This window comes from Crinia signifera, chromosome 1, assembly GCF_055691185.1.
Source record: "Crinia signifera chromosome 1, ASM5569118v1, whole genome shotgun sequence".
In the NCBI taxonomy this organism is placed as follows: domain Eukaryota; kingdom Metazoa; phylum Chordata; class Amphibia; order Anura; family Myobatrachidae; genus Crinia; species Crinia signifera.
In genome coordinates, this window is record NC_139217.1 from 256,500,044 (window position 1) to 256,621,192 (window position 121,149).

The 121,149-nt window shown below is 44.6% G+C and overlaps 1 protein-coding gene and 1 long non-coding RNA gene across 4 annotated transcripts; one reads left to right on the top strand and one right to left on the bottom strand.

Annotated features, from left to right (window-relative positions):
* Positions 1-12,040: 12,040 nt before the first annotated feature.
* Positions 12,041-43,123, bottom strand: CHERP (calcium homeostasis endoplasmic reticulum protein). Of its 2 annotated transcripts, none has more exons than XM_083180684.1 (19): positions 42,937-43,123; positions 38,602-38,775; positions 36,614-36,819; positions 36,363-36,500; positions 33,903-34,054; positions 32,507-32,618; positions 26,787-26,876; positions 26,330-26,546; positions 26,009-26,187; positions 25,275-25,707; positions 24,079-24,317; positions 22,836-22,969; positions 22,445-22,531; positions 19,961-20,107; positions 18,350-18,460; positions 17,610-17,704; positions 14,967-15,152; positions 14,527-14,577; positions 12,041-12,681 (listed from the first exon to the last, which is right to left on the bottom strand). In XM_083180684.1, exons 1-19 carry the CDS (start codon positions 42,959-42,961, stop codon positions 12,644-12,646), a joined length of 2,814 nt encoding a protein of 937 aa, XP_083036810.1. In that variant the 5' UTR covers positions 42,962-43,123; the 3' UTR covers positions 12,041-12,643. The 2 variants fall into 2 exon arrangements, with proteins under 2 accessions (XP_083036810.1, XP_083036818.1); XM_083180692.1 differs by having other exon boundaries at positions 36,614-36,798; positions 42,937-43,122.
* On the top strand, positions 42,929-98,498 carry LOC146073523 (uncharacterized). Of its 2 annotated transcripts, none has more exons than XR_014473282.1 (3): positions 42,929-43,161; positions 56,523-56,650; positions 98,364-98,498. It is a non-coding gene; the product is annotated as an uncharacterized LOC146073523 (long non-coding RNA). The 2 variants fall into 2 exon arrangements; XR_014473283.1 differs by lacking the exon at positions 98,364-98,498 and adding an exon at positions 75,282-75,404.
* Positions 98,499-121,149: the final 22,651 nt, after the last annotated feature.

A 121,149-nucleotide genomic window follows, 5' to 3' on the forward strand; every position in this document is an offset into this window, starting at 1 on the left:
GTGGGCACGTGTATAGGCAGCACTACTAATGTCGGCAACTGCTGTGAGCATGTGTGTAGACAGCGCTACTAATGTCGGCAACTGGTGTGGGCACGTCTATAGGCAGCACTACTAATGTCAGCAACTGGTGTGGGCACGTGTATAGGCAGCACTACTAATGTCGGCAACTGGTGTGGGCACGTCTATAGACAGCACTACTAATGTCGGCAACTGGTGTGGGCACGTCTATAGGCAGCACTACTAATGTCGGCAACTGGTGTGGACATGTGTGTAGGCAGCACTACTAATGTCGGCAACGGCTGTGAGCATGTGTGTAGACAGCGCTACTAATGTCGGCAACTGGTGTGGGCACGTCTATAGGCAGCACTACTAATGTCGGCAACTGGTGTGGGCACGTGTATAGGCAGCACTGCTAATGTCGGCAACTGCTGTGAGCATGTGTGTAGACAGCCCTACTAATGTCGGCAACTGGTGTGGGCACGTGTATAGGCAGCGATAATGCTGTCGGCAACTGGTGTGTTCATATGGTTATCGGCAACTGGTGTGAGCACTATGTATAAGTAGAGCAACTACTTTTGGCAACTTGTGTGGGCGTTATGAATAAGCAGCCCTTCAAATGTGGGCATATGCAGGAGTTCTCGGGGCATTATGTGTGTCAATATCATATGGGCATTATGGTGCATGGCATATTTTGTAAGGGGAATTAGGGTGTGTGGCATAATGTGTAATGGGCATTATAGTGTGCTGCATATTGTGTAAAGGGCATCATGATGTGTGGCATAATGTATAATTTGCATTACTGTGTGTGGTATAATGTATAATGTGTAATGGGCATCATGATGTGTGGCATAATGTATCATTTGCATTACTGTGTGTGGTATAATGTATAATGGGCATTGAGGTGTGAAGCATAATGTGTTATGGGGATAACGGTGTAATTGGTACTTTTATGTGACCACACCGCTACCTCATGAAGTCACGCTCCTACATTTTTGCGTGCGCTTACAGCGCAAACTCTCTCTTTTTTTAACTCATGGCACCAAAATTGTGCTACTATGTGGTGTAATTTGGAGTGGGAGTACTATTGTGTGGCCATTCCCCTTGCTTGTGAGATCACACGTTTTTCTTTTGGTGTGCGCTGTCCCTTTGTAAAGTTTGGGTGGGTGCAAATTTATAGTTTGCAGGAGGGCGCCGAACCCCCTAGCACCGGCCCTGCACAGGTGTATAGTGTAGATAGCTGTTCTGCATATGGGCTTATTGCTTTTATTGTACAAAAATTATGTGTGTGAAGTTATGGAAAATGTCTGAAGCTTTCCATGGGGTGCTTAGACATCTTGCATGTTTTGAGTGTAGTATATTATGTGTATCTATAATTTTACTGTGTATTATATGTACCAATGTACTAACACTCTACCCAAGGGCAGCTGAAGGGGACATCTTATGTAACCTGGAAGGAAACAGCCACAGTCAGCCCAGCCCCTCCGTCTACACATTGTTTCCCTTCCCCGTCTAGGTGGACACTAGGACGACCACTAATGGTCAACAGTGACTAGCTCGACATACCACATTTTGTGGTGTAGACCTACTGGGTTCATACTTTACTATCCAAGTGGGGATAGAGTGAGAATATAATAGTGGGTTGAGTGCAGCGAGGCACCCTCCTGAAGCATGCCAAGTGCAGCAAGCCATGCGAGGGGATGCAGTCCACTTATACGGTGTCCACATGTCGACAGGCACTAAAACAAAAACAAACTCATGTCGACCTTTTGAGTGATGACCATGTCCATGTTGTCCATGTCCATGCACACAGTTGTTCCTGAGGACAGGGTTATCCCCAAAACTAGTCAAATAATGGATTGTTGATATTATGAAGTCTGTTGAGTGCCGCTACAATATGTTTGCTGTTTGATGGAGCTCCCATTCCCTTGGATGGCTCCCCAACATTATTTTTTTGATTATTAATTTTCATTAGTTTAAGTGCTGAACTTTTTTGCTCATATTTAAAAAAAAAACCCTTTATGACCATTGTGTTTAAGCCAGCAAACAGTGTGTGCAGCACACTATTGCGGACAATCCTTGTAACCTATTAACCCTGGGTGACATCCTTTTTCTACTTTACTTGTCATCTGCCATGTGGACCAACCTTCATTTTCACAAGGCAACCTAGATGCCTGCCTAGGGCCCAGCAGGTCCCAATGGGTACCATAAAGATATCCTAGCCACTCAAAAGGTTCCCAGAGGAGCACTGCATGATTAACGCATGGCATTATGACATTACATGGATCTGCCCACACTCCCAAAGTCCTTTTGATGTTCTTTTTTTCAATTGAGTAGTTTTTATTGGTTTTGTACATAGAACAAAAAACAAACAAACAATACGCTACAGTATAAGCAGTGGTACTATACAGGGTGCACATTTCGATAAGGAGATATCCATAAACACATACATGCATCGGTTACATGAAAGTGGCTATGAGGAATCGCATTTATAGATACAGGATATATTGAGCGAGGATCTACCTTCCAAGGCACTGATAAACACATAAAAAAGAAAAAAAACCCGGAGGCGCCATCCGGGGCTTCATGGACACATGTATATAAAGGAGAGTGTGAGTCCACCATTGCTTTTCTCAGTGATTATTGAGCACCATCAAGTTGCAATTTTAAAACAATTTCAAGTTGGAAGCACCACTGGACAATATACATTAATCTACCGCTAACCTATCCCCTTACCTAAACCCACTAGCTTATTAAAATAAACCACCCAGAATCCCAAAGCAAACCTCCCCCATAACCCCCCACCCTGTACAACCCATCCCAACTAAGGCGTACCTGGATCCCATTAACTACCCCCTACCCCCCCTTCCTAAGCTAAACTAATCTAAACAAACTCCCCCCCCCCCCCCCCCCAAGATCAGGATATTGGAACAAAGATATATCGGGGCGAGGGCATGAATATTATATACTGTACTTGTTATTGCAAATATGTGTTAACTTATAGTATATAGCCCCATAGGTGAGGTCGAATTGACTCCACTAAAACCATAGGTTAAATAAAGTAAAAATTAAAAATGAAAAAAAAAGGCATATATGATAGTCGGTATCATATTGACGGACAACAAAAAAAATAACAGAATATACATTTGTTATATAGTGTTAGTCTGGCCATTCTTCAAAATCAGAAGAAGAAGAAGTCATTAGATTAGAATCCTTGCCGGCAACATGGGGGATATCAGGATAAGTTCCACAATAACAATGCGACCATACCCAGCCAGATACAGAGGATAGGATACGAAAATGGGGCAGTCCCAAGCAGGTACTGGCAGCATAAGGATGTTGGATAGTCCCGGAGTGGTCAATTCGGAAGGCATGAAGAAGTTGCAAGTAGATCAGGTCATCATAATGGCAGTTGACAACATGAGGATAACTTTTCTCCACTGGGTAGGGTATCATTGGATAGAAGAGGGTCAGCTCAGAGCCAATAGGGGAGTATGAAGATATCTCTACAGGCGAGGAAATGAATGGATCCGACACTTTGACCTCAATTGTAGGTTCAGGAGCAGAACAGGGCAACTGGCTAGTGGCAGTTATAGAGGAAAGCATCTGCATCAATCTCTGTGACGAGGCATTCAGCGCCATCAGGATTGTAGACACATTAATGGCCATCGTGAGGTAAGTATAGAGGATGGACCTACCAGCACAAGAGGACCACCAGGAGTGAAGTGCAATTGAGCAGTCTCTTTGGGCAGGCGACGGCTAGCACGTCGCCCAGATCAGCAGGATTGGATGTGCAGTCCAGCAGGATAAGCGCAGGTACCCGGAGCTTAAAATGGCCACCAGTCACCGCCAACGTTTAACACAAGTCGACACAAGCAGCCCAGGGTCGTCAGGATCCCGTAGCACATCCCACGGAGCAATTGTCCAGCAACTTTGCCGACAATCCGCGTCCCACCTGGATTCAAACCTCTCCCTGCGGGCTTCAGACAGAAAAGGAATGTCTGCCGGGCCCAGCGTCTGCAAAAGTCAGGCACCTCCGATCCCGAGACCGACAGGCAAGATGGCGCCGGGCTCCCCGTGCGGCCAAGCAGCGCGCCTCGACAGAGACGACTCCCGCTCTCCCCGCTACTGCTCCGGAGAGAATCCAGGCGCCCCCACCCGTCGAATCACCCGACCAGAGACACCAAAAGAACAAAGGAGTCCAGTCTGGGCCACCGGAGGATCCAAGATGGCGCCCGCATCGAGGAGAGGGGTTCACGGATCGCAGCAGGCCCTCCAGTCAACCAGTTCTCCACAGTCCGTCAAAGGGGTCCACAAGTGGCGCCTGTAACTCACGGGCAGTTCCGATGCAGGAGGGGGTGAGTATAGAGTGTCCACGGGTCCCGGGGAAGGATATCTATGCAGGATATTGACGGAGCTCTCGGTCCCCGCACCCTCTCACAATGCCGGCCAAGCCACCCCTTTTGATGTTCTTTGATAGGATTAAAAATGTTTAGACACACAAAATGGTTTCATCTACTGTATGTGGGCAGTCCGTTTACTCTAAGGCCCATATTTAATGCGGCCGGCGAGGGGGTTAAACGGCGGGGATCGCCGAAAACAAACCCCCCCCCCGCTTAACTCCCGCGCTGGCCGTTCACCCTATTCTATGTTTTGGGGGGATTCCTCGCTGTCAATTCCCCCCAAACAGCGAGGCTTGCGGCTAATGCAGGGAGCCCACTGCAATTAGCCGCGAGCCTTGCTGTTTTAGCGGTCGCACACGCCGTTTCCCCGACGCTGTAAAAACCTAGTGACGGGGAAACGGCGTGTGCAGGGGGTCAGTTGAATACTGACTGTGTGAGCTGTCACAGCTCGCAAATATCATTGAATATACCGCTATATGTGACAGGTAATAATATTTCTTCCAAGAAACATACAGCCTGATTTAGATTTATACGCAATGCTGGTGTTCATGCAGCAGAGCATTTATTGGTAGCCTGCGCATGAACCAAGGTAATCTATCAATGTCACCTGCAGTCAGCACCAAAAATATAGTGCTATTCATTTGTTGGAGGGAGGTGGGCTCCAAACCGGGATCTTGCCTAGGGCCCCATGAGGTCTAAATCCGCCCCTGTGCCACCTACCAACAGTGCATGCCAATAGCTGCTGCTTCTCTCTGCTCCAATTTATGACATGCTTCACAGATGGAGCAGCAGAAATACATTGTAAGCACTGCATGCATAGATGTTGCTTTCACTATCTCCTTGAAATTAAATATATTATTGTGCAAAATGAATGGAGCAAAAAAGGTCACATCTACAAATATTTATATTCATCATAGGGATGTCGCTCTTTCATTATAAATATGGTGTCTTATTTGCTATTGTATTTGTTTTGATTTTTTTTGTTTAGCTTACATTGAATCTGCAACTGTAATGTTATATTGTGGTAATAACAGATTTTGGAATGCAGTCAGTTGCATTTTCACATTATTCAATCCTGTCCACTTTTACTGGGATCGGGTCTTCTGGGTCATGAAGAAAGGAGAAATAGATCTAAAGAGAAAATAAATGGCATCACTGGATTCTTTCCCAGTTAATTTGGAATCGGTACATCTGTCAGACCAGACTTAGGTCTACAGTCATTAGGTCGACCCCGGAAGGTCGATTGGCCCCAAGGTCGACAGGGTTAAAGGTCGACATGGGCCAAGGTCAACATGGTTTTAGGTCGACGGTCATTAGGTCGATATGAACACAGTCGACATGGACACAGTTGGAGTTGAACCGCAGCCCCTCGCTTCGCTCGCAATGCTTCGGGCACGGTACCTCGGTACACTATTTTATTCTCTCACCACGCCCTAGTGGATGGTAGGGCATGAAATACCGCCTGTCGGTGAAAAACTCATGTCGACCTAATGACTGTCGACCTAAAACCATGTCGACCGTGGCCCATGTCGACCCTAAGTCATGTCGACCTTCCGGGGTCGACCTAATGACTGTCGACCTAAGTCTGGTCTGACAGATGACCGTTTCCCGTTAATTTTGGTCTAATGGAATATGTTAGGGGGGATAGAACCACAATATACAGGTATCTGGAGGAATCCAACTGTGGGAAATTAAACTGATTACATAACATCTGAATGGGTAACATGGAGGAGTGCTAGTGGGATATGCCTTATTTGGACCAAGAAGGAAGGGGAAGATTGAGACAAAGCTGTCAGAGAAATATTACTAGTAGGAAGAACAAAGTTTGGCTCTAGATTCTAGATTAATAGGACAGTCCCACTCCACCAGTGCATTTATAATGAGCATCATCGGGGAAGGCAGGGAGGGCCTCAGGTTTGCAGGGGTCCATATAAAATCAGTCAATGGATATAGTAATATTAAGGCTCTTTCTAATTCAACCCAGGGAGAAAGAAAACAATCCTGTAAATGGACCAGGATACATTTCTGCTGCATATTAAAACCTCCTATACTTTGGCATTTTAAATATTATTATTGTTTTTACAGGGTGCTACAGGTGGTTCACATTGCCATACAGTGGGCAAACAATGAGAGAGTACAGGGTAAAATAGTACAGCGCAATGCAATACAATACAGTAGATGAGTAGCAACCAGCACTGTTTCTCTCAACAGAGGAACTGATGTGTAAACGGAAACCTCTAACTATTAACATGAGCACAGATAATGGGCCTAGGTCAGTGGTAGCCAATTCTAGTCCTCGAGAGCTACCAACAGTTCACATTTTCCATTTGACCTAGCTGCTGCAGAGGTATACTAATTACTCACTGACACAGACCCACAGGTGGAGCTAATTATTTCACTTGTATTTCTGTGAGGAGACCTGGAAATCCTGAACTGTTTGTAGCTCTCGAGGACTGGAGTTGGCTACCCCGGGTGTAGGTCATCTGAAGAAACAAATCAACAAAGCAGTGGCGTCCAGGGTCACATGAGGAGATGCTGAGTGTAGCTAAAGCGAAAGACAAGTAGGTAATGAGAACAGGAGCGAGGAGGGCACTCCTTATGAAGCTTGCAAACATATGGATAAATAAGGAATGAGGTAAAGTAAGAGGATCTTATGACAGGGTTGCCGACTTTCTTATTCTCCTCTCCGGGAGAAGCCCGGAGAGAAGAGTTTCAGTAGCCGTTCAGGGGGCGGGGCTTAAGAGTGACATCACTAAGCCCCGCCCCCATGCTGGTAAACCAGCGAATTCAGGGATCTCCGTGGAGGGGGTGGGGCTAAAATGACGAGGTTGTGTCATTTTAGCTCCGCCCCCTCCTCTGAGACCCGAGGATTGCGGCATTGTAATGCCGTGATCCGGGGGTCAGCGGGAGTCCCCCCTGAATCCGGGAGGGTTGCCCACCCTTCCAGGGGGGCCGGGAGGGGGACCCGATTTTCAGGAGACTCCCGGAAATTCCGGGAGGGTCGGCAACCCTGTCTTATGATGGGAAGCAGGAGTGGGAGGATTGTAGGGTGCAAGAGTGAGAGTAATGCCCCATAGACACAGGGCAATGGAGACTCCTTGCTGAGCAAAGTAGTGTAGCTCAGCATACATACCTAGCAATTTAGAAAAACAAAGCAGATAGCAGCGCTTAAATGATAAGAACGGGTGAATCAATTAGATTTAAAATAAGGTTTTAAAAAGGTATGTTATATAAACCAATAAATGCAGAAAATAAAACAATTAGAGTTAAAAAAACCAGCATCAGAATATTCCAGATTGTAATATTCCCTATCCAGAACCAGTATTGTTGGACCCTCCAGTGTTGTTGGAGTTAAGCTGCCCATACACGGAGCCGTTCGCCGGCATCCGTTCTTTACTATGCAATGCGCGCTCCCGCGCATCACATAGTACGGTACAAAAAGCTTGTGCTGCACATACTTTTTGTACTAGGTAAACATCGTATCGGATCGCAGTGCATGCACAAAGCATACACAAGGCATGCGATCCGGTACGATGTGTACTTTAAAAGTACAAAATGGACTGTGTATGGGGGGGAGGGGCTTTACCTGCTGATTTTACTAAAGTTTGGATGTCTTTGGCTGAATCAAACCTGGTACAGATTGAATACAACTTGCTGAGACGTCGTGGTCTCATCCAAGTCATCTAACAGGAACTCCCCTCATACAGCCCCCAGGATAAAACGCTGTGTGGACTCCATCATAAATCGGGACTGCTGCGATTGTGGACAGTGCATGTCATATACCAACCCCATTCTGGAATATTCTGATGCTGTTTTTTAACTCTAATTGTTTTATTTTTATTTTATTTTCTGCATTTATTGGGTTATATAACATGCCTTTTTAAAACCTTATTTTAAATATAATTGATTCACCCGTTCTTATCATTTAAGCGCTGCTATCTGCTTTGTTTTTTTCGAAATTGTTACCAGGAGAGCAGCTGCTCTTAAGGCAGCAATTCATGAGATCAGCGCTCTTTGGTTCTTGTACAAAGTCTTACGAACCATTGTTTCCAGTACATCCCTAGCAAACATGCAATGCACCAGCGATGTGTGCTGTGCGATCTGCAATGGCCATTATTCACTGTTGAGACAACACTGGCAATGCTCAGATTTATACTGCAGGCAGTATAAATCTAGCTTGGCAATAGCGATATGCTGGACCATGCATTGCCATGCTTAATTTCTAAGCGATCTTGTCAGAATGCTTAGAAATAGAGCTACAATCGCCACATGTGTATGCCGCATCACATTATGTGGTAGTTTGGTAAAAAGTACAATTTAGCATTATACTATAAACAAGATACCTCGCTAAGCCAGGCAATCACAGATTTTTTGGTGTTACTGAATTCGTTCTATTAGGGAATCCTCTTACCATCAGTAACCACCTGTTACTGACTCCACCCATTATGCAGTAACTGCATAGTGCCGCTACCACCACATTCCTACAAGCAGCATTGGAACTGCTTACACATGTGCAGCACTGGAACTGCACATGTGTAAGCAGTTCCAGTGCGGCTTGTAGGAATTTGGTGGTAGCGGCACTACGCCGTTACTGCATAATGGGTGGAGTCAGTAACATGTGGTTACTGATGGTAAGAGGATTCCCTTACCATCCACATCTGCTGGTTAGCGTGGGTTGATTCCCACTGGTCTCTTACCATGACCCAGTCCCTGCATGGTAGCTGGCAGAGTGCTTGAGCTTGGAGACACTGGGCTCAATCCATAACAGCCAGAGAACGGATTAGCATTTGGTGCAATTCTGTTGTCGCAGTATAGAGATGCAGTTTTGCATGTTAGAGGCAATATGTTTATTGCTTAGAAAGACCTCTAGCACAGTGGTTCACAAACTCTGTCCTCAGGTTCACATTCCATATTAAAAGATACACAGGTGGAGCTAATTCATTCACTTGCGATTCTGTGAGACCTGCAAAGCATGCGCTTTGTGTCGTCCCGAAGACAGAGTTTGAGAACCTGTGCACTAGCAGATATTGTTTCAGTGTATCGCAGAATTACAATTCCTTTAGATGTTACAGATGAGATACACAACTCGATTCCAATACCAAAGTGGATAAGTCAACCCTGTGGTTATTACCCAATCAAGTAAAGTGCATGTGCCTGGCATACTAACATTGTCCTTAATGGACAATAGGGTGTGGTCACTTTTGTGCCTGCGCTCTCCTGGAGTGAAAATCGATGCCATTCATATCTGGAATGTGGGAATAGTTACCTCTAAAACTTACTTTAAGGATAGTGTTATGCAGGGTACACACCAGAACGACAAGGGCCCAATCCCATCAATCTAGATCCAATCCCGACCGATTGGATGTAGATTGGGTCCTTTTTTGCCTGTTCTGATCCGATCCCGATCCAATGCGCGGCCCCGCAGGGCAGTCGGTCGTTATTCAGATCCTACCTGCAGCAGGTAGGAGCTGAAAATGACCATACACCCGTGTGCAGGTCGCGATCGGATCGGAACCCACTCACAGTGCACCCGCTCGTGATTGTGAGCGGGTCGCCCTGGAGTGTACCAGGCATTAGGGACATCTTATCTCCCACCCTTTCTGAATCTGAGTCTAGAAATAGGCAGATAAGATTCCCTGGCAGAGTATCTTGGCAACAGAGTGGAAGCTCCATGGATCAACTACCCCAGCGTGTTCTCATACTATATTCAAGTAAAAGGATCTAAAGCAGACATGTCCAAACTGTGGCCCTTCAGCTGTTGTGAAACTACACATCCCAGCATGCATTGCCATAGATTAAGCATTCCCCAATAGCAAAACTGTGGCAAGACATGATGGGACTTGTAGTTTCACAACAGCTGGAGGGCCATAGTTTGGACATGCCTGATCTAAATAAAACTTCCTTTGCCTCAAGGGAGTAAACTTACTTTCAGACCGCAAACGACAAGTCGCTTCTGGGATGGATCAGTGTCCCGATCCAGGGTGCGATCTGGCATTTTCAGTCAGAAAGGGTTATAAATAATGTAATATTTATGCTGGGTAAACCCTAAATCCTTGTATGTGTGTGTGTGTGTGAATTAATATATTCTAGCACATGTCTGGTCTGCATATAAAGCTGAAATAGACAACACTGTGCTAGAAGCACCACAGCAGAGTGCAACACCCCAGACAGGAGGGTGTTTGTTAGGTCTACAACAAATAGGTCGACAAGCATTGGGTCGACAGTCAAACGGTCGACATAGGGTTTTCCATGTCGACATGGACACAGTTTTAAGTGCACCGCTCGCAATGCTTCGGGCACAGTGCCTCTACGCTCGGCACACTATTTTATTAACCCACCACACCCTAGTGGGTGGTAGGGCATGAAATACCTCCTGTTGGTACGTCGGCTCAAAAAACAGTGAAAAACCCCATGTCGACCTTTTGACTGTCAACCTTGCCCCTGTCGACCTAGATCCATGTCGACCTAGTTGCTGTAGACCTAATAACCATATCCCAGACAGGAAAGAGGAACTGCATAGTTTTTGAAAGATGCAGGGTGCTAGAATGAACACTATTTACATGATTTAATTGATACAATGTACAATGGTCTGCATCTGGTCCTCTTTTACCTATACATTGTGCACTTTTCTTTTTACCTGAATACCGAGGAAACAGATGTCGGATTCCAGGTTCATTTGTGGGTGCCATAGTTCTGGATGACATCAGTACAATTAGGTGTGGAGGAGATATAAGGTAAACAGCTTTAAAAGTTTATCTATACCCTGATACTTCCAAATCTATGACCACAATCAATTATATGAAGTTTTAAAATGTGGGCAGCAGGGACAGTATAATGGCTAGCATTACTACCTCATAGCACTGAGATCAAGGGTTCAATTCCCACTATGGCCCTAACTGTGCGGAGTTTGCATATTATCCCCATGCTTGCTCTGGTTTCCTCCCACAATCCAAAAATATACTGGTAGGTTAGTTGGCTCCCAACAAAAAAAATAGCCCTAGAATGACTGTGTGCGTGTACATGTGGTAGGGAAAATAGATTGTAAGCTCCATTGTGGCAGGGACTGATGTGCATGTTCAATTATTCTCTGTGCAGAATGTGTGATAGAGATATAGAAATATCTATATCTCTTTCTATGTCCTCCTTGGACCGGCACTTGCATTAATCTGCAGTCAACAGCTGGGGTGCTCAATCAATTTAAGTATTGTAGTGAATTGCCGATAACAAATGGATCTATATATAGATATATCTATCTAGATCTATATAGATAGATCAATATAGTGTTTCTTTCTTGTGGGGTGAGTCCTTAAGGTGTCGATACATTGAGCCAATTTTGGACAATTAGGACAAATCTGGCCCCCAAATCGGTTCAGTTTGATGTCCTGTCAGGTCCAATGTGCGGTCCCATGCACATCAAACCTGAATCATTGGTTGGACCTGCTGGCCATCCGAAGACCTCACCTCCCTCCGAGCAGGGGCGCATGCAGGGAGTGACTTACGGGGTACTTCCGGGTGACTCCTGGGCGACTTGCGGGGTATTGGGTGGCCACACACGTCTGCGAGACATCGCAGCAGTTTATGGGCACCTTTACACTTGGCAATGAAAAATGACGTTTTAGACAGAAAAAAAAATATATATATGTATTTTCCAATTCAACAGTTTATTTTATAAAATAAAATTGTAAGGGAAAAAAAAAAAAAGTATGATCACATACAAATAAAAAGGTTACACAGTTCAACACAAAACAGTCAAGGAGAACGAGAATTATGACATCCTGCCACTCCTCAAAAAAATTTAGTAACGTAGCTAATACTTCTTTGTCTGGACACACACTATAGCGCACTTAAGATTTTTTTTTTTACCATTGTTTTTTAAAAATCATTTCTAATGATATTTTAAAATATCCATTGTTAATGCTGGTGAACCGAACATTCTTTACTGTATCTTAGCGCACCTAAGAAATCCCACTAAGGAGGTACAAGGCTCTTTAGGTGGCGAGTGGAGAAAATTGGGAGGAAGTTGAAAATCTGATTTTTCTCGCTAGGTGGATACAGGTAGGAAAATATGACTGAGGTGGAAAGATGGTAGCAGTAATACGCCGGTTGAATGATATGAAATCCTATTTTCAGTATTATACAGCTGCACAAAGATCACGTGAATGAACCATCCAAAGTATCTTGCAGAAACCAGTAAGCCAGAGTTTTCAGCAACCCGTCAGTTTATTGAGGAGGCTTGGACCGGATTATTCTTGTGCTGGAGGATCCTGGCCCTCCCGCTTAACTATGGAAAAAAAAAAAAAGCAGCGAGTTAATATATAGCATTGGTTGGTCAAAATATTTGATATGCTTCTTAATCAAACCACCAGAACTCCTTGAAAGAGCATATTGTCATTAATAAAGAAAAACTGACGTGGGGTCTGAACTTCTTACAGGTAATTATTAAAAGAACAGATTTGTCAGGAGCTCTCCATTACTTTATCATGATGCCTTCAAAGCAAAATGTTCAAGAAGAAGAGCATATATGGAAAGAAAAAGGTAAAGGGATCAGTAGGATTAGAGAAAGTAATAATTAGGAGAAGCTATCCCTTCAGCAATGCAAGTGGCTGCATCATATCATATCACGCGCAGTGGATGATATGTGAGCAGAACTACTCCGTGTAATATTCAGTGGCGCCTGACTTAGTTACAACACTGTCCGACTAAGTGTTAATGAGAACTTACTGTATTATTATTTATTAACAGTTTCTTATATAGCGCAGCATATTCCGTTGCGCTTTACAATAGCAGACAGTGAAACAACAAAACAGGGTATTTACAGACAGTCAAAATGTAGGAGGGCCCTGCTCGCAAGCTTACAATCTATAGGGAAATAGGCATTGATACATAAGGATAGATACTGTATTCTTTATTGCATCGATTCCACCAGCTGTATAAGCTATAGCTTTTTTTATATTTAACTTTGAGTGCCAACGCTGCTGTGAGATGTGCAAAATATCTGCTAACAATTCCAGCCTCGCCCACAGTGACTATTTTTGGGCGCAATATTTAACTAAACTTCATTTCATTGACTTCAGATCATTTGCCGGCAATAACTAAAGTGATTTGTGTTCCTCGACTACGACCCTGCCACTTTTAGCGGATTATTTGCTCATCTCACAGCCATGTTGGCACTCAAATGGTTAAATAGCACAGCATTTAGCTACAATAGTTATAACACCCAGATCAGGACAATTCCTATTCAGGGGTAAATTTGTAGAATTTACATTTTCTATAAACTGGTACTTACTGCACCACAATCAGTGTTCGGTAAGCTAGCACTAGGGAGTCCATTTATCAAAGATCCACATACATTGGGGCAGATGTATTAAGCCTGGAGAAGAGATAAACTGGAGATAAAGTGGCAGGAGATAACGTACCAACCAATCAACTCCCAACTGTCATATTTCAAACACAGCTGATTGGCTGGTGCTTTATCTCCTTCCACTTTATCTCCAGTTTATCTCTTCAACAGGCTTAATACATCTGCCCCATTATGCCATGCAATCTGGGGGCAATATTGATGCCAAGAATCCCACTGCATTAGGAAATTTTTCTGCAGCATGTATTACTGAACAACTGCACAGTACGCAATATAATGAGTGGCTGCGGGACTCCTGCATATGAAAAAAGGATGATTTGCCATTGCACACTTATCCTATGAATATTATTGGTATGTTTTTAAATGTAAAACATGATATTTCTACATAAAAGGGTAATTAGAATAAAGAGAATGATCCCTTTAGTGGGCCAATTAAAATGTGTGATCACAGGAAATATCATTGACAATTACAAACCAGATACAAGTTATCAGATTGATCACCCATTAACACCCACATTTCAGTAATTAGTGTTGAGTTTTTACTTAATTACTGACCCTTGGTATAAGCTCCCCTAATATCAAGTGGGTATAAAAGGTGGGTATAGTTACTCCTCCATGGCTAGAGAGAGGGGTTCATATTGTCTTTATTCATATTGTCTTTATTTTTGGGAGTAGGAGCTGTGAAAGTTTTTGGTGTTTTTTTGCTTAAAGTCAAATTAGTACACAGAAAATTTAGTTTGTTATTGAATTAAAACATATATTACTCACTGTTGGCCGGTGGCGTTGAACCTGGAGGAAAAGGTCCGCCTGCTTTAAAATCTGCAATAGACAGACATATAAAACAATCAAAATGAGGAAAATACTGTGAGCCTAAAGGTACTGTAGCAATAAGACGGCTGGATTCAAAAGTTTTATCACGTCCGAACTCCTGTATAAAGTGACGGGAGATTGCAGGGCGATATATTCAAATTATGCTTTTAGCGCCCTGATCGAGCCCATTAAAGTCGGATTTAGGTGCGCTTAATGGCTAAACCCAACCAAACTAATGGGGGCAATGCCACAAAATGGGTAACTTATCATTTCAGCTCGCCACGTCCAGCGGTAGCGAGCTGAAATGATGTTTGCACACCCATCGGCAGAAACATTTGAATGCCAACAGCGATATTAGCTTGCAAAGAAGAGGGTTTGTCATGTTTCACAGCACTTACTCTCATCTCTGGCCTTCATACGGGCAATGAAGGAATAGCTTTTGTTCCTACGATAATTTTCATAAGGGTCATCAAGAGAGACACCAACTCCTTTGTACTGGTCCCACTTGTCACGGATGTCCCCACCTTTAATGGGGTCTTGAATGCCTTGCTCATTTGCACCAAGGCCCCCAGCTCCACTCCATCCTAAATTAAGAAGTATACATAAACTTAATGTCAGTTGCTATAATACAGTGGATCATTGGATTTAATACATCTTAACAAGATGTGGTGGTATAAAGTGGACAAAATAAGAAGTAATTGGCAATATCTAAGAAACACATTAAAAGGACTTGTGTATGAATAGTTCATCTATATCAGGGTTGTCTACCTGACCCTCTCCTTCAGGGAGAAAATGCTCTGTTCCTGGACTTCCCTGGTAATGTATGATTACCATCACCTGTGGGGAGCTAGGTAATTGATAAGTAAGGTGTTTCACCACAGGTGATGGCAATCCTACATTACCAGGGAAGTCCAGGAACAGAACATTTTCTCCCTGAAGGAAAGGGCCAGGTAGGAAACCCTGATATATATGGGTTCTTTTGCTGCACTGGACACTATTATGTCACATGCCAGATGAAAAATAAAAACAGAAAAAAACAATTCCATCATGGTACTAGAAGCTGGAACAAGCTTCCTTAGTAAGCTATTTCAATTCAGTTTCCGGGTAAGCTATTTCAATTCAGTTTCCGGCTCGCAGCTCAGCTCACTCGGCCATAGCACTAAAGGGGTGCACACACTGAGATTTTGACTAGATAGTTGAAATCTAGAAGTTTAGTTAAACTCTCCCAGTGTTTCTCCTGCTTAGATACCAATGCCAAGTCAGTATTGCCTAGCATAAATAGGCTGTGCAGGCAAGGCAAATTTGACTAGATCATAGACTATCATTAGTTAGACAAAATCACTTGGTGCCCATACACTAGTAAGATTTATCTTCAGATCTGGCTGGTTGGAACAAAAACATGGTTATGGATGAGTGACAGTTTGTCAGTTTTCCAGCATTTCCAAGCAAATGGTCAACTGTCATTTGCTCTCATCCATAACCATGTTTTTGTTCCAACCAGCCAGATCTGAAGATAAATCTTCGTGTGTATGGCCAGCTTTAGTCAAAATAGGCAATTAGCCAATATCTCAGTGTGCTTAAGTAATCAAGAGCCTGCCCATCAGCTATCTCAGTGGCATATGCGTAAACTATTGCTATATAACTGATCAATTTGAGTATTGCTGCTTATTCTTAAGAGATTCCATGCAGACCATCTGACCTTACGTATTGCTCTTAAGGTGCCAGCCAAAAGATTGGGGGAAAAGTGGACAAATTGGACCTGTGTTGACATTCGATGCACGGTTCCCAGCTGAGCAGTGCCGGAGATCATACGTGCTACACGTATTCCCACCAGGGAATGGGGATAACATATAAAAAGGGACTGCATGCAATGTATCGCATGCGATCCTGGAATCCTGGAAGGTCCCAGGCAGCTCAAGGAGATTGGATCGCCATAGACTGCTCTGAGAAGTCGGAGCAGTGTACAGTATGGCCACCTTTAGAGTAGGCCTGGCCAACCTGTGGCTCTCCAGCTGTTGTGAAACTTCACTGCTCAGGATACACTGCCACTGTAATAATATTAGGGAATGACGAAACTGTGGCAGGGCATGCTGGGATGTATAGATTTACAACAGCTAGAGAGCTACAGGCTGACCAGGCCTGTCTTAAAGCATTTTACCTGTATATTGGGGTCTTCTTTACTGGTGATACTATGGCCATAAGCTTACAGTATGATCTACTTCAGCAATAAAGCTTTTTGTTGTGTGTGTTTAAGATTTGCGATTGTTATTTTTGTATTGTTTATATTAACGAAGATCTGGAGGGTCCCAGGAACATTTTTATATTTACTGTGCATAGGGCTTTGGGTGCAGGCTGCTCATTTAAGGATTACTCACACAAAACTACAGTAGTTGTGCAATCACTATAATCCAAATATTAAGGAAAAGAAGCTAAGTACCACACATAGGGCACTTTGTTTAAATAACATAACTTTGCTGTAAATTACATTAACTTGTAATAGTTTTTTGTTGTTATTGCAACACAGGTTCTTGCTCTCAGCAGGGAATGCAGCTAGAAACCAATGTGGTACTGTACTTATGGACAGCAGGCACAGACTTTAAGGACCCATTGTTAACTAATGATTTATATATGTTTGCATATACTAGACCAGCGGTTCTTAAACTGTGGGCCCTGACCCCAAAGTGGGTGGCATCTCCACATTGTGGACCATAAGGCTGATTGCTGTAAACCCTTAGCTGATCCAAGACATGTGGCAAACATTCTACAGTTACTTGCTGGGGGGTCCTCTAATAATTTTTTTTGACTGCCAGGGCCGCTCATCTGCTGGTAATCCCAGCGGCTTTCCCGACGATTATGCAGGAGCGCACATCACAGCTCATCGCCGGGCCATACGCACTGGATGGCTTTGAGCTGAAAGCCGCTCAAACTTGGTGTTTGAGCAGTGAGTGAATATGGGTCTTTACTTTGAACCTATAAGGAAGAAAAAGGGAGCTGCCGAGTTGTGTGTGAACATTAGGCGAGGAAATGGTTACACATCTTACCCATTTTCACAAGCATCTGGTGCCCCTTGTTCTCCTCGCCCAGACGCACAGTGGGTACATTTGTCCCCGTACCAGAACCCAAACCTGAGGAAGAGCTGTAAACAAACATGAAACTGAGTGGAGAAGGCTCCAAATGGAACACACCCAATTAGCCTATGTCACTACATTAGTAAAGGATAGGTCAGTCAAGAGCCCCTCCCACCTAGGGATCCCTATACCTACCAGCAAATATCTAATACGGGTTATTATGCCCTTTCAGATGTTAGTTGTATATTTGAGATGCCTTAACAATCTGCCATCCCAGCCATGACACCAAGCCAATCAACAAGCTCATCACTGATTTTTCAAATTTCCCAAAACTACCTAGACAGCACAATTGATTATTTTATTTATTACCGGTTATTTATATAACGCACACATATTCCACAGCACTATACAGAGTACAGTTGAACATTCGCATCAGTCCCTGCCTAAGTGGAAATTACCATGCATATTCCCTATCACATGTACACGCACACACAGACATTGTAGGGATCATTTTGTTGGAAGCCAATTAACCTTCCAGTATATTTTTTGGATTGTGGTAGGAAACCCACTCAAGCACAGGGAGAATAGACAAACTCCACACAGTTAAGGTGCTGCCCACAATGCTGTTGCAGATTTAGCTCTAGATTAACAAAAGATCTTTGGAAAGTCAAGGTCTTAACCCAGAAAAATAATTTTGACTGCTGTTCACTTACGGGGGTGTGGCACTGCGAGACCTAGACCTGCGCCGTCTACCTGGAGAGAGGGATTTTGATCGAGAACGAGACCTTGAAGGACTGCGAGAGGACCGAGACCTGCTTCTACTCCTGAAACAAAAAGAATACATATTGCACCGGTTAGACTATTGGCTAAAAAAAAGATCTGAAGTCAGGAATAACTAAATGGCATACTAAAATATTACACCTATTATAAAATTTGCCATGTTTGTTAGTGTAAACCAGCCTTTTGCTTTATGAATCCACGATATTACATTAGTTCCTTTGTAGCCATGAAGAATATTGTTCCACCCACCTCTTTGAACTCAAGGCAGTAAACTTTTACTATAATCCTCTGGTGTGCACTGGGGCTGTGGGTATAGGGAGCCAGCACCAGAAGTTAAAGATTGAAGCAGCAGCAGCACAGGCTCCTCCTAAAAATGTATTTAAATTTTTACTTTTTAATGAGTGGCTGGTGGTGCTGCTGCAGATGCAGCGTCCACACCAACCGATCCATCACCTGCTCCAGTGGCAGGAGCACTAGCTTCTCTGTCAGTGACCCTGGCTGTCCAGTGACCCAGCGTGCAGCAGTATCACAGGGGGCAATTCAGACCTGATTGCTCAGGTCCAAATTCACTACACTGGGGGTTTGTGCATGCACAAATATGCGCATGTGCAAGCCCCTGGAGGGAACGTGTTTGGAGTTTCACACATTAGCCGTGGTGTTCACACAAAGGGGGCGGGCAGCGGGCCTATGCAGCATTTTATGGGCGTGCCCACAAAAAACACTGGGCGCACCCCTGTGAACGCAGGCGTGCCAATGCATCCTCTTGGTGGGTGACTGACTTCACCCGATGTTAGCCCCCAATTCGGCGGATAGCGGCCAGCTGAAAAGTATGGACTTGCTTTCAGTGAAGGCTGGAAAAATCTTTCGATGGTGAGCGACCATTGAATGATTTTTTTCTCCGTGCGGCCGCATGCGAAGCGTACACATCCGCAGTGGAAATGCAGCAAGCAGCAGCAGAAATGCAGGGAAAAGGGCCCTAAACTGCAGGGAGCCACACATAGGACGACCCCTGTCCTGTGTTGTAACAGGCCACCGTCAAAAACGGCAGCAAGTCTCCTTGGGTGGCCATAGGGGGGTCCCTGAAGGCTCCCCACATTAACCTGCTCATTTTAGTTACCTCAGCCCATTCTACATTATAGCAGAAGTATTCAGGAGGATTGGGCATATTTAATTAGACACTAGTGGCCACAGGCTCTTAGGACTTACACTTATTATTGTTAAGTCATATGCATATCTGCACTGACATTTATTCTGTTCAATCCATGCCTGAGAGGGTGTGTTTTTGCAACCACTGATACCCACAGTCCCAGTGTACACCATGGATTCAGAAAGAGGATTTTACAGGCAAGACAAAAATCCAGTATGTCGGCACAGCAAATACTAAATAAACCGGAAATAGCTCCAGAATCTGAATTTATATAGATCACAATGCACTGAACATAACCAAACCACCTATGGCCTAAGCATGACCACAGATGTATCGCTATAAGTTATCTCTACCGTTCATCTTGTGTTTAATAAGGGTGTATTGATGCATGACTTACCTGGATCTGGACCGAGAATAAGACCTGGATCTCGACCGAGAGCCTGACCGAGACCTAGAGTAAGAGCGGGATGACTTTGAAGATCTAGAGTTGGAACGGGAGGAGGATTGACCGCGACTTTTTGAACGACTTTGGGATCTTGATGGCCTACCAGCAAAAAAATAAAAATAAATAAAGAATATGAACAAAATCAACTCAACACATAAATACCAAACTGCAGCCTTCATTGCAAATATCTAATGAGATTCAAACAGTTTTACACACTTATCATTGGTTAGGTGGATTAAGATTATTCAATGCCTTGTCTTCATTTCCTGTTAATCCCGTGATACTGGAAAAATGAGGGGGAGGAGACTAACAGTCTATGTACCCAGTGGCATTATTGTCTATAAATGAGCAACACCAATTGGATGACCATATTCTTAAAGCACACCTGTAAGTGATGATCAGTGTGTGAAAAAGTGGTGCCCATTTTCTTATAGCACAGATATTTCTCCTGCTACCTAAATACATACATTTATCCAATTGCTATATTCTACATACAGGAAGATCAGGGCCAGAAATGCCGGGTTTTGTTTGTTTGCTGACAATTAGTATTATATTTTATTACAGGTTTTATTTTAACAATGAAGACAATGGACTGTTACCCATTTTGCTGTCTGTTACGTAATGCAATGTAAGCTAGCACAGCGTAAGATTTTAGGAGTTCCCAATCTCCTTATTTAAGACAAATCAGCCCGACCATCAACCCAAACTTCCATACCAACATTCCTAAAATTCCCAGTAGAATGATAGTAAATCGTGAATGCATCTGCATTGCATGCACTGCCAAAAATATATTTACTAGCATGAAGAGTTGAACTCATCTATTCAACCTGCTCATCCTTTTCAATGTGCATCAGCTGTATTATTGGTGCAAGAGATTAGTTTTACAACAGATGTATCTATGCATGTGCTCAACTCTGCAGTTTGGTGACACACTCTTGTACCTGTTTGGAAACTGGGTATTTACATGTAGACCTAGTTAACGCAGCATAAGGGGGGTATTCAATCGCCGTCGAGCATCTCCCGTGGGGGGAGATGCTCGACGGGCCCTATTCAATGCTGTCTTCCCCGACAGCATTGAACAGGGTTTCCTGGCAGAACGAGCCCGACATCTCTAGCTGTCGGGCTCGTTCTGCCGAGAACAGCGGGGAAGTGACGAGCTGCCGGCTGCATCTCATCACTTCCCGGCCGCAACTCGCGGCCACGCCCCCTTCTCGCCCCGCTGCAGGCGGGACATTGAATCCCGCCTGCATGTTCTCGGTCGAGCTGACCGAGAACGGGACTGGGTCACGGCAGGCGAGCAAGCTCGTCTGCCGTGACCCGAAGATTGAATACCCCCCTTAGTAGCAATTACAGATGGGATGGAGTTGTGTTCTAAACTCATTACTGACCCTTTAGTTTAAAAATTGTTGCAGAATAGTACATGTCAATCTTAAATACAATTATCTTGTTTAGTTATGTGGCCAACAAGCCAAACATTCTTGTTTTGGCATAATTTAAACAAAGTTATAAAAATTCTTTTAAAACACCCCAGAATGCATATTTAAGTACTCCAGGCAATTCTGTAAACTTCACCACTGCTAATAGATTAGACGGGGGCTATCCCATTAGCCCCAATACCCACAGTTATTGGGTGTATTGCTTTAGGTGCCTGAGGCAGGCAAAGCATAATCCCTGATAAGCAGCTGCCGGAGCCTGTGATAACACATTGAATCAGATGACTTCTCCCAGATCCCATGTGTTTTTACCTGATCATGGGTCTATTTTCAACTGATAAAAAAAGCTGTTAATTGTTCATTAATCAGGCCATTATTACCACCCGAAACAGCATTGGACCCAATTAGCATAGTACCTTTATTTGAAGTATAGATTAATAAACAATGCATAATCCGCATTTACTGCTGTCCAACATCTTTAACTTCACATATGCACTAGTATTAGTAAAAATGGTTTTAACCACACAGACAACACTATATTTTTAAACTCTTCAGGGATATTGGCACATATGTGTATGTTTACTTAGATTTAAAAATACTAATAGTTAGGAGAAAGCATTTGTCATGTTCAGGGTTTCTTTGATTATGGTTATGTTGATCGATGCAAATTAAGGGTCTTCAATCTCACATTTGTGTGTTGATTCTTGGTCTACTTTCAAATAAATGTGAAGCGTGACAAACCTAAAACTTCGAAAAGGCCTTGCCCATTACATTGTCACATTTAAAGATTTTAGTTGTCAGGAATGAAGTTAACTGTAAAAGGGGATGGATTATTTTAATACTTTGCCAAAACAATTTACACACTTGTACCTTTTAGTTCTCATGTATATCTACACATGACTTGTAAGCTGCAGCATGAATTACTTCTGAGGCTGCATCTTATCAGCACGGTAAGCTTCCTAATACCAACACGTATTACAGCATAAAGCTATGTCTTTCTCACCTGTTCCGCTTATCCTGCCCTTTTCTCCGACGGGCCCTCATTTTTGCTCTGAAGAATTCATAAAGGCCATTTTGCTCCCAGCCTTCACTGGGTGTTAAAATAAAACAAGGCAATGTTACTATGTAAATAGAGTCAAGCTCAGAGAGTCACAGCAATTATTCACAAATTGGTTATTTGGAATGAAGGAAACATCTGAAAACATTACTGTTCCCTTTAAGGACTCTGCACACAAGAATATAGCAGATAAATATATATATATATATCCATATATATATATATATATATATATATATATATATATATATATATATATATATATATATATATATATATATATATATATATATATATATATATATATATATATATCTCTCTATCATTAAGAACTGACCTGTTCCGAGGTCTATCATGTGATGGTGGGCTGTAAAATGCCTCAACAGCAGCCAAGAGCCTTTCACTGGGTGGCATTGGAGGGGGGAGACGAATGTCCTTGGGGTCGAGAGGTTTGTACTCGTGGTCTTCCAACTACAGAGAATAAAGGATATTTCATCACCTATTGTAAAGTCACATAGCAATTCCATAATCATGTAAAGCAGAAGCGGCCAACCTGTGGTTCCCGAACTGTAGTGAAACTGTAAGACCTAGCATGCCCTGTCAAAGTTTTTCTATTACATAATGCTAAACAGTTATGGTATAGAGGATCGACAATATCTAGTTCGACTTTGATGGAAGGTTGACACAAGCTTTTAAGATAAACACAAATTTTTCATATTTTTTTTGTGCGTCTATGTCAACAAATGTAACAAGTCCACTTGGATAGTAAAGCATGAAAAAAGTTAATCAAAAAGTGAAAAACTCATGTCGACCTTCAGTCAATGACCACTTAGTCCCGGACAACTATAAGTGGTCTAGTGTTCCTTCTAGGAACTGGGTAGGGTGGTGTTGCACGGGAGCAGCATAGAGGGGGCGGGCCCGCAATGTCACAAAAGGGGGCGGGCCTGGGCTCCGACATTGCCAAAAGGGGTGGGCCTGGCCCTGCCGAAGAGCGCCGGGCATCTACGGCGGCGCTGGGCTTCCCTGTGCGTCCGGCGGAGACCGGCAGAAGGATGTTTTAGCAGGGCACTGCTAGGGTGGGAGGGCGCATTTTGCCTGCTAAAACAGCCTAGCGGGAACACTAGTGGTCTACCTAGTGACTGTCGACCTGGATACCTGCTTAACTGTGGAAGGGCATCCTGGGACTTGTCATTTCACAAGAGCAGGAGAGCCAGAGGTTGGCGAGGCCTAATATAAAGCATGAATTATAGAACAAAGAAATTCAATTTAGCTTCTCAGTCCTAATTTAAAAAGGTGTATGTTAATTTTAACACCTTCAAGTGACATGTATGCAAACATTTAGTGGCACCTACTCACATAGAGCCACAATATTATGATATTGGGGATCAGGTATATACAAGAAAAGGGTTAGGCAGGGTTGAGGTACTAGTAATTGCAGCATTTCAGTGAACATTAAAACTAGGGATGGGACAGGAATGAAAGTGCATGACATTGCCTACAACCAAAGCTCTACAACACGACCAGCAGAGGAGTACCACACCTTTCCAGTAGACACAACCAGGTGGATTAAGCATAATTACCTTAACTAGTGGCGCCATAAGTCCAGCAGGAAGGTCAAAGTAAGGGACATTGGGTACAAGGCTGGGGTCATCATGGTTAACATGTGGTGGTCCTTGTCTACGCATATGGGGTGGCTGTCCATTAAATCCATGCGGTGGTGGGCCAAAGTCTTGGTGTTGGGGACCACCCCATGGAGGATGTTCATTCATGTTTGGGTGTGGCATTCTGTGGCCTTGGTGATGGTGTGGTGGCCCCATATCTAAGGATTTGAACAATAATATAGTAATGAAAGTCAGGTACACCAATTTCACGATAAATAACTGTTTGTTTTCTGGGAGAAAAATATACCAATTTTTGCTTTAAACCTATTTGTGAGCAGATCAATTTCACTTGAAAAATCAAGCAGTGCTCTGCCATTTGACTAGAATAAAAGTTGGTTAGGAATAAGAGGTTTCGGTACTTGTGTAGTTTGACGGCAGCACTTCCCGTGGATCGCATGCAATTTGATCCACGATGCGAGTTAGCACACCCCCACTATCCATGTCAGCCCAAAGCATGGCGAGCGCAGCGGTATGCGTCCTCCCGACCTGTTCATACCCCCACTATCCACGTCAGCGTGGAGTTGATTTTTTAAAGTGTGGTGAGCGGACGCTAGCACCCCAAAATGACTAATGTCAGTTAAATGGGCATCCAAGACTATCGTCTCATAATTGAGCAAAGATGAAAATGTGGTCGTAAAAACAGATATCGGTACTTGTCTGTTTTTATTCCGATCCCTTGAATAGGAGGAAATTGATTTGTGAATAAAGTTGTTGCTATGTGGTCAGTGTCTCAATGGGTGAAATACATTAGTTCGACAGCAAATAGTAGACCAGCTTTGGGTTTTTTTGTTCTTTGTTTTTGCACATGAAGAGTCAAAGTGTGCATATTGTATATAGAACCAGTCTTCTCTCTTTAGCTTAAACTGTACAATTAGTAGTATTAAGCTAGATATTCATAGAAAGACAGTGTACCTAGATAATGGCTAAAGAGTTGGTAAAAGGTATAGTTACAAAGCAGACCGTTTATTATTAATGTGGACATTTTAAAAATGTACCAAAAGGAAGCAAAAAACACCCCACTAAAGTATTAAAGTACTATTTTTACAGTGCATGTAATCATTTCGGAGAGTGGTGATCCATTAATAAAACTGAAAACAGTTAAGATTACTGTTTACCTGAAGGAAAGTCTCCTTGTGGATAATCAAAGCGATGAGGGAAGGGTGGTCTTTCAAAAGGATGACGAGGGGGGAAATCCTCCTGCATAAATCTTGGGGGAAATCTGTTAAAGTTATGAGGGTGAGGTGGCTGATTGAACTGAGGAGGGTGCTGTTGGTGAGGAGGGAATGGCCCCATAAAGTGTGGTGGTCGCTGCATGCGAAAATGTGGATCTCTTTGAGCTCCACCACCCCATGGTGGCTGATCATGCTGATTGCTCCAAGGGGCATCAAACTGGTTATTCCACGGAGGTTCCCTCTGGCTGTTCCATGCTGGTTCAGGTTCATTGTTCCAGTTTGGGTCACGCTCATTCCACATACCTTCATGGCTATTGTTCCATGGAGGGCAGTGAGGAGGAGCCTGGTGATGAGGAAATGGGGGTTGCTCGCATGGCTATGGAGAGATGAAAAACAGAAGAAGTTTAAGATTCTCCAGAGAGAATAGGTACATCGATGTGGCAGATACACAATAAAATGACCATAAAGCTGGTATAGAAAGACTGGTTAATCCCAAAGCAGAAAGATAGGCAAAATATTGTAATATGCATATTTCATTTATAAAAATTAGAAACCATAACTACTACTTCCTGAATGACTAAATTTAGACAAATGCTATTTGTTCCAGAAAACTAAAAAAGGTGCATTAGTTGTATTCATTTTGAAAAGAGTTTACTTTACTGTCATAACATATGTACCTGCTGCTGGCCCCAGGGAGCTATAGGCTGTGGCTGGTCAAACCATGGTGGTTTATTTGGAGGGATCTGTTCATGAGGAGCTGGGCCTCTGGTTCCTGCAGCAACCGGATCTGGTACACTACCAGGAGGAGGCTCAAATTCTGATGGAACAGGGATAGCAAGTGCTGGTTTCACATCCTCTATAAAGAAAGGAGCAATGGAGAAATCATATAAATGTAACAAATATGAAGAAGTATGGTAGGGAGAAAAACCTTTTGTATTACAGTTAAAATGTATTTAAAAAGGGCTGAAGAAAAACAATAAGAGCAATGGAGAAGCTACCTGGAGGGGGTATTGGAGCTGGCGCAGGGGCAGGGGCTGGTGCAGGTGGTTCTGGAATTGGCTCCATCACTGGGATCTGGATTTGCTGCTGCTGTTGTTGTTGTTGTTTTAAACCAGTCACAAACTCATCATGCTGTGTTTTCAGGGACTGGATCTGCTGCTGGAATGCCATGAGGATTGGCTGCACCACAGTGGAGTACTCGCCCAGTAAAGCAGCCTGCATTCCAATAAAACAAGTAATAAGTAAGACCAGTTAAATACTTTTAATTGTTGTTCCTACATAACGAACAGTTCTCCAAGTTTATTTTATGGGATGAAGTAGTGAATGGTACAGAATGCACAGATGATTGCTATAGGTTTTAATGTCAGACACCACATAATTTTAAGTCTCCTAATATATCTAAAGAGTACAGGGCTAAAAAAGCTATTAATATTGTTGCAAAATAACAGGATTTACCTGATGCTGTCCCAAACCAAGAGCAGGGCTCTGTAATTGCTGAATTGTAGCCTCATCAAAGTAGCCATTCTTTTCCCAAAGCTGGAGCAACTACAAATGCAAAAGGTCATTTGTCATAGGTTTATGGGATAAATGAATACATTGATAAAGGGTGCATGCAGGGTTTTTCCTTTATAATGCTCATTGCAAAAAAGGGGATTTTTGTAAGACCTTACCGTTCGAACCCCTTTCTCTGAGTCCAGTCCGGTGACACAGCTCACGATGGGTTGTAGGACGGTCCGCCAGGAGCCAGGCACCTATGCTTCTAATTTCTTTGGGGACAGGCTCCTCCCTACTTCATCCCATAATGCTTCAGTTAAACTTCAACAGCAGACTAGGATACACAACTCAGTACAATGCCTGAACATCATATATGCAACTTCTAACACATAACATGGCAACCATGAACGGTACAACTTACTGAGCGTTAGGGAGGGATCGCTGTGTCACCGGATTGGACTCAGAGAAAGGGGTTCGAACGGTAATTTCTTTCGTCCAGTCCGGTGACACAGCTCACGATGGGACGTTCACGAGCCGGTCCTTTGGGAGCGTACGCTCAGACTGCCAGTTCTCATCACTGCCCGTCCAAATGAAGCGTCCTCCGACGCGAACTCATGAAACCTGTAGAATTTTGTAAAGGTATGAACAGAGGACCAGGTGGCTGCCTTGCACAGCTGCTCCACTGTGGCCCCATGACGCACCGTCCACGAAGAAGCAACTGACCTCGTAGTATGGGCATTTATTGGAGATGGAACAGGCCTACCTGCCCTACATTAGGTGAACGCAATAGTTGATCTCAACCAATGAGCAATTGTCTGCTTTGAAGCAGGCCACCCAATCTTATGTACATCCTACAAAACCAGCAGCAAATCAGATTTGCAAATATCATTCACCCTATTTACATAGATTCGCAATGCACGAACCACATCCAACTTTTTCAAACCGTCCCTATTCCTCGTTCCCTCAGGCGGGGAAAAAACCGGGATAACAATGTCCTGATTCAAATGAAATGAGGATACTACCTTAATTAGAAATTTAGGTACTGTCCTGAGTACAGCCCTATCATCATGGAAAATCAAAAATGGTGACTTGCAGGACAAGGCACCCAACTCCGACACACGCCTAGCCGAGGCGATAGCCAATAAAAAGGTAAGTTTCCAGGAAACATATTTGAGATCCGCTGATCTCATAGGCTCAAAAGGAGGCTTTTGCAGCATAGATAAAACAAGGGACAAGTCCCACGGTGCAACCGGCTGCCTGTAAGGAGGCTTAATCCTGGTCACGCCCTGCAAAAAGGTCTGCACCTCTGGCAACAGAGCCACTTCTCTTTTGAAAGAAAAAGGATAGTGCCGAAATCTGCACTTTCAAAGATTGTAAGCTTAGACCAGCCGACAGGCCATCCTGTAGAAACTCCAGTAGCCTCGCCACCTTAAACCTGGATGTGTGAACGCTCTGCCGCTCACACCACCTGATGTAGATCTTCCACACTCTATGGTAATTAGCCGCAGACACCAGCTTTCGGGCCCTTAAAATGGTCTGGATAACCGCCTCTGAAAAACCTTTCTTTCTCAATAAGGAGGACTCATACGCCACGCCATCAAATTGAGACGAGCTAGGTCCAGGTGTAAGAACTGTCCTTGACTTAGTAAGTCTGGCTGAAGAGGAAGTCGCCACGATTCCATCGATAATCTCAGTGTTGTCTGCGTACCATAACCTCCTGGTCCAATCCGGTGATCAGTATGGCTGGTACTCTCTGGTTCTTTATCCTCTTCAACACCCTCGAGATCATTGGGAACGGGGGAAAGATGTAGACCAGACTGAAACACCAAGGAATTGTCATGGCATCCACTGCCCAAGCCGACGGGTCCCTCGACCGAGAGCAAAACCTCGGCACCTGACAATTGGTCCTTGACGCCATAAGATCTATGTCTGGCACTCCCCAGCGGTCTACAATTTTCTGAAAAACTTCCCGATGGAGTGACCACTCCTCCTCCAGCAGATCCGCCCTGCTGAGATAGTCCGCCTCCACATTCCGGATCCCCGGAATGAATACGGCTGACCGTGCTGGTACCTGCACGTCCGCCCAGGTGAAGATCCTCACAATCTCTGCCATCGCCATCTTGCTGCGAGTTCCGCCCTGATGGTTTAAGTATGCCACTGTTGTGGCATTGTCGGATTGAACTCGTACTAGCAATCCTTTCAGAAACTCCTCTGCTTGGCACAAGGCATTCCATACCGCTCTCAGTTCCAGTATGTTTATAGGAAGCCTGGATTCCTCCACGGACCAAAGGCCCTGAAACCTTAGGTGAAGCACCACAGCTCCCCAACCCCTGAGACTGGCATCCGTTGTGATGACCAACCAATCCCAGGAGAAAAGGGACCGCCCCATCTGTAGAGTCTCTATATCCATCCACCATTCCAAGGATATTCTTGTTTCCCGAGACAAAACCAGTCGTTCCTGTTTCATTGTCTTTGCATTGCCGGACCAGCATGCTAGAATGTTCCACTGGAAGCACCTCGAATGTAATCTGGCAAACCGCAGCGTCTCGAAAGTCGCTACCATCTTGCCCAGCAACCTTACTCCCTGCCACACCGTTGGTGCAGGAGCCTGAATAAGTGTCAGCACCATGTGCCGAATCTCCACTGCCTTGGGATGTGGCAAGAACACCCTGTGAAGGTGTGTGTCCAGGATTACCCCTAGGAATTGCAGACTCTGAGTGGGTGTCAAATGCGACTTGGGAAGGTTTAGCACCCACCCCTGCTCTTGCAAGAACTGTGTCGCAACACTCAGGTGTTCCTGAAGTTTTCCCGCCGACTCAGTCTTGAATAAAAGGTCGTCCAGATAAGGAATAATTACTATTCCTTTTAGACGGAGAGCTGCAGCCCACTCAGCTCCTCTGCCCACTTGATCATAGCTTTAGTAACCCAAGCAGAAGCAATAATAGGCCTCAAAGTATAACCCACACCTTCAAAAATAGCTTTCAAGCAACCTTCCACTTTCTTGTCCACTGGGTCTTTAAAGGCAGCACCCCCCTGGACAGGTGGACAGGTAATGCAGTGGATTTAGACAGCCTAGCAACCGATGCATCCACTAATGGGGCTTTTTCCCATAATTTGCTATGTTCCTCTGGCATGGGGTACATGTTAGCATACTTTTTTGCCATCAACAGTCTTTTATCAGGAGTCTTTCCTGCTTCATTTAAAAGAGAAGTCATTCCCTCATCAGAGGGAAAGCACACAGGGTCTCCGCGACTCTTTTTAAACACACAAGAGACAGGAGCCTTTTCCTCCTCTGTAAGATTCAGAGTCTGTTTAGCAGCCACAATCAAATCCTCAATGCCTGAAGTTAAGGCCTCAGCTTCATCGCCCATGTCCCAACTCCAGTTCTCCTCACACACACCATCATCATCCAAATCCTGTAAAATGGGTGGTGTTGAAACAGGGTGCCTAAGCACACACTCATCAGAGGATTTTGTAAACTGCTCCATCAGGGCAGTCATTTTATGAACCCCCTGAGCAGTATCCTGCATAGCTTGCAGCAAAATGGGGCCCCCCTGAGCCGGGGTAACTGATCCCCCCAGACACCTGAGATGAGGTAAAGTGGCCAGGAGACCCTAACAAGGAGTCCTTCTGCCTATTCAAAGCATCAGTAAGAGCATTTATAGACCTGTCCAAAGCCCAAGCAGGTTCAGCTATCTCCGTTCTGGGGGCGCGTGACCCACTGGGAACAGCCTCACAGGACGGGCATAAATCCCCCTGATCCTCATGTTCACATGTAAATTTAGCCTCACACTTCTTGCAGTAAATAAACATGTCCAGCGCTCCCTCCTCCACAGCAGCAGAAGTAAACCCCTCAGCCATGTAAAACACAATGCAAAATGAACAGGCACTGCACAGAGCAATGTATCAGTGTACTTAGCTTGTGTAGTATTCCTGTCAGCGATCAGCGAGAGAAGCACTTGCTAGAAGAGACTGGAGTCTGTGTAGAAATCCACCCTGTCAGCTCTGCAGCACGGGGAAAGGGCGCCAACACACAGTGCAGGAAGAGACCAAGTCTCTGTATCAGTATGGAAGCTAGCCCATACGGCGTTTCCTCCCCCTTCAGCCGCTCCCGCTGTTGTCTCTTCTTACCTCCTTGTACCTCCCTTCATGAGACCACAATAGAGTCGTCCAGCAGTGCCGGACTCCTGTGAGAGACTTCACTTCCCTGGCGGGATTTCAGTCTCTAAGCCCTTCAAGATGGCGGGCGCCATCGCGGGGGGGTCCGTCCCCCAAGATCCCCTTCTGCAAGGAGCCGGTTAGGACACCCCCGGGGCCCAGGATAGTCTCTTACCTAGAGAGACTAAGCGCTGTGCAGAAGGAATAAAAAGGGGTCCTGTTAGCCTCTGCTGCGCCCTCAGTGTGTATGAACTTCAAGTAGAAGTAACACACTGGCAAACCTGCTCTAAAGCTAGTGCATTAATAAAATAAAAACCTAACTATCTTCAAAAAAATCCAAAGAAAAAAACGCAGCTGTGAAGCATAGAGCCCACTCCTGTGGGCACCTAAAACTAACTGAAGCATTATGGAATGCAGTAGGGAGGAGCCTGCTCCCAAAGAAATTAGAAGCATAGGTGCCTGGCTCCTGGCGGACCCTCCTACATCGTGAGCTGTGTCACCAGACTGGACGAAAGAGAAATAAAATCAGGTGGGGAATGATGTACTGAGATAACCGTCACCAATAGCCCTCACACATAGAAGGTTTAATGAGTTAGGGTTGTTGCTGGCAAATGCCACCCAAGCTGTCTCAGCTATAGATCTGGCCTGACCCAGGTCTTATTACTGCCCCTATTCATGCTGTAGACCAGTGGTTCTCAACCTCGGTAATCAAGTACCCCCAACAGTGCACATTTTCCAGGTCACCTGGAAGGTGCACATGTGCACTCATTCAATTACACATTTTAAAAGATCACAGGTGGAGCTAATTATTTTACCTGTGATCTGTTGTGGAGACCTTAAAAACACAAACTGTTGGGGGTACTTGAAAACCGAGGTTGAGAACCACTGCTGTAGACTATGATCGAATTATAGTCTCCCCCTGCCCCTATTTTGATACTTACCATGTCCCCCAGCATCCTTCAGGACCCTCCTCTGCAGCACCCCTAGTCCCAGGGATGCATTGCGTGAGTGCACCGATGATGTAACCGGCGCGCCTTCAAACTCACTCAATGCACCCCTGAAACCGCTGAAGAAGATCCTGAAGACCGCCGGGGACCAGGTAAGTATGTTTGGAAAATAAAAAATCCCTTATCCGAAATGATCGTGGTTCCGAGCATTTCGCATAAGGGATACTCAACATGTACTATTATTAGGCTTTAAGACTTAAGAACATAAAGGCCACCATATGAATGCATCATGTGTGATTTACAGTTTTACAGGTTTATAGCTTTATACATTCTCATGTTTCTTATTACTTTTTCATACATATACTTTGTGACAATTTCAATAAAACGTGTTTGAAAAAAAAAAAAAAGACTTAAGAACATTGCATGGTCTTTACAGCAACTTTCAAACCCTCCTGCTGTGCTGCATGGTACAGAGATACCCCAAAAAATAGGAGCTGGATAATTGAATGAGTTTGTCTGTTGTCTCATGCGTACGATGAAGAGACCCCTGAGATTTGGGACTTAAGTACTACTCACACGTGCAATCTTCTGCTGCTTGTCCTCCTCAACAGCTAGAAAGCTGGTACAGTAAATAGGAACAACTACTTTCTGAAGAGCAGCCAGAAGTTCCCGGGCTTGCTTCCTCTGACTGTAAGGAAAGCTAGAATTATTGTATGAACTCACATGATAATTATGTGCTTGCCATTTCTCTTTTGCTTATGAAGTATATATGATAACAATAGCCAGAAATGTATAAGTAGAGCTTAAATTAATTTCAGGTGAACTACTGGCATAAGAATGGTTAAAATTGGAGCTAATTTGCTTGGTTGTGTTTAATACTGATGTGGGTGTGCTGGGCATTTATGTAACCGCTATAGAATACCACACAGTCTGTATGCAGCTTACACTATACACTGCCACCAGACATCTACTACAGATTGATTGTCAGATTTGGCTGGTTGGGACAAAAACTGGTAATATCTCAGTGACCGTTTTTGGCAGTTTTCCAGCATTTCAAAGCAAATGGTCAACTGTCATTTGCTCTCATCCATTACCAGGTTTTTGTTCCAACCAGCCCAATCTGACAATCAATCTGTAGATGTATGGGCATCTTAAGGCCACAGACTATTTCCAACACACTGCAAGGGCACCTAACAAATGAAACCCATTCTGCATGGGACCTGCTGCTGCGATAGCGTGCTTCCCCACACCTTATTGCACAGATACTGTAACTACTGACAAGTAAGCCAAAAATACTCATCTAAGATATATTTACACTGCTCTGTAATGTCAAATTTAAGAAAAAATAAATGCATGTTTATTTTAGCCACATTTCTCACAATTGTATGCCCACTTTTGGACACCAGTTTTGTTATACATAAAAAGGAATTAAGGTAAATTTTATTTTGCGGTCCAATGAAAGTTTTGGTTAACTACGGCATGTTCTTATCCTTGATATTAATGCATGACCCTTAAATTTCAGTGAAATAGTTGTTTATATAAAACTTACATGAAATTTTAGCAATACAGATGAATACTGATTCACACTTGAGACTTCACTATAACTATTCAACTCCGCTATACAGATGCGTCATCACACATCTAGCCTCAGTATGCCATGAATCCTGAGATGCCTGATAATAGTGACTCTGCTAGCTTTAAGCATTTCTTTTTCTTACAAAAATGCATCTTAGTGTTATTACACACTAGACTATATTCATAACGATTTTGCTAATGCCAATGGGTCGGAGCAACAAAATCGTTAATCATCCCATGTGTTTGTCGCTGAGGATGCATGCACATTTGGGTTTATGTTCTAATTTCTACTTGCTAGTAAGCATGTAATACGCAGTTTTATTTTTTGGAGATGCAGGGTACTGATGTCTCCTGCATGCACAGATCTAATGTATATATTTCTATGCATATTGCTTACCAGTGATGTAATACGTCATTAGTCAAGTAAATAAGATGCAGACGCAATTCGAAGTGTGCCCCATCAGCGGTGATACGATTGCGGAGATGACCAGCCATCAGTTCACAGTGTTGAGGGGACTTTGCGTTGCTGAACATCCAATTCTTGCCAGCCTGGAGACACAACATAAACTTTTGAAATTAACTCGTCACTATGAATAAACAACTGATTTTGTTAAAAGCAAAATAATGCCATGTGTTAAGTGCTAAATTTGTTTCTTCCCATTTCTTATATTTATCTTCTGCTGATACAGAAGCATTTAATCCAAAACGGGAATACATGTTACATCAAAGCAAACAAAGTAAATGTGCACATTAAGCATTCATTTTTTCCATTATTTAAAAGACCTCTAAAGCTCTCTAGGACAGCTCCAATACAGGCCACATACAGTATGGACCGGTCTACTAATCCTTAGAGCAGGGCTGGCCAAATCGGTCCGAGATCTACCAAATCTATAGGATTGATGCATTAGGAATTCAAGTATATTAAATATATCAAAGAAATTAAGTGGCTTAAAATAGCTTACACCATGCTCAACCTCCCATTAAGCTAGTGTATCTGGTCTTAGCTTGTAGGCTCTACAGCAGGCATTCCCAACCACGGTCCTCAAGGCACACCAACAGTGCAGGTTTTAGTGATATCCAGGCTTGAGCACAGGTGACTTAATTAGTATCTGAGGGATTCTGATTAAACCATCTGTGCTGAAGCCTGGATATCACTAAAACCTGCACTGTTGGTGTGCCTTGAGGACCATGGTTGGGAATGCCTGCTCTACAGCGTTTCCTCTGTTAGTGTATTATATCTTTACAGCAGAATCCGCTATTAATCATGCGTTGCACCTATGTAGTACGCTGCTAATTATACCAGGTGAAATGCGACCTCAAAACAAGTCACTTAAGTGTCCAGTATACACAGCGAGTTCAGCGAAACCAGGGTCTCACCCAGCAGCTGTCAATGCACAACAGAGTCTGTACTTAGCGGTAAGGAAGGAGGGAGTGTGTACACGCCGGGTTTAAAAAAAAGTGTGAGGGGACCTTGACGAGTTTCTCCACTGTCCATGTATAGTGGTTTTCTCCGAAGAGAATAGTGTACAAGCAAAGGAACAATAGATAAATCCAACAAGCTAAGGACAGAGACCTAAGCATACTTGAGGGAAGTCTAGCATGGTGTAAGCTATTTTAACCACTTTGGTGGTATGCCCAGAAATTTTCCGGGCTGAACTGCCCTGCAGGAGCGGGCTCAGGGGATGCAGTCACTCACCTCTCCAGCGATCGTAAGCTGGATCGCCGGGGCTCCATTGCTGCCGCCATTCACACCTCGTCCTGCTCTGGGAAGGGATCATTTGGTCTACAGCATGATGGTCGACAGTCATTAGTTCAACACCATTAGGTCGACATGGGAAAAGGTAGACATGGGTCTAGGCCGACAGGTGGTTAGTTTAATCAACAGGTAGACATGGGGTTTTCACAGTTTTTTTTACCTGAATGTCAACACAGTCGACATGACAGTTTAAAGTGCACCGCATCCCCTCGCATCGCTTGCTATGCATCGGGCAAGGTGCTGAGCGTATTTTATTCTCCCACTATGCCCTAGTGGATGGTAGGACATGAAATAACGCCAGTCGGCACATGTTGGCTCAAAAAAAACAGTGAAAAACCCCATGTCGACCTTTTGACTGTCGACCTAATGACTGTCTACCATCATGCTGTAGACCAAATGACCGCATCCCCTGGGAAGTTCAGGGCCGCTCCAGAGTTGGACAGCCGAACACATTAACGCCCAAACGCGCCAGGGTAGCACCACATATTCCCAAGCCAATTGCATTGAAAAAGAGTTCCACGCTTATTCTGTGGAAGTTTTTCAATGCTATTGGCCTATGCAGTTTTAACATCTTTTTTACTTGGATCCATCTGAATGGATGTTTTTTAAGGTGTTGTATATTTGTCTGATTAAAAGTTTTTAGGTGCATTCTTATACATATATTCGCTCTGGTCTGTTTATTACCTCTATTTGATGGACTACTGTATTTACTAAGCATTGGAGAGAGATACCGTATCAACCATCTCCTGTCATTTTTTTAAACAGCATGTAACATGGCAGTTAGGATCTGATTGGCTGGTTCTTTATCTGTCTCCACTATATGGGGTATACTGAGTCTTGAATAGTGTTCAAGTGAACAGACAAGAGAAGAGTGATAATGTACCAGCCAATCAGCTCCTAACAGTAATGTTAAAGGCTTTTATGACAAATGACATAAGCTGGTTGGTTGCTACTTTATATCTGTCCCCTTTACATCTCTCCAAGGCTTAGTATGCCTCAAAGTCTAGGTGCCAAAACAAGGAAGCTGTCTGACAAATCAGAAATTGCAATTGTTCGGAACATTATTAGACATGTTGCAAAACGGCATTCAGGAATACTTACAGATATAGCATCCTTGGTACATGTGTCAATGATTGGCTGCAGCAAGTTATCAAACTCTGTCATATCCAGTTGAGTTTCTTCACGCAGTTTCTGCATCTGCTGTTCAATAGCATGCACTACTGCTGCTGTGATTTGCTCCTAGAAGACAGGAATAATAATATAGAATAAATATATATAATACACAGTGACAATTATGCTTCAGATTAATAAAAAAATTTCTAAACTAGTTTGTATGGCAGACAAGTCTATACCTGTCTCATGGTGAGGAGCTGCTGTTCTTGTTGTTGCATGTTCCACTGGCTTTGCTGAATAAGATCCTCTAAAACTGGTGCCCCCTGTGGGGGTGGCACTAACGTAGGGGGCAGAGACAGGTCCGGTGGGGGAATTGTGGCGATCTGAGGTGTAGGTTCCAAGTCCTGAGCTTGCTTGCAAATAACTGAATTGGATGGAAAAGAGTCTTAGAAAGTAAAAAATATAAGTAAGATCCTGAATTATAACATGTCCACAAAAATCCAAACAATAATGATATGTGCTATGCTGTGAAAATAAAAAAAAACAAAAAAAAGTAGACATTGAGTGAACACCAAGTGCAGGCTATTGATCAGTGAGGAGGGGGGGTATATTTAAATTACAGGATTTTTTTTAAACATTATAGGGGTATTCAATATGCGCCGATATTTCCCGACAGGGGAAATATCTGCACTCACCTATTCAATGCTGCCGTTAACATTGAAGAATCATATCTGTTTTGTCGGAAACTGAAGCAGATTGTCAAATTCACAACCGACAATTTGCGGCAGTTTGTGTCGATCAACTGACTTTCCGACACTTGACAGATGGAACATTGAATTCTGACTGTCGAATCAGATGAAAATGTCCCGGGGGTTCAGACAGTCAGAATCCCATATTGAATACCCCCTATGTAACTTAACAGCTACAAACTGCTCGGGACCAGAACCATTTAGATAAAGGATTATTCTGTATACCGAAATATTTTTATATTTTGATGAGTTATCTTTATTACGGGACCCATGTGAGAACACATTTCAGTTACATAAATACATCAAATACATGAAATACACACAAATATATTCTATTTGTGCATTAAACAACGTTTCAAAACATGAAACAAAGTTTGTGTACAATCTCACACACTGATTTTGAATGCTAAGGAATAGGTTTTCTTGCACATATTTAGTGGTAGTTAAATATCATGTCCCCAGTAGTGCTGTTACAGATTCCCCAGTAAAGCTTTTAGGAAAAAAAAAGTACATTCCGGAAATTTCGTATGTTTTTTTCGGAATAATTTAGATAACATATCTGGGTAAGGGATACTCAATCTGTATATTGTTTTATATAAAGACTTGATACAAAATGCACAGGCCAAACTCCATATGCCAGGCATTCCCAATTTCCATCCTCAAGGTACATTAACAGTCCAGGTTTTAAGGTCCGTACAAACTGAGCAATATGTGGCAGCGCCTCAAAAATTCACAAACCGCAAATAAACAATAAATGATACAGTTTATCACCTGATTGGACTGCAGGTGTAGCCGATCAGGGTATATGCATGATATCCTTACCGTGCAAATTGTTCATAAAGATTTTATACTGTGTACCCAGTCTAAGTGATATCCATGCTTGAGCACAGGGGACAATGCATACTTCAGTTATTTTGATTTAAAACATTGGTGCTGAATTCTGGAAATGACTAAAACCTGGACTGTTAGGGAGGTATATTCAATCATGTGCCTCAATGTGCATTCAATCATGTGCCGGGCCAGCTCGACAGCCGGATCCTGTCCCGTTCTGCTCGACCAAGAACAAGCAGGCGGGATTCAATGTCCCACCTGCAGCGGGACGACAAGGGGGCGTGACCGCGAGATGCAGCCGGGAGCTCGTCACTTCCTGGCCGTTCTAGACAGAATGAGCCCGACTGCTTGTGAAGTCAGACTCATTCTGCCAAGATAACCTGTTCGGGGTAGACAGCATTGAATAGGGCCCCACAGCCATCTCCCCCGTCGGGAGATGGCTGCGGATGATTGAATACCCCCCTTATTGTGCCTTTAGAGCCGAGGGTGGGAATGCCAGGTACATGCGCTTTAAAAATGCAGCATTTTTAAAATCACATCAAGTTGCAAAGATACAGTTGATTTCCCAAACACTAAAATGCATACACAAAGTTTTAGGATATATAAAAATAACTTGCAAATTAATAAAGAATGCAAAATAGACATACATTGCTGCTGCTCCAAAGCAAGTTTACACTTGTAGTAGCTGTAGAACTCTCCGCCAAACAGGAATGAAAACTTTGGGTTTTCTTTCTGCTTCTCCATGGTCATGTTCTCAAACTCAGGCCCATTTCTAGCCACAAACTGCGCTAGCTTGTCAATGACATTACGAAGTTCCTGGTCTATAAAAGCAATAAACAAGAAAATATACATATATAGATGTGTCCTCATACATCTAGCCGCAATACTTCACACAGCATGAAATGCCTGGTGAGACAGCCATATTACAGCCATCAACAGTGAATGTACTATAACTGCATGTGGTGAGACATAGACGCCGTGTCCAAATGCCAGCTCAAGTAGTATGGGCGGTCCCTCGCATCGCACAGCACAAAAAGTATGTGCTGCATGTACTTTTTGAACTAGATTGCATCTAGTTCAAAATGTACGCTGCTTTAGCACATCGCATACATTTTTAACTAGATGCGATGTGATCTAGTTCGAAATGCATCGAGCACATCGCTCCATGTATGGGCACCTTAAACTGAATTTTGGCTGATTTCGTGTGGCATAATGTTTAAGGGGCAAGGATAAGGGGGGTCTACTATTGTGTTGCATAATGTACATAAGAGAACATGGCATGGCACACTACATTCAAGGACACGTCCCATTTTTAGTTCCTGGTCTATAAAAGCAATAAACAAGAAAATATACATATATAGATGTGTCCTCATACATCTAGCCGCAATACTTCACACAGCATGAAATGCCTGGTGAGACAGCCATATTACAGCCATCAACAGTGAATGTACTATAACTGCATGTGGTGAGACATAGACGCCGTGTCCAAATGCCAGCTCAAGTAGTATGGGCGGTCCCTCGCATCGCACAGCACAAAAAGTATGTGCTGCATGTACTTTTTGAACTAGATTGCATCTAGTTCAAAATGTACGCTGCTTTAGCACATCGCATACATTTTTAACTAGATGCGATGTGATCTAGTTCGAAATGCATCGAGCACATCGCTCCATGTATGGGCACCTTAAACTGAATTTTGGCTGATTTCGTGTGGCATAATGTTTAAGGGGCAAGGATAAGGGGGGTCTACTATTGTGTTGCATAATGTACATAAGAGAACATGGCATGGCACACTACATTCAAGGACACGTCCCATTTTAGGTGGCCACGCCCTCTTTTTCTGGAGCACATTACCCCAACCTTCACTTTTAGATACCCCCCACTTTAAAATTTCCACTTCGACCACTGTCTATATAGATATCTATCGCATGGTTTTGCCCTTTAAAATTAAAATGTGCCTTCCTGACTAAAAAATGTGCCCTCGCGATTGAAAATGTGCCCTCCCCGTGGTCAGCACCCTGCCCTAAAAAATTTCTAGAGTGAACACTAAATGACATGTTAAAAGATCACAGGTGGAGCTAATTATTTCACCTGTGATTCCGTGCGGAGACCTGAAAAAATGTGAACTGTTGGGGGTACTTGAGGGCCGAGGTTGAGAATCACTGCCTTATACCCCATTCAGACAGAACAGTCTGAAAATGTCAGCTTTTACCAGCATATCTTTTTCTCTACTATATAGCCATCTGTCTAGAGACTAACAAATGTGGATACACTAACAGATTGTATAACATCTAACCACTAACATGCTGTACATACAGTGAAAGTTTACTAACCAAGGAGAGTCAGCGCTGGAGAGACTGACTGCTTATTAAATAATCCTACAGAATAAACTTTACCCAGATTCTTTATTGTCAACCAATCCTAGCATTAACGCTAATAGCATGCATTAGACAGATGGCTACATAGTAGAGAACAATACAAATATGGTTTTACTTTGTGTGTTGGATACATGTAATTTTGTATGTCTTAAAAGTGAATTTGCGTTGGATGCTGTATATGTAATATTCTTGAATTTCGATTCAGCAGAGCATTTTTATTTAATTGGTCAGTTACAAATAGGTACCATTTTCAATACATTTCTATTCTTGGCTCCAAACAAAATTAAACCTAGAATGATGTGTATGCCTGTACACGTGTTAGGGAATATAGATTGTAAGCTCCCCTGGGGGCAGCGACTGATGTGAATTTTCAAATATTCTCTGTAAAGCGCTGCGGAATAGGTGTGCACTATATAAGAAACTGGTGATAGCTAAAAGGATAGATAGATGTTCCAGCATAACTCTGGAATGCTTGGAGCAATTTCCACCAAACTTGGTACACATATGACTTACAATCTGGGGAAAAAATACTGTGGGGGTCATGCCCTGTTTGATTTGGTCTATTTTGCTATTTGATTTTGCTTATATAAGCAAAATTTAATAAAAACTTACATCGAATGGGTTTCAACCACATTTGATCCCACTGCGTGGCCTCAAACAGAACAATAGACTGTGCAGGCAAGACTATATAGTACAGATCTGTACTATATAGTCCAAATCTAATGCATTTTGCTTGCCATTCGGTCCCAATCAAATCGCAAGCAAAAATCACACCATGTGAACAGTGTTCCCTCTAAGCTGTGCGCACGTGCGCGCGCACACAACTCGATGAGCGTGCGCACAGACATTACAACAGAGCGCACAAAGCAGCAGTGGTCCCTTTTTCCAGTTTGGGACTCAATTAATGTGTGTTTCACCCATTAACTACATTGTGTGCTGTGTTTTGAATGTTTAATATCATTTTGAAGTAAAGTCAACACAAATGCTGAATGTCATTTTCCAGTTATATATAAGTGACGCACAAAAATGTAAATTTCCTTCCAAAGTTGCACAGCCAAAATCTTTTGCCGCACACAGCCTTTATGAAATTAGAGGGAACATTGCATGTGAACCCCTTAAGACCCCCCTGTGGGCCCAAAAAGGAGTCCAGACACTACACAAAGTGGATCAGGGATGCAAAACATCTAACATAACTCTGGAATGCCTGGAGCAATTTACACCACACTTGGTAAATACATGATTTACAATCTGGACAAAAAAATACTGTAGCAGCCCTGGGGCTCAAAGAGATCCAGCCACTATGCAAAGTGGGTCAGGGAAGCAAGATATGGCGAAGTTGCATAACATAGATTGAGTAGAGGACACTGATTGGGTCCAGATTAAGTTCACAGCCACTAACACTCACAATTCCAACACCGCCTGGGTTCCGGGGGCATAAAAAAAGGGTGCGTCCACTACACAAAGTGCGTCAGAGATGCAAAATATGGCTGAGTTGCATAACATAAAGGGGATAGAGGACATGGGGATTAATAAAAAAAAAAACGTGGTCAGATCCAGGAGCCCACAACAGAAAGGTGTATGCTGGTCACACCATGGGCATTGCGAGCAATGCTATTTTCACAACCAAACTCGACCAACATCAGGTACCCCAGCTAGTAAATACATAAATAAAATGTAAAAAAATAAATAAATAAAAAATAACAGAACGGGGACACATATGTGAAGCGGAATAAATGAAGCCAATAAATAATTTGTGAGGGGAAAAAATAATCAAATAATTAACCTTTATAAGCCGGCTACTAGAAAATAAAACGAATGAAGATCATTTACACAAAAAGAAGCTAGATTTTAGAATAAAATACAGGCACTAGACATAAAACTGATCATTCTGGATATATATTTATTTACAGTTTCTTATATAGTGCATACATATTCCGCAGCGCTTTACAGAGTATAGTTGAAGTATACATCAGTCCCTGCCCCAGTGGAGCTTACAATCTATATTCCCTACCACATGAAAACATGCACACAGACATTCTAGGGTTAATTTTTGATGGAAGCCAATTGACCTACCAGTATATTTTTGGATTGTGGGAGGAAACTGGAGTACCCGGAGGAAACCCAAGCAAACACGTTTCCAAGCAAACACGGGGAGAATATACAAACCCCGCACAGTTAGGGCCATGGTGGGTATTGAACCCATAACCTCAGCGCTGTGAGGTAGTAATGCTGACCATTACACCATCCGTGATATATACATACCCCAATACATATTATAAATTCTATCCAACTACTGATATTACACTATATACAGTACATTTTTATTTAACATATCCCTCCAAATAGCACAATACGAATACATTCTCCCCCACCACCTGCAACAAGCCATAAAGAATGTGTTTTCATTATTATTGTAGGTTTCTATTGCCTGCACTCTTGTACTGTGCACTTTCGCTCTCCCTATCAGTGCTCCATGCAGAAGCCCCTAAACTGTAGATCCTCCCATCACCAGTATTATTCAGAAAGTATCCTATGAGCAAAGGTAACATATACACGTCTGGCAGCACACGTGTGAGTGTAGAAGTGTGTATGTATGCGGCCTCTCACCGTCGGGCGGGATGGGAACCTCCATGGTTGGGAGACACCGCGGCCTGCTGCGCCGAGCCAGTCACAACACGGCACCGCCGCAACCACTCGCCTAGATTGCAACCGGAAGCGTCGCAAAACATGATCTCACCAAACGGCTCATTACAGTCTGACAGCAAAAGACGTCCTGGTCTGTTGCCGGAGACGACGGAGTTGTGCGCCGGAAGTACACTGACTGCCATATTGGTAAGCCCCCGGCCTCGCGTGTTTCTGACCCGCATGCTGCATATTGGTATTGTGACAATGTGTACACCCACCAGCTAGCAATCGCTGGACTGGCTGAGGAAAAGGAAACATAAGTGGAACACCCTAACACTTCATATGTGTGTGTATGCAAAGTTTTGTCTCCCTGTACTGTTCCTCTGTACGGCGCTGCAAAACTCTTGTGGCGCCTTTTAAATAAAATTATAACAATAATAGGGTTACCACCTTTGTGTTGAGAGATTCCCGGACAGTGGCCCGCCCCTTGACACACCCACAGCCCACCCCCTTGATCCGCTCCCAGACCCGCCCCTTGGCACATCTTATCATGTTTTTTTTTTTAACTTTTACGTCAATTCCATTCTTGATTTTGCACACCATAATGCCAGTCACACATTACATCACACACTGTAATGTCCATTACACGTTATGCCACACCATGATGCCCATTACATGTTACACCTTACACCGCAATGGCCATTACACGTTATGCCACACACCGTGATGCCCATTACACATTATGCCACACACCATTATGCCCATTACTCGTTATGCCAGGACTCAAAATATTTTTTTGTAAAGCAGGGACAATTTCACTGTAATGCTGATTACACGTCACACACCCATTACATAGTATACCACATGCCATAATGCCCATTACACATAATGCCACACACCGTGATGCTCATTACACATGATGCCACACAACATTATGCCTATTACTCATTATGCCAGGACTCACCACATGTTTTCTAAAACCTTCGGCGCGTGCCAAAAAAATTCACGGTAATGCCAATTACATGTCACACACCCATTACATAGTATACCACATGCCATAATGCCCATTTCACGTTATGCCAAACACCGTAATGTCCATTACACGTTATACCAAACACCTTAATGCCCATTACACGTTATCCCATACACTGTAATGCCCATTACAAGTTAGACCAAACATCATAATGCCCATTATGTTATCCTAAACATCGTACAACCCATTATACATTATGCCACACACTGTAATGCCCATTACATATACCACACACCGTAATGGCTATTACATATTAAGACATATAAGTGCCACTTACCTGTTTGTTATTTGCTAGGGGTTTCTAGCTTGATGCCTGTGCTTTCATGCTCGATGCCAGGGCCTTCATGCTTGTTGCCATGGGGGAGTTGCAAAAGCTTGAGGGGTGGTAACCCTATGTGTGTGGTTGCTATAGGTTATAGCAGGCCTGTATAAGTAGCGCTATCTTCGGTACTTGTGTAGTTTCACGGCGGCAGCTACGTAGTTAGCGTAGCATCCCTTTCAGAATCTGCGTCGTCTTCCCGTGACCAGCGTAGTCAGTCAGAAGTAACGTGCTGTGTTCCCGCGACCAGCATAGTCAGCGTAGGCAGTTTCGTAGTTAGCGTAGCATCCCTGTCAGAATCGGCGTAGTGTTCCTGCAACTAGCGTAGTCATCGTAGTTAGTCAGAACTAGCGTCCCTGTCAGAAACAGTGTCTTGTTCTAGCATCGAAGTTAGTTAGACGTAGCGTCCCTGTCAGAAACAGCATCTTGTTCTCGCGGCCGCTTAGCGTAGCCAGCGTCCCTGTCAGATGCAGCGTAGTGTTCCCGCAGACAGCGTAGCGTAGTCAGTCAGCTGGTAGATTGAGCGGAACGCAGTTAGCGTAGTCAGTCAGCTGTTATATTCTGTGAGAGTCACACCAGCTGTTAGATTCTGTGAGAATCAGACCCATTTCAGTCATGGCTGCTGAAAAGTTCACTCTTTTCAACCAGCCGCAAACAGAGGAGGAGTTGGTGGCTTTTCTACAAATCCACAAATTTCTGCCTGACACCGCTGCCACATCTGCAGCTGCGGAAAGAAGGTCAGCGTCAGGGCTGCGCAATGGTTCAGAGAGTGCCATCTGACCTTTGTCACCCTGATCTGATTCATGTTCTGTTGGGCAGAGAAGCTGACCAGCATCCACTTCTGTGAGCGACATCTGTCCACTTTGCAGAAGACCACCGTCCTCCAGGGTTCGCAAATACTCGCTATAGCGAGTATTTTACCAGGTTTGGAGCACCAGGGAATCATTTTTTTTGAATGGCTGGGTCCCCTGGGACCCGCTCCCCCATTTCGGCATGCACGCCATGTTAATGTGTGTGACAAGGGTGGAGGGATCTGTTTCCCCCTCAGTTGTGATGCGACCGTGGAGAAGACACAGCAGGCCTACGGCCACTTCACACATCTGCTGGGCTCGAAAATGAAAGGGTCCCTGTCACCGCAGAGTCATAGGCAGCAGTGCACGAAAGCCGTGTAAGCTGGCTCCTGCACTGTGCCTCAACAACAGACGGCTGGAGCCAACACCAGAAGCAGCTGCTCAGCAGGGGAACAGAGCTGCGGCTGGTGTGAGGACGGACCTCGAGGAACTAAAACCAGCATTGGGGGCCAGAACCAGGGAGGTGTGACAGTGAGGATGGAGCAGACCCGGGCAGGAAGTAGAGGTAAGAGGGGTGCGTTGTCCATTTAGCAGGCTGCTTGGCTGTGTCATGTAAGGGGATTTATTGCTAGCAGGACTCGGGCTGCAGACTTCCCTCTTCCTCTCCTACCTCGCGGTGCTGCTCTCTTGTGTGTCACTGTCACTAGGGATGCCATCGGGATTGGATAGGGATTGAAAAATGCTCAATCCCAGGATTCCCGGGATTGGCATCCCTAAAAGAAAAATGCCCCTGAGCCCCACATTTACTTACATTAGGGGAGGGGGCGGCAGCGGGTATGACGGAGGCGGCAGCGGTGCTGAGGCAGCGGGTATGACGGCAGTGGTCAGAGGCACTTGGGACCCTGCATACTGCCGGGAAAGGTCAGGCGGTGAGAGGGTTCCGGCACTGGAGGTGCGGCGCTGCAGCCTGTGCAGCGTGACCTATGACCTAATCATGCTGCGTAGGCCGCACGCCGGGTCAGGAATAGCCGGGCAGCGTCTGAGAGGGTGCTCAGATGCTGCCCGGCATTAGACTGCGCATGCGCAGTCTAATCCTGAAATCCCGGGATTGGATTGTCCAATCCCTGGATTGAAATCCCGTATATTTTGGGGCCAAATCCAGGGATCCCGCCGATCCCGGGATTGGCCACCCTAACTGTCACCTCCTCCAGGCTCTGAGTGCTGGCTGTTAATGGCCCACTTGTCCTTCCTTCCCTCACTGCATGGTAGAGAGGCTGCAGCTCACCAATTAACTCTTAACAGGCAGAGATGCCTGTAGGAAAGGAGCCTATAGACTCTGCTGGGATTTCACTAAACCTATCCCTCCTGTTCCTGCTGCTATTAATTTTAATTTTGTTCTAGAAACAATGGACAGGGGCAGAATCCTGATTGGTGCAGCACAGGTGTCCCTATTCCGACATTAAACCTTTTTCTAGTATATGTGTATCTTGCTTTATGTGAGTGGGAAAATTGCCAATTGATAATCCCCCCCCCCCAACAGCCACAGATTTGGGTGCCCAAATCTATGTTTGCTTACCAAAAAAATAAAAATCAGGGTATATGCCATATGGAAGAGAGGAGGAGGCTTCTGTATGTGCCATGCTGGGGAAGGAGAGAGGAGGCTTTATTCCTTTGGGACCCAGAAAATGTCAAGTAAGACCCTGATTTTTGTAAGTGAGGGGTCACAGGGACCCATCATTTTTTGAGGTTTTCACAATCACTGGTCCTCTACAACAATTTGATGAGGGAGGCCTGCACCGTCGACCTCATGTCGCAGCCTCACCGACATATTGGCGGCCCAGGCAAGATCGTCGAGGTGGACGAGAGCCTATTCATCCAATGGAAGAGCCATGCTAGTTGTATGCTGCCCCAACAGTGGCTCTTTGGAGGCATTTCTATGGAGACCAGAAAGTGCTTCGTCACAGCTGTTGAAAGATGTGATGCCAGCACCCTGATGGCCGCCATCTAGAGGCACATCGAACCGGGGACCAACATCTTGGATTGCTGGCGTGCCTACAAGACAGAGCAGCTGGAGCTAGCAGGGTACCACCATGCTCGGGTGAACCACCGGTACAGCTTCACACCCAGAACATCGAGCGGCTTTGGGGATCCTGCAAGTGGCGCAATAAACGCCAAAGGGGCACTGCGCGCCATCAGTTAGACTTCTACTTACAGGAGTTTATATGGAGAAAACCCATTCCAGCGTATCCTCCATGTGCTAACCCTGATTGCTAGTAAAGGGAATATCCATTGTACGTGTACAAGTTGCCGTTTCCTTATGGTAGGGGCAACCTTCCCACATCCGTAATCTGGGAAGACGATGTACATTAATCACACTATGACTTGTAACACCAAGTTTGTTGTTTACCAAATTGTATGCCCCTGTGGGCTGTCATACATAGGGAAAACTGAATGTTCCTTTAAGGAGCGTATGGCAGCACACCACTCGGCTATTAAATCTGCCCTAACCAGAATCAGAATCATCTTTATTGGCCAGGTATACTTGCGTATGCTTGGAATTTTTTGTGGTAACAGTGCAGCATCAATCAGGGAACACAAAGGGGGTGGGAAGAGAGGCATAACTGGTAAAAGCGAACCACCAGTGGCCCGTCATTGGGTCACTGCTGCCCATACGATGTCACAGTTAAAATATCGGATGATAGACCACATACCGGTATCTTTAACCCCTTCCTGACAGAGCCAGTTTTTGCGTTCCTGACAGAGCCCTTTTTTTCAAATCTGACATGTCTCACTTAAGTGGGGATAACTTTTTTTTGCTTTTACTTATCCCAGTGATTTTGAGATTGTTTTTTCGTGACACATTGTACTTCAAATTAGTGGTAAATTTGGGTCGATACAGTCTGTGTTTTTTTGTGAAAAATACCAAAATATCGTGAAAAAATGGAAAATTTAGCGATTTGCAAAATGTTAAATTTTCTGCTTGTGAGACAAATAATCTTACCACTCAAAATAGTGAATAACTAACATAGGCCATATGTCTACTTTATGTTGACATCATTATTTCAACTTCCTTTTAATTTTTTGGGACACTAGGAGGCTTACAATATGAATAGCAAATTCTCAAATTTTCAAGAAAATTTCAAACACTGATTTTTTTAGGGACCAGTTCAGTTCTGATGTAACTTTGAGGGACTTGTATGTGAGACACCCCCATAAATGATGCCATTTCAAAAACTGCACCCCTCACAGTATTCAAAACAGCATTTTGGAAGTTTGTTAACCCTTTAGGTGTTTCACAGGAATTAAAACAAAGTGTAGGTGAAATTTCAAAATTTCTTTTTTTTTGCAGATTTGCAATTTTAATACATTTTTATAAGGAACACAGTACATTTTACTAGAGAAATGTGACTAAAAATTGATTCCCCCAATTCTTTTGTTTTCATAAATATCCTATATGTGGCCCTAGTGTGCACGGTGACCAAACCACAGGCTTCATAATAGAAGGAGCACCTACTTGATTTTGGAGCCTCCTTTTTATGAGATTATTTTTTAGGCACCATGTAGGTTTCAAGGCACCATAAGATGCTAAAAGTTAGGAACCCCCCCACAAGTGACCCCATTTTGCAAACTACACCCCTCAGGGAATTCATCTAGGGGTATAGTGTACATTTCAAACCCCCAGGGGTTTCACCAATTGTGGTACAACTGGGCAGTGAAAATGAAAAATTATTTTTTTTACACAAAAATGCAGTTCTGGCTCCAAATTTGTCATTTTCAGAAGGTATGAAGGAGACAAAGCACCCCAAAATCTGTGCCCCAATTTCTCCCGAGTACGGCAATGCCTCACATGTGACCAAAAAATACCAGTTGGGTGCATGGCAGGACTCAGAAGGGAAGGAGTGATTTTTGGATTTTGCAGCTCAGATTCTGGTGGAATTTTGGTGGGTGCTATGTCGCATTAGCAAGACCCCCCAAGCACCAATACAGTGGAACCCCCCCACAAGTCACCCCATTTTGCAAACTACACCCCTCAGGGAATTCATCTAGGGGTATAGTGTACATTTCAAACCCCCAGGGGTTTCACCAATTTTGATACAAGTGGGCAGTGAAAATGAAAAATTACATTTTTTTACACAAAAATGCAGTTCTGGCTCAAAATTTTTCATTTTCAGAAGGTATGAAGGAGAAAAAGCACCCCAAAATCTGTGCCCCAATTTCTCCCGAGTACGGCAATGCCTCACATGTGACCAAAAAATACCAGTTGGGTGCATGGCAGGACTCAGAAGGGAAGGAGTGATTTTTGGATTTTGCAGCACAGATTCTGGTGGAATGAATGGTGGGTGCTATGTTGCACCAATACAGTGGAACCCCCCCACAAGTCACCCCATTTTGCAAAGTACACCCCTCAGGGAATTCATCTATGGGTATAGTGTACATTTCAAACCCCCAGGGGTTTCACCAATTTTGATACAAGTGGGCAGTGAAAATGAAAAATTACATTTTTTTACACAAAAATGCAGTTCTGGCTCAAAATTTTTCATTTTCAGAAGGTATGAAGGAGAAAAAGCACCCCAAAATATGTGCCCCAATTTCTCCCGAGTACGGCAATGCCTCACATGTGACCAAAAAATACCAGTTGGGTGCATGGCAGGACTCAGAACGGAAGGAGTGATTTTTGGATTTTGCGGCTCAGATTCTGGTGGAATTTTGGTGGGTGCTATGTCGCATTAGCAAGACCCCCCAAGCACCAATACAGTGGAACCCCCCCACAAGTCACCCCATTTTGAAAACTACACCCCTCAGGGAATTCATCTAGGGGTATAGTGTACATTTCAAACCCCCAGGGGTTTCACCAATTTTGATACAAGTGGGCAGTGAACATGAAAAATTACATTTTTTACACAAAAATGCAGTTCTGGCTCAAAATTTTTCATTTTCAGAAGGTATGAAGGAGAAAAAGCACCCCAAAATCTGTGCCCCAATTTCTCCCGAGTACGGCAATGCCTCACATGTGACCAAAAAATACCAGTTGGGTGCATGGCAGGACTCAGAACGGAAGGAGTGATTTTTGGATTTTGCGGCTCAGATTCTGGTGGAATTTTGGTGGGTGCTATGTCGCATTAGCAAGACCCCCCAAGCACCAATACAGTGGAACCCCCCCACAAGTCACCCCATTTTGAAAACTACACCCCTCAGGGAATTCATCTAGGGGTATAGTGTACATTTCAAACCCCCAGGGGTTTCACCAATTTTGATACAAGTGGGCAGTGAAAATGAAAAATTACATTTTTTTACACAAAAATGCAGTTCTGGCTCAAAATTTTTCATTTTCAGAAGGTATGAAGGAGAAAAAGCACCCCAAAATCTGTGCCCCAATTTCTCCCGAGTACGGCAATGCCTCACATGTGACCAAAAAATACCAGTTGGGTGCATGGCAGGACTCAGAAGGGAAGGAGTGATTTTTGGATTTTGCAGCACAGATTCTGGTGGAATGAATGGTGGGTGCTATGTTGCACCAATACAGTGGAACCCCCCCACAAGTCACCCCATTTTGCAAAGTACACCCCTCAGGGAATTCATCTATGGGTATAGTGTACATTTCAAACCCCCAGGGGTTTCACCAATTTTGATACAAGTGGGCAGTGAAAATGAAAAATTACATTTTTTTACACAAAAATGCAGTTCTGGCTCAAAATTTTTCATTTTCAGAAGGTATGAAGGAGAAAAAGCACCCCAAAATATGTGCCCCAATTTCTCCCGAGTACGGCAATGCCTCACATGTGACCAAAAAATACCAGTTGGGTGCATGGCAGGACTCAGAACGGAAGGAGTGATTTTTGGATTTTGCGGCTCAGATTCTGGTGGAATTTTGGTGGGTGCTATGTCGCATTAGCAAGACCCCCCAAGCACCAATACAGTGGAACCCCCCCACAAGTCACCCCATTTTGAAAACTACACCCCTCAGGGAATTCATCTAGGGGTATAGTGTACATTTCAAACCCCCAGGGGTTTCACCAATTTTGATACAAGTGGGCAGTGAACATGAAAAATTACATTTTTTACACAAAAATGCAGTTCTGGCTCAAAATTTTTCATTTTCAGAAGGTATGAAGGAGAAAAAGCACCCCAAAATCTGTGCCCCAATTTCTCCCGAGTACGGCAATGCCTCACATGTGACCAAAAAATACCAGTTGGGTGCATGGCAGGACTCAAAAGGGAAGGAGTGATTTTTGGATTTTGCAGCTCAGATTCTGGTGGAATTTTGGTGGGTGCTATGTCGCATTAGCAAGACCCCCCAAGCACCAATACAGTGGAACCCCCCCACAAGTCACCCCATTTTGAAAACTACACCCCTCAGGGAATTCATCTAGGGGTATAGTGTACATTTCAAACCCCCAGGGGTTTCACCAATTTTGATACAAGTGGGCAGTGAACATGAAAAATTACATTTTTTACACAAAAATGCAGTTCTGGCTCAAAATTTTTCATTTTCAGAAGGTATGAAGGAGAAAAAGCACCCCAAAATCTGTGCCCCAATTTCTCCCGAGTACGGCAATGCCTCACATGTGACCAAAAAATACCAGTTGGGTGCATGGCAGGACTCAGAAGGGAAGGAGTGATTTTTGGATTTTGCGGCTCAGATTCTGGTGGAATGAATGGTGGGTGCTATGTTGCACCAATACAGTGGAACCCCCCCACAAGTCACCCCATTTTGCAAACTACACCCCTCAGGGAATTCATCTAGGGGTATAGTGTACATTTAAAACCCCCAGGGGTTTCACCAATTTTGATACAAGTGGGCAGTGAAAATGAAAAATTACATTTTTTTACACAAAAATGCAGTTCTGGCTCAAAATTTTTCATTTTCAGAAGGAATGAAGGAGACAAAGCACCCCAAAATCTGTGCCCCAATTTCTCCCGAGTACGGCAATGCCTCATGTGTGACCAAAAAGTGGCAGGACTCAGAAGGGAAGGAGTGATATTTGGATTTTGCAGCACAAATTCTGGTGGAATGATGGTGGGTGCTATGTCGCATTAGCAAGACCCCCAAAGCACCAATACAGTGGAACCCCCCCACAAGTCACCCCATTTTGCAAACTACACCCCTCAGGGAATTCATCTAGGGGTATAGTGTACATTTCAAACCCCCAGGGGTTTCACCAATTTTGATACAAGTGGGCAGTGAACATGAAAAATTACATTTTTTTACACAAAAATGCAGTTCTTGCTCAAAATTTTTCATTTTCACAAGGAATGAAGGAGACAAAGCACCCCAAAATATGTGCCCCAATTTCTCCCGAGTACGGCAATGCCTCACATGTGACCAAAAAATACCAGTTGGGTGCATGGCAGGACTCAGAAGGGAAGGAGTGATTTTTGGATTTTGCGGCTCAGATTCTGGTGGAATGAATGGTGGGTGCTATGTGGCATTAGCAAGACCCCCGAAGCACGGTGAAATTATGAACCTAATATTCCATAGATGTGTGGTATATTTTAAAACACTCCTTTATACATAGGCCGGGTTTGTCGGGGCAAGTGTCACACTGGAAAATAGTTTGCTTTCTTTTTCCCTTTTTATAGCAAACTTTGCACCTTTTTTGTGTCCTGCCCTTTTTTCCAGTGGAGGGGATTTCATCAGGAAAATGCTGCCCTGGTACAATACGGGGGCCAGTACTAGAAGTACTGGGGCCCTCTGCCTGCTGGTTCCCAAATATTAGGCCCTTTATGACTTCCTCTTGAAAGTGCATAAATGTCCCCCTCTGGCCGGTAGAACGGAATAGCACGTAAGCGTTATACAGTGCCATCTGGATGATATACACGGCCACCTTCTTGTACCAGATTTTTGTTTTCCGCAGGGCACTGTACGGCTTCAGTACCTGATCTGAAAGATCCACTCCGCCCATGTACCTATTGTAATCCAGGATACAATTAGGTTTTGAGGTGTGGGTACTGGTACCTCGTACAGGGACGGAGGTGGTACTGTCTCCGTGAATTGTTGTCAGTATAAGGACATCCCTCTTGTCCTTATATTTGACCAACAACATATTTTCGGTGCATATTCCCCTGCTTTCACCCCTTCTCATTACTTGGGCAATGTGCGTTTTTGGGAGGCCTCTTTGGTTCTTGCGCACAGTACCGCAAGCTGCTGTACCTCTTGAACCAAGGGCCTTAAACAGGGGGATGCTGGTGTAAAAGTTATCCACATAGAGGTGATAACCTTTATCCAGAAAGGGGTGCACTAAATCCCAGACAATTTTCCCACTAACACCTACGAGGGAGGGGGGGCATTCTGGCGGTTCAATTCTTGAATCCTTCCCTTCATAAACCCTAAACCTGTGGGTGTACCCTGAGGTGCTTTCACACAGTTTGTACATTTTTATGCCATACCTTGCCCTCTTACTGGGAAGGTACTGGCGGAATTTAACCCTTCCTTTAAAATGTATAAGGGACTCGTCGATACAAATAAATTTTTCAGGGATGTACACCTCTTCAAATTTGGCACTGAAATGATCAATGACCGGCCTGACTTTGAATAGCCGGTCAAAGGTGGGATCATCTCTGGGTGGGCACTGTGCATTATCGGTGTAATGTATAAATTTAAGAATTGTCTCAAATCGAGTCCGGGGCATGGCCATACGGTAAAATGGAGTACTGTACAGAACATCTGTACTCCAATATTGCCTAATTTCTGGCTTTTTTACTATGCCCATATGAAACACCAGACCCCAAAACGTCATCATCTCTACTGCATCTACAGGGGTCCACCTAGCAAATGATGACGTGGGGTTTTGAGCAATAAACTGCTGGGCATATAAATTAGTTTGGTCCACCATTAAATTTATAAAATCATCAGAGAAAAATAATTTGAAAAAGTCAATTTCTCTGAGACCTGTGGAATCAAATTGGATTCCTGGCATGGCCAAAAACTCAGGAACCTGGGGCTCAAAATTGTCTGGTGGTGGGGTCCATACGAGATCAATTATTGGGGGGGGGGTCTCAGCTGCTCTACGGGGGCGTCTTTGAGGGGGTCCCTCATCACCAGAGGAGGAAGAGGAGCTTAAGGCGAAACCTTCAAATTCCCCGCTTGCATCACTGGCTGTGTCAGAGTCAGAAGCAAGCAGGGCATATGCCTCCTCCGCTGAATACATTCTCCTGGATGACTGGGAGGACATTTGGGAGGACATTTGGGAGGACATTTGGGATGCCATTTTTATTTTTGTGTTACTGGTAGTGAAATGTTTCAACACGTGTATAGTGTAGGGGGGGGTACAAACTTTATTTCAATCCGGGGGGTATGTAGTGTGTAGTGTGTATGTGGTGCAGAAAAAAAAAAATACTTTATACCAATAAAAAAAAAAAAAATGAAGGGGTTAAAAATAAAAAATGTAAGGGGTTAAAAAAAAAAAAAAGGTCCTGCGCCAAAAATTGAGCACAGATGTTGGTCAGTAACGTCTGTCACTGAACAGCGCTCAAAGGCAACAGGAATTTGATCAAAAAAAAAAATATATAGATCAACCCTGTACCGAAAAAGATGATCAGTGATGTACGTCACTGATCAGCGCACAGCGGCCACAGGACACCCACAAAATCACAGTGTGTGTAAAAAAAAAATTAAAAAAAGACCCCACAGCACACACACAAAAAAAAAAAAGGTGATCAGTGATGCGACACTGATTACCAGTGAGGTGCAGCAGGTGCACAACCTTTGGTGCAACTGACAGGTATATATAAAAAAAAAAAACCTCTGTACCCCCAAAAAAGTTGCTGATCACCTCAGATATAGTGATCAGCACAAAAGGCGGGGGCAGCAGACAAAAAATTTAGCACTCTCTATCACTCTCTGTCACTATCTCTCTCTATCTCTCTATCTCTCACTATCTATCACTCTATGACACTGCAGCAGCAGCACTGACAGGTATATCTATATATAAAAAAAAACCTGCGCCCCCAAAAAGTTGCTGATCAGTTAATTTATACTGATCAGCACAAAAGGAGGGGGCAGCAGTCAGTTATATCAAAAATATATAGCACAATCTGTCACTATCTCTCTCTATCTCTCTCTCTCTATCTCTCTCTATCTCTCTATAACTATCACACTGCAGCAGCACAAAATATAGCACTCTGTCACTAGGCCTCTCTATCTATCTCTCTCTCTCTATCTATAACTATATCACACTGCAGCAGCACAAAATATAGCACTCTCTGACACTATCTCTCTCTCTATCTCTCTCTATCTCTCTCTATCTCTCTCTATCTCTCTCTATCTCTCTCTATCTATCTCTCTATCTAGCTAGTACACTACAGCAGCACAATTTCACAGGAAGGCACAAGTAGCAACAGGATCCAGGAAGCAGTGTTGAAGCAGCGATCAGCACTCTCTGACACTATCTCTCTCTCTATCTCTCTCTATCTCTCTCTATCTCTCTCTATCTCTCTATCTCTCTATCTCTCTATCTATCTCTCTATCTCTCTATCTATCTCTCTATCTCTCTATCTATCTAGCTAGTACACTGCAGCAGCACAATTTCACAGGAAGGCACAAGTAGTAACAGGATCCAGGAAGCAGTGATGAAGCAGCGATCAGGTAAGTATGGAGCAAGCTATGGAGCAAGGTTCTGGTCAGTATGGCGGCAGGGAGGTACGGTGACCGCACTGCACGCTATTCCAGACCGGAATGGCGTCTGCAGTGCAGTCACCGTTAGTTTAAATCCCCCTCCTTGGCTGTGATTGGTCCGTCGGTCCGACGAACCAATCACGGCCTTTGGGGGCGGGCGGGGTGCGGTGGGGTGACACCAGTGTCACCCTTACACCCCGCGGTGATTGGTGCTGTACTTTACAGCACCAATCACCTCTGATCCCGTGTCACCGGCGAACGTTATTCGCCGGTGACACAGGAAAACGCTGTAATTGGCTGTTCACACTGAACAGCCAATCACAGCGATCGCCGACGGGGGGGCGGCATCGCAGCCCCCCCTGGGCATGCACGGACATGTCTGCTGTCAGGGACAGCAGACATGTTGAAACTGTCACCGCGTCTATAGACGCGGTGACAGTTAAATGCCATGACGTACATTTACGCCATGTGTCGGGAAGTACTTCCCGACCATGACGTAAATGTACGTCAAATGTCGGGAAGGGGTTAAAGGCTGGCAATAGAGGTCTATTTTTATTAAAATGTGAAGCAAGGTGGATCCTCAGGCTTGGGACGATCACACCAAAAGGGCTAAATAATCATTCAGGGTTAAGTGTACTTTCTTTCTAATGACTATGGTCTTTGTCCTGTAGTATTATTTTTTATTGGTAGCTTTGATCATGCTTATTCCGTTTATGTGCTGCTTTGTTCTGTAATTGATATATTAATAATGTTGTGTAGTTTGCTGCGGCTGCATATTTTTAAATGTTTCTCATTGTTTACGGTTACTAGGTTACGGTCACATGACTGATTCCGCAGACGCTGGGATCGGCAACAGCGTGATGATGTCACTTAATCTGCGCTGCCCTCCGGGTTTGTGGTTCCGTTCGCGGCAAGCGTTCACTTTGGGTGCATATAAGGTAAGACTTGTTCTTTATCATAACTCAGAATAGGCCAATGGCATCTGGCTACTGTGCGTATAGTGTCACTACTAGTATTAAAATGGTTCATAAAGATTTAAGACTGGCTAAACTGATCTGATGGCGTGTTACACTCGTAGCAAAAATGTGAGGGACTGGGTGGTCCGTACAGACATCTCACCCCACCCTGATTTTGCACCACAGTCTTCCTTTTTGGGGAGGAAAAATGATTGTTTCAGGTGTTTAAACTGTATCACCTGTAGAAGCATGACTAGGGGAGATAGCTTCAACCATCCGTTTAGTGGTAGGCGTTATACCATTTGACATAGGGTCACCTGTACTACACGGTACATTGTCTATCTGATATCATGTCCATGTGGACTTCATTATGTCGGAAAGACCGACCGTGAGAGGATGGCTGGTCATCGGATGGCCATCCGTGCAGCTATTGGTTCTGGGACAAGCGACCAACCTATTGCGAGGCATTTCGCACAGGCACGCCACAGTATGGCCAATTTGCAGTATATTATTATTGATTACATACCACCGAGACTTAGGGGTGGCAATAGGTCTTTGGCCCTACTCCAGTGTGAATCACGCTGGATTCACAGATTGAAAACCATGTCACCCTTTGGACCAGTGGCGTAACTATAGCACCGCAGCCCCTGCCACCGCGGGGGGCGCTGTGCATATGGGGGCGCCCGGGGACTGCAGTGCTATAGTTACACCTCCCCCCAATCCCCCGCAGGATTACCTATTTCGCTGGTCCCAGCGGCTTTGTTCTTCTGCTGAGCACCACCACAAAATGGCCGCCCCCATACAGCAGACAGAAACTGTCTGCTGTATGGGGGCGGCCATTTTGTGGTGGTCCTCAGCAGAAGAACGGAGCCGCCGGGACCAGCGCGAAAGGTAAGGCTGCGGGGGATTGGGGGGGTTTGCATGGGCGGCGGGGGCGCCCAAAACGTAGCTACGCCGCTGCTTTGGACTGAATGACCATTTAGGGTTTCATGCTTTTCTTTGATTCCATGTTATCTTCTGTATGTGAATGGGGATATAAGGTGAGTGTTTGATTCATGTTATTTATGCCTGATGACGATTATTAAAATCGAAACGTTGCAGTAGTTCCTGCTCCTGTTGTCCTTCTTCATAACTCAGTGTGCTGCTGTAGCTGCTTGGATGCAGCGTTAGTATATTGCAGATTGACCCTCGCTGCAGGGTTTCAGCTGGCACCGTGGGTTGTGCCTAACCTATCGAAGTATATATATATATATATATATATATATATATATATATATATAGAAACGATTTTCAAACAAATGAAAACAGGAGGCGGCACTCAAAAAAAACGTGGTCAACTTATATTAAAGTATACATGTGCAAAAAATGGTCAGCATACATGGTCGACAGTTTCGGAGCTGACGCCCCTTCCTCAAGACCACTGACACATCAACTGAAACAACCAAAGCATAAAGGTAAAGTGCAGAAAACGAAAAAACTTCGTTTTCTGCACTTTACCTTTATGCTTTGGTTGTTTCAGTTGATGTGTCAGTGGTCTTGAGGAAGGGGCGTCAGCTCCGAAACTGTCGACCATGTATGCTGACCATTTTTTGCACATGTATACTTTAATATAAGTTGACCACGTCTTTTTTGAGTGCCGCCTCCTGTTTTCATTTGTTTGAAAATCGTTTCTATATGTCCTTGATGTGGAAGGCACCCTAACTGCTGCTCTATTTGTTTTACCAAGTGCCGGTCCTCCCGACCCCTATATATATATATATATATATATATATATATATATATATATATATATATATATATATATATATATATATATATATATAAAGTGGTTTCTCTAAGACAGAGACACAGGCCACTGAAAAAGAAAGAGAGCCGATGGATCTTTGAACTTGGGACATTGGCCCCGAGGGGCCTTAATGAAAACAATCCCCTCAATATTTTTCTGAAATAAATCCATCATTTGTATTGTCACATATTTATGGTTTCTCCTGCTCTGCTTCTTCTTCTTTTTCTTTTTCTCTTTCTCTCCTGCTCTGCTTCTTTTCTTCTGTACCAGAGGGTGTTGATTCATGTCACTCTCCATACCCCACACTGGGGCTCACGTACACCCTAATATTTCTTTCGTCTGGCCACAGTCGGCTCGATTCCACAGAAACTTACCCACCGGTGTGTAAATGATAAATGCACAGTGGTGGTATAATGGTTCTTATTTGACTTGATACTACATATGTTTCACTAAGTCACTTTATTGATTATACTGGTTTTGGTTTGATTTCACCCCACTTGAACGGTACATGCCTCATTTGACTGTTTATTGAGGCATTGACCTCTCTCTTAAATTGACCCTACCTATGCGCCTATCTGCGCTATGCCCTGGAACGCACACTTCAGTGTGTTGCGTTCCAATAGGGCAATGACGTCACTGCCGTGTTTGTTTCCCTCCCTCCCTGAACTGACCCGCTGTGCACTCAGTTATGCGCCTACAGGCGCGATGCCCTGAAACGCACACTATAGTGTGGTGCATTCCAATTAGGCAAAGATGTCACTGCCGCGCCACATACACATCCTTATCTATGCAGCTATGCCCTGGAACGCACACTTCCGTGTGTTGCGTTCCAACAGGGCAATGACGTCACTGCCGCGCGAGTCCCTGTCCACACATCAACGCTGGACCTTACCCAGGCGCTGATGCTAGGTTATGTATCAGGGCATGCAGCACCTGGTTTGCGCACCTACACAGCCTCACCTGCGATGCGCTACACGCATCGCAGGCTTGAGCGCATCCCCTGTAGTTAGGTGGAACGCACGCTTTGCGATGCGTTCCAATCAGCGGAAGCGCTACTTCCGGCTTCCGGCCCTAGTGTGCGCTTCACCATGTTATCCATTTCAGACTCCCTTCCTGGTAACGTCACACAGGAAGTGACGTCACCAGGTTCTCTGGCGGGACACAGCGCAGCTCATTTCCGTTCTGGGGCTATTTAAACCATGCCAGCACCTCTCAGTGTTCACCACTACTGCTCCATGCTGGTTTGAATGCAGCTCCTATATGGCTTTGCTGTACCTTTATATCTCACCTGAAACGTAAGTTTACTTATATATGTTTATATTATGTTGCATCCCTTATGAGTACTTAAACATGTGGAGGCTCTGTTTGCTGTTTACATTGTTTTCTGTGCTCTATTAGGCTCCTTGATAAAGGTCCATTAATGACGGACCGAAACGTCAGAGTTTGGTGATGTGTTTAACCTTTTTGACCTGCTGGCTCATTTGAGAAATAAACTTTATTTATTTTTTACCAAAAATCTGAGTTATTTTTGGATAAAGTGGCGAGTGCCTGTGTCTCTGTCTTAGAGAAACCACTTTCTATTAATTGGAGTTCGGAGTACACTCTGCACCCCTTCACAGGACACCCCACCGTTGACGTATGTCTTCCACAGTGAGAGTGCGGTCTACAACCTAACATTATATATATATATATATATATATATATATATGTGTGTGTGTTCAATGGATGAAGATGCGGCCACTAATTGCTCTTATACAAAAGAAATATACTGATTGTGCTAACCTGCACTTTTTTTTTTTTTAAACTCTTTATTTAGACAAATAGAGCCAGGTTAACAATATGCACATAGGAATTTGAATGGCTATACGCAGATAGCTCTTACATTTCAATACAACAATGGTACTGTCTAGTAAAGTAAGGATGGGGGGAGAAAAAGAAAATAAAAGAAAAAGGGTGGGGGGAGGGTCAGGTCTTGGATGAAAACAGTTAACAGGTGTGGGGTGGCATCGTAGATACTGGGAAGTTCGGAAGCCACGATGTATAGTGTTCACGGAGATATACTATATGCAAGTATAGATGCGGGCTTTGTGTGAGGGTGCATGCAGATGGGAGGGCGCCCAGCAGCAGAGACTAGGTGTACTAGGGAGGATCCAAGGGCGGAACGTCAAAAGGGCATCGACGGCTCCTGTGCTGGTTATGGCACGCAGTTGGGGGTGGGGAGGTTTGCTAGTAGCCAGGGACTCCAGATTAAGTTGAATTTATGGGGGCAGTCATGGAGATAATAGCTAATTTTTTCCATATTTGCTATATATCCGATATAGGCCCTTATTCTGGTTGGTGCGGTAATATCCGTGTGCGTTCGCGCCGCCGATGTTTTGTGTCTGCGCATGTGCAGAGGCGTCTCTGCGCATGTGCGAGCGGGGCGTACGGCCAAATTCCGCATGAAATGTGAACACTCCGAACAGGGGGTGGAGAGGGGCGTGAAGGGCTATTTGGGCTCATTACCATATGCATACGCCCCGCGTTTCATGGGCGTTCCCATGCAAACGCTGGGCGTACGTATGGTAATGCGGCCGTGACGCACGTGTAGGGGGCGGACATATGACATCGACGGATGTCAGCTGCCCGCCCAGATCCCTGCTTTTGCACGGAGAAATGTCCGTGTGGTCTGAGGTTGCGGGAGCTGGTGGACCACTCGGTCCTGCATTCGATGGTCTGCGACCATCGAATGATGGGGGAGGTTCCCTGAGATGGAGGAGGCGTATTCCATGTAAAATACACGTGCGGTCCGTTCGGTCAGCTTCGTACCGCGTACGGACGGAGTTGGCGATCTGTATGGAAGGCGGAGTTTCGCACGCACGGTCCTGGCCGCATATTTGGATCCGGCCGCACCGATCAGAATAAGGGCCATAGTTATTTAGTGCCTGTAGAGAGGGGGTGCTTTCCAATTTTTTGCTATAAGGGATCTTGCAGCAGCTAGCACGTGAGAGAAGAGTTTGTTCATGTGAGGGTCTAGATTCGGGAAGGGACGGGCTAGCAAAAAGGACCATGGGTCCAGGGCAACCACTATACCAGAGAGAGACCTCAACAGGTCCAGAACCTGGGACCAGAAGGTGACTATGACAGGGCAGGACCACCAAATGTGAATTAGTGTTCCTCTCCTCCCGCAGCCCCTCCAGCATACCGGGGTGGCCGAGGGAAAGATTTTAGACAATCTATCAGGGGTGTAATACCACCTATAATACAGTTTGTAGGAGGTTTCTTGAATGCGTGTGGAAATTAAACTCTTGGCGATAGCCTCTCTTACCTCACCCCAACACCCGTTGTCCGGGGGGGGGGGCCTTGATCCCTCTCCCACTCAAGCTCGTGGCGGGTGCGCTCGGGGGCTGTAGTTTCTATCAGAATAGAGTATATTCGGGATATCGTCCCCCTGCTCGTCGGGTTCTCTATACACTCTCTCTCGAAAGGGGTAGGGGCTAACCTGCACTTTTAAGAAAAAATAATAAGTCACTTGGAGATGAGGGCTTGGAATTATGCCTTCATCGCATAATTCCAAGCCCTCATATCCAAGTGACTTATTATTTTTTCTTAAAAGTGCAGGTTAGCACAATCAGTATATTTCTTTTGTATAAGAGCAATTAGTCGCTGCATCTTCATCCATTGAACACATACGTTTGCTCCAAGTAACTTACCATTACTTTTCCTTTGAAGATTGGCTGACACCCCATAATTTGAAGGGGGACATTGCCTACCACACCCCTTTTCTCTTACATTCTTATGGGATACAGGGAAGTCGTTCATAATGATGGGGAAAAGAGGATATCCGAAGGAGACAGGCACATATAAAACTTTATACTGGGTGTACTGGCTCCTCCCCTCTGCTCCCCTCCCTCTAGTCAGTTTGAGAAATGTGCTTTAGGAGAAGCACGCATCAGAAAGAGATCCAGAGAGTTTTTCTTCTGTTTAATTTCTTTTATTATTTTGGGACTGCTGTTTTGGACTTAACAGCAGTCCTGCGTCGTGGGAGACTAGGGGAAGGGTTCAGCTGCAGGCCACTTCATGGTACCGAGCTGTCCCTGCCACAGGACCACCGTCCTGAGTGGGTGATGTTACCGCGGGCATTGCGCTGCAGCGCGCACACCCCTGGCATGCCGCACACTCCTAGTCCAGTCTGAAGACGTCAGTGGTGAGTATTACCCCGGGGTCCCCCGCCGTGGAGTCCCCGGGTAACAGTGCGGCAAGATGGCGGCGGCGGTATCGGCGGTGCCCTGCACAGGGACCGCGCAACCCCCTGCCTACACTGGGACAGGGTACTGCCTCCTGTATTGTCCAGGGCAGTTACCAGAGAGGTTTGGACATTTTTCAATGTCAGTCTCAGTATAAAGCGCAGGTAAGCTCCGGCGCCATTACGCTGGACGGAGCTTACCCAGAGTGGGACCATAGCTCTGTGAGGGCGCCAAAACCTGCTTCCTGCTTCTTCCCTGGCTGCTGAAAACGCCATTGTACTGCTCCAGACACTCCTCAGCAGTGTGGAACAGAGGGAATCTGCTTGCAGAGACAGCTTCAGGTTTTCAGCGCTTGTGTACTTGTACACTTGCCTGCATACACTGTAAAGTACTGTTAAGATTACTGTACTGTTTACCAGCTCTTAAAATTGGAGAGCTAAGGTTGTTTGGTGTATTGGTCCCCTCTATTACCCTCTGTACACCACCCCACTAGCTTGTTAAGCTATACAAAATCAGATAGTAACTACACATAGTAATTATCTGTATAAATCACACTGCATATCCACTGTGTTTGCTCTGTGTGTGAGGGGAGACTGTTGTTTGTCACAATGGTGAGGAAACTTATGCTGCTTTCATACCGCATAACTGGCTTTGACCCTGTATTTGAAAACGTTTCCAAAAACGGGTGTGCCAGATAAAACCCCTTTCACACCGCAGCTCTTAAACGGTATATTACCGTTTAAGTGCCGATTTTTTGACACTGGCAGACCCGTTTTTGGAAACTTTCCAAATACAGGGTCAAAGCCAGTGCAGCCTTCAGCCCTCCCCTCCCCTCCGTGCAGCTCCCCCCCCCCCCCCCACGCGCGTGTCGACACCCCCCGCACGTGTCGACACCCCCCGCACGTGTCGACGACCCCCCCGCGCGCGTGTCGACCCCCCCCCCCCGTGTCGACTTACCCCCGTGCAGCCGGTACCTCCGTTGTGGATCCCGGCACTGCAGTTCTGTATGGTCGGAAGCACTTATGAAAAAAAGTGTCTTTCAGAAAATGGCTGCCCCATAGGAAAACCAGTTTAAAAAAACTGTCTTTCGTACGGGGGCAGCCATTTTCCAAAAGTCACTTTTCTTATAAGAAAAGTGACTTTTGGAAAATGGCTGCCCCCGTACGAAAGACAGTTTTTTTAAACTGGTTTTCCTATGGGGCAGCCATTTTCTGAAAGACACTTTTTTTCATAAGTGCTTCCGACCATACAGAACTGCAGTGCCGGGATCCACAGCGGAGGTACCGGCTGCACGGGGGTAAGTCGACACGGGGGGCGTCGACACGCGCGGGGGGTGTCGACACGCGCGCGGGGGGGCGCGGGGCGGCTCCAGTGCTGTGAATATTTAATGAGCGCTCATTAAATATTCACTGTGCTGAATTTAGGACCCAGCTCATTGGCTGGGTCCTAAATACCGTTTCAGAACCCAATTTTGAGCCTAAAATACCGGTTCTGAAACGGGTAGGACCCTGCATTTTAACCGGTTAGAAAAAACGGTATTTTCTAACCGGTTAAGTGGTCCTGCACCTTTCAGACCGCACAGATTACCGTTTTAAAACGGTAAAAAAAACGGCAATATACCGTTTACAAAGTGCGGTCTGAAAGGGGCATTACATGTATGGTGTGCAGTGATAAGTTTGTGCCAGCATCTTCATCACAAGTTACTTGTGGGCCATGTATGTCCCCACAAAGTAGTGGGGTTCCCCCACAACTTACTGGACAGCAGAGTAGCACACAGGACAGCTCACAGGAGCCTGCCTGGGCAGCAGGGATGAAAGCCATGCTTGAAACTGTAACTACACAGTTAACTGCTACAGCTGCACAGACCCAGAGGGTGCAGAGGGAGCTTGCAATCCTCTCTGCCAGAGTTGATATAATAACTCCTACCCCTGGGGAAACTCGTAAGAGAAGTGCCCCCTCTCAAACCCCTGATTCTGGGGCAGATGATGGGGATGATGATGATGATATTGGAGATGCAGACACGGGTGATGAGGAGCCTGATGCTTCACAGTCGCTGCTCCGGGGCACAGAGCCATTAATTATGGCAATCAGGGAGGTGTTGGACCTTCCCTTAGCTGAGTCCTCTGAAGGGGATGCTTTCTTTGCTACTCAGAAAAAGCAACAGGTTGTTTTCCCTGAGCAGTCTGACCTGGAAAATACTTTCAAGTCAGCATGGAAAAACCCAGAAATGAGGTTTAAAGTGGCTAAGAAATTTAGAGCCACGTTCCCTTTTGATCCTGCGGGACGCAAGGTGTGGGAGGAGCCACCGGAGGTTGATTCTTCTGTGTCTCGCCTAGCAAAAAAGATGGTGCTTCCAGTACCAGGGTCGTCTTCACTGAAAGACGCCACGGACAGGAAGGTTGAAAATACCCTTAAGTCCATTTTTACTGCTAGTGGCGCGTGTCAGCGTCCTGTCTTAGCAAGTTGTTATATGGCTAAGTCTATATACACGTGGGCCTCCCAGATCCAGGAAGGTCTTCTGGGTGACATGACAGTAGCGCAGGTGTCTGAAAAATTACACCATATTCAGGACACAGCTAAAGTTCTGTGTGAAGCACAGAAGGAGTTAGGAGCCATTAACGGCCGTTACTCAGCCATGGCGGTGTCGGGGCGCAGATCCCTCTGGCTGCGGCAGTGGATAGCTGACTCCAAACGGAGTGTAGAAAACCTCCCCTTCACAGGAGGCAGGTTGTTTGGGAGTGATTTAGATGAGTTAATCTCTAAAGCCACAGCAGGGAAGTCCACATTCCTGCCATCAACCCCACAGGCGCCCAAGCGTCCTTTCCAATCTCACTCCCAGCAGTCCTTTCGGGCAAGTAAATTCCGTCCAAAGGCCAGGGGTGGCTCTAATGCTGCCAGAGGCTCCCGAGCTAAATTCAGGAAGCCTTCTGCTTCAGCCACCACAGAGCGGCCATCTGGGGCAGCTGCAGGTAAACCCGCAGCTTGACGGTGGGGCTCCACCAATAGCTCCAGCCGAGGTGGGAGCCAGACTGGCGTTCTTCGGCCATGTTTGGGAAGCCTCGTGCCTAAATTCTTGGGTACAGGCTCTTATTACGCAAGGCTACAAGCTGGAGTTTGCAGTTCAGCCACCTCAGAGGTTTTTCAAATCAGGCCTCCCAGCGTCCCCAGAGGACCAAATGGTTTTGCAGCAAGCAATCCAAAAGCTGGTACAAGCCAGGGTAATAGCCCCGGTCCCTCCCCTGGAGAGGGGGCAGGGCTATTACTCAAATTTATTTGTAGTCCCAAAACCGGACGGGTCAGTACGCCCGATACTGAACCTAAAATCCCTGAACCCTTTCTTGACTGTAACCAAGTTCAAGATGGAGTCATTGCGGACCGTCATAGCGGCACTGGAGGAGGGGGAGTTCTTGGTGTCCTTGGACGTGAAGGACGCCTACCTTCACATCCCAATATGGGCCCCTCATCAAAAATATCTGAGGTTTGCGCTGCTGAACGATCACTATCAGTTCCACGCACTGCCATTCGGCCTGTCCTCAGCCCCGCGCATATTCACCAAGGTGATGGCGGAGATGATGGTGGTTCTCAGGAAACAAGGGATTTGTGTAATACCATACTTGGACGACCTGCTGGTAAAGGCACGGTCACCAGAGGAATTGCAGGCAGCCTTACAAATTACCAGGCAGACCCTGTCGGGTCATGGTTGGCTCCTGAACATAGCAAAGACCTCTCTGATCCCTTCACAGAGACTTCAGTTCCTGGGGATGGTGCTGCACACAGCTCTCATGTGAGTGTCCCTGCCACAGGACAAGATTGTAGACATTCAACAGCTGGTCACAGACTTGTTGAAGCCCCCCCAGGTGACAGTGCACCAGTGCATTGTCCTATTAGGAAAGATGGTGGCCTCATTCGAGGCTCTCCAATTCGGGAGGTTTCACAGCAGGGTTTTTCAGCTCGACCTCCTGAGCAAGTGGTCCGGTTCACATCGCCAGATGCATCGGCGGATTGTGTTGTCATCTCGGACCAGACTGTCACTACAGTGGTGGCTCCACACGCCCAACCTACTAGCAGGGCGTCAGATTGGCATCCAGGATTGGGTCTTAGTCACCACGGATCCGAGCCTCCTGGGATGGGGTGCAGTGACCATGGGCCAGTCCTTTCAGGGCAAATGGACCCTATGGGAAACACGCCTCCACATCAACAACTTGGACTTACGGGCTGTGTATTATGCACTTCTGAAGGCGGCCCCTCTCCTCAGCGGACAGGCGGTCCGCATCCAATCAGACAATGCCACTACTGTGGCGTTTCTGAACAGGCAGGGCGGGACCAAGAGCAGACCCTGCATGCGGGAAGCAACAAAGATCCTGTCCTGGGCAGAGAGTCACTGTCAGGCTCTTTCTGCCATATTCATACCCAGGGTGGACAACTGGGAAGCAGACTTCCTCAGTCGCCACGAGCTCCATCCCGGGGAATGGAGTCTACACCACCAGGTGTTCAGTGCCCTGGTGGCTCGGTGGGGGACCCCACTAGTAGACTTGATGGCATACTTCTCCAGGGCGAGAGACCCTCAGGCAGAAGGAGTGGACGCCCTCTCCATACCGTGGACGTTCCACAGCCTGATTTATGTCTTCCCACCGATTCCCCTAGTGGCTCGGGTGTTAAGGAAGATAAGAAGAGACGGAGCCGAGGTGATTCTTGTGACTCCGGACTGGCCACGAAGAACGTGGTACCCAGATCTTCTAAGTCTTCAAAGGGACTCGTGGTGCCTACCTCTGCAAAGAGACCTGCTCATGCAAGGCCCGTGCGTCTTCCAGGCCTTGGAACAGCTGCGTTTGACGGCCTGGAAGTTGAGCGGCAGATCCTGACACAGAAGGGATTTCACACTTCAGTCATCAGAACTATGACAAGTGCAAGAACACCAGTAACGGCTGCACATTACCACCATATCAGGAAGAGATATGTGGGTTGGTGTGAACAGGAAAAGTTTACTCCATCAGAGTTTAAACTTGAAAGATTTCTCAGAATTCTTCAATCAGGTCTGGACCTGGGCCTACGTTTAGGCTTCTTGAAGGTGCAGGTATCTGCACTATCTGTCTTTTTCCAAAAGAAGCTGGCTAATAAACCTGAAGTGCAGACATTTCTGCAAGGAGTATTGCATATACAGCCTGCTTTTGTGGCCCCTACTCCACCATGGGACTTGGATGTCGTTCTGACGTTCCTAAAATCCTCCTGGTTTGAGCCATTGGAGGAAATTGAATTGAAATATCTGACATGGAAGACGGTGGTCTTACTAGCCCTAGCTTTGGCTAGGAGGGTCTCTGAGCTAGGGGCATTAACTTGCAAGAGCCCATATTTGATCTTCTATGAAGACAGGGCAGAATTACGCACTAACCCGCGTTTTCTTCCTAAAGTGGTGTCTGCGTTCCATGTGAACCAGCCAATTGTGGTTCCTGCTAGTGGGCCTCATTCTGAGGTGCCAACATCTTTGGATGTGGTAAGGATTCTCCGTGTCTACATCAGGAGAACAGCGAGAATTCGCAAGACTGATGGACTTTTTGTCCTTTATGATGCCCAAAAGATCGGGCGTCCTGCTTCTAAGCAGTCTATTGCACGTTGGATCTGTGCAACCATTAAACAGGCTTATGTGGTAGCAAAGCTTCCTATGCCTGCTGGGGTGAAAGCCCACTCAACTCGTTCAGTGGGGACTTCCTGGGCGGCTGCCCGAGGAGTGTCGGCCTTACAATTGTGTAGAGCCGCCACATGGTCAGACCAACACACTTTTGTCAAGTTTTACAAATTTGATGCTTTGGCCACTGAAGATACTCAGTTTGGGCAAGCGGTGCTGCGGCAATCTCCGCACAATCCCGCCCGTTCTGATGTCTTTGGTATATCCCCATCATTATGAACGACTTCCCTGTATCCCATAAGAATGTAAGAGAAAATAGGATTTTAATACCTACCGGTAAATCCTTTTCTCGAAGTTCTTATGGGATACAGGGCGCCCGCCTCTGTGCGGAGTTTTTGCCTTACTCACTTTGGTGAGATGTGGACCAATACTGGGTCCTTCTGTTACCTTTTGTTCCTTGCGGGCATAAGGGTGTAGGTTACCAAGGTAACCTTACTGTTTACATCGTGTACCTCAGCTGTTCACGAGTGTCTGTTGTCACTTAGGTGATAGTTCTTATTAAGATGTTCCAGTTGGAACACAGTTCTAAAAGTTGTCAATGATGACATGTTCTAAGGCCCTGAGACTTCCCATGTTCTGTGGTCGCTACAGTGGTCTATGTATGTTGAATGTATGTTGGGTGTGCTGGATGAATCTCACCACGGTAAATATTACACATATTCCTCTCATATTGTTCTTCTCCTTCGGCACAGTTTCTATTAACTGACTAGAGGGAGGGGAGCAGAGGGGAGGAGCCAGTACACCCAGTATAAAGTTTTATATGTGCCTGTCTCCTTCGGATATCCTCTTTTCCCCATCGTTATGAACGACTTCCCTGTATCCCATAAGAACTTCGAGAAAAGGATTTACCGGTAGGTATTAAAATCCTATTTTTTGGCTGAGGACTCACAGGTGGCGCCACACATTCATTGTTTACATATATATATATATATATAGTGGGTAGACGGACTGGCACTCTCCTATCAGAGACAGCCGCCCTGGTGCTCGGCTAAGCAATAGGTAGATCCGTGGGAAGAAAAGCAGGCACTCCAGGGACTTGATTCAAAGCGTGTAATTGAAAAAACAAAGCTAAAAAGCTTTGTTTTTTCAATTACACGCTTTGAATCAAGTCCCTGGAGTGCCTGCTTTTCTTCCCACGGATCTATATATATATATATATATATATATATATATATATATATATATAGTGCGATTTGTTTGAAAAAAAAGTATATTAAATCAACTTATCAAAAAAGTGAATAAAACCGGGTTATTGCTGTCAACAGTTTCGGGGAGCAATTCCCTTCATCAGGACGACCAACGTGAACAGAAGTGCTCAGTGCAACATAACAAAAAACACTTTCTAAAATAAAGTCCATGCCAACGTGAATAGTTTATACCCCCACTATCCACGTTGGCACGGAGTTGATATTAGATAGCGTGGCGAGTGTAGCGAGCCACCGAGCCCGTAGCGTGGGCGAGCAAAGCGAGCCCCGCAAGGGGACACAGACGCTGCTGCGACTGAGACGCTGCCGCCATGAAACTAAACAAGTACCGTATATTCTGGCAGAGGTGGGTTTACGAGCTCTGATCATTGTCTGGATTACTTTTTTGGAGAACCCTTTCTGTTTTACAATATCAGACTCAAGCGCCATGCCGTCAAAGACAGGCACTAGATCTGGGTGTCCGATTGGAGAGGCAGCCAAAATGGTTGCTGTACTGACAGACTTTGCAGGTCTACAAACCAGTGATGTTGAGGCCTAGCTGGGGCTAACAGTATGAGATCCCCGCCTTCCTAATTGAATTTCCTGAGAACCCTGGGTATCATAGACACCGGAAAAGGCATATGGAAGATGAAACCTCCATGGAATCGACAGTGCGTCTGTGAAGTGGGCTTGAGGATCCCTGGACCGCGACCCGTACACTTACATTTTGTTGCGACGTAATGCCATGAGTTCTACCTCAGAAGGGAAAATACCTCTGGATGGAGTGACCACTCCCCTGGATGGAAGTCTGCTTCCCAATTCAGTATTCCGGGGATGAAGACAGTCGACAATGTAAGGAGATGGTGTTCTGCCCATGTGAGAATTCTGGACACTTCTTGCATGGCTGCTGCACTGCGAGTGCCCCCTTGGCTGTTCATGTAAGCCACTGTTGTACCAGTTTGTTCTGAAGAAGATTCTGGGAGCAGATGAGAGCATTGTACACTGCTCATAGCTCCAAGAAGCTTCTGAGCGGGACCACACGCCTTGCAAGGATCGGGTTTCTACTACGGCTCCCCAGCCTCATAGTCTGGCATTGGTGGTTAAGGGAATCCAATTGGTGAGCCAAAATGGTCATCCTTGATTTAGATTGAATATTTGGAGCCACCACTGGAGGTATGCTTGAACCTCGTGGTTCTGATCCAATTATGCTGTCCATCCCATTTTAGGAGGATGAGGCGCTGCAGAGGACATGCGTGAAACTGTACCCATTCGACCAAGTTGAACGTCGATACCATAAAGGAGGGAAAGGAGGGAAAGGTTACAAGTGGAGTACCCCAGGGATCTGTACTTGGACCAGTGCTTTTTAATATCTTTATTGGTGATATTGCAAATGGAATTGAGGGTAAAATGTGCCTTTTTGCAGATGACACAAAGGTATGCAACAGGGTAGACACACCAGGAGGGGTAAAACAAATGATTGATGATCTAGGTAGATTAGAGGAATGGTCAATAGCATGGCAACTACAGTTTAATGCCAAAAAATGCAAAATCATGCACTTGGGTTGCAAAAATCCAAAGACTAAATATAGTATAAATGGCACTATAATGGAAACTACTGAGGAAGAGAGGGATCTAGGTGTCACTATTTCAGGGGACTTAAAGGCAGGTAGGCAATGTAACAAAGCAATGAAGAAGGCAAGTCAGATGCTTGGTTGCATAGGGAGAGGTATCAGCAGTAGAAAGAAAGAAGTAATAATGCCACTGTATAGGTCATTGGTACGACCTCATCTAGAGTATTGTGTTCAGTTCTGGAGGCCATATTTCCAGAAGGATATAAATACATTAGAGACTGTACAAAGAAGGGCAACTAAAATGGTGCATGGCCTACATCACAAAACGTACCAGGAAAGACTAAAAGATCTTAATATGTATACTTTAGAGCAGAGAAGGGAAAGGGGGGACATGATAGAAACTTTCAAATATATCAAGGGTTTTAACAAGGTACAGGTGGGAGACATTCTTCACAGGAAGAGGAGCAGCAGAACACGAGGACATGCACTGAAACTAGAGGGAGGAAGATTCAGGGGAAATTTTAAGGAAGAATTACTTCACAGAAAGAGTAGTAGATAAGTGGAATAGCCTCCCATCAGAGGTGGTAGAGGCAAATACAGTAGTACAATTTAAACATGCTTGGGATAGGCATATTGATATCCTTACAAAAAAATAAGGATCAAATATGGTTTGAGGTAACATGTTTAAAAAAGGGGCAGACTAGATGGGCCAAGTCGTTCTTATCTGCCGTCAAATTCTATGTTTCTATGTTTCTATAAGGACCAGTATCTCCATTGCCAGATGGATCGAGACTCTGGGACGTTGAAGGAATTGGCGTATTCTCTGTGGTAGTTTGACATTTGTCTGGCATCAGAAATAGTCTCTGTACATGGGAGTCTAGTAGTGCTCCCAGATGCTGCATCCGTTGTGACGGCTTTAGAGAGGATTTCTCCCAATTAAGAAGCCATCCATCCTATTGAAGAACAGCTAGTGTTGTCTGCAGGTGTGGGGACAGGACCTACGGTGATTTAGCCACTATGAGGAGGTCATCTTAGCAAGAGAACACTCTGATGCCCTGTTGTCATAGACAGGCTGCCATGACTGCCATGATTTTTGTAAAATTTCTGGGAGCAGTTACCAGGCCAAATGGGAGTGCCTGGAATTGAAAGTGAGGAGACAGGATGCAAAGCAGTGGAACTGCTGGTGTGAAGGTAGAATACAAATTTACAAATAAGCATCCAATATATCCCATATATCTAGAGACGCCATATAAGCTCCATAGCCAACATTATTGTCCGCAAGGTTTCCATGCGGAATTTCGGCACTTTGACAAACTTGTTGAGTGCCTTTAGGTTTAGAATGGGCCTGTAAGTCCCGTTTGGTTTCAAACTAGAAACAGGGTAGAATAAAATCTTAACCCTCTTTGATGTTATAGGACCGGTACAATCACTTGAGATTGTAACAGGAAGTGTAGTATTTCCCGGAGCTTTTCTGCTTTTTGTGGGTTGTATGGAAGGCCTGTGAAAAAAAACCTTTTGTGGGGGGTGTCTTTTGAATGGTACCGAGTATCTCTGAGACATGACTTCTCTCACCCAAATGTCTGATGTGGTGGTGAGCCTCTGCTGTGTGAAGCGCAGAAGTCAGCCTCCCACTTTAGGGTTCCCCTGAGGGAGGTGTGCCCTAGTGTCTAGTGGCCCAGGCCTATTTGAGGCTTAGACTTGGTCAGTTTAGATGTACTGAAGGGGCGAGGAAAGCTTTGGCCCCTGGCCTTGCCTTAGGGACGAAATTACCAAAAAGGAGCAACCTTTAGACTGTGCGGGAGAGTTGATGGAAGACACGCGGTCTTGGCAGCTGCCAGAGAAACTACAATTTTGTTAAGCTCCTGCCCAATATGTCCCCTTTAAAGGGTTACATTTTTAGGGTATTTTTTTAGACTCTAACTCAGCCTTCCGGGGTCGTAACCACAATATACGATGTACCAGTAATGAATTGGCAGAAGCCTTTGCGGCCAATACATTGTCGTCGGACAGAGCTTCCATAATATACAGTATAATGCCGCTTGTCTGATATGAGAGACACATAGTCTGGCATCGCCAGAGGTGTCAGACGGCATCTCATCCTCCAGCGCTCGAAGCCATGGCAGAGTAGCTTTTGCAGTCCCTTTGAGCATAAAGATGGACTTTAGGCATTGTTCCATGCGCCTATCCGTAGGTTCCTTTAAGGAGGACCCTGTGGTAACACAGGTGCAGGTAACTGAAGCACACTGGTGCAGGTAACTGATGAACACAGGTGCAGGTAACTGAAGCACACGGGTGCAGGTAACTGAAGCACACGGGTGCAGATAACTGATGAACACTGGTGCAGGTAAATGAAGAACACAGGTGCGAAGTCTCTAACACACAATTGACACTGGAAGTGGCTAAGAAGGCCCTGGAACTTCTGGAGCTCAGGTCCGGGGCAGCCAAGAGGGGGGGGGGGGAGCAGGAACTAATTACCTGGGCCCAGGCTTGCTAGAGGCCCCCCCCACACACACACACACCCAGACACACACATCCCCCTCCGTCTCACTTACAGCATGTGCTGTGTTGACAGCAGGCTCAGCATGAGTGTCTCAATGACAGCATGAGCCTGCTATCAGCACAGTACATGCTGTACGAGTGTGCTGCTGCTGCTGCTGCTGAGGGGGGGGGGGCAACAATAACACTCCATCCCCCCCGTCGACTTTAAAGTGTGTTTTCACCGCCTCCCACAATTAGGCCACACGCCCCAAATTTTACCGGGGCCCGGCATACCTTTCGGGGTATCAGGTTGCAGGATACTCCCTAGCCCAGTGAAGGACAGGAACTACTCCTGTATGGCGGCCGGGAACACACGCCGGAGGCCGCCCAGCAGGAGGGGACGGATGCAGCTGGACGGACAGAGCAGCAGCGCTCCCTCGGCCAGTACCAGTGCGGAGGGGTAAGCGCTGCCACCAACCGATGCCCGTGACACTGATAATCAACTGTATTGTATTATCCTGTGTGTTATAGTTACACTGTACATTCTCCTGATGCTGCGTGCATAGACAGGGTGTACTTAGGAAACAGTAGTTTTTAGACACACGTTCATCTGGTCACTGGGCATAGAGCTTCAGGTGTGACCGGGTTCCCATAAGTGGCTACTTGCAATGACTAGTGAGGAACACCAGCAGGCATCCTCAGTACTGCGTTCATGTACTTCATGCACAGCAGGGCTGTCCAATCAGGAAGCGCAGGATGGCCTGTGTGATGCTTGCCATAATCCGGCGACTCCCTCTACAGCTCCACAAGGCCAGCAGCCCCCATGGGCAGCTTTTTTTTTTTTTGTAAATATGTTTATTGAGGTTCACACATCAAGAAAAAGAACATTTTCATCTACATTAAGGGGTGAAATGTGCATGGACTTGCAAACAAAACTGTGTCATAATATTCTGCAGACAAATTCAAGTAGTTAACTTTGCAAGTATAGATAGTGTGTCAGATTTTCATGTGGCACAATTGAATAAATGACAAAATCACCACTTCTTGATGTCACATAATAAACATGGGTTATACATTGATGTGTCAAGAACCTATTTTTTTTTATAACTTTCAGAAGTATATTAACGAAGAACTCGTAAAGGTGGGAGGGGGGGGTGAGGGTTGTAGGGATTATGGTGGGTGGGGGGGAGGAAGGGAGCAGCAGGTTAGACATTCAAAATTAACATATTATGATTACATTGTAGTGTTTTCCCAAATTTCTATTATATCTTATCCGACAGATACAATTGGAATGTTCGCCTTTTCAAAGGCTTTGTGAATGGCTTCCTTGAGTATGTTCCGCCTACTGTCAATAAAGGGGGCCCATACTTTATAGAAACGAGATACAGGTACATGAACATTTTTAATAGTGTTGTAGCGATCATAATACATGTATTTTGTTAAGAGGGTTTCTACATCAGTCACAGAGGGGGTGTTAGGTTTTATCCAGGCATTTAGTATAACCTTTTTAGCTACTGTTACCACCATTGTCAGGATCATGGTAAGGTGGGAATGAGAAGGGGGTATTGCCCAGGTTTCAAAATTTGCAAACAGTAAAGGTAAGGTATCTAAGGTATTCGAAATATGGAAGGTGCGTTTAATAAAATAGACTATTTTATACCAGAATTTTTTTTATACATCTACAGGACCAGAAATTGTGGAAGAATGTGACTGTGGAGCTCTAGAACGAAAAACGATCTCCGATGTTGGGAGATGTATGCCCTGTGTACCAGATTAACATGAACTTCCTGTAACACCGTTGAGCCTAGAATCTTAATGGTTTTTTCATAATGCTTAAAGATTGAATCATTATTGTCCTTGGACCAGCTGAGAGTCGTGGAATACCAATATTTTTCCTTAGGTAAAGAGGACAAATCCGTGTACATGTTTGATCTGGTATTGATAGGGGGAACAAGTTTGGTAGGGAATGAGCATAGTGGTGTAATTGGTGGAGTGAAAACCCTGAGTCAAGGGGTAAGCCCAGAGAACGTTGGAGGTCAGGGACTGGATGCAATCTACCTCCCGGGTCAAAGACCTGGGACATGCTGCACAGGCCTTTTTGGCGGAGTCTACGGAATATGGCACAGTCAACACTAGATGGGAACATGGGGTTTCCCCATATTGAGAGCTAGGGGGAGATGCGAGGATCGCAACCTAGGGCTCCAGAGACAGACCACTAAGCCGAGTGTATATCAATGAATAATTTGTTTTTTTTCCGGAGTGGGGGGGGGGGGTAGATGTGATTTTGAGGTGTGGAGCAGGGCTCATGGGGAGTAAGGGGCACACATGGCGCTATCTAATGCGTAGTCCTAATAGTTGCTGAGTTCGGTCAACCAGCCTGAAGCAAAGCGGCATAACAGTGCTTTAGCATATTGTTTCAAATGGCATTTGTTTAGCCCCCACAGGACTTTTGGGAGGTGTAGTTTATGTAGGGAGATTTTTGCCTTCTTGCCATTCTATATGAATTTGTTAATGCGTGAGTGCATACGGTCCGCATCACGTGATGTTATTTTTACTGGGAGCATCTGCATTATGTATAGTAGTCTAGGTAGAATCACTGATTTAATTACTTCCACTCTTCCCAACAGGGATAAGGGTAAGGGGCACATTTATCAATGATCGCATTTGCAATGCGATCTGGGCAGAATATTACCGCCCAGGATCGCATTGTAAAATGCGATCAGATCACTGGGATGTATCATCCCTGGCACTGCAGGGACAGAGCTCCAAAAAGAGCCCATCCCTGCGAAGTGCTAAGCCGGAAGCCGGGGGGTCAGCGCATGCACAGTTATGCGCTGACCCCCGCCGACCCCTCTTACCGTTACCGCCATAGGCTACAATGGGCTATCGCCATATCAGAATGGCGATAGCCCAGGGGTGCGAAGCCGGGCTGCCCGATGTTGATACATCGGGCAGATTTGCATCCCCCATAAAAACCTATGGGGGATGCGTCCGGCGGCGCTGCAAGGAGGATCGCAGCAGGGATCCTGCGATCCCTGCTGCGATCCTCCTTGTAGCGCCGCCGGACGCATCCCCCATAGGTTTTTATGAGGGATGCAAATCTGCCCGATGTATCAACATCGGGCAGCCCGGCTTCGCACCCCTGGGCTATCGCCATTCTGATATGGAGATTCCTGCTCTCTGATATGATATGGAGATTCCTGCTTCTGTCCCCCTATGATACATTTAGTGGTTGACCGCCATTCTGATATGGAGATTCCTGCTCTCTGATATGATATGGAGATTCCTGCTTCTGTCCTCCTATGATACATTTAGGTGATACAACGGGTGTTTTCGGGGCTTTAGCCGCAAATATTAGTTGATAAATGGGCCCCTCTATCTGTTCAGGTACCCAGAGATTTGTGGAGTTTGGGTAAGAGTGTGTCAAAATTAACCGAATATAAATTATCTATGTGCGAGGGGATCTGCACACCCAGATATTTGATTTGAGAATTTTGTATCTTAATGGAACCTAGGTTAGATTCTGGTGGGAAGAGTGGAGGGGGGCCCCCGAGCATCATAAGTTCCGATTTGTTAACATTAATTTTATATCCGGAGAGGGAGCTAAATTGGTGAATGAGGTTGAAAATTTCAGGAAGGGAATGGGCAGGGAGCTGTTAAGAAAAGCAGCATGTTGTCCGCAAATAGTGAAAGGTGTAAGTCCTCATGTCCTATTTGTATACCTTGAAATAACGGGGATTGTCAGAGAGCAAGTGCTAGGGGTTCCAGGGCTAGAGCGAAAAGGAGGGGAGATAGGGGGCAGCCCTGCCTGGTCCCACGTAATATGGGGAAAGGTTCAGATAGGGAACCATTGCATAAAATTCTGGAAGCAGAACCTGTGTAAAGTATTCGTATTAAGTTCACAAAGGCAAAAGGCAAATTTATGTAATACGGTGTATAGATGGTCTCAGTGGACCATGTCGAATGCCTTTTCCGCATCAAGCGACATTATCGCGAGCGGGGCGTCCGACCTACCCCACTGGGAGCACTGCAGAGCCGCCAAGACCTTACGAATATTGGTGACAGGGTTTCTACCCATGACAAATCCTGTTTGATCTGGATGGATCAGGGAGGGGAGGAATATTTTTAACCGTTCAACTAATATTTTTGTAAGGATTTTATAATCAATATTTAGGAGAGATATTGGGCGGTATGAACCTGGATCAGAAAGGTCACGTCCAGGTTTGGGGAGCACTTTGATGGTGGCCGTATTGAAATATTGCCGGGATTTCTGTGAGGTAAGAATGGAGTTATATACAGATACTAGCACAGGAGCTATTTTTGGACACATAACTTTATAACATTCTGTAAAAACATTTGCTTGATCTAGATCAGAAGAGGGGGCGGCATATAGGGAGCTGTAAAATACATTAAGGGTTTGCGCTATTTGAGAATTGGTGATTGTCAGCGTGCCATCTGTGCGTCGTAATGGGTGAATGGTGAACGGGGCTTGGTGTCCTTTTAGAAGGTTAGATAGAAAATTGCTGGATTTGTTTCCAAACTTATGGAACCTAGCATTAGCTGTGAAGGAGTATAGGGTCTCTGATTTTATAAATAGGCCCTCGAATATTGATTTTGCTTGCTGGTATTAGGTTCTGTGTGTGTCAAAAGGGAGATCTTTAAAGCATGTATAAGCTAGGGTTAATGCTTCTTGTGCTTTTGTTACTTCTTTTGCTAAGGTTTTTTTTTTAAAAGAGGTATGGGAAATAATGGCACCTCTAATTGTGGCCTTTGAGGCGTGCCAGAAGAGGGCTGGGTCAGTTTGTGCTGTAGTACTATTAGGAAACTCGGTACTTATGTATTATCTGGACTCCCATGCTAAATGCACCCCATTTTTTCATACCCCTACTATCCAACTATGCATGGAGTTGATTTTATATAGTGTGGCGAGCGCAGCGAGCCACCGTGCCCGAAGCGTGGTGAGCGCAGCGAGCCCCGCAAGGGGACACGGTCTCATAAGAAAAACGGGAGTCCAGATTTTACACCGGAAACTCAAAATCGTCCCACGTGGAAACAATAACATTTTTAAGATTCTCTGAATTAGCAAGGAATGACAGGCATCTCCATGTAATGACAGATTTTTTTTCAGGAGATATCCCTATTTTAGTCCATATGACGGCATGGTCAGACAATGAGATTGGTTCTATGTTAGTTGCCATAACTTTAGGGAATAGGCTGGATGACAACAGAATGTAGTCAATACGAGAGAGTGTGCCCACCGCGGCGGAGAGGCAGTAGTGTAGTGTAGTCATGGTCTGTTGGGTGAAATACCCTCCAGATATCCATCAGGTGTAGTTTCTCCGCCACGGCTGGCACCCCCAACTTTGGAAGGGACCTATTGGATGGGAATTGTCGGTCAAGTTTGGGATTGGATATAAGGTTCAGATCTCCACAAAGAATAATGGGGAGGTGAAGGTAAGGGGTTAATAATTTAATAATACTCTGGAAGAATGGTTTGGAATAAGCATTTGGGGCATAGACATTTAGTATTAAATATTGAGTTTGAGCCACAGTGATGCGGCAGAGCGTAAATCTACCTTCAGGGTGAGACTGAATTGTTTTGGCTGTTAGTGGGGCCTGTCTCTTGGCCAGAATCACAACATCCTGGACTTGGAGTTAAAGGATGTGGAGGAAAGAACCTGCCATTGGAGCATTTGAAGTTTGTCAGTCTCTGCCTGGGTGAGGTGTGTCTCTTGCAGACACACAACATCTAAGCGGAGTTTGCTTAGGTATAGCAAAATACATTTCTCTTTCGTCCAGCTCACGATGGAATGTAGGAGGGTCCGCCAGGAGCCAGGCACCTATGCTTCTAATTTCTTTGGGAGCAGGCTCCTCCCTACTGCATCCCATAATGCTTCAATTAGTTTTAGGTGCCCACAGGAGTGGGTGCTATGCTTCGCAGCTGCGCTGCAGCTGCGGGTTTTTTCTTTGGATTTTTGAAGATAGTTAGGTTTTTATTATTTTATTAATGCACTAGCTTAAGAGTAGGTTTTTCCAGTGTGTTACTTCAGCTTGAAGTTCACACACACTGAGAGCGCAGCAGAGTCCTGTCAGCTCTCTGTGTGCGGAGGGACATTTTTTATTCCCTCTGCACAGCGCTTAGTCTCTACGAGTTAGAGACTGGGCCCTGGGGGTGTCCTAACCGGCTCCTTACAGAAGGGGATCTTGGGGGATGGACCCTCCGCGATGGCGCCCACCATCTTGAAGGGTTTAGAGACGGAAATCCCGTCAGGGAGTTGAAGTCTCTCACAGGAGTCCGGCACTGCCGGACGACTCCATTGTGATCCCATTGAAGGGAGATACAAGGAGGTAAGGAGAGACAACAGCGGGAGCTGCTGAAGGGGGAGGAAACGCCGTATGGGCTAGCCTCCCCACTGATACAGAGACTTGGGGGGTTATTCTGATTTCCTCGGAAATGCACAATCACTTTCTAATGGACAAAACCATATGCACTGCAGGTGGGGCTGATGTAACATGTGCAGAGATAGTTAGATTTGGGTGTTTTATTGTTTCTGTGCAGGGTAAATACTGGCTGCTTTATTTTTACACTACAATATAGATATCAGTTTGAAGTACAAACCCCACCCAAATCTAACTCTCTCTGCACATGTTACATCAGCCCCACCTGCAGTGCACATGGTTTTGTCCATTAGAGAGTGATTGTGCCTTTCCGAGTGAATCAGAATAACCCCCAAGGTCTCTTCCTGCACTGTGTGTTGGCGCCCTTTCCCCGTGCTGCGGAGCTGACAGGGTGGATTTCTACACAGACTCCAGTCTCTTCTAGCAAGTGCTTCCCTCGCTGATCGCTGACAGGAATACAGCACAAGATAAGTACACTGATACATTGCTCTGTGCGGTGCCTGTCATTTTGCATTGTGTATTACATGGCTGAGGGGTTTACTTCTGCTGCTGTGGAGGAGGGAGCGCTGGACATGTTTATTTACTGCAACAAGTGTGAGGCTAAATTTTCATGTGAACATGAGGATCAGGGGGATTTATGCAGAGCCAGATTAAGGTCTAAATGGGCCTGGAGCTGAAAATGATCAAGGACCTATTATGCGCAATAATAGGGGTGGTGGCCAGCACCTAATTATGTGGGGGGCATGACCAGTGTTCTGGTTGGGTGGTCTGCTCATGGGTGTGTCTCTATTTGTGTAAATACTTTCAACTAATTATATATGCCTGGAAAAGGCAGGGTGCTGGCATAGGAAAAATGCAGGGAGATATATTGGCGGGTGCCCTTCAAAGGTGCACCCACAGGATGCCAATGTCCTAAGATACTTGCGGGGTGAGGCAGCATTCAAGTCATAACAAAAAATACTGAAATCCAAAACTTGGTAGACAACATTTCAGCAACTTTTATATGGTCACCTAAGTTTACCACACCATATACCCCTTATACAAATCATGCAACACAATCGTAACCCCCTTATACTGTACTTGCCTCTTACACATTATGCCACATGGAATGAGCCAAAATTCACACCGATTGAGCCAAAATTCACATTATGCCACACAGATTAAGGCAAAATTCACATTTTGCCACATGGATCAAGCCAAAATACACACTATACGAGGCATGTCCAAACAGTGTCCCTCCAGCTGTTGTGAAACTACGTGTCCCAGCATGCCTCGACATAGTTTTAGCAATCCTTAATAGCAAAACTGTGGCAATGCATGATGAGACTTGTAGTTTCACAACAGCTTGAGGGACATCGTTTGGACATGACTGCACTATACTAAACAGATTGAGCAGTAATGCACAATATGCTTCATAAATAGGGGCATTGCGCGCCAAAGGCGCGCATTAAAAATTTACACCATAATGCCCATTACATGACAAGCCTCACACCATAATCTCCAATACATATTATGCCAAACACCATAATGCCTATTAAAAATTATGCTACATACAGTAAGGGCGGGATGTACTAAAGGGAAAATGCGGTAAACCCCCCATTTTACCGCATTTTTCTATGTAGTATTACCCGGCCGCATCGTTATCGCAGGGCAGGTTGGGCGATACCCTATAGAAGCCTACGGGCTTCTTTTCGCCACGTCGCCGCAACCCCGCCACCTCGCCGACCCCCCCTCTCCCCCTCCCTTGGGCTTTTCTACTTGCAGGTCCTCCTGGACCCCGGAAGGTAAGCCCTTCCTCCCCCTATCAACGCAGACGGACGTCCTTCCGGCTGCAGGGGGGAGGAGGAGGCGCCGGGGACAGCCTGCTTAGCTGTCCCCGGTGTGTAGGCATCAGGAGCCGGCTGGGAGGTGACGGAGACCCCCCGCAGACCACAGTACAGGTATCGCGGGGGGTCTCCGTTACCGCACCGCGATGCCAGCCGCATATGTTAGTACATATGCGCTGGCATCGCGGCGGACAGCCGGCGAAGGGCGGCGATGTATATTAATACATCCCGCCCTAAGTATTGCTTACCTACATGTTCATTGCCAGGGGTTCCATGCTTGTTGCTATGTGGGAATACAAGCTCATTGCCAAGGGGAATAGATGCTCGTGGTAACTGGGGGACAGCCGCTGCTGGGAAGAAATGACAACCATTGACAGCCGGGCAGAGAGCAGGGAGCTACCTGACTGTATTCAGAGCACTGCATGCCCTGGCTATTTGAAATAATACCCCTTTCACACCAGAAAATGCAGGGATTTACCTGGGAATATGGTCCCAGGATCATGCAGGGACATTCCCGGTATGACCCCTTTTACACCAGCCTAGTCACTGCATTTTCTGGTGTGAAGGGGAGAGAAAACTTCCCCCCTTTAAACAACCAGCTATATCTTCAGAACCAACTGACCCATTTACATGTAGGCTTCAAATGATTTTGGTCCCGTGAAACTGGGCCGTTTGGTTCCAGAGAAATCTCTCCTCAAACAACATGAACTGCCATGAAATTACATTTCAGAAATGCAAAAAAATAATTGGTTTACCCGCAATATCTCTAGAACCAATGAACCCATATGGACCAGCCTGGTATTAGATTAAAGGCCCAGCGATATGGGTTAGACTGAGATCAACCTCGAGCTTCTGTGATGCCGGCGGAGGAACTGGCAGCCGTTGGAATCGGGTGGAGGTCGGAGTTAGCGGGGCCCATGTTATCCTATGGGGAAAACGTTCCAGCTTTGCCTGGTGGTATCTCTTGTTCCCGGGGGGCTAGCGACACGGGGCCGGGCTCGTTGGAAAGCCCTGGCCCTCAGCTACAAAATGGGCCTATTTGGAGAGTGGGCCTGGAGCTGTAGCTCCATCAGGCCCATTGTTAATCCGGCCCTGGATTTATGCCCATCCTGTGAGGCTGTTCCCAGTGGGTCACGCGCCCCCAGAACGGAGATAGCTGAACCTGCTTGGGCTTTGGCGTTGGGCAGATCTATGAATGCTCTTACAGAGGCTTTGAATAGGCAGAAGGATTCCTTGTTAGGGTCTCCTGGCCACTTTACCTCTTCTCAGGTTTCTGGGGGGTCAGTTACCCCGGCTCAGGGGGACCCCATTTTGCTGCAGGTTATGCAGGATACTGCTCAGGGGGTTCATAAAATGACTGCCTTAATGGAGCAGTTTCCAAAATCCTCTGATGAGAGTGTGCTTAGGCACCCTGTTTCCACACCACCCATTTTGAAGGATTTGGATGATGATGGTGTGGGAGGAGAACTGGAGTTGGGACATGAGTGATGAAGCTGAGGTCTTCAGGCATTGAGGATTTGATTGTAGCTGTAAAACAGACTCTGAATCTTGCAGAGGAAGAAAGGACTCCTCTCTCTTGTGTTTTTAAAAAGAGTCGCAGGGACCCTGTGTGTTTCCCCTAAAATGAGGGAATGACTTCTCTTTTGAATGAAGCAGGAAAGACTCCTGATAAAAGGCTGTTGATGGCTAAAAAGTATGCTAATATGTACCCCATTCCGGAGGAACATAGCAAATTATGGGAAAAAGTCCCATTAGTGGATGCATCAGTTGCTAGGCTGTCTAAATCCACTGCGTTACCTGTCCAGGGGGGTGCTTCCTTTAAAGACCCAGTGGACAAAAAGGTGGAAGGTTGCTTGAAAGCTATTTTTGAAGGTGTGGGATATACTTTGAGGCCTATTATTGCTTCTGCTTGGGTTACTTAAGCAATGATCAAGTGGGCGGAGGAGCTAAGTGGTCTGCTCCACCAAAATTCTGAGGCTTTTATACTGGCAGAAAAGTTGAGATGTGCTGCAGAGTATGTTTGTGAGGCCGGTGAGGAAGGAGCTAAAATGGCGTCCAGAGTGTCTATCACCTTTGTTACCGCTAGAAGGGCTCTTTGGCTTAAAGCGTGGGAAGCTGATAGCGAGTCTAAGAAGTCCCTTGAAAACTTGCCTTTTAAAGGGGAGTTATTGTTTGGCTCAGAGCTGGAAGCCATCATTAAGCAGTAGACAGGGGGTAAGAGTACATTCCTCCCCACTACTTCCAAGAGTTCAGGCTCCAAGTTTGGAGTTTTCAAACCGTCCTTTCGGCCGTCCTTTCGGGGCGGAGCGTCCAATAGAGGACAGACTGGCCGGGGCAGATTTCAGTCCAGCAGAGGAAAGTCTTCCAAGTTGCGTTTTGGGGCCTTTACAAAAAAGTATGCAGCGAAAAGTCCTCTGCATGACGGGATGGGGCTCCCCGTTCTGGGCTCAGAGTTGGGGGGGGCGCCTCCTGCACTTTCGGGAAAGATGAAGGGAATCCATAGTAGATCCTTGGGTCCTTTCCATCATTTCCGAGGGTTACCGGATAGATCTCAGATGCATTCCACCCAAGAGATTTCTTCCTACACCCTTGCCTTGGACTGCGTCACTGAGGTCCGCCCTTCTAGTGGCAGCCTTGTCCATCAAGGAGAAGGGAGTAGTGATTCCGGTGCCTCAGAAAACAAGGGTTTTATTCGATCCTCTTCCTAGTCCCCAAGCCAGACGGGTCTTTCAGGCCTATTCTAAATTTAAAATATTTAAATCTTCACTTGTGGGTAGATCATTTTTGCATGGAGTCCCTGTGTTCTGGCATCTGTAGATATTCAGGATGCGTACCTCCATGTGCCCATTTACAAAGATCACCAGTCCCTTCTCAGATTTTCAATTGGAGAAAACCATTGGCAATTCCAAGCCCTGCCGTTTGGTGTGGCAACGGCTCCGAGAGTATTCACGAAAGTGATGGCGGTCATGGTTGCAGCTCTCCGTCTAAAAGGAATAGTAATTATTCCTTATCTGGATTACCTTTTATTCAAGGTATTTCAGGAACACCTGAGCATTGCGACGCAGTTCTTGCAAGATCAGGGTTGGGTGCTAAACCTTCCCAAGTCGCATTTATCACCCATTCAGAGTCTGCAATTCCTCGGGGTAATCCTGGACACACACCTTCACAGAGTGTTCTTACCACATCCCAAGGCAGTGGAGATTCGGCAGATGGTGCTGGCAATTCTTCAGGCTCCTGCACCAATGGTGTGGCAGGGAGTAAGGTTGCTGGGCAAAATGGTAGCGACTTTCGAGACGCTGCAATTTGCCAGATTCCATTCGAGGTGCTTCCAGTGGAACATCCTAGCATGCTGGTCCAGGAATGCAAAGACAATGAAGCAGGAACGGCTGGTTCTGTCTCAGGAATCAAGAATATCCCTGGAATGGTGGACGGATATAGAGACTCTGCAGATGGGGCGGTCCCTTTGCTCTTGGGATTGGTTGGTCATCATGAAGGATGCCAGTCTCAGGGGTTGGGGAGCAGTTGTCCTCCATCTAATGTTACAGGGCCTTTGGTCCGAGGAGGAATCCAGACTTCCTATAAACATACTGGAACTGAGAGCGGTATGGAATGCCTTGTGCCAAGCAGAAGAGTTTCTGAAGGGAATGCCAGTTCGAGTTCAATCCGACAATGCCACAACAGTGGCATACTTAAACCATCAGGGCGGAACTCGCAGCAAGATGGCAATGGCAGAGATAGTGAGGATTTTCACCTGGGTGGAAGTGCAGGTGCCAGCACTGTCAGCCGTGTTCATTCCGGGGATCCGGAATGTGGAGGCGGACTATCTCAGCAGGGCGGATCTGCTAAAGGGGGAATGGTCACTTCATCGGGAAGTTTTCCAGAATATTGTAGACCGCTGGGGACTGCCAGACATAGATCTTATGGCGTCCAGGAGCAATTGTCATGTGCCGAGGTTTTGCTCTCGATCGAGGGATCCGTCGGCTTGGGCAGTGGATGCCATGACAATTCCTTGGTGTTTCAGTCTGGGCTACATTTTCCCCCCGTTTCCAATGATCTCGAGGGTGTTGAATAGGATAAAGAACCAGAGAGTACCAGCCATACTGATTGCACCAGAGTGGCCCAGGAGGTCATGGTACTCAGACATACTGAGATTATCGCCGGAATCGTGGCGACTCCCTCTTCGGACGGACTTACTCATTCAAGGACCGTTCCTACACCTGGACCTAGCTCGGCTCAATTTGATGGCGTGGCTTATGAGTCCTCCTTATTGTGAAAGAAAGGTTTTTCAGAGGCGGTTATCCAGACCATGTTAAGGGTCCGAAAGCCGGTGTCAGCGGCTAACTACCATAGGGTGTGGAAGATCTACATCAGGTGGTGTGAACGGCAGAAAGTTCATACATCCAGGTTTAAGGTAGCCAGGCTACTTGAGTTCCTACAGGATGGCCTTTTGTCTGGTCTAAGTTTACAATCTTTGAAAGTGCAGATTTCGGCACTATCCATTTTCTTTCAAAAAAGGGTGGCTCTGTTGCCAGAGGTGCAGACCTTTTTGCAGGGCATGACCAGGATTAAGCCTCCTTACAGGCAGCCGGTTGCACCATGGGACTTGTCCCTTGTTTTATCTATGCTGCAGAAGCCTCCTTTTGAGCCTCTGGGATCAGCGAATCTCAAATATGTTTCTTGGAAACTTACCTTTTTATTTGCTATTGCTTCGGCTAGGCATGTGTCGGAGTTGGGTGCATTGTCCTGCAAGTCACCATTTTTGATTTTCCATGATGATAGGGCTGTGCTAAGAGCAGTACCTAAATTTCTACCTAAGGTAGTATCCTCATTTCATTTAAATCAGGACATTGTTCTCCTGTTTTTTTCCCTGCCTGAGGGAACGAGGAATAGGGACAGTTTAAAAAAGTTGGATGTGGTTCGTGCATTGCGAATCTATGTAAATAGGGTGAAGGATATTTGCAAATCTGATTTGCTGCTGGTTTTGTAGGATGTACATAAGATTGGGTGGCCTGCTTCAAAGCAGACAATTGCTCATTGGTTGAGATCAACTATTGCGTTTACCTAATGTAGGGCAGGTAGGCCTGTTCCATCTCCAATAAATGCCCATACTACGAGGTCAGTTGCTTCTTCGTGGACGGTGCGTCATGGGGCCACAGTGGAGCAGCTGTGCAAGGCAGCCACCTGGTCCTCTGTTCATACCTTTACAAAATTCTACAGGTTTCATGAGTTCGCATCGGAGGACGCTTCATTTAGACGGGCAGTGATGAGAACTGGCAGTCTGAGCGTACGCTCCCAAAGGACCGGCTCGTGAACGTCCCATCGTGAGCTGTGTCACCGGACTGGACGAAAGAGAAAAGGGGATTTTTGTAAGAACTTACCGTTCGAACCCCTTTCTCTGAGTCCAGTCCGGTGACACAGCGATCCCTCCCTAACGCTCAGTAAGTTGTACCGTTCATGGTTGCCATGTTTTGAGTTATAAGTTGCATATAAGATGTTCAGGCATTGTACTGAGTTGTGTATCCTAGTTATGGGATGCAGTAGGGAGGATCCTGCCCCCAAAGAAATTAGAAGCATAGGTGCCTGGCTCCTGGCGGACCCTCCTACATCCCACTGTGAGCTGTGTCACCGGACTGGACTCAGAGAAAGGGGTTTGAACGGTAAGTTCTTACAAAAATCCCCTTTTTCTTTTCTGGGGGGAGTTTATCCCACCCACATTCCAACTACCAAATAAAGTGTCTCGGGCCTAGTGGTAAAAACAATGTTAGGGAGAGAGAAATAGTACACAGAATTGCTGCTGCTCTAGGTGTGGAGGGATCGAGAAGGGGAAGGGGGATGACAAACTGTTCTAAGTAGACTTCCATTAGTAAGGAAAGCCGCACGTCTCTAGCACGTGCAACTTCCATAAGGGTTGGCGAGGGGCCTCGCCCCCCAGGCGCCAACCGCCATAATTTTATAGTAAAGTATTTATAATAAAGTTAACAGCGCAATGAGGGATTAACAAAGGGTACGCCCGCTACAGGCGTAAATAGGGGTACGGGGGGAGGGGGGAGACACAAAACTAATCTTAATTGTGTCCCTATATAATACCAGTTTGGTCTTATACACAGAGTAGGTACCACTTGCTTGAACCTCTCGACAACTATTTTTGTGTATATATTATAGTCCACATTTAATAAGGGAATTGGAGGATAGGAAGCAGGTAGTTTGGGATCTTTACCTGGTCAGGAAGTACTTTTATAACCACCCAGTTAAAGGAGGGAGGCATAACGCCCTCCAGAAGTATAGATATATAAAGATTGGTGATAGAAATAACCAGGGAGTTTAGGAGGACTTTGTAGGACTCTCCTGTGGATTCATCAGGACCCAGGAAATTCCCATAATTATAAACCTTTTATAACCACCTTCACTTCAGATATGTTGTTTCAATAGGGAGATCTGACCATATAATAGGCAGGAAAGCCTGCTTTCTGTTTAAATTAATAGGTACTTGTGAATAGAGTTTGGAGCACAAAGAATGTAGTATATTCCGAATTTCCAGACCAAAAGTGTGTACTGTACTGAATTCAATCGACCATTGAAAATAAGTTATAACACATTCTTTCCCCTAGTCGGCAGTTAGATAGTAGTTTTCTAGATTTGTTACCGTGTGTGGTATAGATATTTTTTCTTATTTCATTTCATTTAACTGGGTTGTTGCGTCAATGAATCAAATTTCAATTTACATTCTGTGAATAGGCAGGGAGCAGGATTTTCTCAGACGTAAGCATTTGTAAGTGCCTCTTGTCCTGCTTTAATCTCTTGGGCTGCTGCCTACGATAATGTGAAATTAAGAATAAAATGGATCCTCTCATAACTGCTTTAGCAGTCTAAAAAAAACCTATATATATGAGGGCTGACCACAGCGCTGGAATAATATGTTACTAAATTTATTTAGTAGGATTTGCAGGATTGCTTTAGCAGTCTGCCAGGATAATGGAGGGTTTTATTGATGGGGATAGTTAGTAAATGCAAATTCATTCCAAATTGATTTTTGGGCATCCTTGAATGTTGAAGAGGATGTTGGCATTTTTAGCAGATATTTTAAGGATCTGGCAAAGCAATATTGGCACTCAAAGGGTTAACTTTACAAGGACTGTAAGGAAGTGTAGTTGAAAACTGTTGATTCAGATATTGTGAAGTAGTAAGATTTAGATCACCTCCCAAGATAGATGGAGTATCCTTAAATTGATGTAAAAGATTAAACCAGAGAGCTGTAAAACTTCCTATCATATAAAGATGGTGCATAAATATAACATAATGGGCGAAATGTAATAGGGTGCGATTTTTTAGACATGTGCGATTTTTGGTCAAAAACGGCCACAATCGCACATTTTCTCTGTGTGTGTGTTTTTTATAAACATTCTTTTTACAGGTGGACTACAAGTCCCAGCGGGCCCATTAATGCCCCACATGCTGGGACTTGTGGTTCTCCAAGTCCCAGCATGCGGGGGAGGTCTGCTGGCACTTGTAGTTCTCCGGTATAAAGCAATGTAACGTATGATCGATTTAACCCTATCAGGCCGGCGTCCACTGGCCACGGACGCCGGTGACAGCCCCGGGCTTCAGCCCTGGACGGGTGAAGCCTGGGGGGGGGACCCCTTTATTGGGGGGGTCCCCACTCCTCCAGGTACCCCGTCCAAGGCTGACCAGCCACGGTGCTCATGTTTTGGCCGGGGGACCTTGTATTAAAAGTGTCCCCCGGCTGTGGCATGACACCGCGGGCTGTTGGAGCCCGGTGCTGGTTTCAAGATACGGGGGACCCCCAGATTTTTTGTCCCCCGTATTTTTGGAACCAGGACCGGTCCAAGAGTCCGGGGCTGGTTTCAGAAATACGGGGGACCCCTATGCTTTTTGTCCCCCGTATTTTTGGAACCAGGCCCGGCTCAATGAGCCCGGGGCTGGTTATGCTTAGGAGGGGGGACCCCACGCCGTTTTTTGTAAAACTTTTTTTTTAGCACAAAATCGCATTTATGAAAATGCGCACATTTTCATGACTGAAAATGCGCACATTTTCATGACTAAAAATTGCCCGAAATTGCGGCAAATCGCATTTTTTTGCCGCAAATTCGCACCTCATTACATATGCGAATTCGCGGCAAAAATTGCGATTTTTAAAGGTGCGATTTGGTGCGATTTTTTTTTAGTCTAAAAAATTGCACCCTATTACATTTCGCCCAAGGTGTAAGAAATTCCATAGATTTCTCCACCAATTATAATATATCTGCCATTAGGATCTACCTTGTTATGTGTGATTTTGATTGGGATTCCATTTTTAACTAATATGGCCACTTCTCTTGACTTAGGGGGGTATTCAATCTTGTGTCATGGCTGTCGAGCTGGCCCGACAGCCGTGACCCTGTCCCGTTCTCGGTCTGATCGAGAAAAAGCAGGCGGAATTCAATGTCGCGCCTGCACTCCATATATGAAAACCCATGCAGTTCCCCTCCCTGCCTGGGGTGTCGCTGTCTGCTGTAGTGCTTCTAGCACAGTGTGGTCTGTATATCAGCATCAGACCACAGCAGACTTCGACACCCCAGGCAGGGAAGAGGAACTGCATGGGTTTTCAAATATGGCAAGTGCTAGAATGAACACTAGAAGAGGCGAGCTGCAGCATTGAATAGGGCCCCACAGCCATCTCCCCCATCGGGAGATGGCTGCAGGAGATTGAATACCCCCCTTAAAGTTAAAGTAGGCATATGCCATCACTCTGTGGCCCAACATAGATCGTTTCTCTTGTTGCGTTGCAGTGAGAGGTGTAAAAAAGTGATCTGCTTTCTTTAGATATAAATAATCTTTCGCCTCTTGGCAGGTGTATTGATACCTTGTATGATCCTAGAACAAAATTTCAAGTTATTCAGAATCATATTGATTGAGATAAAAATGAGATTAAACATAAGGCATATCTGCAAGTGACAAGGTATACAATAACAATTCTACCCAGTTTAATTATTGACAACCAATAATCATAAGATCATAAAATATGAATAACATTGTGAATCTACCTGTTACAATATATGAAGAGAAGCATGAAAGAAAGAAAAATACTTAAACAAATGAAAAAGGTAAACTGTAGAAAATAACAATATTATACAGTATGGGATCATGTATTTGAAAGATTTAGGTATGTGGGGTACAAATGTTGCCCTGACTTATCTAAAGGGCAGTAAAGAGAGCAACCTAAGAGTAAAACTCTGCTTTTTACCCATTTAAAAAAATAAATGGTATTTTTAAACGGGTACAGCAACCTGGAGCATTCCCACTGCAGCTCTACCCATTTAAAAAGGCAAAAAAAATGGCAAATTACCGTTTAAGAGCTGCAGTGGGAAAGGGGTATTAGTTTGTCACAGTAAAAAAAGCCATTCTATAATCCATGGTAACATTGAGGAATGATACAAATTGAATAATGTATCAACTAAGAAAAAGAAGTAGGAGGAAGGGGAAAAAAACAATATTAAGACATTAATACCAAGTCCGCCAGAGAGATCATCATGTGGGCGCAGAGTCATTTTCCTGGCATTCTGCCTCCAAGTAGGCTGCAGCTTCCTGCATGGAGAGAAAATCTATGTAAGCTCCTAGCTCAGCATAAAACTGCATTCGCACCATGAGTACAGGGCATTAAGACTTTTAGGAAGGCCCACAATTCTCATTATTTCTACGTGAGCGGTTAACTGAATTATTTAATTTATTGAGAAGTTGGTGGTTTAGTTTCTGAAAGATAAGTTTAACTGTTGCTGTATATTAATAAGCGTCAATGGACAAGGTTTCCTGAGTTGTTCTTACCATACAGTGGCGGAACTCCCAGAGGCAATGGAGTCATCTGCCGCCGGGCGCCCGGCTTAAAGGGGGCACAGGCTCCATTGCCTCCGATGTTCCGATGCCAGGGATGCCTTATTGGGTGCCGCTGGCTGCCGCATTTATCTTATGAAGCGGTCGGGCGCCGGGTGCGAGTGCCCCTCCCCCCTTGTGCGCAACGGCGCATCAACACTCCTCGTCCTCCCTGAGTGTCACCTTCCTGCTGGCTTCGTGCTCTGTTCTTTGCGGAAGTCCCCTGACATCCGCTGGCGCCTGAGTGAGCAAGCCAGCTGCCTGTCTCAATGACCGCCGGGAGCCAGGACACTGAAGCAATGGGAGCGGCTGCCGGGCAATGGGAGAGTGACAGATAGTCACTGAAGATAGAAGCAGGGTGGTAGACGCTGCAGCAGCCTGGCCTGAGGGTGAGAGATAATTCAGTAAAAGCCTGCCCGACACACTGTAGTAACAATATCCTGTTGGAAAAGAAATTATATATATATATATATATATATATATATATATATAATATATATCTATATATATATAAAATATATCTATATATATATATAGATATATCTATATAGATATATCTATATAGATATATCTATATAGATATATCTATATAGATATATCTATACAGGTGCAGTTCCAGAGGACTGGAGAAAAGCAAATGTAGTTCCACTGCACAAAAGCGGAAGCAAAGAAGAAGCAAGTAACTACAGACCAGTGAGCCTTACATCAGTAGTAGGGAAAATAATGGAAACACTATTAAAAGAAAGAATAGTGGAATATCTTAAATTAAACAACTTACAGGATCCAAAACAGCATGGTTTTACTGCAGGGAGATCATGCCAAACAAGTCTCATTGACTTTTTTGACTCCGTGACCAAAATACTAGATGAAGGGGGGGCTGTAGATGTGGCATATCTAGACTTTAGTAAGGCATTTGACACTGTCCCACATCGCAGGCTGCTAAATAAACTTGAAAGTGTGGGATTGGATTATAAAACAATTAAATGGATAAGAACCTGGTTGCAGGATAGGAAATAGACAGTTGTCGTAAATGGAGTGCATTCTATGGAGGGACATGTTACCAGTGGAGTACCCCAGGGATCTGTACTTGGACCAGTGCTCTTTAATATCTTTGTCAGTGACATTGCAAATGGTATTGAAGGGAAAGTATGCCTTTTTGCAGATGATACAAAGATATGCAACAGAGTAGACACACCAGGAGGGGTAAATCAAATGACTGATGATCTAAGTAAACTTGAGAATTGGTCAAGAGAATGGCAACTACAGTTTAATGCTAAAAAATGCAAAATTATGCACTTGGGACTCAAAAACCCAAAGGCTCAATATAGTATCAAGGGTACTATAATGGAAACTACTGAGGAGGAAAGAGATCTAGGAGTCACTATTTCAAGTGACTTAAAGGCAGGGAGGCAATGTAACAAAGCAATGAGGAAGGCTAGTCAGATGCTTGGTTGCATAGGGAGAGGAATCAGTAGCAGAAAAAAAGACGTAATAATGCCACTTTATAGGTCATTGGTACGACCTCATCTGGAATACTGTGTCCAGTTCTGGAGGCCATATCTTCAGAAGGATATAAATACATTGGAGAGTGTACAAAGAAGGGCAACTAAAATGGTTCATGGCCTACATCACAAAACTTACCTGGATAGACTAAAAGATCTTAACATGTATAGTTTGGAGCAGAGAAGGGAAAGGGGGGACATGATAGAAATCTTCAAATATATCAAGGGTTTTAACATAGTACAGGTGGGAAATTTTCTTCAAAGGAAAACAAGTAATAAAACACGAGGACATGCACTGAAACTGGAGGGAGGTAGGTTCAGGGGAAATGTTAGAAAGAATTACTTCACAGAAAGGGTAGTGGATAAGTGGAATAGCCTCCCATCAGAGGTGGTAGAGGCTAAGACAGTAGAACAATTTAAACATGCTTGGGATAGGCATATGAATATCCTTACAAAGAAATAAGGATTAGAAAGGGTTGAGTTTACCTGAAGGGTAAAAAAGGGGCAGACTAGATGGGCCAAATGGTTCTTATCTGCCGTCAAATTCTATGTTTCTATGTTTCTATGTTTATATAGATATATCTATATATACTGTATATAGATATCTATATATATATATAAATATATATATCCTTTTATCCAGACACGTGGTGGGATCAAGGAAAAGGGCCACAAATCCTGTTTGAAGTCTCTTGAGGAAGGGGTTGTACCCCGAAACGGCCCGTCGAGGCTCAATAAACATCTATTCTTCACAAGAAATTGCTGCAGTGACGTGCTTGTTCCCCGTGGGGATCCCTGCTTTGTATATATATATATATATATATATATATATATATATATATATATATATATATATATATATATATATATATATATATATATATATATATATATATATATATATAGTAGGGTTTGGGGGGGGGGGCACAAACGACAAAACCAGCGTCCAAGGTTTTACCTTGGAAACAACAGTTTACCACTTCCAGCCCAGTGGTCCAGAGAGCCACACGAGCTCTGTGGCCAATTGTTAAAACGGACCCAGAGCTACCTGGTCTTCAGTCACTACAACCACTTTCCTGCTACACCAGGGGACGTAATATTAAGGATATGGTTATGCACACAGACGTCACAGGTTTTAAACGTATTGCGCCCACGTCCAACTTCATGAGACGACAACCTGGATGCTATAAATGCATTAAATGCACTACCTGCAAAAATATGACAGTCAGCCAGACCTTTAAACACCCCCATGGTAACCAGATATTCAAGATTAAACATGTGTTGACATGTCAAACCACACATGTTATATATCTATTACACTGTCCATGCAACCTACATTATGTAGGTAAGACTAGCCGCACAGCAAGGATACGAATGGCCCTACATAGATCTGCCATAAATCAGGCCATACAGACCAACAGATCTGATCAACCAGTAGCCAGACATTCGCTAGAGGCTGGCCACTCCATTCAAGACCTGAGATTTATTTTGATTGATCATATACCAGCCCCAATTTGAGGAGGGGACAGAGATGGTAATCTCCTCAAGTTGGAATCAAAGTGGATATTTCGCCTGCAAACTATCAGACCAGGAGGTCTGAATGAACGATTTAGCTGGCATACTTTTCTCTAAACGAAGCTGCATGCTCTCACGCAGTATAATGCTCATGTGCTTTACTGTTATGCCGCTAATTGTGTGTTTCTTTGTGTAGCCCGGTCCGCACAGATCTGACTGGTGGCCGGGGACGGCGTCCTGCACTGTTGCTTGGCAACTTAGTCGGGACTGACGTCAGTGATCAGCGCCTCTCCTCTGTGAGCGGATGCGACTCACACCCGGCCGCTGGAAGGATCAAGGACGGGTATGTATAAATATTCATTATGTCTCGCCGCCGAGCGAGTTTGTGTTCTCGCCGCCGTGCGAGTTATTGTTACAGTGTGCAGTCTTGACAAAAGTGCTTGCGGGCACTGAAACGTCGACCTTGTTGCACATATATTGATTGACGTTTATATATAAAATACTTCTATTACCAAGACCCCCTGAGTGACGCGGATTATTACCCACATCTATATATCTATATATATAATATATATCTATATATATAATATATATCTATATATATAATATATATCTATATATATAATATATATCTATATAAATAATATATATCTATATATATAATATATATCTATATATATAATATATATCTATATATATATAAAATATATCTATATATATAGATATATCTATATAGATATATCTATATAGATATATATATATATACTGTATATAGATAACTATATATATATATATATATATAAATATATATATCTATATATATCCTTTTATCCAGACACGTGGTGGGATCAAGGAAAAGGGCCACAAATCATATATATATATATATATATATATATATATATATATATATATATATATATATATATATATATATATATATATATATATATATATATATATAGAAACGATTTTCAAACAAATGAAAACAGGAGGCGGCACTCAAAAAAAACGTGGTCAACTTATATTAAAGTATACATGTGCAAAAAATGGTCAGCATACATGGTCGACAGTTTCGGAGCTGACGCCCCTTCCTCAAGACCACTGACACATCAACTGAAACAACCAAAGCATAAAGGTAAAGTGCAGAAAACGAAAAAACTTCGTTTTCTGCACTTTACCTTTATGCTTTGGTTGTTTCAGTTGATGTGTCAGTGGTCTTGAGGAAGGGGCGTCAGCTCCGAAACTGTCGACCATGTATGCTGACCATTTTTTGCACATGTATACTTTAATATAAGTTGACCACGTTTTTTTTTGAGTGCCGCCTCCTGTTTTCATTTGTTTGAAAATCGTTTCTATATGTCCTTGATGTGGAAGGCACCCTAACTGCTGCTCTATTTGTTTTACCAAGTGCCGGTCCTCCCGACATATATATATATATATATATATATATATTAGGGTTTGGGGGGGGCACAAGCATTCATCTTGCCTCCGGGCACCTGAGACGAACTTACGCCACTGTTACCATATCTTCAAATGTCAAAGGGCAGAGTTGTTGCGATGGTAATCCTTGTGTCTGGGGGGGGGGGGAATTGTGCAGGGTGCTCCTGTTTCTGAGTGGTAGTAATCACATAAAATGACTCAGGGTTTCCTCACCATTACCATTAGTTTACATGGATGCATGGTAAGATCCCTGAAGGGTGAGCCATTACTGGGGAGGAGAGCAAATGAAGTGGGGTATTGGGGATGATCAACTCTCTGTGGTCTTGTCCTACAGCTACAATAGATGCTAGGCAGTAAGAGGAGCTGTAGGCATAGTAAAACAATACGGCCTCTGTATCCCTCACTGTTCCCGCTCAGCACAAGCAGGGCAGCCTGTTATACTATCAAGGGTGGCGGGTAGGTTCCTGGAGCAAATTGGTCCACACTCACTGCCTCTAGAAGTTCAGCATCTCTACTCCGTGCTCCAAGAGGACACGATTTCAGTGTGCCATGTGGTGGGCACCACTACCACTTCGCTCGGTGTCCAAACCATGCCCCGAAACATGTGGTATTTTAAATGGGATATAAAGTAAACAAGTTTTAAGGTACTATTTGATCAATTATTGGTATTTTGGGGGTTCATGAGAAATTCTGGTTGGTTATAAAAACCACCCATACAATTATTGGTCTTAACACAGTTCTAAGCATTTAAGCAGCACTAAGGCACATCATTAAATATCGGCACATCGTGCCGCCAATTACCTGTACACTCTCTGCATGAGCTGGCAGTATTTGAAAGCACCTGTAAATGTGCGCCCAGTTGTGACGTCAATCACGACTGATTGATCAGCTTGTATGCAGAACACACTCACTCCCTGATCCGTATAGAGATATAGGGAGAAATGTAATAGGATGAGAGATTCAGAAAGTGAGAGATTCACAGCTGTGTGATGGAGGAAATGCAATGAAGGCTAGGTTCTCTACATGGAGCATGAAAAACCCTCCATCCCCGTATGGGCTTCTCAGACTACAGTTGTGTAAAGATTCAGTAATATGCACCAGGTGTAGGGTTGTGCAGGTGTGGCAGGAAATCATCCATGTAAAACAATTGATGCACTATGCAAAGTAATGGAGACCAAATAAATGGCAAATCCATCAACCATTGGTTGAGAAGAATTAATGGTTATCAACAACCAATAGATAACCCTAGGTAGGTGCAGGGACACATGACGCGGAGGGCCTGATTCAGCAAGGTTCAGTAAACGGCAGTCGTTAGTAAGACCTGAAATGCCACACCCCAACCTCAGAATCCCCTCTGTAAAATGCAAGGGATGTACATGAACACATCCCCTTGCATGCGGCTGAAGGGGAGAGAAATCATTTGATAGATCATTTGATGGTCGGCGACTATTTCCATCAGAGTCCGCCGAAGAGTGACACTGATGTCATGTGACATCAACCACCACCACCCTCCTCCCCCCCCTCCCTGTTTTCATGGGGATGCCCATAAAACATTGGGGCATTCTCCTGCTCCAGCCCCAGCCCTTGCCCTCCCCACAACGAGTGGCACGGCGAGTGTGTAACTCGCCATAGCCGTTCGGTGCCAGGGATTGCACATGTGCAGAAATCCACATGCGCAAACCACAACCATCGGAGCTGGGGCCAAATTCAGATCCCTATGAGCGATCCTGAGTCAGCCCCTTTCTTACCAATCTGTAGTTTTATAGGCATACTTTACAGTTCCCAGGTGAGCATTTTCAATAGCAGCAACATAACTAATTGTAAACTGGATACTGCATGTTTGGACCTTGTCTCTAATTCTAAGATCACATGGGATTGGCATTCTTATAGTGCCCATACAAAAGTCCATTTTTGGCCGATTTCATTCCTGTGCGCATCGGACCTAAGCAGGTGGTTGGACCTGCTGCCCGTCCAACCTCCGAATCAGCCCCTCTCCTGGTGACGGGGAACGGAGTTGCATGTGACCCTGCCGCTTAAGAAGGTCACAGTCGGCTCATGGGGGTCATATGGCCATATACTGCTGAGATACAGTGTATGGCCATCTTTACACTTATTTAGTGTAGCCGGTTCTTCCTTTCACTGCATGCTGTGGATATAATGTTCTGTGAGCTGGTGACATTCTGTAAATGGCTTTTCTTTTTCTTTTCTTTTTTTCACTTAGGGTGGATTGTAGCCGAACCTCTGCATGGACTTCAAATACTGAGAATAACCACCTCCCTAACCTCTTATCCCTAAAAATTATTCCCATTCACTATCCTTTTCTTGTTTGTTTATTTTAGGACTAGATAAAGCGTCTCATTTCTATGGTTGGATAATTATTTTTGCAACATGCCATTCTCTCAGAGTAAAGAATTAAGCTGCATACACATTTGACAATATTTTAAAGATATGCATGATAGCAACCAGTCATAATGACATTTTTGTGTACATCATCTAGTACGTACGCACTATGGTACTGATTCATACTGCAGGTGGGGCAGATGTAACATGTGCAGAGAGGTTTAGATTTGAGTGGGGTATGTTCAAACAAATCTAAATTGCAATGTAAAAATAAAGCAGACAATATTTACCCTGCACAGAAACAAAATAACTCATCCAAATATAACTTTCTGCATGTTACATTTGCTGCACCTGCAGTGCACAGGGTTTTAGCCATTTGAGAGAGAATTTGCTTAAGCAATAAGGTCTTAATTAAGCCCTATACCAGGCATGTCCAAACTTCAGCCCTCCAGTTGTTGTGAAACTACACATTCCAGCATGCCTTGCAATAGTTTTAGCATTCTCTAATAGCAAAACTGTGGCAAGGCATGATGGGACTTGTCGTTTCACAACAGCTGGAGGCCCATAGTTTGGACACGTCTGCCCTATACTGTTAACGATGTGCACTCACACAGATCGTTAGGGATCTAGGTCTACAAACATTAGGTCGACATGCATGAAGGTTGACACAAGCATTAGGTCGACATGGGGAAGGTCGACAGTGAAAATGTCGACTTGGGATTTTCCACTTGCCAACATGTGCCGACAGATGGTATATCATGCCCTGCCATCCACTAGGGCGTGGTGGGAGAATGAAATAGTGTGGTGAGCGCAGTGAGGCACCAAGCCCGAGGCATGGCAAGCCATGCAATGGTAAATGGTTCTACGTTTCCATGCCGACTGTCGAAATTCGGGACAAAAAAAAAAGTGAAAGAAACCCCATGTCGACCTTCCTGCATGTCGACAGTGGTGTCAACCTAATGCTTGTCAACCTAGTTGCTGTCTATCCTATGAGCCATACCCCTAAGCTTTACAGTACTTATCTTCACAATTCATAGTAGTTAAAATAGTAATAATACTACCCATCTGTCATATGCCTTGTAAAATTAAATATGTTGGCATAGGAGGTCTAAATATTTGTCTACCTAAAGCAGGGGTGGGGAACCTTAGGCCCGGGGGCTGTATGCGGCCCCCGTAGCTGGCATGAGTGGCCCGCCCACCTGCCTGGTGGCTTTGCCGGGAGCCAAGTACAGGGGAATTCTCGTGAGAGGTCGGTAGTTCTTGCAAGATTCCTTTTAGTCAACAGCAGCCGGAGACTGTCAGTCCTATTCAGCAGCAGCAGCCGCCGGAGCGTGGGACGGTTGCAGCAGGATAATTTGTACAAGAAATTTTTACATATGGCCCCCAAAGGAATTTTTCCCCATACAAATGGACCTTGTCACAAAAAAGGTTCCCCACCCCTGACCTAAATGAAGGTCAAAAATCCCAATGTCAATATTAGGGTTAGTTTCTAAAGCAGAGGTGGGCAATAAGTAGCCCTCTACTGTAGCAGTTTGTTGAACTACACCTCCCAGCATGCATTGCATCAGTTTAAGCATGGCCAAAAAGATAAACCAGGAAAGGACATCAATCCGCACAGCGCTGAACATACACATGCCACAGCCACAATTAATTTAGCAGGTATGTGCTGAAGAAGGGGCTGCCGGACCCCGAAATGTTTTTCACCCGCTTAAGTACTGGAGTGAGATTTTATATATATATATATATATATATATATATATATATATATATATATATATATATATATATAGAACAAAATACCTACACTGGGTAGGAAAAAAACACTCGCCACTAAAAAGCAACCAGTTTAGCTTCAAGTTGCTTTAAACAAAAGTGCATCAAAAGAGTATATAACCTGTTACTACAGGATCCATCATGCGACGTTTCGGTCATCAACAGTGACCTTTGTCCAGGAAAAATGGGAGTCAGCAGAGGTGAATGGCATCAAAAAGACAACAGGACCAATTCCCATGTAGAAGGGAAGCCACAAATACCCAGCGCCTACGCCCGGCTATTTATACCTGCAGTAGAAGTCACGTTGGTGCCACTGCGCCGCTCGTTCTGGGCCTTGGAACGCAAGCATACGCTGCTTCCGGCCGGTGGAACGCACAAGCCGCACTTCCGGGAGTCGCGGCTGGTCACACCAGAGCAGAACTGACAGCTAGCTGCTGTAGACAGTGAGGGAGGCGGCACCGTACTCGGAGCCACCCCACCAACACATCTAATCAACCAATACAGAAAAACAACATTTGCCGCGCTTCCGGTTAGTACGGAGCTTGCGGCCACAACAATATGTAACCATGGAGATGTGTGCGGCGCCACAGTGGGTGCCGCCTCATCTTCTCATTATTACTGATCATTATATGGTGTATCAACAATTCAACATCAGGCTGTTGCTGTATAAGCCGGGTGTAGATTTAACAGACCGATATTCAGCAGGAGACTGCCTCAGTCACCAGAGAGATCCCCGTGGTTTAAAAGGCCCAATGAACATGTGAACATCTAAAGAACATATACATACACATGATATGGAAGATTGGTGATGTAGTATAAACATTGGAGCGGTTAATGCATGTGTTAACCCATTCATAGAAATGATTGCAGAGGAGTGATGTCACTGATCCTGCATTCTTGTGTGACACTGATGCTGACCAAGTGTTGTTCAATCAGATCGACTTTGACACACTCCCTGCTGAGACTCCCCTTGATTTATACCATCGTCACTTAAAACTAAGGAAGAGGGAAGTAGACTTGTCATTGCATGGCCAGTTTTTATCCGAATACATCAGAAGAAATATATCCCAAGAGGCTTTTGAGTGGCAAACACCCCAACCATCGGACGTACGAATCCCACGTTCTGCAGCCGATGGTGTGGGGTTTTAAATAAATGTTCTCTCGACCTCATGCTATTGGTGGTCGAGGAGGTTGGACACGAACTGAAAAAAGTGAGAACTGATATCGACCACTTTGGGGCGGCTCATTTGGTGACTATCAAAAGCGATAGAACTAATAACCTCATTGACAAACTTGTTACGCAAATTGATTCCTACAGAAGGGACTTGATAACCTTCAAACGCAGTAAATTGGCCACTGTCACAGCGGACTACCAAAATCACACCGTGTATAGGTGGCTGACTGGTGATACCAATTCATCCAGGAACTCCCGCCCCAATAGGGTTAGGTGGCAACAGAGGAGACCAGCACGCTTTGACACTGGTTCATCCACTTCTGCATCAGACACTGAGCAGTCTGATCCTCGTCCCACACAGGGTGATTTTTTAGGAACCGACCCTACATTCAATCGGGCCCGCCCAAGACAAAGAGGCAGAGACCCCACCAGAGGAAGGGGAGGTACATGGCGCCAAGGGAGGGGCCGTTACTAGACCTGGTATTTAACCTCTCGGATACCCCCTTGAGCGAGGCCACGACCAAATTATTATCCCGTGGGTTGACCTTCATCCCCACAGCACCCCATGACAAATTCAACACAGCCATCGATATGTACAAATTCAATCGTAAACTGAGATTACGTGAACATTTTGGAGATCAGGCGGGAGAGGTTATCCCCAGTACCTTAAAAAACCCCTCTGTGTTTGACCCCTCATCGACCAACCCCAGCATTCGCACCTTTGCTAGAATGGTTGACCGCGAACTGGCCACAGACACAACCCATGTATGTTATGACAATTTATCTAAACCCGAACGGGCAGCTCTCAAGACATTAAAAACTGACCCCAATTTGGTCATACGCGCAGCTGACAAAGGGGGCGCTATAGTGGTTCAAAACTGGAACGACTATAACTCTGAGATACTGCGCCAACTTGCCGATCACCAGACTTACCAGCAGTTACCATCTAATCCCATTCCAGCATTCAAACGCAAGGTAGACGAAACGCTGGCCAGAGCACTGTTGGACAAACACATTGACAAACAGACATTTGACTTCTTGACGGTAGATTTCCCGGTGCCCAAGATCCACAAATCTGTGACTCAGCCACCTGGCAGGCCGATCATTTCTGCCAGGAATTCATTGCTACAACCTTTAGCAATTTACACAGACAAATTTGTGCAACCACTAATCACTGCCAGTGAAAGCTACATTCGCAACACGAGTGATTTCCTGTCAAAACTAAAAGAGACTGACATCACCTCCAATCCCCTGCTTCTGGTCACCATGGACGTCCACTCTTTATACACGGTCATACCGCACGCAGATGGATTACAAGTCCTTCGCTCATTGCTGGACACAAGGTCCTCATTGGTACCACCCACAGATTTTTTGATCGAGTTGGCCACGCTGGTGCTTACGTGTAACCACTTTATGTACAACGATTCTTACTATGTACAAATCTCCGGGACAGCCATGGGCTCCAACCTGGCTCCTTCATATGCAGGCTCATTCATGATCAACTATGAAAATGTGCATATCTATCCCCAATTTGGATCATTCATCAAATTTTTCAAACGCTACATTGATGACGTCTTTCTTCTATGGGGTGGCACCGAAGAAGAATTATTAGCGATGATGACAATTCTAAACGATGGGATACATCCTATCCAATTCACCCATCAGGTAAATGCACATTCCATTAACTTTTTGGATATCAACATCACATTTAATGATGGACAGATCCACACCAGCCTCTTTAGGAAGACCACAGATCGTAATACTCTTCTGGCAGCCACCAGTCAACACCCACCGGCACTCAAAGAAAACCTACCGGTCTCGCAATTTATGCGAGTCATAAGGAACAATATCGACAACGACACTCTGCAAATCCAACTCAATGAGATGTCTAATAAATTTATCGAAAGGGGCTATTCCCAAACAGTAGTACAGCGATGCTTGGCGAAGGCAAAGAATAACCTGGCCCGACCCCGCACCGGCCCAGCACAAGGGCAGAAACGGATGATGTTCACTAACACCTATGACCATTTCTCATATCAAGTCCAAAAGAGTTTACGCCAACATTGGCCCATTGTGTCAACAGACAAAACCCTGAAACTTCAAGATTACGGACCACCAATGATGGCCTACAGACGTGGTCCTAACTTAAAACAGCTGCTGATCAGGCCTACGTTAAGTCCACAAGCGACGCAAAATACCACATGGCTACATAGCCAAAAGCCCGGTTGCTATCGCTGTAGTGGTTGCACCACATGTAGCTCAATGCTGGCTGGATCGACCTTCCCACACCCACACTCTGGGAAACCCATTTCCATCAAGTTCAGGCTTCATTGCCGAATGGATCACGTGATCTATATGCTCACTTGTCCGTGTGGTTTGGCATATGTCGGGATGACCTCCAGGTGTTTCTGCGAGAAGATGGCCAACCACAGGAGGAGCATCCGCGTGGCACTGGAGACAAACAAGACCGACCAACCAGTGCCACGCCACTTCCTGCAGTTGGGACACCAAGTACCAAGCCTTAGATGTCGCCTGATTGACTGGGTCCCTCAACCCAAAAGGGGCGGAGACTTGATGTTGCTTCTAAAAAAAAGTTGAATCGCGATGGATCTACAGACTGGACACATTAGCACCCCGCGGTCTCAACGAGACTAACTCATTTTCCATTTTTCTGCGCTGAACAGACTAGATACCGCTAATCTGGCTTGGCTGATTCCTCTACATTATAAATTTTTTTATATACTTCTTTTTTCATAGATACTTTTTCTATTTTTTCGCATATTGTCCTGTTCAAAAAACAGTTGCTGTTGGTGTTGTTAGTACCACATAATGTGAGTCAGGTGATTGTGGCTCTCCTTGGGGCATTACCAGGGGGTCCCTTGGACATGAAGGACGGGGCCCTCCGAGGCCCGTCCTTTCCTCTTGGAACCATTCTGTTGTTATTATGGTTGTTGAGTGCCTAATTGGCCATGTGTTTGCCTTCGAGGTGAACACAGTTGTTTATGTCCAACATTTGCCTTATGATTGAGCTATCTGCCTCATGTGTATGACCTCCAGGAATGGCAGACATTTGGCTGAGTGTTATCAAGGGACACCAGCAGTAGCACAAGTTGGCATGACGGTATCGTGCACTGATTGATCCATGATTTTATTTTTATTTTCATTATGTTTATTGACACAGTTTCATTATGTATAGTTGTATATATGGTGGTTAAGTTTCTGCTCCTTTGTATGACACAACACATCTGTTCAGCCACAACTGTGGTGGCCGACTTGTAAACAGATGAGTCAGCTCTTGAGTAATGGATAGATCACCAAGGTATGGTGACATTTTATATAATTCCTAAATATAAAATAAAATAAAATAACAATAATAATAAAAACAGTTGTTAAATCTTTAATTTCTTTGAATTTCTTAAATTTCTTTAATTTTTATAACATAAACAACTAAAATAAAATATAAAATAAATAACAAATTAAAAATTAAATACACCATTAATTTCATCCCTATAAACGTCCAATCAGATGGTGCAGGGTATCTTCCAACCTAATTAACCAAAGGTGCGCATACATCTCAGTGTCACACAAGAATGCAGGATCAGTGACATCACTCCTCTGCAATCATTTCTATGAATGGGTTAACACATGCATTAACCTCTCCAATGTTTATACTACATCACCAATCTTCCATATCATGTGTATGTATATGTTCTTTAGATGTTCACATGTTCATTGTGCCTTTTAAACCACGGGGATCTCTCTGGTGACTGAGACAGTCTCCTGCTGAATATCGGTCTGTTAAATCTACACCCGGCTTATACCGCAACAGCCTGATGTTGAATTGTTGATACACCATATAATGATCAGTAATAATGAGAAGATGAGGCGGCACCCGCTGTGGCGCCGCACACATCTCCATGGTTACATATTGTTGTGGCCGCAAGCTCCGTACTAACCGGAAGCGCGGCAAATGTTGTTTTTCTGTATTGGTTGATTAGATGTGTTGGTGGGGTGGCTCCGAGTACGGTGCCGCCTCCCTCACTGTCTACAGCAGCTAGCTGTCAGTTCTGCTCTGGTGTGACCAGCCGCGACTCCCGGAAGTACGGCTTGTGCGTTCCACCGGCCAGAACCAGCGTATGCTTGCGTTCCAAGGCCCGGAACGAGCGGCGCAGTGGCGCCAACATGACTTCTACTGCAGGTATAAATAGCCGGGCGTAGGCACTGGGTATTTGTGGCTTCCCTTCTACATGGGAATTGGTCCTGTTGTCTTTTTGATGCCATTCACCTCTGCTGACTCCCATTTTTCCTGTACAAAGGTCACTGTTGATGACCGAAACGTCGGATGATGGATCCTGTAGTAACAGGTTATATACTCTTTTGATGCACTTTCGTTTAAAGCAACTTGAAGCTAAACTGGTTGCTTTTTAGTGGCGAGTGTTTTTTTCCTACCCAGTGTAGGTATTTTGTTCTGTACACGGACACAGGCACGCCTGTGGTCCTTAAAAAACACCCCACAGCTGTTTAAAAGATTTATTGTGCGAGTGCAGGCTTTTTGTGGATATATATATATAGAAACAGCGAAGGTTCGGCACTCCCTATAATGAAGTAACTGTGGCTAGTGCCCACACAGGGGGATTGGAACATATATATATATATATATATATATATATATATACGCTTTAATACTTTAATATTGCGTCAACGTGCCAGCACATTAATGGCAATAATATTTTTCAAATACATCAAAGCGTGGGGGGGTGGGGTGGCGGCGCAGTATCTCTGACAGTATTACAGCAGTGCCCATCTTTGGAGGGGTGCAGAATCTCTAATGCGGTCAGAAACTCTGCGCCTCCACAGAGCCGTTTGCGGGTACGCTCAGGTTTGCAGTTCACTGCTCGCCCAAATGAAGCGTCTTCCGACACAAACTCATGGAACCTATAGAATTTAGTAAAGGTGCGAACAGAGGACCAGGTGGCAGTCCTACACAACTGCTCCACTGTAGCCCCGTGACGCACAGCCCAAGAGGATGAAACCGACCTAGTGGTATGGGCATTAATCCTGGAGGGAACCGGTCTGCCAGCTTTAGTGTAAGCAAAGGCAATTACCGACTAACCATCTAGCAATGGTCTGCTTAGAAGCTGGCCACCCTTTCTTATGTACGTCATACAGTACCAATAACAAATTGGTCTTCCAAATATCCTTCACTCTGTCCACATAAATGCGCAGCGTGTGAACCACATCCAATTTCTTACGTTTGTCCCTATTTCTTGCCTCCTCTGGGGGGCAAAACACCGGGAGCACAATCTCCTGGTTCAAATAAAAATTTGACACTACCTTCGGTAGAAACGTAGGCACCGTTCGCTGAACAGCCCTATCATCATTAAATACCAGAAAAGGAGACTTGCAGGACAAGTCCCCCATTTCAGACACTCGCAGAAACGATAGCCAATAGAAAAGTTGGTTTCCAAGAAAGAATCTTAAGAACAGCCGACCTTAAAAGCTCAAATGGGGGTTTCGGCAGAACCGACAACACCGGAGACAGATCCCAAGGGCTGTCTATATGGAGGTTTGATCCTCATAACTCCCTGTAGAAAAGTTTGCACTTCCGGTAACAGGAAAGAAGATAGACAGAGCATATAGCTGCAGAAAGACTGCAGGCTCAACCCCGCCAAAAAACCATCCTGGAGAAACTTCAGGAGCCTAGTGACTTTAAATCTAGACTTATGAACCTTCTGTCGTTCACACCACCTGATATAAGTCTTCCAGACCCTATGATAATTGGCTGCCGACACAGGCTTCCGAGCCCTGAGCAAGGATTTGATAACTGATAAGAAACCTTTCTTCTTAAAAGATAAAATTGAGACGAGCTAGGTCTTGACGTAGGGAGGGTCCTTACTTGAGTAGGTCTGGTCGAAGGGGAAGATTCCACGATTCTGTCGACAACCTCAGTATGTCTGAATACCGAGACCTCCTGGGCCAATCCAGAACCATCAAGATAATTCTCGACCCGTCTCACTCTCTTGAGGACCCGAGCAATCATGGGAAACGGAGGGAATACATATGAGAGGCTGAAGCACCACCAAACATGGCATCCACTGCCCACTCTGTCAGATCCCTGGTTCATGAACAGAACTTGGGAACCTGACAATTGCGTCTGGACGCCATAAAAGCCACCTCTAGGAGTCCCCAAAAGGGATACAATGTCCTAAAAGACCTCCTGATGCAACACCACCCACCCTCACGCCCCAGCAGTACCAGAATGAGTACAGCCGACAGAGCTGGAATATTTAATTCCACCCATTGAAAGAGAGAGACTTCTTGCCTCGCTATCCTGCTGCATGTGCCTCCCTTATGGGGAGGTATGCCACCTACGTGGCATTGTCCGACTGGATGCGAATGGGAGACCCCTTTAGGAACTCCTCCGCCTGTAGAAGTGTCCTCCAAACTGCCCGAAGTTCCAGTATATTTATTGTCAGTTTTGATTCCGAGCTGGACCACAGATCCTGCAACCTGAGGTACCCGGTCACTGAACCCCTGCCCCTGAGACAGGCGTCGATCGTGATAACCAACCAATCCCACGAGCGAAGGGAGCAACCCAATTGAAGGGATTCCAGACCTGTCCACCACATCAACGAGTTCCTCGTATCCTGAGACAGGAGAAGTGTTTCGTGGTTCATGGATTCGGATTCCCTGACCAACTAGAAAGGATGTTCCATTGAAAAGGCCTTGAGAAATCTTGCATACTGCAGGGTCTCGAAGGTTGCCATCATCTTGCCCAGTAGCTTCAGACACTGCCATAACAAAGGATTTTGCGACTGGGGAATTGCCAGTACCAACCGACGGATGTCCATGGCCTTTGATTCCGGAACGAAAACACGATGTAGATGTGTATCCAGAATCACACCCAAAAACTGAATTCTCTGGGTAGGTGTCAAAAGATTTAACATCCACCCATGGTCTTGAAGTAACGGTGTTGCAACTGTTAGATGTTCCTGCAACTTCTCTGCTGAGTCCGCCTTGAACAAGAGATCATCCAAGTACGGAATAATTACAATCCCTTTTAACCTGAGAGCTGCTGCCATGACAGGCATCACTTTTGTGAACACTCTCCGTGCTGTGGCCAGCCCGAAGGGTAGGGCCTGAAACAGCAGATAAGTTGTGCCTATTGCAAAATGCAGCAGAGACTGATGTTCTGCGCAAATAGGCACGTGTAGATAGGCATCCTGGATGTCCACTGATGCTAGAAATTCTCCAACTTCTATGCTTACAGTTATAAATCAAGTAAAAAAAAAATGGTACTTCCTCATCTTTGCGGTCACCGCTTACGCTATGAAACTTATGTAGCATACGGCGAGCCACAATGGTTATTTTCGGGGCCCACTCCACCATCTATTACCTTTTAGTAATGTTGTGGCGAGCAAAGCCGAGCGAGCCACCAAGCCTGAAGCATGGTGTGCAATCGTGAAGGGACAATCGCGATTCACTTAGTGGCTAATGTAACTGGTGTAAGCGGTGGCCGCAAAGACGAGGAAGTACCTTCAAAATATTTAAATATGGCAGATTGTGAGCTGCTGTGAGTTGCTGCAGTAAAGATTAGCTAGTTAATGCTTCTTTTTTTTTTCTCCTCCGTAATTTTTTTTTTATTTCCCTCAAAACATGAATCATATATCCAATGTGTGTGTAAACTGTAAGTCTCCAACAAGATAAACTTAATAAAATGATTATTTATCATTTCATAAGCGTATTAGTATATTATATTCTTAAGTAGACAGTTGATTGGAAAAAAATATATAGAAACATTGGTTAACATCGGTTTTAGAGTACCAATGTTTAGGTCTAAATGATGTTTTCTAACCAATGTTGAAAAACATCATTTAACTGATGTTTTCTTTCGAAAGTCCCATCCCTAATGCTCAAGAGAACCGACCATAGATATTCCATTCTGAAGTGATGCACCCACAGATGGAGGTTTAACGACTTCAGGTTTAGGATAGGTCTGAATGAACCGTCCGGCTTGGGGACCAAGAAAAGAATGGAATAAAATTCCTTCTTCCTTTCCTCCTGAGGCACTGGGATCACAACTCCCATCTCGAGAAGTGACGTTGCCGCCCCCAAGAGGGCTTTTCGCAAGCGAGCTTCTCGTGGTAAGGGCATTGGGAGAAATCTCTTTGGAGGAACTCCCCTGAGATTGATCCTGTAACCCTGGGAGAAGACAGTGTGAACCCAAGGGTCCGGGGTGGAGAGAGCCCACACATCCCGATACTGCAGGAGGCGACCCCCCACTCTGATCCTAGAACGGTGAGTCTCCACCCAGAGGCCTTATCCTCACTTTTGGTAGATTGGCAAGGGAAGGGCGCCCAGGTCCCCAGAGGGAAACTTCCCTCTACTTGGTTGTCCTCTATTGGACGCACCTCCCCCCCTCCCCCTGAAAGAAGGAGCAAAAGGATGACCTGAAGGCTGCAAACCTAGAAACTCCATGCTTAGCAGATGTAGTGGGGAGGAAAGTACTTTTTCCCCCGTGGCTTGTTTATTAATAATAATAATAATAATAATAATAATAATAATAATAATAGTTCTGACCCAAAAAGAAGTTCTCCCTTAAAAGCCAACTAGGGAGACTTCTTAGACTCTCTATCAGCCTCCCAAGCTTTAAGCCAAAGAGCTATCTAGCTGTGGCAGAAATGGCTGACACTTTCGACACCATTTTAGCGCCTTCTTCACCAGTCTCACAAACATATTCAGCCGCACACTAACTTTTCTGCTAAAGCAAAGGCTTCCATATCAGGCTGAAGCTGAGCACACAAGGTATCATCCCAACTCATCATGGCCTTGAATACCCAAGCTGATGCAATAAACTGAGCGCAAAGTAAAGCCAACCCCTTCAAACACAGCTTTTAGACAGCCTTCAATCTTTTTATCCACGGGGTCTTTGAAAGCAGCACAGGTAAAGCAGTGGTCTTAGACAACCTAGCAACAGGCGCATCCACCAAAGGAATCTTTTCCCACAATTTCACATGCTCCCCACTGGGCACAGACTCACATGGAGGGCACAAATCGCCCTGGTCCATCTGTTCAACAGTTAATTTAACTCCGCAAACACTCCCTCCCCAAGAGCAGCAGCACTACAAACACTCCCTCCCCAAGAGCAGCAGCACTACACCTTTCTGTCATATAATCACACACAGTGCAAGATGTCAGGGGTCTGTACAGAATAATATACCAGAGTGCTTATCTGTCTGGAGACCGAGAGATTGGGAGCAATCGCACAAGACTGTGGGGGTTATTTTGGTTCACTCTTTCTGACAAATTCCTTCTTAGATGGACAAAACCATGCGCACTGTAGGTGGGGCAGATGTTACTTGTGCAGAGAGAATTAGATTTGGGTGGGGTTTTACTTCAAAGTGAGATCTATATTGCAGTGTAAAAATAAAGCAGCCAATATTTACCCTGTGCAGAAACAAAATAACTCACCCAAATCTAATTCTCTCTGCACATTTTACATCTGTCCCACCTGCAGTGCACATGGTTTTGTCCATCTAAGAAGGATTTTGACAGAAAGAGTGAACTAGAATAAGGCCCTGTGTGTCTTAACAATTAGATTTAGTTACAAGACAGGCCCCCGTTTTATACATTAGTTTCTGCTAAGCAGTGCAAACATCATAGCTAAAATGAACATGTGTTTTTTTTCCTGGGTTAAAGCTCAACTGCCAAGTACCTTAAGGCTTTTAAAGGTGAGACAATCCCAAACACAGCACCTGAATTAGTAATAAAGGGGCAGCTGTCACTGGTTTCAGGTAAATGAGCTTATCTAGGGTGCATGAAAAATCTACGATCATAGCTTTCTCATGCACCCTAGATAAGCTCATTTACTTGAAACCTGTGACAGCTGCCCCTTTAATACGAATTCAGGTGCTGTGTTTGGGATTGTCTCACCTTTAAAAGCCATAAGGTACTTGGCAGTTGAGCTTTAACCCAGGGAAAAAAAACACATGTTCATTTTAGCTATGATGTGCAAGCAGTTGCCAGGTTCCCATGAAAACCAGTTGTTAGTGTAGGACTTGCAGTGAAATGGGGTCCCTTGGCGATGGGCTGCAGGTTTAAATGCATTGATCGATTCATGAACTTAATTGATTATTTGAATGTTAAGGTGAGTCAGTTTGTTGTAGTGAGTGCTGGGCCCCCATGTGTTTGTATTTACTAGAGTGTGTGGTCACAGGCCACTGCATCCCATCCTGGGAAGTGGGTGCTGTTTGCGCCACATTCTTAGGAATGGCGAGTGTGCACACCTTCTTGAGATTTCCTATAATCTATTGCAGGGAAAACAAAATTTCTTTTGAAGAAAGTTCACATTTCAGCACAGTCCATGGCCCCGATATATTGATTGTGCAAAAACATTATTAGCCCCAAATTTACTTTTTAGATTAGTTCTTCACATGCACATCTTACTCATGTCCATTGCCCATCTTGAGCTAGAAATCCTATTATTTTTCATCTACAATGTCCAATAGTGGATTTAAGAACTCTCAAAATAATAATTGTGTGGGTGCAGCTTAAAAGTACAAAAAGTAGAAGATCATGTTCCAAAATGACTGGAAAAGGCAGTATTAGTGCTAGTATACTTACATATGTGATGCACCTTAAATGCTTGCAACAAACATCAGTACTACATACAAGTAACAAAAGGAATGTAAACATGCATATAAGCATATCCTAATCCAGGCGCAATGCAAGAACAATTTAAGGAAAGAAAAGGGCTTTATAACCATAATAAATAAGCAACCTTTTTTTATTCCGGTTTCTTTTGTTAGGACACAAACAATAAAACAGGCAAATGAAGACAATTCACAGTACCAAAAAAAAAAAAAAAATTCTGACCCCTTTAACCCAAAGTAAAATAAAAAAAATTCTTTATACAGTTAGAAATGGAAAATATTGCAAACACATCAAATGTTCACTAAAAAGCTTCATTTTTGTATAAGACACATTTCATGATCATATGTACATACACGGTAGCGCATTTTATTTTCTATATATATACACATTACACACAATCTGCCAATAAATAGCATCATTCTACATATAAAGCCAGTGTTTTACTTAGTCTGGATAAGGCTTGGGGGGGGGGGGGGGGGGGCGGGGGGGGGGGCTTTAAGTAGTGATGGGCCTAGTGCGGCATGCACATATCAGTCAGTATACGTGATGAGAACCATAATTTAGCAATTAATGGGCTAATTAAATTAAAGAGAAAATGGTCTTGATAAAAAGCATTTAATCTTATATAAAATATTTCAGTTACATTTATTTTGTAGACTTACACACATAATTCTGATTAGAGTTGTTTTCTGATACTTGGTTTCACATATTCACCGGTACTAACCCCGATTATTTTGTCAGGTGGGCTATTCAGTTAGCCCAGATCAGCCACTGCAAGCCGCAGCTTATCTGGTATTTTGTTTTACTTGCCTCCGGCAGACAAAGCAAAAACCCCAAAAGCAGACTCGTTTTCCAAAGAAAACGTGTCCGTTTCTAGCGAAACCACCCTGGTTTTACTGAACATGTGTTTTTTGGTCAAATATATAAATATTTAGATAGATATATATATATTCAGACCAGCTTACTGGGTTGCGTGTGTTCGGAGCCCAGTGAGCAGGTCAATACCCCATTCGAGCCGATGTGTACATGTACACAACCGTTCGCTAGCGCCTGCACAGAAGAGAAATACTTTCATGGTTACTTACTATTGAAGGATGTCTCATCTGTCCAGCGCGTCACTTGGGGGCGGATTTTAGTGATGTGAATTCAGTGCAACTGACAACATAAAGCACCTGCCCCAAGCAGGCAGGGAAATGCCTGCGTCCCGATAATCCCATCCAACCTTTGAAATGCCAGGGCTCCACCCTGGAACATCACCTGCCCGTCACTCAGGCCATGGCCTGCACATTAAAGACTATACTCATGTGCAGATCAGCACCATCAGAAGAGGGGCCGAGGGTGCGAACAGGTCTGAATCAGCCTCAAAGAGACAGGGTTTTTTTTGTTTCTTCAGGGCTAACCAAATGCCAGCCTTAGTTGAAGTTATCTTCCAACACTAAGTTGAGAGCTATACTGTATAGATAACCAATATGTATGAAGACTTGATATAGATCTGGAGTACAATATATTCACTGTCAGAATGACCTGTCATCCCACGACCATACACCAGAAATAAAAAAAACTGCATAGGGTATTTGCTTCCTGTACAATCAATCATTAATTTGGAATGAGTTGAATATGAAATTATTGGGCCAAATACTTTTTCAAAATAAACTGAAAAAAAAAAAAATAATAATAATAAATGAGACTAATCTCTTATAAAATGGCGTGCATATGAATGTATATTCCTTCTAGTCCCCATACACACATTGTATTGCTTTAGTAAAGAAAAAAAAAAAAGCCCAAAGCAACATTGCATCAGTTTCATTTAGAGAAGATAGCAAGGATAGACTGTTGCTGTAACCTATTTGTAACCACAAATTACATATGTGTACAAGTACTTCCTTGTTGGTAACCAGTTATCTTCAAACAGCCAATCAAAAGGGTGAAAAAAAAAAATCTACACTGATTTCAATTCACACAGAGGCAATCTTTACGAATTGCAGATTTCTCAGACATCTGGGACAGATAACTTAAAAAAAAAAACTTGAAGTATGAATGGTACTTGTGTAGCTTCACGGCGCTAGCATGGCGCCGTGCTACTTCCGGGTTCTACGCTCGCCACAAAATATGTCAAAAAAAGTAACTTAACTCCATGCCAACATGGATAGTTCATACCCCCACTATCCATGTTGGCATGGAGTTGATTTTAAATAGCGTGGCGAGCATAGCGAGCCACCGAGCCCGCAGCGTGGGCGAGCGAAGCGAGCCCCGCAAGGGGACTCAGATGCATGGCGCCATACTGGCGCTGTGAAACTACACAAGTACCGTATGAATTTTATGTATTCTATAAGTGTGACATACACACTAAATTTAAAAAATCCTTTACAGATGCATTTGAGTATAGATAAGTCATCGTTCAAAACAGGACAGTACATGTTCTTTATCTAAATGACACGTTTCATTTCAAAGACTCTAATGCAGTTGAAAATATAAAGTTGTCTTCTCAGTGGGATACACTTTAAATGCAATGAGATGTGAAGTAGTAGTTCCACATTTTGCTTTGACATTTGCAACATTTTCTTGTCAGTGTATACATAACTTAATACAGAATAGGAAAGGGATTTTGAAAATAGTTAAAAATACAGCTTTCCGAACATCCTATATTTTCCGAATATACAAACTGCAACAGCTAATAATCCTTGCGGGATTTGACAAAAAAAACAAAACACAGCATTATTTTGTTAACTGCTGAGTTTCAAGGTGTAATATGACTAAAACCCCTGCTAAGTCTATCCAGATCATGGCTCAAAAGGAAAAGACTCCTAGAAAAAAAAAAAAAAAATACCTGGGTTCAGTTACCCAGGAATTCACCCTTGCCAACATTGCAGTGTAAACGGGATGCAGTTAAAATCCCAATGCCGGAATCCCAACACTTTCTCCCTCCGTGGGTGTCCACGACACCCCTGGAGGGAGAATAAATTAGCGTGCCGAGTGTAGCGAGGCACCGGGCCCGCTGCGTGGCGAGCGCAGCGAGCCCGCAAGGGGGGGGTGATCCACGTCCCCCCCCTTGTCGGGATTTCGGCGGACGGGATTTTGAACGCCGGGATTTCATACTGAATCCGTGTAAACACTTCACCAGTCTCACCAGTCTCACAAACATATTCAGCCGCACACTAACTTTTCTGCTAAAGCAAAGGCTTCCATATCAGGCTGAAGCTGAGCACACAAGGTATCATCCCAACTCATCATGGCCTTGAATACCCAAGCTGATGCAATAAACTGAGCGCAAAGTAAAGCCAACCCCTTCAAACACAGCTTTTAGACAGCCTTCAATCTTTTTATCCACGGGGTCTTTGAAAGCAGCACAGGTAAAGCAGTGGTCTTAGACAACCTAGCAACAGGCGCATCCACCAAAGGAATCTTTTCCCACAATTTCACATGCTCCCCACTGGGCATAGACTCACATGGAGGGCACAAATCGCCCTGGTCCATCTGTTCAACAGTTAATTTAACTCCGCAAACACTCCCTCCCCAAGAGCAGCAGCACTACAAACACTCCCTCCCCAAGAGCAGCAGCACTACACCTTTCTGTCATATAATCACACACAGTGCAAGATGTCAGGGGTCTGTACAGAATAATATACCAGAGTGCTTATCTGTCTGGAGACCGAGAGATTGGGAGCAATCGCACAAGACTGTGGGGGTTATTTTGGTTCACTCTTTCTGACAAATTCCTTCTTAGATGGACAAAACCATGCGCACTGTAGGTGGGGCAGATGTTACTTGTGCAGAGAGAATTAGATTTGGGTGGGGTTTTACTTCAAAGTGAGATCTATATTGCAGTGTAAAAATAAAGCAGCCAATATTTACCCTGTGCAGAAACAAAATAACTCACCCAAATCTAATTCTCTCTGCACATTTTACATCTGTCCCACCTGCAGTGCACATGGTTTTGTCCATCTAAGAAGGATTTTGACAGAAAGAGTGAACTAGAATAAGGCCCTGTGTGTCTTAACAATTAGATTTAGTTACAAGACAGGCCCCCGTTTTATACATTAGTTTCTGCTAAGCAGTGCAAACATCATAGCTAAAATGAACATGTGTTTTTTTTCCTGGGTTAAAGCTCAACTGCCAAGTACCTTAAGGCTTTTAAAGGTGAGACAATCCCAAACACAGCACCTGAATTAGTATTAAAGGGGCAGCTGTCACTGGTTTCAGGTAAATGAGCTTATCTAGGGTGCATGAAAAATCTACGATCATAGCTTTCTCATGCACCCTAGATAAGCTCATTTACTTGAAACCTGTGACAGCTGCCCCTTTAATACGAATTCAGGTGCTGTGTTTGGGATTGTCTCACCTTTAAAAGCCATAAGGTACTTGGCAGTTGAGCTTTAACCCAGGGAAAAAAAACACATGTTCATTTTAGCTATGATGTGCAAGCAGTTGCCAGGTTCCCATGAAAACCAGTTGTTAGTGTAGGACTTGCAGTGAAATGGGGTCCCTTGGCGATGGGCTGCAGGTTTAAATGCATTGATCGATTCATGAACTTAATTGATTATTTGAATGTTAAGGTGAGTCAGTTTGTTGTAGTGAGTGCTGGGCCCCCATGTGTTTGTATTTACTAGAGTGTGTGGTCACAGGCCACTGCATCCCATCCTGGGAAGTGGGTGCTGTTTGCGCCACATTCTTAGGAATGGCGAGTGTGCACACCTTCTTGAGATTTCCTATAATCTATTGCAGGGAAAACAAAATTTCTTTTGAAGAAAGTTCACATTTCAGCACAGTCCATGGCCCCGATATATTGATTGTGCAAAAACATTATTAGCCCCAAATTTACTTTTTAGATTAGTTCTTCACATGCACATCTTACTCATGTCCATTGCCCATCTTGAGCTAGAAATCCTATTATTTTTCATCTACAATGTCCAATAGTGGATTTAAGAACTCTCAAAATAATAATTGTGTGGGTGCAGCTTAAAAGTACAAAAAGTAGAAGATCATGTTCCAAAATGACTGGAAAAGGCAGTATTAGTGCTAGTATACTTACATATGTGATGCACCTTAAATGCTTGCAACAAACATCAGTACTACATACAAGTAACAAAAGGAATGTAAACATGCATATAAGCATATCCTAATCCAGGCGCAATGCAAGAACAATTTAAGGAAAGAAAAGGGCTTTATAACCATAATAAATAAGCAACCTTTTTTTATTCCGGTTTCTTTTGTTAGGACACAAACAATAAAACAGGCAAATGAAGACAATTCACAGTACCAAAAAAAAAAAAAAAATTCTGACCCCTTTAACCCAAAGTAAAATAAAAAAAATTCTTTATACAGTTAGAAATGGAAAATATTGCAAACACATCAAATGTTCACTAAAAAGCTTCATTTTTGTATAAGACACATTTCATGATCATATGTACATACACGGTAGCGCATTTTATTTTCTATATATATATACACATTACACACAATCTGCCAATAAATAGCATCATTCTACATATAAAGCCAGTGTTTTACTTAGTCTGGATAAGGCTTGGGGGGGGGGGGGGCGGGGGGGGGGCTTTAAGTAGTGATGGGCCTAGTGCGGCATGCACATATCAGTCAGTATACGTGATGAGAACCATAATTTAGCAATTAATGGGCTAATTAAATTAAAGAGAAAATGGTCTTGATAAAAAGCATTTAATCTTATATAAAATATTTCAGTTACATTTATTTTGTAGACTTACACACATAATTCTGATTAGAGTTGTTTTCTGATACTTGGTTTCACATATTCACCGGTACTAACCCCGATTATTTTGTCAGGTGGGCTATTCAGTTAGCCCAGATCAGCCACTGCAAGCCGCAGCTTATCTGGTATTTTGTTTTACTTGCCTCCGGCAGACAAAGCAAAAACCCCAAAAGCAGACTCGTTTTCCAAAGAAAACGTGTCCGTTTCTAGCGAAACCACCCTGGTTTTACTGAACATGTGTTTTTTGGTCAAATATATAAATATTTAGATAGATATATATATATATTCAGACCAGCTTACTGGGTTGCGTGTGTTCGGAGCCCAGTGAGCAGGTCAATACCCCATTCGAGCCGATGTGTACATGTACACAACCGTTCGCTAGCGCCTGCACAGAAGAGAAATACTTTCATGGTTACTTACTATTGAAGGATGTCTCATCTGTCCAGCGCGTCACTTGGGGGCGGATTTTAGTGATGTGAATTCAGTGCAACTGACAACATAAAGCACCTGCCCCAAGCAGGCAGGGAAATGCCTGCGTCCCGATAATCCCATCCAACCTTTGAAATGCCAGGGCTCCACCCTGGAACATCACCTGCCCGTCACTCAGGCCATGGCCTGCACATTAAAGACTATACTCATGTGCAGATCAGCACCATCAGAAGAGGGGCCGAGGGTGCGAACAGGTCTGAATCAGCCTCAAAGAGACAGGGTTTTTTTTGTTTCTTCAGGGCTAACCAAATGCCAGCCTTAGTTGAAGTTATCTTCCAACACTAAGTTGAGAGCTATACTGTATAGATAACCAATATGTATGAAGACTTGATATAGATCTGGAGTACAATATATTCACTGTCAGAATGACCTGTCATCCCACGACCATACACCAGAAATAAAAAAAACTGCATAGGGTATTTGCTTCCTGTACAATCAATCATTAATTTGGAATGAGTTGAATATGAAATTATTGGGCCAAATACTTTTTCAAAATAAACTGAAAAAAAAAAAATAATAATAATAAATGAGACTAATCTCTTATAAAATGGCGTGCATATGAATGTATATTCCTTCTAGTCCCCATACACACATTGTATTGCTTTAGTAAAGAAAAAAAAAAAAGCCCAAAGCAACATTGCATCAGTTTCATTTAGAGAAGATAGCAAGGATAGACTGTTTGCTGTAACCTATTTGTAACCACAAATTACATATGTGTACAAGTACTTCCTTGTTGGTAACCAGTTATCTTCAAACAGCCAATCAAAAGGGTGAAAAAAAAAAATCTACACTGATTTCAATTCACACAGAGGCAATCTTTACGAATTGCAGATTTCTCAGACATCTGGGACAGATAACTTAAAAAAAAAAACTTGAAGTATGAATGGTACTTGTGTAGCTTCACGGCGCTAGCATGGCGCCGTGCTACTTCCGGGTTCTACGCTCGCCACAAAATATGTCAAAAAAAGTAACTTAACTCCATGCCAACATGGATAGTTCATACCCCCACTATCCATGTTGGCATGGAGTTGATTTTAAATAGCGTGGCGAGCATAGCGAGCCACCGAGCCCGCAGCGTGGGCGAGCGAAGCGAGCCCCGCAAGGGGACTCAGATGCATGGCGCCATACTGGCGCTGTGAAACTACACAAGTACCGTATGAATTTTATGTATTCTATAAGTGTGACATACACACTAAATTTAAAAAATCCTTTACAGATGCATTTGAGTATAGATAAGTCATCGTTCAAAACAGGACAGTACATGTTCTTTATCTAAATGACACGTTTCATTTCAAAGACTCTAATGCAGTTGAAAATATAAAGTTGTCTTCTCAGTGGGATACACTTTAAATGCAATGAGATGTGAAGTAGTAGTTCCACATTTTGCTTTGACATTTGCAACATTTTCTTGTCAGTGTATACATAACTTAATACAGAATAGGAAAGGGATTTTGAAAATAGTTAAAAATACAGCTTTCCGAACATCCTATATTTTCCGAATATACAAACTGCAACAGCTAATAATCCTTGCGGGATTTGACAAAAAAAACAAAACACAGCATTATTTTGTTAACTGCTGAGTTTCAAGGTGTAATATGACTAAAACCCCTGCTAAGTCTATCCAGATCATGGCTCAAAAGGAAAAGACTCCTAGAAAAAAAAAAAAAAAATACCTGGGTTCAGTTACCCAGGAATTCACCCTTGCCAACATTGCAGTGTAAACGGGATGCAGTTAAAATCCCAATGCCGGAATCCCAACACTTTCTCCCTCCGTGGGTGTCCACGACACCCCTGGAGGGAGAATAAATTAGCGTGCCGAGTGTAGCGAGGCACCGGGCCCGCTGCGTGGCGAGCGCAGCGAGCCCGCAAGGGGGGGGTGATCCACGTCCCCCCCCTTGTCGGGATTTCGGCGGACGGGATTTTGAACGCCGGGATTTCATACTGAATCCGTGTAAACACTTCACCAGTCTCACCAGTCTCACAAACATATTCAGCCGCACACTAACTTTTCTGCTAAAGCAAAGGCTTCCATATCAGGCTGAAGCTGAGCACACAAGGTATCATCCCAACTCATCATGGCCTTGAATACCCAAGCTGATGCAATAAACTGAGCGCAAAGTAAAGCCAACCCCTTCAAACACAGCTTTTAGACAGCCTTCAATCTTTTTATCCACGGGGTCTTTGAAAGCAGCACAGGTAAAGCAGTGGTCTTAGACAACCTAGCAACAGGCGCATCCACCAAAGGAATCTTTTCCCACAATTTCACATGCTCCCCACTGGGCATAGACTCACATGGAGGGCACAAATCGCCCTGGTCCATCTGTTCAACAGTTAATTTAACTCCGCAAACACTCCCTCCCCAAGAGCAGCAGCACTACAAACACTCCCTCCCCAAGAGCAGCAGCACTACACCTTTCTGTCATATAATCACACACAGTGCAAGATGTCAGGGGTCTGTACAGAATAATATACCAGAGTGCTTATCTGTCTGGAGACCGAGAGATTGGGAGCAATCGCACAAGACTGTGGGGGTTATTTTGGTTCACTCTTTCTGACAAATTCCTTCTTAGATGGACAAAACCATGCGCACTGTAGGTGGGGCAGATGTTACTTGTGCAGAGAGAATTAGATTTGGGTGGGGTTTTACTTCAAAGTGAGATCTATATTGCAGTGTAAAAATAAAGCAGCCAATATTTACCCTGTGCAGAAACAAAATAACTCACCCAAATCTAATTCTCTCTGCACATTTTACATCTGTCCCACCTGCAGTGCACATGGTTTTGTCCATCTAAGAAGGATTTTGACAGAAAGAGTGAACTAGAATAAGGCCCTGTGTGTCTTAACAATTAGATTTAG

Excerpts from the sequence above, each read along its gene's own strand:
- CHERP (XM_083180684.1), bottom strand. The coding sequence starts at position 42,961 with ATGGAGGTTCCCATCCCGCCCGACG. Across the intron at positions 34,055-36,362 it reads GTACCAAGGATGCTATATCT|GCTGGCAAGAATTGGATGTT; the intron begins GTAAGTATTCCT and ends TTGTGTCTCCAG. Across the intron at positions 26,877-32,506 it reads AGCAGCAGAAGATTGCACGT|TTGCTCCAGCTTTGGGAAAA; the intron begins GTGAGTAGTACT and ends TTGCATTTGTAG.